At 42.2% G+C, this 144,179-nt stretch overlaps 3 protein-coding genes and 2 long non-coding RNA genes across 24 annotated transcripts in view; 3 read left to right on the top strand and 2 right to left on the bottom strand.

Annotated features, from left to right (window-relative positions):
* Positions 1–561, bottom strand: part of UBL5 (ubiquitin like 5) — a 1,578-nt gene extending 1,017 nt beyond the window's left edge. Inside the window, exons 1-2 of one of the 3 annotated variants that reach the window (XM_040449826.1) lie at positions 446–561; positions 103–169 (exon numbers count right to left, since the gene is read on the bottom strand). In XM_040449826.1, the coding sequence (XP_040305760.1) occupies positions 103–158 (56 nt within the window). In that variant the 5' untranslated portion in view covers positions 159–169; positions 446–561. Of the gene's footprint in view, positions 1–102; positions 170–425 lie in introns of all 3 variants that reach the window. The other 2 variants (XM_040449827.1, XM_040449828.1) reach the window with 2 other exon arrangements.
* A 293-nt stretch (positions 562–854) lies between these two features.
* Positions 855–11,147, top strand: FBXL12 (F-box and leucine rich repeat protein 12). Of its 2 annotated transcripts, XM_040449823.1 has the most exons (4): positions 855–1,130; positions 7,044–7,159; positions 7,277–7,349; positions 9,731–11,147. In XM_040449823.1, exons 1-4 carry the CDS (start codon positions 1,095–1,097, stop codon positions 10,550–10,552), a joined length of 1,047 nt encoding a protein of 348 aa, XP_040305757.1. In that variant the 5' UTR covers positions 855–1,094; the 3' UTR covers positions 10,553–11,147. The 2 variants fall into 2 exon arrangements, with proteins under 2 accessions (XP_040305757.1, XP_040305758.1); XM_040449824.1 differs by lacking the exons at positions 855–1,130; positions 7,277–7,349 and having other exon boundaries at positions 6,887–7,159.
* A 9,677-nt stretch (positions 11,148–20,824) lies between these two features.
* Positions 20,825–42,716, top strand: LOC121013946 (uncharacterized). The gene is made up of 3 exons (XR_005782991.1): positions 20,825–21,019; positions 41,104–41,254; positions 42,283–42,716. It is a non-coding gene; the product is annotated as an uncharacterized LOC121013946 (long non-coding RNA).
* Positions 42,717–67,377: 24,661 nt separating this feature from the next.
* LOC121013940 (zinc finger protein 846-like) lies at positions 67,378–123,197 on the top strand. Of its 8 annotated transcripts, XM_040449814.1 has the most exons (8): positions 67,378–68,263; positions 70,546–70,760; positions 71,492–71,550; positions 72,195–72,321; positions 74,773–74,859; positions 86,223–86,316; positions 122,488–122,597; positions 122,865–123,197. In XM_040449814.1, exons 3-7 carry the CDS (start codon positions 71,518–71,520, stop codon positions 122,555–122,557), a joined length of 411 nt encoding a protein of 136 aa, XP_040305748.1. In that variant the 5' UTR covers positions 67,378–68,263; positions 70,546–70,760; positions 71,492–71,517; the 3' UTR covers positions 122,558–122,597; positions 122,865–123,197. The 8 variants fall into 8 exon arrangements, with proteins under 8 accessions (XP_040305748.1, XP_040305751.1, XP_040305750.1 ...); XM_040449817.1 differs by lacking the exon at positions 122,865–123,197 and having other exon boundaries at positions 72,237–72,321; positions 74,776–74,859; positions 122,488–122,618; XM_040449816.1 differs by lacking the exon at positions 122,865–123,197 and having other exon boundaries at positions 72,237–72,321; positions 122,488–122,618.
* LOC121013943 (uncharacterized) lies at positions 105,032–137,719 on the bottom strand. Of its 10 annotated transcripts, none has more exons than XR_005782984.1 (7): positions 137,314–137,719; positions 127,531–127,687; positions 126,484–126,675; positions 126,220–126,346; positions 124,936–125,016; positions 121,528–121,580; positions 105,032–106,842 (listed from the first exon to the last, which is right to left on the bottom strand). It is a non-coding gene; the product is annotated as an uncharacterized LOC121013943 (long non-coding RNA). The 10 variants fall into 10 exon arrangements; XR_005782980.1 differs by having other exon boundaries at positions 126,220–126,398; positions 126,494–126,675; XR_005782985.1 differs by having other exon boundaries at positions 126,494–126,675.
* Positions 137,720–144,179: the final 6,460 nt, after the last annotated feature.

Below are 144,179 nucleotides of genomic sequence, written 5' to 3'. Positions count from 1 at the left end.
CACCCTACCAGGACCCCATCCGCCCCCTCCCCCAGGAAAGTCCCCCTACAACACAGACTGAGGTGCCCCAGGAACCACTGCCTCTTGGCCGCCGGTGGATACTTGCACTTAACGCGGACCTTCTTCCCTAGACGGTCGTTGCAAACAACCTCGATCATCCTGTCTGGAGCTACACAGGGCGCGGGGTGGAAGGCAGCAGAGTCAGGGCTTCAGGGGTCTCCCAGGACCCAAGACCCCGGGTTTGGGCTCTATGTTCACCCCTCAACCTCCCAGATCCGTGTCCTCCCGGGCCTCCCAGTCTCAGGACCGCGGACCCCAGGGAGCCGCGCCTCCCTTCTTCAGGTCGCCCGAAGGCCCGGCCTCGCCTCTCGCAGGGGCACAGACCCTTGATGGCCGGGTCCCACCAGCTTTCCCCAACTGCGGACCTCTCTACCTGGCCCCTGACCTCGAAACGCTTGGAATCCGCCGACGCCACAATCTCCTCTCTCGAAGGCGGAACCCCGGTCAGAGGCGGAAGCGGAAGTGAGCAACCGGAAGCGTAGGTCCGTGCTCCCTGCTCAACATCCCTACGACTTCTTTCCGGTCCCAGGCCCAGGGTGGGTTTGCGGTTCCCAGAAGCGGTGCAGGGTCCCAAGGCTGGGTAGGGGGCGCCTGCCGTGGGTGCGTGGGGCCCCGTCGGCGTCCCGGCCCGTGCCTGGTCGGGGAAGGGGCGTGGAAAGAAAGCCAGAGGTCAGGGGCCGGCGCCCAGCTCGCTGGAAGCCGTCGGTTGGGGCCCCTTAGATGTGGGGAGACGCCGTCTTGTGTGGCTTCTGGTAGGAACATGGGGCGGGCGAGGGGGCTCGGGGGACATCCCGTGGGGGTAGTGACCTCCCGTTTCTGAGCCCGAGGAAGCCTCTTAATTGCAGCTTCGGGGCTATGGGGAGCCTGGGTCGAGTCATGCAGTCACCTCGTCTGGCCTCTTCGCTCACCCCTCCGTTTGGCTATCGCGCCTGACCGCCCCCCTCCCACCCCACCCCCCCCAAGACACCTGGGCGCAGACCGCAGTCAGTAAGCAGAAACGCCGCCTGATCTCGTCCTGGACGCCAGCACTTAGAATGGAGTCCAGGTTGCACGCCAGCCTGTCAACACCGGCAAGTAAACTGAAAACGGCACAAGGGCAAAACCACCCACGTTTGTGTCTTCAAGAAAGGACGCTCCCGCCCTGCAGAGCACTTTGTACCAGATCTCAGCCTTGCCTTTCAGTCTCGAAGAAGCCCCTGGACTGGTCTGATTCCCCAGAGCTGGTGGGACAGGGGGTACCCTTCTCTGAGTTCGAGCAAACAGCTGCCAATGGAACTGGTCAACCGTTCTTTCTTGGCAGACAGGGTTTTCCCAGTTTGGTGACCCTGGAGGCATTCGCCCTGAAAATGAGCCACCACTTCTGATTTGCCCAATCCACCTTCTCAGACTGGGCTATGAGATTAGGTGGGAGACATGAGAGGTCATCCTGTGGAAAGGGCAGATGCTCTATGACCCTGTGTGGGGCTGACCTGGTGTAGGGAGCTGGCCCAGGAGGTCCTACCACAAACACTAGGTTCAGGGGCCTTTCTGCTCAGAACTTTGACCTGTCATTCCTCTGAGAGCCCTTCTGAGTGCGCTTGAGAGGGGAGGGACTCTGAATGGAAAACTTACTCAGATTGGAGACAGCAGGCTTTGGATTTAGATGAGTCAAAACCTCAACATTACCACTTTATATTACACTGTATGATCTCAAGAAATACAGTTACCCACACTTATTCTTATTTTCCTCATCTATGGAAAGGTGATAGCAATTCCCAGCCTGGGATTGTAGTAAGAATGGGTCTTGGAGCAGCCTCTGACAGTCCTTTACGAATTTACACAAGGGGCACCTGGGTGGCTCAGTCGGTTAAGCTTTTGACTTAGGCTCAGGTCATGATCGTGAGGTTCCCGCATGGGGACAAACTTCAAAAATAAACTTCAAAACTTCAAAAGTGAACATTTTATTTTTTTTTAATTTTTTTAACATTTATTTATTTATGAGACAGAGAGAGAGACCGCATGAACAGGGGAGGGTCAGAGAAAGAGGGAGACACAGAATCTGAAACAGGCTCCAGGCTCTGAGCTGTCAGCACAGAGCCTGACGCGGGGCTCAAACCCACAGACCGTGAGATCATGACCTGAGCCGAAGTCGGATGCTTAACCGACTGAGCCACCCAGGCGCCCCAAAAATAAACATTTAAAAAAAAAAGAGTGAGACACATAATAAATCATGTGTGCATTTTTTTAATTTTAATTTTTTGCTACTATGAACAATGCTGTCTAAGCATTTGTGTCCTTTTTTTAAAAAAATGTTCATTTTTGAGAGATAGAGCATGAGCAGGGGAGGGGTAGAGAGAGAAGGAGACAGAATCTGAAGCAGGCTCCAGCTCTGAGCTGTCAGCACAGAGCCCGACATGGGGCTTGAACTCATAGACTGCAAGATCATGACCTGAGCTGAAGTCGGGCACTTAACCGACTGAGCCACCCAGGCGCCCCCCCCCCCTTTTTTTTAATTAAATAAACGTTTATTTACTTAGAGAGAGAGAAAGGGCAAGCAGAAGAGGGGCAGAGAGAGAATACCCCAAGTAGGTTCTGCACTGTCAGCATAGAGCCCGGTGCAGTACTCGATCTCATGAACACGAGATCATGACCTGAGCCGAAGTCAAGAGTCAGATGCTCAACTAACCGAGCTGCCCAGGTACCCCAACACCCTTTGCTTTTTAAAGCAAACAATATCGGGGCGTCTGTGTGGCTCAGTCGGTTGAGCATCTGACTTCGGCTCAGGTCATGATCTCACAGTTTGTGAGTTCGAGCCCCGCGTCAGGCTCTGCTGACAGCTCAGAGCCTGGAGCCTGCTTCAGATTCTGTGTCTCCCTCTCCCTCTGCCCCTCCCCTGCTCATGCTCTGTCTCTCTCTGTCTCAAAAATAAATAAAACATTAAAAAAAAGATTTAAAAAAAATAAAGCAAACAATATCCTGGAGATTGTTCTAAATAGCATTGAAAGACCTGCCTCTTTTTTTTTTTTTTTTTTTTTTTAGCAATTTGAGATTCTAGACATGGGATCGTTGGGTCCAATAGAGGCTGCAATCTGATATTGCTAAATTGTCTTTGAGAGTTTGAATCAATTCTGCCCTTTCTGCAGGGTTGAAAGAGTCTGTTTCCTCACACTAAGGCCATGTGGGTATTTTCTGTCTTCTTCATCTTTTTTAAGCTGATAGATGGAAACCATAGTGTTTTACCTTTATTATTATTATATATATTTTTTTAGTGTTTGTTTATTTTTGAGAGAGAGAGAGACAGAGCATGAGTAGGGGAGGGTCAGAGAGAGAGGGAGACACAGAATCTGAAGCAGGCTCTGGGCTCCGAGCTGTCAGCACAGACCCGACATGGGGCTTGAACTCACAGACCACGAGATCATGACCTGAGCCGAAGTCAGATGCTCAATCGACTGAGCCACCCAGGTGCCCCATACTTTGTATTTATTTATGGATAAGTGTGAGCATACAGATGTATTATTTTTTAGCTTTACTGAAGTACAGTTGATAGGCAAAATTGCACACATTTAATATTTACATCTTAATAAGTTTTGCATGTTTTAAAAAATTTTAATGTTTATTTATTTTTTAAAGTTATTTATATTTAGGGGCACCTGGGTGGCTCAGTCAGTTAAGCGTCCAACTTTGGTTCGAGTCTTGATCTCATGGTTCATGAGTTCGAGCCCCACATAGGGCTCTCTGCTGTCAGTACAGACCCACTTAAGATTCTCTGTGTCCCTCTTTCTCTGAGCCTCCCCCGCTTGTGGATGCACACGCTGCTTGTGCCCTCTCTCCCCCTTCCCCAAAATAAACATTAAAAAAGTTTATTTTTAGTAATCTCTACACCCATTTTAGGGCTCAAACTCAAGACCCTGAGATTGAGAGTCACATGCTCTTCCAACTGAACCAGCCAGGAGCCCCTATTTTGCATTAAAAAAAAATTTTTTTTAAGTTTATTTTGAAAGCGAGAAAGCGTGAGTAGGGGAAGGGAGAAAGAGAGGAAAGATCGAGAATCCAAGCAGGCTTGGTGCCATCAGAGTGGAGCCTGACAAGGGGCTCGAACTCATGAACCGAAATATGACCTGAGCCAAAGTCAGTGCTTAACGGACTCACCACCTAAGTGCCCCATGCATTCCTTTTTAAAACAGTTTTCAATGGGGCGCCTGGGTGGCTCAGTCGGTTGAGTGACCGAGTGACCAACTGCGGCTCATATCATGATCTCATAGCTCAGGTCATCATCTCTCAGCTCAGGGGTTCAAGCCCTGCGTTGGGCTCTGTGCTGATAGCTCAGAGCCTGCAGCCTGCTTAGGATTCTGTGTCTCCCTCTCTCTCTGCCCCTAACCCACTCCCATTCTGTCTCTCTTTCTCTCAAAAATAAACAAACATTAAAAAAATTTTTTTAAACAGTTTTCAGCATCTCCAATTTCTGCACCTGTGTGTATGTATTGAAAACATCTATTGCCATTATAGGCTCTTGGGGATGTGATTTAGCAAAACCTCAAAATTAAATTTCACATGCCCCTTTGGCCCATCAAACCAGCTCCTGGTTATTTATCCAATAAAAATAAAAAACATGGGAGGGGCGCCTGGGTGGTGCAGTCGGTTAAGCGTCCGGCTTCAGCCAGGTCACGATGTCGTGGTCCGTGAGTTCGAGCCCCGCGTCAGGCTCTGGGCTGATGGCTCAGAGCCTGGAGCCTGTTTCCGATTCTGTGTCTCCCTCTCTCTCTGCCCCTCTCCCGTTCATGCTCTGTCTCTCTCTGTCCCCCAAAAAATAAATAAAAACGTTGAAAAAAAATAAAAAAAAACATGGGATATATGTGTACACGTACATACGTATATAAAATAACACCTAGCTCCAATATTATTTGTGGTAACAAATCTGGAACAACTTGAATACTCCTCAATACAGGAATGTTTGAATAAAATTCACTGCCCTTATGAATTGCTAATTTAAAAATGAGTGAGGGGCGCCTGGGTCGCTCAGTCAGTTAAACATCTGACTTCGGCTCAGGTCATAATCTCGTGGTCTGGTCCGTGAGTTCGAGCCCCACGGTGGACTCTGCCGACAGCTCGGAGCCTGGAACCTGCTTCAGATTCTGTGTCCCCCTCTTTCTCTGCTCCTCCTCCACTCGCACTGTGTCTCTCTCTGTCTCTCAAAAATGAATAAACGTTACAAAAAAAAAGTTTAAAAATGAGTGATGGGGTACCTGACTGGCTCAATCAGTGGAGCATGTGACCCTTGATCTCAGGGTTATGGTTTCAAGTCCCACGTTTGGTGTAGCGATTACCTGAAAATAAAATCTTAAAAAAACAAACAAACAAACAAAAAAACGAGTGATATGGGTCACCTGGCTGGCTCAGTCGGTAGAGCATGTGACTCTTGATCTCAGAGTCGTGAGTTCAAGCCCCATGTTAGGCATGGAACCTACTTAAAATTACAAAATTTAAAATGTATCTCCAGGTTGTAAATTTAGGACCCACGTTGGGTGTAGCGATTGCTTAAAGTATTAAAGGGGGCACTTGGGTGGTTCAGTTGGTTAAACATCAGACTCTTGATTTCGGCTCAGCTCATGATCTCAAGGTTTGTGAGATTGAGCCCCGTGTTGGACTCTCTTCTGACAGCACAGAGCCTGCTTGGGATTCTCTCTCTCCCTTGCTCTCTGCTTCTCCCCTGCTCTTTCTTACGTGCATGCACTCTCTCTCTCAAAATAAATAAATTTAAAAAAATAATAAAACATAATCCTAGGGGCGCCTGGGGGGCTCAGTTGGTTAAACATCTGACTCTTGATTTCCACTCAGGTCATGAACTCACGTTGTGGGATTGAAGCCAGGCATCCGGGCAACATGCTGGGCTTGGAGCCTGCTTGAGATCCTCTCTCTCTGCCCCGCCCCCACACAAGCACGCTCTCAAAAACAAATTAAAAAAAAAATTATGTTTTTATTTTTGAGAGAGAGACAGAGTGAGAGTGGGGGAAGGGCAGAGAGAGAGGGAGAGGAGACAATCTGAAGCAGGTTCCAGGCTCTGAGGTGTCAGCGCAGAGCCCCACCCGGAGCTTGAACTCACGCACTGCGAGATCATGACCTGAGCCGAAGTCAGACGCCCATTTACTGAGTCGCCCAGGTGCTCCCAAAATGAATGTTTTAGAAGTGAATGATATACAGTTGGTGGGAGTGTCAACTCCCCCTCTGTGCAGAACAACTTAGCACTATCAATCAGAACGAAAAATTGAACACACCCTTTAACAAGCTGTTTCAGTTCTACAAATTTATTCATGTTCATAGGCATCAAAAAGCATTACTAGGTTTAAAAACAAGTTAGGGCCTCGCTCTCCTTTAGGCCAGCCGCTGGTCGTCCCGCCCCAACCCCGCGGTCAAGGCGCCCCAATGCTTGAGCGCGCCTTCCGGGCTTGGTCTTGGGGTCTGTAAGCCCGGCGCTCGCAAGACTCGCCGCGCTCCGGGCCCGTCACCGCACTTAACGCCCACCCGGGGCCGCCAGTCAACAACCGAGCCACTTTTTCCAGGCTGGATCCCAGTCCCCAGCCCCGCCTCCAGCCTTGTTCCCGCCCTTAATCCCGCTCCGTGGTTTAGTTCCAGCCCCTAGCTCATCCCTGGGTCTCCCGTCACCGCCCCAGGCTTGCCCTCGGGTCCCTAGTCACTGCCCCGTCAAGCCTCCGGGCTCTGCCCTAACCTCAGCCCCGCCCACAGCCTTGTCCCCGCCCCTGACCCCGCCTCCGGGTGCGTCACCGCCTCAGCCACGCCTTCCGGGCTCAGGCCTAGTTCCCAGCGTGTCCCCTGCGCTCCATCCAGATAGGGGGCGGGTCTGTCGCCGGGGCCCAACCCTGTCCCCGCGAGAGAAAAGCTGAAACTCTCCGCCCGCTGCTGGAGGCGGCGGCCTCCGCCTTGCGGGCACCCCCCGCCACCCGCCGCCTTCTGGCCCCCGGAGGGTGAGATCGTGAATCCCCTTACAGCCACAAGCGGAAGTGCGTGTCGGCGGGATCATGGCGACTTTGGCGGACCTGCCGGACTCAGTCCTGTTAGAGATCTTCTCTTACCTCCCGGTCCGGGATCGAATTCGCATCTCCAGGTGCAGCCCCGCCCCGCGGGTGGGGGGAAGAGCCGGGCTGGGGGAGCACCCGGAGATGCGAATCCGGTCCCCGGGGGGCCGCGGTTAGTTTTTTAACGGCGGGTCCCCTCCCCCCAGGGTTTGTCACCGCTGGAAGAGGCTGGTGGACGACCGGTGGCTCTGGCGACACGTCGACCTGACTCTGTACACGGTACACGGGGTCGACCGGGCGGGCATGGGTCGCGGTGGGGTCTCTGGGCCGCAAGGACCACTCCTTGCACCCTAGAGTTCGAGCTTGGCAGTCCAGGGTGCATCCCGGCAGCGTCCCTTAGCTGCCCTTCGGTGACCTCCTGGCCTGTTTCCCCATTTCCAAAATGAGGATAGCCAAGATCGTTCAGGGAGCTTAGAGCAGTGTCTGGCGTACGGTGAGCCTATGACAAATGCCTCTTGATTACATTAGCTATTAATGAGGTTTTCTGGAGAAATCATTCTCCAGATTCAATTTAATTTCCAGAATTTATTTACTGAGTATTGCATCTGAACCTTTTCCACGTTTTCCCATTTGCATTGTATTTTTCTTGTTTTCTTATGAACTATTTCAAATATACAGAGAAATGTATAGAGGATAATCTGAAACAACTATGTACTTACCACCTAGATTTAACCCATTTTAACCTTTAGTCTTTTTTTTTTTTTTTTTAAGTTTATTTAGTTTGAGAGACAGAACAGAGCGAGCAGGGGAGGAGCAGAGGGAGAGAGAGGGAGAGAGAATTCCAAGCAGGCTCTGCACTCTGAGCGTGGAGCCCAACCTGGGGCTCAAACCCAGCAATGTGGGATCATGAACTAAGCTGAAATCAAGAGTCCAATGCTTAAAGGACTGCGCCACACAGGCGCCCCAAACTTTTGGTCATTTTTGCTGCAGATCGTGTGAGACATACATGCAAAGACTTATGTATATGCATATGCATACATCATTTATAGATGTATTCATTGCATTTTTTGAAACCCTTCTCAGAGGTAACCACTATTATAAAATGGATTTGTAGTATTCCTTTCATGTTTTTATTTATTTCCTGTGTGACTACCCATAAGCAATATACAATTTTGTTGATGTGTTTCTAAAGTTGAAATAATGCTGTTCTGTCTAGGTAATTAAATGCTATTTATTATATATCCACCGATGGCTTTATTTACACAACATTGCTTTTGACACATGTAAATCTAGCTCATTCCTTTCAACTTGTTAAGTGAATATACCACAATTTGTTTACCTGTTTTCCTGTTGACAGACCTTTAGGTTATTTCCAAAGTTTTACTCTCACAAACAGTGTTATAAAATAGTGTCAAACTTCACTGTGTATATGAATCACCTAAAGATCTTGTTAAAATGCTGATTCTGGGGCACCTGGCTGGCTGATTCAGTAGAGTATGTGACTCTTGATCTCGGGATTGTGAGTTCAAGCCCCATGTTGGGTGTAGAGATTACTTAAAAATAAAAATCTTAAAAAATAATTTAAGAAAATAATGAAATGCTGATTCTGATTCAGTGAGCTGGGTGGGGCCCCAGATTCTGATTTTCTAACAGCCCCTCAGGTTTTATGCTATGCACAAATTTTATACTATGCAGTTTCTTTTTTCTCTCTTCTTTCTTGTTTTGTTTTATGTTTATTTTTTGAGAGAGAGCGCGCAAGCAGGGGAGGGGCAGAGAGAGAATCCAAAGCAGGCTTCATCCTTGCTATCAGCACAGAGGCTAATGTGGGGCTCAAACCGATGAACTGTGAGACCATGACCTGAGCTGAAGTGGACACTCAATGGAGCCACCCAGGCACCCCTACCGTCTTTTTTAAAAAAAGGTTAAATGTACATACAATGAAATGCAAGGTGTTTCCACTTACATTTTGTTTGTTTTGCAGTAATTAACTTCCTGGGGTTAAGTTTTGCAGTTTTCACCGTTACTAGGTTGTGATTTTTGTTATTATTTTTTTATGCTTATTTATTTTTGAGAGAGAGAGAGAGAGCAGGGGAGGGGCAGAGAGAGGGAGACACAGAATCTGAATCAGGCTCTAGGCTTCAAGCTGTCAGCACAGAGCCCAATGTGGGGCTTGAACTCACGAACTGTGAGATCATGACCTGAGCTGAAGTGGGACGCTTAACCGACTGAGCCACCTAGATGCCCCTATTATTATTATTTTTAAGATGACTTTAATTTACTCTGGACAGTTGTAGCCTTTTTCAGTTGGGCTTTGTGTTGCTTATTCCTAGTGGCAGTGGCCACGAAGAAAGGGATAAATGCTGGTGACTTGTTCTGCTTTCTTACTTACAAGGACCCCACTCTGTTGCTGAAGACAGATCTGTTATGATCTTCCCTTTTCTCTCAGTGCTTTTGTTCAAACCTAGAAGTCAAAACGATGGGGTTCACTTGGCCTGTTACTCCTGGGGAGGTGCATGGTGAGGTAAGGCTGGCAGGGGTTGGGCAGAAGCCCAGGGGAGCACTAGTGCCCCAGCTGGGGCTGGTCCATCTCCAGGCAGGCAGGGGCCTTGGGGTATTCTCCGTATCTCTCACCCTGTCACCCCCGCCTCTGGCTTTTACAGATGCGGCCTAAAGTCATGTGGCACCTCCTTCGCCGCTATATGGCATCCCGGCTCCGTTCCCTGCGGGTGGGCGGCTACCTGTTCTCAGGCTCCCAGGCCCCCCGGCTGTCCCCTGCCTTGATGAGGGCCCTGGGCCAGAAGTGCCCTAACCTGAAGCGTCTCTGCCTGCACGTGGCCGACCTGAGCATGGTGCCCATCACCAGCCTGCCCTGCACCCTGAGGACCCTGGAGCTGCACAGCTGCGAGATCTCCATGGCCTGGCTCCTCAAGGAGCAGGACCCCACCGTGCTGCCCTTGCTCGAGTGCATCGTGCTGGACCGGGTCCCTGCCTTCCGTGATGAGCACCTGCAGGGCCTGACGCGCTTCCGCGCCCTGCGGTCGCTGGTGCTGGGCGGTACCTACCGAGTGACCGAGACAGGGCTGGATGCGGGCCTCCAGGAGCTGGGCTACCTGCAGAGGCTGGAGGTGCTGGGCTGCACCCTCTCAGCTGACAGCACCCTCCTGGCCGTCAGTCGCCACCTCCGAGATGTGCGGAAGATCCGGCTGACCGTGAGGGGCCTCTCTGCCCCCGGCCTGTCCGTCTTGGAGGGCATGCCAGCCCTGGAGAGTCTGTGCTTGCTGGGCCCTCTCATCACCCCAGAAATGCCTTCCCCGGCTGAAATCCTCTCTTCCTGCCTCGCCATGCCCAAGCTCAGGGTCCTTGAGCTGCAGGGGCTGGGGTGGGAGGATCAGGAGGCCGAGAGGATCCTGTGTAAGGGGCTGCCCCACTGTATGGTCATCGTCAGGGCCTGCCCCAAAGAGTCCATGGACTGGTGGATGTGACTGCACCACCCATCCATGTTGGCTTTCATGGGTGAGCCCCAGACCCTCTGGACAGCACCTTGCAGAGGGCCCATAACCAGGTTGAGAGAGCCCAAAGCCACAAGGTAGAACGAAGGCCTTGGGGCCTCCGGACAGTTGGAATCCCTGTTTGCCAGTTGTTTGGCCTCTGTGACATCAGCCAGCTTCTCGGAGGGCCTATCCCCACATCTGCAAGTGGGGAAGATCATAGCTACCTCATGGTTATGTCGCAAAGCCTTACTCTTTACCAGCCCCTGGGCCAAAAAGGTCCTCGACGATGGGTCATTCTCAGGAACAGAATGGATACAGCAGGGTGGGGTTAAGAGTTAGGGGGAGCTGAGGGCCAGGGCCCCTTTAGGAGGCCTGGCAAGACTATCTATGCATGTGCACCCCCACGCTGACACACCATTGATACACGAGGGATGCGATGAGAAAGCCCAGGAAGACTTCTGCTTTGACGATTGAAAGTGTCAGTGAAGGTTCTCAGTTGTACTTTCGGTATTTTGGTATTCTATATTTTCAAATTTTTCCACAATATATATTATTTTGCTATTAAAGAAAAATAATTTTTTTTCCCAAAAGCATTTGGTTTATTCATTCAACAAACATTTCTTGCCTGCCCACTATTTTGCAAGCACTGGTCGAAGCCCTGGGGCCGCAGCAGTGAACAAAACAAGACCTGAGCAGACGGCAGGGTCGACCTCCAGGTGAACACATTGATGGGATGGTTTTAGAGACTGGGACAATTAAAAACATTTTTTTAATGTTTATTTATTTTTGAGAGAGAGAGAGAGAGAGAGACAGTGTGTGAGCAGATGAGGGGCAGAGAAAGAGAGAGGGAGACAGAATTTGAAGCAGGCTCCTGGAGCCTGGAGCTGAGCTGTCAGCACAATGCCTGAACCGGGCCCCGAAATCCCAGACCGCAAGATCACAACCTGAGCCAACGTCGGACGCTTCGCTGACTGAGCCACCCGGGTGCCCTGAGACTGAGACGATTTTGAAGCAGGCTCACATGATGGAGGTGCCTGTGCCTGGTGGAGTGGGTGGGGCAAGCCTCTCAAGTTTGGAGACCTGAGGGGTGAGGAGGAACCCCCTCTGGGAAGTGCGGGGGGAAAAAGAAGGCCAAGACACTGGCTGAGATAGGGATGAGTTTGACCTCTTTCAAGATCAGGAAGAAGATCTGCGGGGCTGAGGGAGGAAGAGGTGAGCAATAGGAAGCGAAGTCAGCGGATGGGGTGAGGTTGGAGGGTCCCCACAGGTGGCACAGGCTTTAGGGGGTCAGAAAGCAGCAACTCCTTTTCCTGCCCGTTGAGTCTGAGCCACTTGAAAGATGCAGGTGGCAGGCCGATAGTGATCAGGAGATGAGTGTCGCTTCTGACCCGAGCTGGGGAGGAGGGCGTGTATGAACGCGACAGGATCACCACCTGCCCACTGGCCCAGCTTACCTGCTCTGTGGTGGGCCAGAGCCAGAAGAGAAGATGGGGTTGAACTGATACCCTTGGTTCCTTGTTCCAAGCTCACTTCTCAGAGGACCTGGCTGTCCCTCTCATGCTTTCCCGCTAGGGGGTGGAGGAGAAATTCTCCATCTGGCCACCTGAGGACTATGGTTTGAGTGCTCCTCCAGTGTGGCCACAGTGAGTGTCTACCTATCCCATGCTGATCAAATCTGGCAGCTCCAGGCCAGGGCACCTGGGGGACTAGATTGTTCCAGGCTGGGGCACTGGTACTGAAGAGATGTCTTTCTCCCGGTCTCACCCGATTTCAGTGACCCCTTTCTGGGCTTAGCTCGGAGGGCTGGTAGGGTTATGGCAGAGCCTGACCACCGCCTTCGGGACCAGGGGCCAGGGGCTTGAGGATGCCCTCTGTTATGAAATGTACCTGAGGTCTGTTTTAATCACACATGGGGGCGCCCGGGTGGCTCAGTGAGTTGAGTGGCCAACTTCAACTCAGGTCATGATCTCACGGTTCGCGGGTTCAAACCCGGCGTCGGGCTCCGTGCTCACAGCTCAGAGCCAGGATCCTGCTTCAGATTCTGTGCCTCCCTCTCTCTCTGCACCTCCCCCACTCATGCTCTGCCTCCTCTCAAAAATAAATAAACATAAAAAAATCTTTTTTCAAAAATCACGTACGGCGATGGACACGGAGACAAGTGTCTTTGGAAGAAAACTTTATTACAGTAAAGCCTTGGTTTGCGAGCACAGTTTGTTCTGGAAACATGCTTGTAATCCGAAGCACTTGTATATCAAAGCGAATTTCCCCAGAAGAATGGAAACTCAGATGATTCATTCCACAACCCCAAAATATTTATATAAAAATGATTACAATACTGTAATATAATACAAAATAGTAAAGAAAATGCAAAATAAAAATAAAAAAATAAATTAACCTGCACTTACCTTTGAAAACCTTCATGGCTGGTGTGAGGGAGACAAGAGAGGGGAGGGTGATTGTGTAGGAGACCGACTTTCACTATCACTAACGGAATCACTGCTCTTGGCTCCATGGAATCTTTTTCTTGTGCAACTTTAACAAGGAACTTAGCCAATGACACTTGCTTTTGCCTCCTTCTGAGGATTTCGCCGAGATGTGGCATCGCATTGTCATTAAGCAGATTCCTCGCTCGCACTGCTACAGCCGTATTCGGGTGGTGCTTTTCTGCAAAATCTTGCACTGTTTCCCACATTTTACACGTCTTCCCAATCTCATTTGGGGTAAGGGATTCCTCCGCCTTTTCCTCCTCCTCCTCCTCTGCAGACGAGATCTCATCCATAACCTCTTCCTATTGCTTGCGATGCGGAGCCATCAGCCATCAGTGGTCAGCTCCTGGCCATGTTCCTCCACCAGCTCTTGAATGACATCCTCATTCACCTCCAGTCCCCCCCTTGGTCTTCCCCAAGGATACAATTTCATCGACCACCGGTGGCTCCTGTTCATGAGCAAGCCCCTCTAAGTCATATCTAAGAACACAAACAGGCCACAGTTTTCTCCAAGCAGAATTGAGGGTTCTCTTGGTGATCCCATCCCAGGCTCTGTCGATGATCTTGAGGCAGTTCACGATGTGGAAATGATTTTTCCAAAACTCTTGGAGGGTAAGGCTTGTTCCTTGGGCCACCTCGAAGCATCGCTGAAATAGTGCTTTAGTGTAAAGCTTTTTTAAAGTTCGCAACGACCTGCTGATCCATGGGCTGGAGGACTGGAGTGGTGTTGGAAGGAACTTGACCTTAATGAACTCGAATTCCTCTAGTAAGTCATCCTCGAAGCCTGGAGGATGAGGAGGGGCGTTATCCATAACCAGCAAGGCTTTGAGTGGCAGATTCTTTCCTAAAAGGTACAGTACTTGTGATTCCCAAGAGGAGGGGAATGTCTCACAGAGCCATTATGGGGAAAAACCATAATGGGGTCTGTAGGAGGCAGGAGAAGTAGGAGGAAAGCACAGGCATGAGCCTTTATTATGGTTTTTGCAGGAAGAAATAGGCGAGGCAGGGTAGGCAAGCTGAACAAGCTTAGAATTGGCTACTTTGGATAATTTTGGTGGGCTCTAGGCTCTAGAGGCCATTCCTAGTTGTCTGTTACTTGGCCCTGGTGTGATTTAGGGCAGAGGAAATACTGGCTTGCTGTGTTAGGGGTGAGATAACAGAGGTAGTTGGATTGGCTGGTTTGCATATGAAAGTGTGCTCAAAAGCAAGTTGTTTCCTATCTCTAGGAATTACCCAACCCTCAGAGGGGTGGTCCTGAGCCAGGTTTCCAAGGTCCTAAGGTGTCAAAGCATCACAAAATATAGAAAATTAAAAACAGGATTAAAATATAGAAAATTAAAAACAGGATTAAAAACCCTCCATTGGAAGTAAAGGGCAATCGCAAGAACTAACATTTCTCGAATGTCTATTTTGTGTCAGGTACTATGCATGTCAGGTCCTTCAGGCATGGAATTTTACCAGCAGCCCAGTGAGGAAGGTACAGAGAAGGAAACTGAGGCACAGAGAAGTTAAGTTGCCCAAAGTCACACAACTAGAGAAGTAGCAGAACTGAGTAATCTTATCCTACCGTCCTAACCATTAGGCAAAACTGCCTAGCTGATAGGTAGCAGTTCTAAAAGCCTGGCCCAACAGTTGTGCCCCATCAGGGGACAAAGACTAGACATATAAATTTTTGCATAGCTCTACTGAGGTATAATTCATAGCAATAAACAGCACATATTTAGGTGCATAATTTGATGAATTTTGACACATGTGTATCTTGTCTTTTACTCATTATGATGATTTTAGGATTTATCCAAGCTCTTGTAGGAATCAAAACTTTGTTCCTGAGTAGTATTCCATCATGTGACTATAATAGCATAATTTGTTACCCATTCACCTTTGATGGATATTTGTGTTAAAGCACATATATCTTGTTAAAATAATTTTTCTGATATAACAAATAATATATGCCTGTGAAGAATTTTAACAGTACAGAAAGGGTACCTCTTTCTAATGCCAGGCCCCAGAGGAAATCACTGTGAGAAGTTTGAGGTAGCCTTCTAGAATTTTGTCTACTATTGGGAGTTTGGAGAAAAATCAAAGACATTAAAAAAAATTTTTTTAATGTTTATTTTGAGAGAGAGACAGAACGCAAGGGAGGAGTACGAACTCATGAACTGTGAGATCATGACCTGAGCCGAAGTTGGATGCTTAACCAACTGAGCCACCCAGGCACCCCGACCTGCCTTTTCTCCCTCTTTCAATAACCCTTTTGAATGAAGTCTCTTTACCAATGTCCAGAATTATTTTTCACAATGATAAAGAAACAAAAATCCCTTGGGTCATTTTTGACTCTTTGCCCTAAAACTACACAAATCCATCAGCAGATAGCCATTGGCTCTGCCTTAATTTTAGCACCAGAGTGGAGCCCACTCCCTCCATTCTCCCCAGCCACCTTTGTCCAGACGTCTCCATCTGTCACTGGGATTATTGCCTTAACTTTCTAATGGTCCTCGCTGATTCTATCTTTTCTTCCCTAAAGTCACACAAAAGACGAAGAGAATTTTATTTTATTTATTTAAAGTTTTTAAATGTTTATTTATTTTTGAAGGAGAGAGAGACAGAGCATGAATGGGGGAGGGGCAGAGAGAGAGGAAGACACAGAATCTGAAGCAGGTCCAGGCTCTGAGCTGTCAGCACAGAGCCCGACGCGGGGCTCGAACTCAGGAACCGCGAGATCATGACCTGAGCCAAAGTCGGACACTCAACCAGCTGAGCCACCCAGGCGCCCCAAAGAGAATTTTAAAAATAGACATCAGGTCATGTTGCTCCTGGAACTCAAAACTCTTCAGGGGCTCCTCCATTGCTCTCAAGGTAACACCCACAATTCTTAGAGTTGCTCAGATGGCCTTGTATGATCTGACTTCATTGCTTCTCTGACTTCACTTCCAATTAGTCTCCAACCTGCCCGACTCACTTCAAACATTTTAGACACTGGACTTCTGATGTTGCCTACTTTTTAAAAGTTTATTTATTTATTTTGAGGGAGAGAGAGAGAGAGAGAGAGAGAGAGAGAGAGAGACTCTCAAGCAGGGTCTGCACTGTCAGTACAGAGCCTGATGCAGGACTCGAGCTCAGAAACTGTGAGATCATGACCTAAGCCATAATCAAGAGTCAGATGCTTAACTGACTGAAATACCCAGGTGCCCCTCTGCTGTCGTTTTAAAGGCCAAACCTCTCCTACCTCAGGACCTTTGCCCTTGTTCATTCTCCAGAAACTCACACTCATTCCCTGAATTCCTCCAACCAGATGGCTTGGGGGTGTACATGGTTCTGGACCTTAGTTTTCTCATCTGTCAAACTATTCTTTCTCTTTACCTCAAACACCAGGCAGCTATTATAACCAAAGGTATAGTGGGAAGGGAAAATGCTTTTCAAAGTGAGAACTGTTGGGGTGTCTGGGTGCTCCCTTGGTTAAGCGACCGACTCTTGATTTCGGCTCAGGTCACCATCTCTCTGTTGGTGGGATGGAGTCCCACGAGGGGCTCTGCACCGACAGCACGGATCCTGCTTGGGATTCTCTCTTACTCTCTCTCTGCCCTTCCCCTGCTCTGTCTCTCTCTCAGAAATAAATCAATCAACATTTAATGTGAGAACTGTGACCTTAAAAAAAAACTGGCGGTTATTTTATCAGCAAAAGACGGGCTTATTGAGGAACAGCAAAAATTTGCAGCCCCAGGCCCAGGTAAACCATGGCAAAACCATAGGTAAGTCCCCACAATAAAGGAAGGTAGCTTTTTTTTTTATAGAGGAAAAAGGGGGAGTGGGGAGGGGCTTTTATAAATTAAAAGTGCATTGGAATAAATTGGGAGTTTGAAGTAGTGGCTTCTCATTGGCTGAGCTGTTGCTGGGGGAGGAAAAAGCTTCCTTCCTCTTGCTGGGATACTAAAGGAGTACTTACTTACAAGGTCCCTCTCTTCCTGTTGGACCTACAATTGACTAGTGCTGGGCATGAAAGCTCTCCCTGCTGGTCTCCCAACTCCATTCTAAATGAGGTTTCCTTTCATTCGTTTTCACAAACCTTTCCAATAGGGAAGTAAAGTTTTATAGTTGGTTTCAAGAGCTACTTGAGATAGAGTGTAATACCCTCAATCACCAGAAGATGGCAGCACGTCACCGGATTTGCCACGTAGATACTTGTACCCTCACAATATAGGAATTAGGAGACGTTGCTAGTATTTATACACCTCGTCACCCTTCATAAATAGGGAAAATGGAAGGAATGTATACTTGTCGAGCATCTACTGTATGGGCTGGATACTCTTATTTACATTTGTGACTTAAGTCAGAGCACGTCCCCCATCTCTCAGAACTCCCCCAAAACAATCAAATGGGAAATGAAACAAAAAATTAAATGTGTGTATATATATATATATATATATATATCTATATATATATATATATAGTGTCTAGGAGTGAACCTAACTGAAAGATACAACCCACTGAAGAAGAAAATTTAAAAACTTTAAGGCCTTAAGGAAGGAACGGGATGAATGGAGGTGTGATCCACTTTGTGGACTGACTTTGTAAACCTGGTTCTGTCACAGAGTCTTGGAAGGAATGACAAAACAAGCAAGAAAAGCTTTTATTGGGTATCCTGAGGACGGGCCCACTGAGAGTGAGGCCCGCCCAAGCCCTGCCCTCACACCTGGTTCTCATCCGGTTTCCGCCCCCTGAGTCCGGAAGCCCCCTTAGCCCTGCCCACAACGCACTACGCTTACCCTCAAGCCCCGCCTTCTAGGATTGGTCTTCACCGCCCCCTGGCACGCCCCCAAGGCCTTGTCTCAGGCCAAGCCACGCCCCCAGGCACTGTCCCCGCCCCTTCCCCGCCCACTAATCCTCGTACTTCCTGGCTGGGCGGATTCAAGACCCTTGCCTGCCCGCTGGCTTCTTCAAGCTCTGCCTCCTCCGACTCCGCTGGGCGGGAGCCTCGGGGACCCGCGCCATCTCGGCTCACAAAACCGGAAGCAGAAGTGTCTGTCAGCCGGGGCGCCGCCGCAGTCTGCATCGCCTCTGGGGCATATGGGGGCGCCCAGCTCTGGTGTCGCCTGGTGGGTCTGGCTCGAAAGATCCGGGGCCAAAGGGCAGGTCCGGTCAGTCCCTTGCGGCGCGTTTCCCGAGAGACTTCCGGATCCAGCGCTCTTCCCGGCAGGCGGGGGCCGGGTTGCTCTGGTGTGGTGGAAGTAATGGGTCCAGATGACTCTGGACCTCAGTTTTCTCATCTGCTGCTCCTTCCGTCTCCCCGCTGCTCCTTCTCCCCCTTCGCCCCAAGCACTAGGCTGATGTTATAACCCAAAAGTATAGTGGGACAGGAAAAGGGCTTTGCTTTTCTTTTTAAAAGAGAACTTTTAATTTTTTAATTGAAAAAAACTGAATTAATTTTTTAAAATTTACATCCAAGTTGGTTAACATGTAGTATAATAATGATTTCCGAAGTAGAATTGAGTGATTCATCACTTACATATAACACCCAGAGCTCATGCCAACAAATGTCCTCCTTAGTGCCCCTTGCCCTTTAATGAGAACTTTTAAAAGGACATGAGCATGGATGATCTTAAAAACATGTTGTATGAAAAGAAGCCTTGCTCCAGTGTATATATGATTCTATTTAATGTTTATTTAACTTTTTGAGAGAGAGAGAGAGAGACAGAGCGCGGGGGGGGGGGGGGGCGGAGAGACCGGAAGACACAGAATTGGAAGCAGGCTCCAGGGTCTGAGCTATCAGCACAGAGCCCAGTGTGGGGGTTTTAACCCATGAGCAGTGAGATTATGACCTAAGCTGAAGTTGGACGCTTAACCAACAGAGCCACCCTGGCACCCCAAAAGTTCTTAAAAATTTAAACTATAGGGGGCACTTGGCTGGCTCAGTTTGTGTAACATGCAACTCTTGATCTTGGGGTTGTGAGTTTGAGCCCCATGTTGGGTATAGAGATTACTTAAAAATAAAATCTTAATGATAAATAAAATCTTAAAAAATAAAAAAAATAAAATTTAAACTATAAATTTGTTTCCTGTTGTGAAAATAAAGGGCAACCTCACTAAAATGGAGTCAGGAGGCCAGAAGGGATAGGTCTAACTCTACTACTCCATGTTAACTACAGGAAGAACTGTCATAAGCCCCATCAGGGAATGATGTACATTGTGTCTCATGCAAGAAATTGACTACCCAGGCAACTCAGCAGATGGGAAACTCATCACTCTCAACTCTTGCTTTTGTCTGTCAGACTGATTCAAAACAACCCCTCCCAACTTACTCTTTTCCATGAAATAACATTACTTTGTTGGGCTATACTATGGTTTTTGCCATTGTTTGCTTGTCCCAAATTGTAATTGTTGGCCATTCTTGAATAAACCTATATTTTGCTAGTGAAATAATTTTTAAGGTCAACTTTTTTTTTTTTTTTGGTATTTCTTATTTTAAAAAATTTAATGTTTATTATTTTGGGGAGAGAGGGCAGGGCAGAGAGAGAGGGAGAGACAAAATCTGAAGGAGGATCCAGGCTCTGAGCTCTCAGCACAGAGCCCTACATGGGGCTTGAGCTCATGGATGGTAAGATCATGACCTGAGCCAAAGTCAGACTCTTAACAGAGCCACCCAGGAGCCCCTTTTTAAGAGGTTTAAAAAGAAATGATTGAATGAATCTCCACAGGATTCAGTTTGTAAACATACTATAAATAGTACATTCCAATGTGGCACCCACATAGGAAATGTTTTCTTGTATGTTTGTTTTACCATCTGTCTTCCTCCCCAGTTGAAAAAAGAGTTCTGTGAAGGCAGGACTTGAATAAATGAAAGGAAAAGCATTATTAAGGGAAGTGATGGTTGGTTGGGGCATTTGGCTGGCTCAGTCACAAGAGCATGCGACTCCTGATCTTGGGCTCCTGAGTTCAATACCCCACGTTGTGTGTAGAGATTACTTAAACACATAAAAACTTAACTAAAAACAAAAAGTGATGGTGACCACACAAAAACCAGCAAGTGAAATATATAAAAGATCTAAACATGTTCATACTTAATGAAAGTCTAAAAATGCTTCACTATTTGCCATATAAAAACGGAAAGATTTAAAACATAAGGCCAACGGTCCCAAGACTACTACAGAAATGTATGAAAAGTTCAAAGGTAATACCAAAAACTTCTGAGAAGGGGCAAAGAAGTTTTTAAAGAATAGTGAAAAGGATGTATCAGGTATCAACTGCTTCATAACAAAGCACCTCCAAGCTTAGTACATCCTTGAACCCCGCTGCAGGAACTCAAGAGAACAGCATTTTTTGATTGGGAGCTGCCTGACTGGTCCGAGGTGGGCGCGAGGCTCGGTCCAACCGACTCTGTACCGTTCTGGTCCCGCGCCGAAGTCCGTGCCCTCGGCCTCGGCGCCGCTAAGTCCTGCCGGAGCCTTCCTTCCACCTTTAAGCCCCGAGACCGGAAGTGGAGTGCTTGGGACCTGAGCAGCGGCCAACTTCCCTTTACGGGTTTTCTCTTTATTTGCCTGCGGCACAGAAGAGCGGCTGCAGGTGCGAGGTCGGAGCTAGAGCTGGGAGAAGGGCCTCTGGGGAGTGGGTCTTGACTACGGCGAGAATGCGAGGTTCGCGGAAGGGGGGGTCTTGGTCAGGGTGGGCAAACGGGGCCTCTCGGAGGCGGGCCTCTGTGGGGTGCGTGGCCGGCGAGGGCGTGGTCTCTGTGGGGGCGGGGCCCTGGCGGGGAGGCGGGGACTGAGTGGGCGGACGCGCGCCCCGGCAGGGGCTGGGTCTCGCGAGCGTGGAGATCAACGGACGTTGGTCGCTTCTCGGGGTCCTTCCGACCTTCTGAACTGGGGGTATCGGTTGGGGCGGGAGTGAGAGGTGTTGATGAAATCTACTTCGAGGGTGTCCCCTTCTGCCTTCGTTATACAGGAGAATTTCACTTGTGGCTTTTGTGAGAATTGCTGAGGTGAGAATATCTTAAACTTAATTTTGGTGAATTACGTTTGATAAATTCATTTGGGAAAATGCTTTCTCAGGATTCTAGCGTGAGGGTCAATAAAAAGTGTAATGAAGAAAATGAAATGAAGTAAGTGAAAATGTAAGTAACAAGCCTTACAATTAAAGTTATTCACCTCTGTACTTCGCAAATCAGCTACACCTCTCCTCCAAGGGCCTGCCCTCGCGGTAGAGTTTTATTTTTTATTTTTTTAAAGGTTTTGTATTTTTTTTTAAGTTTGTTTAGTTGAGATAGAGAGAGAGCGAGAGCGCGCGCGTCTGTGCGGACGTGGGGGGAAGCGGGCAGAGAGCCTGATGCGGGGCTTGAACTCAGGAGCCGTGAGATCGTGACCTGAGCCTAAGGCCAGAGTCCAGCGCTTAAGGGACTGAGCCATCCAGGCTCCCCTGGGAAGAGGGTAGACTCTTGATTTAAAAAGCTCTTCCCTTGGTTGGAAAGAAGGCAAAAGTGACTCTGATCCGTGAAATTAGCTGTGTGCAGAGGTGACCCCTCAGCTACGTGCATTATGTTTGTTTGCGCTTGACTGTTTTTCTTGATTACACAAGTGATGCATGGGTATGTTGTTTAACATTCAAATAATTCAGAAACTATAGTAAGAATGTTAACGGTTCCCTTCACAGTCTCCCTGCCAAGTGCACATAAAATACAATGTCCTGCTTTGTAGGCCTCCAGTGTTTACTGATGGCAGTGTGGCCTTGCCCTAATTTTTTTTTTTTTTTATTGTGGTCAAATGTACATATCATAAAAATTTCCCTTTAACCTTTTTTGAGGGTACTGTTCATTGGCGTGAAGTACAATCACATTATTGTGCGACCGTTACCACCACGCATCTTCAAAATTTTTCATTTTCCCCAAATGAAACTGTTCTCATTAAAAAGAAATCACGCCCCATGGGGCGCCTGGGTGGCTCAGTCGGTTAAGCGTCCGACTTCAGCTCAGGTCATGATCTCACAGTCTGTGAGTTCAAGCCCCGCGTCGGGCTCTGTGCTGACAGCTCAGAGCCTGGAGCCTGCTTCAGATTCTGTGTCTCCCTCTCTCTCTGCCCCTTCCCCACTCACGCTCTGTCTCTCTCTGTCTCAGAAATAATAAAAACATTTTTAAAAAATTAAAAAAAGAAACAAAAAACTTCCCGTAACCCTAACTCCCAGCCCCTGGTAATCTCTATTCTATTTTCTTTCTCTCTAAACTGGACTATTGTTGGTACCTCATATAAGTGGAATTGTGCAATATCGTTCTTTTGTGTCTAGATTATTTCACTTAGGATAATGTTCTAAAATACACGCGTGTTGTAGCATGTATCAGGATTTTATTCCTTTGTAAGGTTGAATAATATTATATTTATATATTTATTATAGACATAGTTTATATATGTTTATATTTTGCATATTTTATATCTTGTTATATTTTTATATATTTCATATTATATAGTTACATATTTTGCATATTTTACATTTTTGTATATTTACATTTTGTATATATTTTATAATTTATATTGTAAAATGAACTTATATTTAATATAGATGTAATATATTAATATATATTCTATGCCCTTACATTTATTTACACTAGAATTTTATATAATATAATATATAAATATAACTATAACATTATTCAACCTTAAGTGTATACATTTTGTTTTTCTGTTCATTTGGGTTGTCCACCTTTTGGCTTTTGTGAATCATGCCACTACGAACATTGGTTTACAAATATCTCTTCAAGTTTCTGCTTTCAGTCCTTTTGGATATATACTCAGAAGTGGAATTACTGGATCATATGGTAATTCGATGTTAAGCTTTTTGAGGAACCACAACACTATTCTCTACAGTGGCTGTACCATTTCACATTACCATCAGCAGTGAGTAAGGGTTATAATTTCTCCATATCCTCACCAACACATTTTTATTTATTTATTTTTTATTGAAAATTTTTTTAGTGTGTGTTTATTTTTGAGAGAGACAGAGAGAGAGCAAGCAGGGGAGGGGCAGAGAGAGAGGGAGACATAGAATCTGAAGCAGGCTCCAGGCTTCAAGCTGTCAACACAGAGCCTGACACAAGGCTCAAACCCACAGACCGTGAGATCATGACTTGAGCTGAAGTTGGACGCTTAACTGACTGAGCCACCCAGGTGCCCCTATTTTTATTTTTTTGGTAATAGCTATCCTAATAGATATGAAGTAGCATTTCCTTATGGGTTTGATTTGCATTTCCCTGATGATTAATGATGTTGAACATCTTGTTATGTGCTTATTGACCATATGTATGTCTTTATTTTAATGTTTATTTATTTATTTTGAGAGAGAGAGCCCAAGTCGGGTAGGGGCAGAGAGAGAGGGGAGAGAGAGAATCCCCTCTGCACTCTCAGTGCAGAGCCTGACATGGGGCTCAAATTCACAAACCATGAGATCATGACCTGAGCTGAAACCAAGAGTCTGACACTTAACTGACTGAGCCACCCAGGCGCCCCTATATGCCTTCTTTGGAGAAATATCTGTTCAAGTCCTTTGCCTGACAGTCATTTTCTTTTTTTTTTATTAAAAAATTTTTTTTCAATGTTTATTTTTGAGAGACAGAGTGTGAGTAGGGAAGGGGCAGAGAGTGAGGGAGATACAGAATTCAAAGCAGGCTCCAGACTTTGAGCTCTGAGCTGTCAGCACAGAGCCTGACGCGGAGCTCGAACCCACGAACCGTCAGATCATGACCTGGGCTGAAGTTGGATGCCCAACCGACTGAGCCACCCAGGCGCCCCTGCCTAACAGTCATTTTTAATGCATGTATATACCTTTCTGCATATACACATTTTATAAATTATGTAAATATATTTATACTTTCCCTTCAGATCTAGATCAGTTTTTGTTTTAAACACCATAATCATTTCCCACAGTATGAATATATGATAATTATTTGGGCCCTTGCTATAATGTAACGTATATTTCAATTGGTTCCAGTTTTTACCTATTAGAAACAGTTTTTATTTTTTATTTATTTATTTATTTATTTATTTATTTTTAATTTTTTTTTTTCAACGTTTATTTATTTTTGGGACAGAGAGAGACAGAGCATGAACAGGGAAGGGGCAGAGAGAGAGGGAGACACAGAATCGGAAACAGGCTCCAGGCTCTGAGCCATCAGCCCAGAGCCCGACGCGGGGCTCGAACTCCCGGACCGCGAGATCGTGACCTGGCTGAAGTCGGACGCTTAACCGACTGCGCCACCCAGGCGCCCCTAGAAACAGTTTTTAATGAACAAGCTTGAACACACACGCATGTATCTATCTATCTATCTGCACAGATGCCAGAGTTTCTCTTGGCTATGGTCCCACAAGTTGCTAGTTGAAGGCATAGGACTGTTTAAAATTTTAGTAGACATAAATTCCAATATCCCAGCACACTCCCAACTATCAGTGGCCTCTAGTCATCCTTTGTCATCTGTGGCTAAGACAGTTTTTCTACCCAGTGCCAAGGGATTGGTGGTCTGAACTTGGAATCCTGATAAGTTATCCCCTAGAAGCCCTCCCTTGGCCTGCTGGTCTACCTAGTTTTGAAATTATTCCTGCCAACCCACATTATTACCACAAACTAAACAATAGATCTTGATATACTTCTTACAAAAAGATTGCCCCAAAGTCTCAATTCCCCCAAAAGCCTCTCTAAGGGGGAGCATACCGTGTGGGAGTTGCCCTGCCCTAGGAGGAAATTTCCCTTCCTTTCCTGAGCCCTCCAGCTGTCCATCCCTTCCTCTATTGCCATGATGTGGGAGACAGTGGTCAGATGGATAGACGTACTCCCTCTCTGTGCTCCCTAGTTCCTTAGTGCCTGGGCTCTCTGTTGCTATATTACCCCTCCCCCTTCTTTTTAATAGTTTATTTATTTATTTTGAGAGAGAGAAAGAACACACAAGCAGGGGAGGAGCAGAGAGAGAGGGAAAGAGAGAATCTCAAGCAGGCTGTGCACTGCCAGTGCAGAGCCCAGTGTTGGGCTTGAACCCACGAACTGTGGGATCATGACTTGAGCTGAAGTCAAGAGTCAGCTGCTTAACCATCTGAGCCACCCCTTCTGATTTGATGGGAAAATATGCCATACGTAAAATATGTTAAATGTTCTGTGTATCTGTAAGGTATATTGTATATGATATATACATATTAATTTTCACATATTATACAAAATATATATGTTTTCCTGTAAAACTTCACCTTGAACAATTTGCCACATTTTTTTTTGTTTCAACTTTTTACTTAAATTCTAGTTAGTTAACATATAGTGTAATATTGGTTTCAGGAGTAGAATTTAGTAATTTATCACTTACAGGGGTGCCTGGGTGGCTCAGTTGGTTAAGCATCTGACTTTGGCTCAGGCCGATGATCTCGCGGTTTGTGAGTTCGAGCCCCGCATTGGGCTCTGTGCTGACAGCTCAGAGCCTGGAGCCTGCTTCGGATTCCGTGTCTCCCCCTCTCTCTGCTCCTCCCATCATGCTCTGTCTCTGTCTCTTAATAATTAATGTTAAAAAAAGTAATTTATCACTTACAGCTAACACCCAGTGCTCATCACTAGTGCCCTCCTTAATATCCATCACCCATTTAGCCCATCCCTTGCCCAACTCCCTCACCAACCCTCAGTTTGTTCTCTATAGTTGTCTCTTATGGTTTGCTTCCCTCTTTTTCCCCTTCCCTTATGTTCATCTCTTGTGTTTCTTAAATTCCACATATGAGTGAAATCACATGGTATTTGTCATTCTCTGATTGACTTCTTCCACTTAGCATAATACATTGTAGCTCCATCCATGTCACTGCAAATAGCAAGATTTCATTCAATTTGATGACTGAGTAATATTCCATTGTACATGTGTACCACATCTTCTTTATCCATTCATCAGTTGATAGACAATTGGGCTCTTTCCATAATTTGACTATTGTTGATAATGCTGGTATAAACATTGGGGTGCATGTGTCCCTTTGAATCAGTATTTTTGTATCCTTTGGGTAAATACCAAGTAATGCAATTGCTGGGTCATAGGGTAGTTCTATTTTTATTAAAAAAAATTTTTTTGAAGCTTATTTATTTATTTTGAGAGAGAAAGCATGTGAGTGGGGGGGGGGGAGGGGCAAAGGGAAACTGAGAGAATCTTAAGCAGGCTCCACACTCATTGCCAAGCCCCATGGGGGGGCTTGATCCTGCAACCCTAGGATCATGAACTGAGCCAAAATCAAGAGTCTGATGCTCAACTGCTCAACTCAGCCAACTGAGCTACCCAGACGGCCTGAGTTTGATGTTTTTTTTTAATAGATTTTGGATACTAATCCTTTTTCAGATATGTCATTTGTGGGGCACCTGGGTGGCTCAGTTGGTTAAGCGACTGACTCTTGATTTCAGCTCAGGTCATGATCTCACAATTTGTGAGATTGAGGCGCCCTGCCCAACCCCCGTTGGGCTCTGTGCTAACAGCAAGGAGTCTGTTTGGGATGTTTTCCCTGCCTCTCTCTCTCTCTTTCTCTCTCTCTCTCTCTCTCTGCCTTTCTCTCTCTCTCTTTTTGAGAGAGAGAGGCTACAAGTGAGCGAGGGGCAGAGAGAGGGAGGGAGAGAGGGCGGGAGGGAGGGAGGGAGGGAGAGAGAGAGAGAGAGAGAGAGAGAGAGAGAGAGAGAGAGAAAGAAAAGTGTGGCTCACCCAAAGCAGGGCTCGTGCTCATTTGATGCAGGGCTCGGAATCATTAACTGTGGAATCATGACCTGAGCTGAAGTTCGATGCTTAACTGGCTGAGCCACCCAGGTGCCCCTCTCTCTCTCTCAAAATTAATAAACTGAAAAAAAGATATGTCATTTGCAGATATCTTCTCCCATTTTGTAGGTTGGCTTTTAGTTTTGTTGGCCATTTCCTTCACTGTGCAGAGGCTTTTTCTCTTGTTGAAGTCCCAATAGTTCATGTTTGCTTTTGTTCCCCTTGCCTCCAGTGACCTATCTAGTAAGAAGTTGCTCCAGCCCAGGTCAAAGAGGTTGCTGCCGGTTTTCTCCTCTAGGAGTTTGATGGCTTCCAGTCTCACATTTAGGTCTTTCACCCATTTTGAATTTATTTTTGTGTATGGTGGAAGAAAGTGGTCCAGTTTCATTCTTCCTGCATGTCACTGTCCAGCTTTCCCCAAATCATCTGTTGAAGAGACTGTCGAATTTGCCTTTTCGTAATCTTTCCCTCTTAGGGTGATAGCACCACCACCTATCCAGTTTAGTGGTTTTGTAAGGAGAGACCATTGCTGTAGGCAGAATACTCCCATCCTAAACACTGGCACTAAAGAGCTTTTCTTTTATAGGAAAGAATTTACAAGACTGGGAAGTGGGGTGAGTGGGTGGGGTGATAGGATAGTTGATCAGGGAGATCAGCTGATTGTCGGGGAGGGGCTGTAGAGGGTTGATCTGAGTCCCTGTGCTCAGGGGTGAGTTCAGGAGGAGAGAAGCTTGGCTGAAGTTTAGTGAACTCAAATTAAATTCAGAGGCATTTTATCTAAGTAGTTTAGTGGGGAACAAACAGTGGAGCTACTCATTCATGAGACAAAGGTGGGAATTTGGACGGTCTGTGCCTGGCATTGTCAAAGGTAAACAAGGGGTCATCATCCTGCCCTATCTAAGTCATGCAGGGAAGGGTGGTTCGTTGTATTCGGGCATTTCCCAGAACACAAAAAGGGCTGGGGAATTTCTTGCCCATCACAGTTTTCCAGGAGCACAGGGTTTGGGTGTGAAGCTTGACATTGTGAGTATAAAAACCTTCTGTGGTTTCTCTAAGTTCTCAAAACTGGCTACACATCTCCCCCTCTTCTCACTTTTCATCCCAATCTAACTCTAGCAGATCCTTTGACATTTCCTTCAATATGTGTACAATCATCTCTTCTGCTCCCAAGGAGTCCCCATTCTCACCTGGATCCTGCTGTTGCCCCTTACCATCCACCCCCACTTTTACTGTTGCTTTCCCTGTTCTGTCCTATGAACAGCTGCCAGTATGATCTTTTTTTATTTTTCACTTTAAAAAATTTAAATCCAACTTAGTTAACATATAATGTAATAATAATTTCAGGAATCGAATTTAGTAATTCATCACTTACATATAATACCCAGTGCTCATCCCAACAAGTGTCCTCCTTAATGCCCCTCACCGCTGTAGCCCAGCCCCCCTCCCAGCATCCCCCCCAGAAACCCTTAGTTTGTTCTCTGTATTTAAGAGTCTCTTGGGGCGCGTGGGTGGCTCAGTTGGTTGAGCGTCCCACTTCGGCTCAGGTCATGATCTCAGTCTGTGAGTTCGAGCCCCTCGTCAGGCTCTGTGCTGACCGCTCAGAGCCTGGAGCCTGCTTCGGATTCTGTGTCTCCCTCTCTCTCTGTCCCTCCCACACTCGCACTCAAAAGTAAAATAAAAACATAAAAAAACAATGCTAATATCATCCTCAATGGGGAAAGACTGAGAGCTTTCCCCCTAAGGTCAGGAACCAGACAGGGATGTCCACTCTTGCCACTGTTATCAACATAGTATTGCAAGTCTTAGCCTTAGCAATCAGACAACACAAAGAAATAAAAGGCATCCAGATCGGCCAGGGGGAGGTCAAACTTTCACTCTTTGAAGGTGACATGATACTCCATATGGAAAGCCCAAAAGATTCCACCAAAAACCTGCTGAAACTGATCCATGAATTCAGCAAAGTCGCAGGATATAAAATCAATGCACAGAAATCGGTTGTGTTCCTATACACCCAATAATGAAGCAACAGAAAGAGAAATCAAGGAATCGATCCCATTTACAATTGCAGCAAAAGCCATAAAATACCTAGGAATAAATCTAACCAAAGAGGTGAAAAATGTATACACTGAAAACTATAGAAAGCTTATGACAGAAATTGAAGAAGATACACACAAAATGGAAAAATATTCCATGCTCCTGGATGGGAAGACCAAATATTGTTAAAATGCCGGTGTGACCCAAAGCAATCTACATATTCAATGCAATACCTATTAAAATAACACCAGCATTCTTCACAGAGCTAGAACAAACAATCCTAAACTTTGTAGGGAACCCATACCCATACCCTTTGTGTGGAACTTTGTAAAGACCCCCAAATAGCCAAAGCAATCCTGAAAAGGAAAACCGAAGCTGGAGGCATCACAATCCTGGACTTCAAGCTGTATTACAAAACTGTAATCATGAAGACAGTATGGTACTGGCACAAAAACAGACACTCAGATCAATGGGACACAATAAAGAACCCAGAAATGGACCCACAAACGTATGGCCAACTAATCTTTGACAGAGCAGGAAAGAATATCCAATGGAATAAAGACAGTCTCTTCAGCAAATGGTGCTGGGAAAACTGGACAGCGACATGCAGAAGAATGAACCTGGACCACTTTCTTACACCATACACAAAAATAAACTCAAAATGGATGAAAGACCTAAATGGAAGACAGGAAGGCATCAAATCCGAGAGGAGAAAGCAGGTAAAAGCCTCTTCAACCTCGGCCGCAGCAACTTCTTACACGACACGTCTCCGGAGGCAAGGGAAACAAAAGCAAAAATGAACTATTGGGACTGCATCAACATAAAAAGCTTCTGCACAGCAAAGGAAACAATCAGCAAAACTAAAAGGCAACCAACAGAATGGGAGAAGATATTTGCTAATGACATATCAGACAAAGGGTTAGCATCCAAAATCCATAAAGAACTTCTCAAACTCAACACCCAAAAAACAAAGAATCCAGTGAAGATATGGGCAAAAGACATGAAGAGACACTTCTCCAAAGAAGACATCTAGATGGCCAACCGACACATGAAAAGATGTTCAGCGTCACTCATCATCAGGGAAGTACACACCAAAACCACAATGAGATACCACCTCATACCTGTCAGAATGGCTAACATTAACAACTCGGGCAACAACAGATGTTGGCGAGGATGTGGAGAAAGAGGATCTCCTTTGCATTGCTGGTGGGAATGCAGGCTGGTGCAGCCACTCTGGAAAACAGTCTGGAGGTTCCTCAAAAAATGAAAAATAGAACTACCTTACGACCCAGTAATTGCACTACCAGGCATTTATCCATGGGATACAGGTGTGCTGTTTTGAAGGGGCACATGCACCCCAGTGTTTATAGCAGCACTATCAACAATAGCCAAAGTATGGAAAGAGCTCAAATGTCCATCGATGGATGAATGGATGAAGATGTGGTATACACACACACACACACACACGCACATGAACACAATGGAGTATTACTTGGCAATCAAAAAGAATGAAATCTTGCCATTTGCAACTATGTGGATGGAACTAGAGGGTATTATGCTAAGCAAAATTAGTCAGAGAAAGACAAATATCATAGGACTTCACTCATGAGGACTTAAAGATACAAAACGGATGAACATAAGGGAAGGGAAGCGAGAATAACATAAAAACAGGGAGGGGGCCAAAACATAAGAGACTCTTAAATATAGAGAACAAACACAGGGTTGCTGGAGGGGTTGTGGGAAGAGGGTTGGGCTAAATGGGTAAGGGGCATTAAGGAATCTACTCCTGAAATCATTGTTGCACTATATGCTAACTAATTTGGATGTAAATTTAAAAATAAATAAATTATTTTTTAAAAAGTGGGGGTGGGGGGGTTCCTGGCTGGCTCAGTTGGTAGAACATGCAACTCTTGACCTCTAGGTTGTGAGTTCAAGCCCCATGCTAGGTGTAGAGATTACTTAAATAAACTCTTAAGGGGCGTCTGGGTGGATCAGTTGGTCAATAATCCGACTTCGGCTCAGGTCATGATCTCACTGCTTGTTGAGTTCAAGACCCTCATCAGGCCTTGTGCTGACAGCTCGAAGTCTGGAGCCTGCTTCACATCCTATCTCTGTCTCTCTTTCCTCCCCTGCTCACTCTCTGCCCCTGTCTCTCTCTCAAATAAAAAATAATAAAACATAAAAAAAAACTCTTAAAAACAGACAAAAACAAAGAGCCAGGCCCATGTAGCTTTTTTTCATAGACTGTAGACTGACTCCAAACATAAGAAGTCAATGTGATAGGAAAGAATGCCCCAACAGTTAAAGACATACTTTTAAGGATTTCAGCAATATGAACAATTTGATAATGACAGAAACAAGGGATGGAAATGCTAAGAAATAATTTGGCAGGAAAGAGAAGGCTGCTAACAGTCTGGTAGAGGGCACTATGGGGAAGCCAAGCTTGGGGAAAGCAGACAAATGGACAAATTGGTGGGCCTGTGTTCCAGTAAAACTTTATTTACAAAAGTGGAAATGTTCTGAAGAAAGGAAGCAGGGCAGAGTTTTCTCTAGAAGCCACAGAAAGTGGAGGAGAAAAGGGAGGAGAGGAAGGGAAGCCAAAGAAAGCCTCAAGACGAAACTTATCCCAAGTGGCCTGAGATGATTTATGACAAGATAACATTAAAAATTTTTTTTTTAATGTTTAATTATTTTGGGGAGAGAGACAGAGAAAGAGCAGGGGAAGGGCAGGAGAGGGAGACACAGAATCTGAAGCAGACTCCAGCTCTGAGCTGTCAGCACAGAGCCCAACCCGGGGCTCAAACTCACGGACCGCGAGATCATGACCTGAGCCAAAGTCGGACGCTTAACCGTCTGAGCCACCCAGGAGTCCCCAAACAAGAGAACATTTTAGATGACATTGTAATAGTGGTGCATGGTGACAGATGGTAGCTACACTTGTGGTGAACACAGTATAACATATAAACTTGCTGTCCAATAACTGTGTTGTACGCCTGAAACTAATGTAACGCTGTGTGTCAACTATACTTCAACAAAAAAAAATCATGACATTTTAGAAATTTCCTAAATGGAGTTCCTTTTGCCTGAGGCTCACCTGAACGGGTTTCTTGGACAATTAGAACTCTCCTCTTCTTGGTCCTCAGCTCCTTATGGGTGAGCAGGTTGGGTTTATGGAAATGATACCCTGTACACAGAGAAAGACACATCAGGCGGAACGTGCAGGGTGAAAAGGCAACCTCCCCTCAGAGTGGGACCACCACTTTCAGAGGACAGGCATGTGTGGCCCCATGGGCAGTGATGATGGTACCCAGGACCCAAACAAACTACCTCACGTCGTGCCCTGGAGGGACTGGGGATCCTCAGACCCGAGCTCAGAGCCACACCAAAGCTTCTAAACATGAAAAAAATAAGGTTGGCGTAAGAGATGAATCTCCATTCTCAAGGGGAAGATGCTAGAGTACGGACTAGTGACTAGACCCCAGGGGTTAGCCACCTGCTTTTGTAAAGATAGTTTCACTGGAACATGGCTCTGCCTATTTGTTTACATTCCACGCTACACTGGCCACTACATTGGTAGCATTGCATCATTGTGTGTAGCTGCAACAGAAACACTATGGCCCACTAGGCTGAAAATATTTCCTCTCTGGCCTTTTAAGAAAAGGTGTGGCAACTCCTGCTGTACCCTGTCACTCCTCAAGAGTGGGCCACATCTCCCTCTTCACTACTCTTTTACCAAGACCAAGAACAATTCCTGGAATGTAACAGGTGTTGAAGAAATATTTGCAGCAGAAACCTATGAGTGAAGAGATTAAGCTGACTGAGGCCAGGCTCTTATAGTTGTCCAACATCATGTCTCTACGCAAGATTTTCTGAGCAGGGTCCAGTGGTGCCCACTCCTCCTCGGGGAAGTCCACTGCCACTTCCTCAAAGGTCGCTGAATCCTGAAACATCACACACATTTGGGCTCAGCCAAGGCCCATCTCCATCAGTGTCCCAGGAAGGTGGGGTGTGAGGAGGATGGCCCCAGAAGACCAAGGAATGGGACATTCAGATGGGGCAGGGGCGATTCCTCACCTCTCGTCTCTCTCCACTTGCACATCCTCAGCAATCTCATCTGGCCTCATTGATTTATTAGCTCTTCAACAAGGGGTTGAACTTTTCTCTGTGCAACTAGTCTGTGATCACACCCAGCCTGGGTCCCCTAGGCGAGACACCACATAGCCCTGAGCCTATGGAGGCCTGGGACAAATACTCAGTAAATGAATGAATTATGTCTCCATGAATTCCTGAGACAAAGTCAGCACATAGCCTTTTCTTGGTTTTCTGCCACAGCTCTGAAGCTCTGAAGTGACTATTGAGCTAATATGAACAGGCGCTGAAAAACATTCACAAATACTGAGCATTCTCTGGGAAGTCCCTTAGCCACCACCATTCATTAGAGGCTAATGGTCCTGAGGAGTATGGAGACAAGTCCTGGTCAGGTTGGAAGTCTCCAGGCCACAAAAGGAGACACAGCCAACCTCAGGGAGGGAGATGTCACATTCGAATGAGGGGAATTTTTTATGTTTATTTACTTATTTTGAGAGAGAGAGAGAGAATGTGTGTGTGCGTGAGCAGGGGAAGGGCAGGGAGAGGAAGAGGGAGAATCCCAACAGGCTCTGTGCTGTCAGCGCAGAGCCTGAAGTGGGGATCAAACTCACAGACCATGAATCATGAGCCAAAATCAAGACTTGGCCGCTTAACTGACTGAGCCACCCAAGCACCCCAAGGGAGATTTTGATTTAATATGATTACCTATGACCAGGTTGTCAGCCACCCTGGAGCCATCACTTCAGCCTCCACATTTCCTTCCTGGAGACAGGTGGACTTGCATTGCTAGAGGACAAGAGGTGGATGTGAGAAGCTGGCCATGCCCTAGACTCCAGCTAGCACCTGCCTGGAGGCTGTATCACATGACCCAAGACCTCACACACAAACAAAGCAAATGCCAGCAGGCACACGGGTTTCCTAAAAGGCCATGGCAATCCTGTCTCTCACAACCAGGAAAGAGGCCTGGGGGCCTTGCTGTCCATGAGGAAGGCTTGCAACCTCCTGTGATGTTGAGGGTACTCAAGTTCAGAGAAGTTTCCCAAGTCAATTGCCCAAGTTAATAAAAAGAATACAAGGGGGCGCCTGGGTGGCGCAGTCGGTTAAGCGTCCGACTTCAGCCAGGTCACGATCTCACGGTTCGTGAGTTCGAGCCCCGCGTCGGGCTCTGGGCTGATGGCTCAGAGCCTGGAGCCTGTTTCCGATTCTGTGTCTCCCTCCCTCTCTGCCCCTCCCCCATTCATGCTCTGTCTCTCTCTGTCCCAAAAATAAATAAACGTTGAAAACAAAAATTAAAAAAAAAAAAAAGAATACAAGGTATAATGTAGTTCTATACCTCAAACATCTCAAACCCTAAAGGCCCCAACCCTAATGCAGGCAGACTGGGGGCTCCTGGGGCTCCACTCCCACCTTGTCCTGGCCTTTGGAAGCCCTGGAGGAACAGGGTCTCTGGAAAATGAAAGTGGCGGGGGGGGAGGGGGGGGGCGGTGGTGATCTAGCTCCACGCAGATGCTCAACAGGGAGGAAAGCCCGTGCAGGTGTGGCTGGAGCTTGTGACCTGGGTGTCTGGAGAGGAGAGTGATGGGAGAGGGTGGCAGAGGGGCCAGGAGCCTGGTCAAGATCAGGGCAAACAAGCCTAGATCCAATCTGGATTTACACCTTGTGACTGGCAGGCTAGCAGGAGTTTTGTAAGAATTTTCTATTCTTATTTATATTTTTTAAGAACATACTAGCAAGGGGGACAAACTATCTAAGAGACTTTTTTTAAATTTAATTTATTGTTATTATTATTATTTTTTTTTTTTTTGTAATTTACATTCAAGTTAGTTAGCATATAGCACAACAATTTCAGGAGTAGATTCCTTAATGCCCCTTACCCATTTAGCCCATCCCCCTCTCACAACCCCTCCAGCAACCCTCTGTTTGTTCTCCATATTTAAGAGTCTCTTATGTTTTGGCCCCCTCCCTGTTTTTATGTTATTCTCGCTTCCCTTCCCTTATGTTCATCCGTTTTGTATCTTTAAGTCCTCATGAGTGAAGTCCTATGATATTTGTCTTTCTCTGACTAATTTTGCTTAGCATAATACCCTCTAGTTCCATCCACATAGTTGCAAATGGCAAGATTTCATTCTTTTTGATTGCCAAGTAATACTCCATTGTGTTCATGTGCGTGTGTGTGTGTGTGTGTGTATACCACATCTTCATCCATTCATCCATCGATGGACATTTGAGCTCTTTCCATACTTTGGCTATTGTTGATAGTGCTGCTATAAACACTGGGGTGCATGTGCCCCTTCAAAACAGCACACCTGTATCCCATGGATAAATGCCTGGTAGTGCAATTACTGGGTCGTAAGGTAGTTCTATTTTTCATTTTTTGAGGAACCTCCAGACTGTTTTCCAGAGTGGCTGCACCAGCCTGCATTCCCACCAGCAATGCAAAGGAGATCCTCTTTCTCCACATCCTCGCCAACATCTGTTGTTGCCCGAGTTGTTAATGTTAGCCATTCTGACAGGTATGAGGTGGTATCTCATTGTGGTTTTGGTGTGTACTTCCCTGATGATGAGTGACGCTGAACATCTTTTCATGTGTCGGTTGGCCATCTAGATGTCTTCTTTGGAGAAGTGTCTCTTCATGTCTTTTGCCCATATCTTCACTGGATTCTTTGTTTTTTGGGTGTTGAGTTTGAGAAGTTCTTTATGGATTTTGGATGCTAACCCTTTGTCTGATATGTCATTAGCAAATATCTTCTCCCATTCTGTTGGTTGCCTTTTAGTTTTGCTGATTGTTTCCTTTGCTGTGCAGAAGCTTTTTATGTTGATGCAGTCCCAATAGTTCATTTTTGCTTTTGTTTCCCTTGCCTCCGGAGACGTGTCGTGTAAGAAGTTGCTGCGGCCGAGGTTGAAGAGGCTTTTACCTGCTTTCTCCTCTCGGATTTGATGCCTTCCTGTCTTCCATTTAGGTCTTTCATCCATTTTGAGTTTATTTTTGTGTATGGTGTAAGAAAGTGGTCCAGGTTCATTCTTCTGCATGTCGCTGTCCAGTTTTCCCAGCACCATTTGCTGAAGAGACTGTCTTTATTCCATTGGATATTCTTTCCTGCTCTGTCAAAGATTAGTTGGCCATACGTTTGTGGGTCCATTTCTGGGTTCTTTATTGTGTCCCATTGATCTGAGTGTCTGTTTTTGTGCCAGTACCATACTGTCTTCATGATTACAGTTTTGTAATACAGCTTGAAGTCCAGGATTGTGATGCCTCCAGCTTCGGTTTTCCTTTTCAGGATTGCTTTGGCTATTTGGGGGTCTTTACAAAGTTCCACACAAAGGGTATGGGTATGGGTTCCCTACAAAGTTTAGGATTGTTTGTTCTAGCTCTGTGAAGAATGCTGGTGTTATTTTAATAGGTATTGCATTGAATATGTAGATTGCTTTGGGTCACACCGGCATTTTAACAATATTTGGTCTTCCCATCCAGGAGCATGGAATATTTTTCCATTTTGTGTGTATCTTCTTCAATTTCTGTCATAAGCTTTCTATAGTTTTCAGTGTATACATTTTTCACCTCTTTGGTTAGATTTATTCCTAGGTATTTTATGGCTTTTGCTGCAATTGTAAATGGGATCGATTCCTTGATTTCTCTTTCTGTTGCTTCATTATTGGGTGTATAGGAACACAACCGATTTCTGTGCATTGATTTTATATCCTGCGACTTTGCTGAATTCATGGATCAGTTTCAGCAGGTTTTTGGTGGAATCTTTTGGGCTTTCCATATGGAGTATCATGTCACCTTCAAAGAGTGAAAGTTTGACCTCCCCCTGGCCGATCTGGATGCCTTTTATTTCTTTGTGTTGTCTGATTGCTAAGGCTAAGACTTGCAATACTATGTTGAATAAAAGTGGCAAGAGTGGACATCCCTGTCTGGTTCCTGACCTTAGAGGTAAAGCTCTTAGATTTTCCCCATTGAGGATATTAGCTTTGGGTCTTTCATATATGGTTTATGATCTCAAGGTATGATCCTTCTATCCCTACTTTGAGGGATTTTATCAAGAAAGAATGCTGTATTTGGTCAAATGCTTTGTCTGCATCTATTGAGAGGGTCATGTGGTTCTTGTCCTTACTTTTATTGATGTGATGAATCGCATTGATTGTTTTGTGGATATTGAACCTGAATCCCAGGTATAAATCCCATTTGGTTGTGGTGAATAATTTTTTTAATGTATTGTTAGATCCAGTTGGCTAATACCTTGTTGAGAATTTTGCATCCTGTTTATCAGGGAAATTGGTCTATAGTTCTCCTTTTTAGTGGGGTCTTTGTCTGGTTTTGGAATCAAGGTAATGCTGGCTTCATAGAAAGAGTTTGGAAGTTTTCCTTCCATTTCTATTTTTTGGAACAGCTTCAAGAGAATAGGTGTTAACTCTTCCTTAAATATTTGGTAGAAATCCCCTGAAAGCCATCTGGCCCTGGACTCTTGTTTTTTGGGAGATTTTTGATTACTAATTCGATTTCTTTACTGGTTATGGGTCTGTTCAAATTTTCTATTTCTTCCTCTTTCAGTTTTGGTAGTTTATATGTTTCTAGGATTTCTCTATTTCTTCCAGGTTGCCCGTTTTATTGGTGTATAATTGCGCATAATATTCTCTCATTATTGTTTTTATTTCTGCTGTGTTGGTTGTGATCTCTCCTCTTTCATTCTTGATTTTATTTATTTGGGCCCTTTACTTTTTCTTTTGGATCAAATTGGCTAAGGGTTTATCAATTTTGTTAATTCTTTCAAAGAACCAGCTCTGGTTTCATTGATCTATTCTGATTTTTGGTTTTGATAGCATTGATTTCAGCTCTAATCTTTATTATTAACTGTCTTCTTCTGGTTTTGGGTTTTATTTGCTGTTGTTTTTCCAGTTCTTTGAGGTGTAAGGTTAGGTTGTATATCTGAGGCCTTTCTTCCTTCTTTAGGAAGGCCTGGATTGCTATTTTATCCTTCCCTCTTATGACTGCCTTTGTTGCGTCCCAGAGGTTTGGGGCTGTGGTGTTATCATTTTCATTGGCCTCCATGTATTTTTAATTTCCTCTTTAATTTCCTGGTTAGCCCATTCATTCTTTAGTAGGATGTTCTTTAGTCTCCAAGTATTTATCTTTCCACATTTTTTCTTGTGGTTGATTTCAAGTTTCACAGCCTTGTGGTCTGAAAATATGCATGATATGTCTTGATCTTTTTGTACTTGTTGAGGGCTGATTTGTGTCCCAGTGTGTGATCTATTCTGGAGAAAGTTCCATGTGCCCTGGAGAAGAATGTGAATTCCGCTGCTTTAGGATGAAATGTTCTGAATATATCTGTAAGTCCATCCAGTCCAGTGTGTCATTCAAAGCCATTGTTTCCTTGTTGATTTTCTGTTTAGATATCTGTTACTGTAATTGGGGTGTTGAATTTCCCTACTATTATGGTATTATCAATGAGTTTCTTTATGTTTGGGATTAATTGATCTATGTATTTGGGTGCTTCCAAAATGTTTACATTGTTAGATCCTCTTGTTGGATAGACCCCTTAATTATGGTATAATGCCCTTCTTCATCTCTTGTTACATCTCTTTATTTTAAAGTCTGCATCGTCTGATATAAGTATGGCTACTCCAGCTTTCTTTTGGCGACCGTTAGCATGATATATGGCTCTCCATCCCTTACTTTTAATCTGAAGGTGTCTTTAGGTCTAAAGTGGGTCTCTTGTAAATAGCATATAGATGGATCTTGTTTTCTTATCCATTCTGTTACCCTGTGTCTTTTGATTGGAGCATTTAGTCCATTGACGTTTAGAGTGAGTACTGAAAAATGTGAATCTATTGCTATTATGTTGTCTGTAGAGTTGGAGTTTCTGATGGTGTTCTCTGGTCCTTTCTAGTCTTTGTTGCTTTGGTCTCTCTCTCTCTCTCTCTCTCTGTCTCTCTCTCTCTCTCTTTTTTTTTTTTTTTTTTTTTGGTCTTTTCTCCCCTCAGAGAGTCCCCCTTAAAATTTCTTGCAGGGCTGGTTTAGTGGTCACGAACTCCTTTAATTTTTGTTTGTCTGGGAAACATTGTCTCCTGCTATTTTGAATGACAGCCTTGCTGGATAAAGAATTCTTGCCTGCATATTTTTTTGATTCAACACATTGAATATATCCTGCCACTCTTTTCTGGCCTGCCAAGTTTCTGTGTGTAGGTCTGCTGCAAACCTGATCTGTCTTCCCTTGTAGGTTAAGGACTTTTTTTCCCTTGCTGCTTTCATGAGTCTTTCTTTGCCTGAGTATTTTGTGAGTTTGACTAGATACGCCTTTTTGATGGTCGGTTTTTGTTGAATCTAATGGGAGTCCTCTGTGCTTCCTGGATTTTGATTTCTGTGTCTTTCCCCAGGTTAGGAAAGTTTTCTGCTATGATTTGCTCACATAACCCTTCAACCCCTTTTTCTCTCTCTTCATCTCTGGGACCCCTATGATTCTGATGTTGTTCCTTTTTAATGAGTCACTGATTTCTCTAATTTTTAAATTGTGCTCTTTTGCCTTAGTCTCGCCTTTTTTTCCTGCTTCATTTTTCTCCATAAGGTTGTCCTCTATATCTCTGATTCACTGTTCTACCTCATCCATCCTCACCACCGTGGCATCCCTTTGAGATTGCAGCTCAGTTATAGCATTTTTATTTCATCCTGACTAGCTTTTTACTTCTTTTATCTCCTCAGAAAAGGATTCTCATCTATTTTCAACCCCAGCTAGTATTCTTATTATCACTATTCTAAATTCTGGTTCAGACATCTTGCTTGTATCTGTGTTGGTTATTTCCCTGACTGTCATTTCTTCCTGTTCTTTCTTTTGGGGTGAATTCCTTCATTTTATCATTTTGAAGGAAGAAAAAGAATTAATAAGGTAAAACAAATTAAAATTAAAAAATTAAAAGCAACACAAAAAAATCAAAGGATGCTAGATCCTAGGTGTGTTTTGGTCTGGTTGTTGAAAGGAGCTTGATAGATTAGAGAAAAAAGGGAAGAATAAGAAAAGAAAAGAAAAAAAAGAGGAAAATGTTTGAAAATTTGAAAAAATGAATACAATGAAATAGAATAAAATGAAATGAAATAAAATAGAATTTGAAAAATTTACAAAAAACTAAAAAATATATTAGAAAAAAATTAAAAGCATTTTTTTTTATAATTTTTTTTTTCAGCGTTTATTTATTTTTGGGACAGAGAGAGACAGAGCATGAACGGGGGAGGGGCAGAGAGAGAGGGAGACACAGAATCGGAAACAGGCTCCAGGCTCTGAGCCATCAGCCCAGAGCCTGACGCGGGGCTCGAACTCAGGGACTGCGAGATCGTGACCTGGCTGAAGTCGGACGCTTAACCGACTGCGCCACCCAGGCGCCCCAAAAGCATTTTTAATAAAAATGGAAAATAAAAATACATTTTTTTCTCTTTCTGTATTCAAGAATAAGAAAAGAAAAATTACAAAAAATGAATAGATGGACCAGCAAACAGACAAATAGGATTGAAATTACATTGGTTTCCCCTAGAAGTCAAACTATGAAGCCCTTTATAGTCCATAAACTAAGCAGGAGAGACTTGTGTTCCTGAAGAGCAAGGTTGGCCCAGTTGGGCGGGGCTTAGTGTAATGGCTCCGTTCTCCATTAGATGGCGCTGCTTAGCTTACTGGGGTGGATTGTTGTGGTGCATGCACCACAGGAGGGGTGAAAATGGTGCATGAACAGGAGAGGGTGAAAGTGGCATTGCCCAGCTACCCAGTCTCCACCATCAGAATTCTGTGCTTTCCCGACCGGCAATCGCTCACCCCTTCTTTGTCTCTGGCTTCTGTCCAATTCCTGCTTTTACACTGTCCTTGACCAATCCATCAGGCTGCCAGGTGGCACCTCCGTCCTGAGTTTTATCTCATGTGGGGCTGTGTTTCCCAGCCCCTCACTTCTGAGGGACTGTGGCTTTGACCTGCTCAGACCTTCTGGGGGAGGGTCTCACTGAGGAATGGCCAGTGCACAGCTGCCCCCAGGAACGTTCACAGGACCATGCTTCTGCCAATGCCCAGAGACTGCAGCTGGGTGCCAGTCTGCCCCAGAAAAAGTTCACACAATCATGTAGCAGCAGCATTTCGGGGATTATGGTAAATTACAACACACATCTGGCACCAGGTTTCCCCCTTAATGTCCTTTTTCCAACACCAGCAAATGTGGTTGTTCTCCAGGGCCTGCTAGGACCATTGCCTGTGGGGTGGCCACACAGCCTCTACTAAATGTCCTCCCACCAGGGGAACTGCCCCTCCTCATGTGGCCCAAGAATCTCCTGGACTCTACTCCACTCCTGGAGATTTGCCCTTCCTACCAGAGCACTGCCAGGTAATGAGCTGCAGAGTTTCAGACTCTTTGCTCCCCCTATTTATAGAGTGTTAATGGAATTTAAACCCTCTGCTTTTTCCTATCTCCCTTTTTTGTTCAGTCCCTTGCGTACTCTTTCTTTTCTCATCTGCTCTTTTCAGGCATGGGGTGGGTTCCCATACTCTCCGCCCATGTCTGTCCTCTCTCTGCAAGCAAAAACAGCTCCTTGCCCTCCGTGGCTTCTCTCTCCCCCCAGTTCACCTCTCTGCTCTGTGTACCTGTCGAGTTCTGTGGTTCAGGTTGCGTTAATCCTCAAATCAGTTTTCTAGGTGTGCGGGATGGTTTTAGTGTTGACCTGGCTGCATTTCAGGGAGGAGAGATGCAAAAAAACCTTGCATGCTGTTCTGCCATCTTGGCCCCTCTTTTTTTTTTTTTAATGTATTGGTTTATTTTGTTCTTTTTTTAAAATCTATTTTGTTTTTTTGTGTGTTTTTTTTGTGTTTTTTTTTTTTTTAGTTTAGTTATTTTGAGAGAAAGAGCTCAGGATAGGGACAGAGAGAGAGAGAGGGAGAGAGCGAGAATCCCAAGCAGATTCTGTACTGCCAGAGCAGAGCCTGGTGTGGGGCTTGAATTCATGAAGTGTGAGATCATGACCTGAGACAATGTCAGGAGTTGGATGCTTAACCGACTGAACCAACCAGGCACCCCTCTTTGTTTTTGTTTCTAAATTTTTTAATGTTTATTTAGTGTGTGTGTGTGTGTGTGTGTGTGTGTGTGAAAGAGAGACGGGGGAGGGGGGCATGAACAGGGGAGGAACAGAGAGAAAGGGAAACACAGAATCTGAAGCAGACTCCAGGCTCTGAGCTGTCAGCACAGAGCCCAATACAGGGCTGGAACTCGTGAACCATAATATCATGACCTGAGCTGAATTCAGATGCTTAATCGACTGAACCACCCAGGTGCCCCATGTTTTTGTTTTTAATCACCTTTACCTCACAATTTATTTCTCTAAAAAAAATATTTGTCCTCCTCTCCCCCATTAATTTCAGATCAAAAGTTTCAACTTAAAGCCAAAGAGACCACTGCAAAGCAGAATAAACTTTGGGAAAAACTTCTGTCAGGAAAAGGGTAAGGCTCCCGAACGCCTCTCTCCTGAGGGTGCATTGCTGGTTCTCTGCTGGGGTTGCTGTGACACAGAATAGCATAACCACAAGGGGAGACACTTGGGACCAATGACCTTCACCCAGAAGACTATGTTTCTGAGTCAGAGAGTCTCTGAGTATCATGAATTTGCAGAACATTCTAAACCAATTTCAGTATTTATTTGTGGAGAGTTCCCACAGGTAAACATATCCATTAATATTACTTAGTGAATGTTGACACATAATTCAGTTTTTGTTTAAAATTAAAAAAAAAATGTTTATTTATGTTTGAGAGACAGAGTGTGAGAGGGGGAGAGGCAGAAAGAGAGGGAGACACAGAATCCGAAGCAGGCTCCAGGCTCCAAGCTGTCAGCCCAGAGCCCGATGTGGGGCTCTAACTCACGAACTATGAGATCATGACCTGAGTGAAGTCAGATGCCCAACCAACTGAGCCACCCAGGTGCCCCAGTTTTTGTTTAAATAATTATCAGGAAAAATATACATGAGAAGCTTCCATTCTGGACCTTGTGGCAGAGCACTCACCTTACTTAAAATTCAAAAGAACTTGAACAGAGCAGAAGCCGTACATAAGCCCTGGAAATGGCAGCACTTTCTAATGTAGGAATTTGCTTTTTTTACAGTGCAGACTTTCATGGGGTGGGGGGAGTCTCCATGAGTGCATTGAGAGTGAGAAAGCCTTTAGTTACAACTTATCCCTTAACCAATAGGCACCAACTCAACCTGGAGAGATTCCCCATGAATGTAGTCTATGTGGAAAAACCATCAGAAGGAATTCTAACCTTGTTTCACCCAAGAGAAATTACATAGGAGAGAAATGAAACGAACGTAAAGAATGTGGGAGAGTGTTTAGTTATCCTTCATCCCTTAGGACACATGTGTGATCTCAGCCTGGCAAGAAACCCTATGAATGTTTTCAGTGTGGGAAAGCTTTGGGTCCTCATTCGTCCTTTATAACACATTTGTGAACTCCCACTGGAGAGAAACTGTATGACTGCAACCAACGTGGGAATTTCTTCAGATCCAGCTTGAGTCCTTGCTGCTCTTAAGAGGATACGCAATTGGAAGAAACTGTATACATGCAATGACTGTAGAAAGGCCTTCATCAGGAGCAATGACCTGACCGTGCATAAGTGAGTGCACGCCAAGAGGGACTGTGTGATGACTATGGCAAAGCCTTTGGCAGGAAATTCCATCTGGGGGCGCACAGGAGAGTCCATAGTGGGGAGAAGCTTTACTGTTGCAGCAACTGTGGGAAAGCCTTCAATGGGAGCTCTAGCCTGACTACCCACAAGAGGGCAATACTTGGCAATACAAAGAAATGAAGTTTTGGTACATCCTACAACATGGATGGACTTTGAAAACATTATGCTCAGTGAAAGAAACCAGTCACAAAGGACTGCATATTGTATGATTCCATTTATTTGGAATATCCAGAATAGGCAAAGCCATTGAGGCAGATAGCAGGATTGTGTTTGCTTGGGCTGGGGGTGGGAACCTGACTTCATAGACATGAAGGATCTTGTTGGTTTTGACAGCAATGTTCTAAAACTGGTCTGTGCTGATAGTTGCACAACTCAGTGAGTTCACTAAAAATCATTTGAATTTTAAAAGGATGAGTCTTCTGATATGAAACTATATCTCACTGAACTGTATCTGATATAAAAGGAGATGCCATTGGACGTGCATTTTGATAACTCTAGTACAGTCTCCATTGTGGTAGAATATATCCATAATACGTAGCTTTTGAGTTATCCTTGCAATTTTGACATTGTTTGTAGGGGACAGTAATAATATCTTTTCTCAAATGATGTGGGAGTTCAATTGATGAATCCTTTTTGGAATGGATGAATGATTGAAGAGTGTGACCCTTTTTAACTCATTTACTGGGATTCAGATGGGCTTTTTATTTAGTTTGACATTGTCATCTTTTTCAGAGTCTGCCTCCTTTTACTCAGTAGTTTCAATGCTGCACTGTCTAATTTGGTTCTTTCCCTTGTGTTCTTTAGAAGTCTTTTTGGACTTTTTATGAGAACTTGAATTGTTTTCTTTCATAGGCATTGGATACTTCAAACTAAATCAGGCTGTAAGGTTTCTGGAGAAGGGCTGGCGGTGTATCTTGCTGGTCCTCATAGATAATTGTCTTTGTTATGTTGAGTTCGGCTTGTAGCAAACTTGCTCTACTCTTATTCTGATAACTGATGCGTAGATCTTTTGAGGTTTTCTGTAGATAATCTTATCTACAAATAGAGGCAGAATTCTTTTGCTCCTTTTCAATCCTTATTCTTTTCTTATGATTTTGTTGCCTGACTCTCTCTGCCTGTGGCTTGAACCCTATTGACTAGAAGAAGTCCTAGGAACTCTTTTCTTCTTCTTGATCTTAAAGGGCATTTTTTTTTTCATATTTCATCTTTTAAGTGTGGTGTTCTCTATAACATTTTTGTAGATAACTTTACTAGGATGAGAGAGTTTCTTTTGTTATCTAAGGTGTTGGCCTTCTTTCTCATGAACAGATGTTGGATTTTATGTTTGTTCGGCTTCCCCTGAGATGGTAATATTTGTACACTGATGTATTTCAAAACCTCTAGAACAATGGTAGGCAATGGACACATAATAGGCACTCAATAAGTATTTGTTGAATGAATGAATGAATACATGTAACATTTCTAACATGTTTGTGGAGTAAATTACTTCAGTTTATTTTTCACTGTGAAATTAACTGCATTCCTGGATAACATATCTGTCACACATCATTGTGTGACATTGTTCCTAGTTTCCTTTTTTTTTTTTTTTTTTTGTTCCTAGTTTTCTAATATGATAGGATTTCTGCATCTTTGAGTGAGATTGCCTGCAGGTTTTCTTTCTCCTGTCATCCTTTTGTTATTGTTGTTACAAGGTTACAGTGATGTGGTAGCCTCATAATATTAGTTGGGAAAATTCCCCAAGTCCATTCCTTCACTTAGATTCACCAGTTGTCAACATTTTTTGACAGTTATAGCTTTGTGTGTATGTGTGTGTGTGTGTGTGTGTGTGTGTGTGTGTGTGTTTGCGTGTGTATAATTTTATTTTATGGTTGAGCTTTTACAGACATAAGACTCCTTTAACATTTATCCTAAGAACAAAGACATTGTCAGGAACTCAAATTCCTACTTATAGGCTAACAAATTAGCCTGCCACAGTTTCATGGATGTTGGCCAAAGACACCAGACTTCTGGATCAGAGATCAAGGACTTTGTTACAGCACAGCAGCCAGTATAAGCTTCATGTTGCCATCAATTCCTCTTGACTCTCAAGACCCACAGGGGAGACATGAAGTGGATTTGTTTTATACCTGAGGAACCCCAAGCTTTTCTAAGGAGCTGCAAACAAACCTTCTTGTTCTTTGCCCCAGAAGGAGACATTATCTTTATTACACTGAACAACAAAAAATCTGCCCCCGTCTATGGATGTTATATAAACATCCTTGAAGACATAGTACAGAACAGAGTAAGATGTGCAAACATGAGCTGCCCGTGGAGAATTGCCTTCCCACAGACATTTTTCTCTATAATCAAAATATGAATATAGTCATGAAATTTAACATTAACAAAATAATGTTACTAGCACACAAACTATAATTGAATTTCTCCCATCCCACAAATACCCTTTACTGAGGATTTGGAACATAATTTTGTTATAAAAATGGTTTTAAGAAATCTTAATTGTGAAGTTCTGGGATAAAAGACACTTAATGGAGCCATCTGGCAAAAGTCACTTTGCTCAACTCAAAAGAATCAGGGCAGGAACTGTATACCTGCACAGAAAGTCATATTTTTTTTCACAGAAGAAGGTGTGAAAGCCTTCATAAGCACTCATTCTTGTATGAAACATGTGAGGGCCCAATGGAGGGAGGTCCTGTTAGGATAATGAATATGGAGGGTCTTCAAGTGTGGATCTTCACTTACTGTTCACAAGAGAACTCGTTCTGAGAGAGACCGAGGCCATATCCATTTGTGAACAGGAGATTGCCATTGTGCTGCATTCTTTTTTTTTTTTTTTTTCAACGTTTATTTATTTTTGGGACAGAGAGAGACAGAGCATGAACGGGGGAGGGACAGAGAGAGAGGGAGACACAGAATCCGAAACAGGCTCCAGGCTCTGAGCCATCAGCCCAGAGCCCGACACGGGGCTCGAACTCACCGACCGCGAGATCGTGACCTGGCTGAAGTCGGACGCTTAACCGACTGCGCCACCCAAGCGCCCCTGTGCTGCATTCTTAAGGTGGACCCCTAGCTCATTAGTTTGTTTTTTCTTTCATAATATATATACCCAAGAATACTCATATCCCTCTAAATGCCCTCTAGATTATTGAACAAGTTGTGATAGTTAATATTTTTATTTATTATGGCTCAGTTGTAAATACCGTCTCATTTCCATTTTGACGACTTCTTGGACTCATGGGCTGCTCAGGAATATGTTTCGAAGATGCAGTGCCAGTTCTTAGTTGCCTTTTCATTTCCCATCTGATGGCTTTGTGGTCAGAGTCCGTGATCTGTAGGATATGGATTCTTTGGCATTTGTTGGGACTTTCTCTCTGGTCTGGGGCGGCAGACACTGCTGGCTGCCTCTACATCCATTCTCCCCATTCTTCTTACTCTCACAACTTGGATTTTGCTCAACTTGTTATTGTTCACTGTAAAAACAAAATCAACCAAACGAAAACAAAACCCAACAAGCACTCTCTCTTAGTCTTTCTTTTTTTAGTTTATTTTTATTTTTTTTAATGTTTGTTTATTTATTTATTCATTTTTAAATGTTTATTTTTGAGACAGACAGAGCGTGAGCAGGGGAGGGGTAGAGAGAGAGGGAGACACAGAATCTCAAGCAGGCTCCAGGCTCTGAGCTGTCAGCATAGAGCCTGATGCGGGGCTCGAACCCAGGAACCATTGAGATCATGACGTAGCCAAAGTTGGATGCTTAACCGACTGAGCCACCCAGGCGCCTCTCTCTCTTAGTCTTTTTTGAAGGAATAGTCATGTCCCAGAGCCCTGGCCCATGGCAGGTAGGCAGTCACTGGCGCAGCTTCTAGGAGAGCTCTTAAAAAGGCGACAGTCCCATCTTGTTATTTTCACTTTTTGTTCATGGTCCTTCCTCCTCCATTCTGCCTAGAAACGAGATACAGTGCTTGGAGTTGGAAGGAGGTTACTCTGTAACCGGTAGGCAGAAACTACAGGTAGAGATGGTGCATCTAGAACGCAAGACTCCTTGCTTCCCAGGGGTTTCTTTGAGTGGCTGTAGCAGCCGTGAACTGCTTATTTCTAGACTTATGTTATGTGAGAAGAAGAAAGATTCTTTAAAAAGAAAAAGTGAGATTGTAGTTTTGTGGCAGAGGAGCTATCAGGAATATTTTATTTTATTTTATTTTATTTTATTTTATTTGTTTTGGTTAATGTTTGTTTATTTTTTAGAGAAAGAGCATGAATGGGGGAGGGGCAGAGAGAGAAGGAGACACAGAATTGGAAGCAGGCTCCAGGCTCTGAGCTGTCAGCACAGAGCCCAACGCGGGGCTCGAACCCACGGACCGTGAGATCATGACCTGAGCCGAAGTCGGACACTCAACCAACTGAGCCACCCAGGCGCCCCAGGAACTTTTTATTACTCTTAGTTAGTTTTCATTACTCCCAGCTGAGTATGGTTATTCCTGGTGTGGCGGCCGTGAGAACCTGCCCCTTAGATAGCCTCCTAGGGGCTTAGTTGGCTGATGGCCCTGGTTGCTACCCATCCCAGGACCTACCTCTGGTGTTGTGCTAAGACTTCTCCTAGCAGTGAGTAAGCTTGGCAGGAGGAATCATGTAAGCCCTTCCTGTGGGTGGTAAGTCTCTAGTCTTCTAGTGATGTCTGTGGCTCAAGAACCCCTCACTGGCTTGGCCCAAACTTGGCCAGACTGTGCTGAGGTCTGAGACCCCCTACTCAGTCCTCCTTGGCTCTTCTCCCTTTTTTTCTGACTGAATTTGACAATAAATATCAAAATATCAATGTAAGTCCTTGAGGACCTTGTCAAAGTTGATTCTTTGGTCTGCCCACAGAAGCCTGATTGAAATGGATTTGGGACAAAGTAGGAGAAAAATTGGAGACAGTAAGGAGAAAGATTTTTTAATCTTAAAAAATTATTTATTTAATTGAATTTAATATTGATTTAATATTAATAATTTAATCTCATTAATAGTTTGTTAATTAAGTATTATTAATAAAGCCATGCCAGTTTCCTTTTGTTGGTATTTGTTATGTATGTCTCCATTTTTCTCATTTAAACTTCAGTGTACTTAAGTTTTAGATGTGGCTCTTGTAAATAGGATGTAGCTGGATTAAAAAAAAATCCAATCTGAAAATACCTTTTGGTTTGTCAACCAATCTCATTTTTTATTGTCATATCTAGTATGTTGGATTAATTTCTGCTACCTTAATAGTTGTAATTTCTATTCTGTATTTTTCTTTGAAAAAATTGGAAATAGAAAAGATTTGATGAAAATATATACACACCGTTAAAAAAGAGTAAATTTGTAGCCATCAACCAAGCCAAGAGAGAGAAGATTGCTGTGCCTCAGAAGTCTCATGTATGGGATCTTCATGAATTTTCTCAAGATGAAATAACTATTGTGATTCTGAATTTATTAATTTCTTATGTGACAACACATTGCCATGGGTTGGGAGAAGGATAACATGGGTTAGAAGGAAACAAAGGTCAGTGAAACCAGAAGCTGGTTCTTTGAAAGAATTAACAAAACTGGTACACCACTATCCAGTTTGATCCAAAAGAAAACGGAAAGGACCCAAATAAATAAAATCAAGAATGAAAGAGGAGAGATCACAACAAACACAGCAGAAATATAAACAATAATAAGAGATTATTATGGGCAACTATATGCCAATAAAATGGGCAATCTGGAAGAAATGGACAAATTCCTAGAAACATATTAATTACCAAAACTGAAAGAGGAAAAATAAGAAAAAATTTAAAAAAAATCAGCTGAAATAGGAAGAAATAGAAAATTTGAACAGACCCATAACCAGTAAAGAAATCGAATTAGTAATCAAAAATCTCCCAAAAAACAAGAGTCCAGGGCCAGATGGCTTTCCAGGGGAATTCTACCAAACATTTAAGGAAGAGTTAACACCTATTCTCTTGAAGCTGTTCCAAAAAATAGAAATGGAAGGAAAATTTCCAAACTCTTTCTATGAAGCCAGCATTACCTTGATTCCAAAACCAGACAAAGACCCCATTAAAAAGGAGAACTATAGACCAGTTTCCCTGATGAACATGGACGCAAAATTCCTCAACAAGGTATTAGCCAACTGGATCCAACAATACATTAAAAAAATTATTCACCACAACCAAGTGGGATTTATACCTGGGATTCAGGGATGGTTCAATATTCACAAAACAATCAATTGATTCATCACATCAATAAAAGTAAGGACAAGAACCACATGGCCCTCTCAATATGCAGACAAAGCATTTGACCAAATACAGCGTTCTTTCTTGATAAAATCCCTCAAAGTAGGGATAGAAGGATCATACCTTGAGATCATAAACCATATATGAAAGACCCAACGCTAATATCATCATCAATGGGGAAAAACTGAGAGCTTTACCCTAAGGTCAGGAACCAGACAAGGATGTCCACTCTTGCCACTGTTAATCAATATAGTATTGGAAGTCTTAGCCTCAGTAATCAGACAACACAAAGAAATAAAAGGCATCCAGATCAGCCAGGAGGAGGTCAAACTTTAACTCTTTGCAGGTGATGGATTCCACCAAAAATCTGCTAGAACTGATCCATGAATTCAGCAAAGTTGCAGGTTATAAAATCAATGGACAGAAATCGGTTGCATTCCTATACACCAATGATGAAGCAACAGAAAGAGAAATCAAGGAATCAATCCCATTTACAATTGCAGCAAAAGCCATAAAATACCTAGGAATGAATCTAACCAAAGAGGTGAAAAATGTATACACTGAAAACTATAGAAAGCTTATGACAAATTGAAGAAGACACAAAAACATGGAAAAATATTCCATGCTTCTGGATAGGAAGACCAAATATTGTTAAAATGTTGATACTACCCAAAACAATCTACATATTCAATGCCATACCTATCAAAATAACACCAGCATTCTTCACAGAGCTAGAACAAACAAACCTAAAATTTGTGCAGAACCAGAAAATACCCCAAGTAGCCAAAGCAATCTTGAAAAAGAAAACCAAAGCAGGAGCCATCACAATCCCGGACTGCAAGCTGTATTACAAAGCTGTAATCATGAAGACAGTATGGTACTGGCACAAAAACAGACACTCAGATCAATGGGACAGAATAAAGAACCCAGAAATGGACCCACAAACGTATGGCCAACTAATCTTTGACAAAGCAGGAAAGAATACCCAATGGAATAAAGACAGCCTTTTCAGCAAGTGGTGCTGGGAAAACTGGACAGCAACATGCAGAAGAATGAACCTGGACCACTTTCTTACACCATACACAAAAATAAATGGATTTTAGTTTAATGTTTAATTTATCAGTAAATTAATTAAAGATATTGGCAAGGATGCAGAGAAAGAAGATCTCTTTTGCACTGCTGATGGGAATGCAAACTGGTGCAGCTACTCTGGAAAAACAGTCTGGAGATTCCTCAAAAAATTAAAAATAGAACTACGCTACAATCCAGCAATTTCACTACTAGATATTTATCCAAGGGATACTGGTACGCTCTTTTGAAGGGGCAGATGCACCCCAGTGTTTATAACAGCACTATCAACAATAGCCAAAGTATGGGAAGAGCCCAAATGTCCATCGATGGATGAATGGATAAAGAAGATGTGGTGTATACATACAGTGGAATATTACTTGGCAATCAAAAGGAATGAAATCTTGCCATTTGCAGCTACGTGGATGAACTAGAGGGTATTATGCTAAGCAAAATTAGTCAGAGAAAGACAAATGTATGACTTCAGTCATATGAGGGCTTTAAGACACAGAACAGATGAACACAAGGGAAGGGAAACAAAAATAATGTAAAAAAAAGGAGAGGGACAAAACATAAGAGACTTAAATATGGAGAACAAACAGAGGGTTGCTGGAGGGGTTGTGAGAGGGGAATGGGCTAAGTGGGTAAGGGGCATTAAGGAATCTACTCCTGAAATCGTTGTACTATATGCTAACTAACTTGGATGTAAATTTTAAAAAGAAAAATTTAAAAAAAAAGAAAGGGTTTCTTGGTGGAGATGGAATTTTTCTGTATCCTGATTGTGAGCATGGTTACTTGAAGCTATCTGTATATGTGATAAAATGTCACAGGGGCGCCTGGGTGGCTCAGTCGGTTAAGCGTCCAACTTCGGCTCAGGTCATGATCTCACGGTCCGTGAGTTCGAGCCCCGCGTCGGGCTCTGTGCTGACAGCTCAGAGCCTGGATCCTGCTTCAGATTCTGTGTCTCCCTCTCTCTCTGACCCTCCCTCGTTCATGCTCTCTCTCTGTCCCAAAAATAAATAAACATTAAAAATAAAATAAAATGTCACAGTACTTGATCACTCATATATTACCTACAGAACTGTATTGTCTCCCTGCCCCCATAAAAGAAAAGAGTACAAATAACAATAGGTAAGATGCAGATGAGGTCTGTACCTGAATTAATAGTATTGTAGCAATGCCAGTGTCCTGGTTTAAAGAATGTACTGTGGTTATGTTAAGATATTACCATTGGGGGAAGCTGGGTGAAGAGTACATGGGAACTCTGTACTATATTTCAACTTCTTGTGGTTCTGATACTATTTCAAAATAAAGTTACTAAAAACAAGATCAAGGAAAGAAAAACACTATGTAAGTGAATAACATCTTTATATATTTTCATGTGACCTACTTTTGCTCACACATTTTTGGCATTTATTTATGTGTCACATATAGTTGTAATTACTTTATTTAGTTGCTACGTAAGGGACTTTTTGTATGAATATACCACAGCTTATTTATCCAGTGTAGAGTGGATGGACTTCTTTGGGTTGCTTGCAGCTTTTATCCATTATGAATAATGCTGCTGTAAACATTCTTGCACATCTCCCATTGCACATACATATAAATGAGTCTAAAAGTGAACTCAGGCGCCTGGATGGCTCAGTTGGTTAAGCATCTGTCTTCGGCTCAGCTCATGATCTCAAGGTTTGTGAGTCTGGGATCCACATAAGGTGATCTTGAGCCCTGCTTTGGGTGACCCCCCTTCTCTCTTCTCTCTACCTCTCTTTCTCTGCCCCTCGCTAACTTGTTACCTCTTTCTCTCTCTCTCTCTCTCTCGCTCTGTCTAAAATAAATAAATAAATAAACAAGTTCACTGGCTATAGAATCTGTATGCTAAAAATTGTTTTTATGTTTTATGTGTTTTGTTTTTTTGCATTTTATATTTTAGAGTAGTTAAGAAATGGTATCTTGGGGCGCCTAGGTGGCTCAGTCAGTTAAGCATCTGACTTCGGCTCAGGTCATGATCTCGCGGTCTGTGAGTTCGAGCCCTGTGTCAGGGTCTGTGCTGACAGCTCAGAGCCTGGAGCCTGCTTCAGATTCTGTGTCTCCCTCTCTCTCTGACCCTCCCCCGTTCATGCTCTGTCTCTCTCTGTCTCAAAAATAAATAAACGTTAAAAAAATAAAAAAAAATGGTATCTCATTGTTCTGATTTGTATTTGGCTGATTATTATTCATAATGGGTATTTTTTATAATACTGGCTGTTTGGAATTTCCCCTTGGGAATTACCTGTACATGTTTTTGATGATTTTTCTTTGTATCTTTGTTATTTCCCCATGATGTTTAGAACTATGATATCTTTGTTACCAATTTTTACTCTTGTTTGTAAATGTCTCTTTATCATGTCTTGATGGCAGAGATTCTGAATTTTAGTCAGATTTATTAGTCTTCCTTAATGGTGAAGGTTTTTTTTTTTTTTTTTTAACGTTTATTTATTTCTGAGAGACAGAGCATGAGCAGGAGAGGGACAAGAGAGAGAGGGAGACACAGAATCCGAAGCAAGCTCCAGGCTCTGAGCTGTCAGCACAGAGCCTGACACGGGGCTTGAACCCATGAACTTTGAGATCATGACCTGAGCCAAACTCAGACGCCTGACTGACTGAACCAGCCAGGCGCCCCAATGATAAAGGTTTTTGTGCTCTGTTTAAGAAGTCCTTCCCAAACAACTGATTATAAATGTATTTGGTTTCAGTGTCTTCATTTTTTGAAGTTCAGTTTCACATTTAAATTCTCAATCTATTTGTTTTTGTTTGTGACAGAGCATGACAAGTTTATTGATAGGGTTTTAGATTCCTATTACAACTAATCTTTAAGAAGTGACCACTTTGGGGCGCCTGGTGGCTCAGTCAGTTAAGTGTCTGACTTCAGCTCAGGTCATGATCTCACGGCTTGTGGGTTTGAGCCCCACGTTGGCTTCTGTGCTGACAGCTCAGAGCCTGGAGCCTGCTTCGGATTCTGTGTCTCCCTCTGTCTCTTGCCCCTCCCCTGCTTGCACTCTCTCTCTCTCTCTCAAAAATAAAGAAACATTACAAAAATTAAAAATTTAAAAATGACCACTTGTTAGTTTTGGTGCAGTATCAAAGAAGACTGTCCACAGTTATCTCAAGAGGCTGTAAAAATACACTTCTCTTTTCATCTGTGTGTCTTTGTGAAGCTAAATTCCTTCATATACTCAAATTAAAACAAATCACAACAGATTGATTGTAGAAGCAAATATGAGAATACAGCTGTTTATATCTGTTAAGCAGACACTAAAGACATGCAAAAATATCAAATAGTGCAATTATTCTGTCTAAATTTTCTGGTTTGGAAAATATTATTTTTTCAAAATAAAAATGTTATTTATGTTTACATGTAATGGTTTATTATTTTTTATCAGATGAGTAGTTTTACTCATTTACTCATTTTTTAAAACTCCACTTTAACATTATTATTGATGTTTAACACTTTTTTTTAAATTTTTTTTTCAACGTTTTTATTTATTTTTGGGACAGACAGAGACAGAGCATGAACGGGGGAGGGGCAGAGAGAGAGAGGGAGACACAGAATCGGAAACAGGCTCCAGGCTCCGAGCCATCAGCCCAGAGCCTGACGCGGGGCTCGAACTCACGGACCGCGAGATCGTGACCTGGCTGAAGTCGGACACTTAACCGACTGCGCCACCCAGGCGCCCCTTAACACTGTTTAAAAAGATCTGAGCAGAACCTTAAGAAATGAGAGAAACTTATTTTCTCATTTTACAGAAATGAGAGAAACTTATTTTGGAAGAATGGGTAAAGAGATCAAGACAAGATCGCAGGTCTAAACATCAACTGAAACAATGTCAAACTTCATAAGTAAGTACAGTTCAGGGGTGCCTGGGTGGTTCAGTCCGTTAAGTGTCAGACTCTTAGTTTCGGCTCAGGTCATGATCTCATGGTTCGTGGGTTTGGCCCCTGAATCGGGCCATGTGCTGGCAGCAGGGAGCCTGCTTGGGATTCTCTCTCCTATCTCTCTACCCCTCCCCTTCTTGCACATGCCCACTGTCCTAAAATAGATAAACATTTAAAAATAAATACGTAAATATAATTCATTAGTAAAGTAGAATATATAAAAATACAAAATGGCTTTTGCTCAGTCGGTTGAGTGTTTGACTCTTGATTTCAGTTCAGGTCAAGATCCCAGGATGGTGGGATGGAGCCGGGGCCTCTTGCTGAGTGTGGAGCCTGCTTGAAATTCTCCCTCTCTTGGGGCACCTGGGTGGCTCACTTGGTTAAGCATCTGACCTTGGCTCAGGTCATGACGATCTCTCAGCTCATGAGTTCGAGCCCCTTGTTGGGCTCTGTGCTGACAGCTCAGAGCCTGGAGCCTGCTTCACATTGTGTCTCCCTCTCTCTCTTCCCCTCACCCACTCACACTCTGTCTCTCAAAAATAAAGATTAAAAAAAAATTTTTTTTAAAGATTCTCCCTGTCTTTGCATCTTTCCCACTCGCACTCTCTCACTCAAATTTAAAAATATATTTTAAGATATTAAAAAATACCAAAATGGTTTTTCTATCACCTTGTTGGATATGTTAAAAATAACAGAAAAGAGGGGCGCCTGGGTGGCGCAGTCGGTTAAGCGTCCGACTTCAGCCAGGTCACCATCTCGCGGTCCGTGAGTTCGAGCCCCGCGTCGGGCTCTGGGCTGATGGCTCAGAGCCTGGAGCCTGTTTCCGATTCTGTGTCTCCCTCTCTCTCTGCCCCTCCCCCGTTCATGCTCTGTCTCTCTCTGTCCCAAAAATAAATAAACGTTGAAAAAAAATAAATAAAATAAAATAAAATAAAAATAACAGAAAAGAGAAGGTATCGCATGTTGAGATATAAAATTAGACCTGAAATTAGATGAAAGAACATAATTTCTTAGGAATAATCAGGGAAAAGTATATTAATGCTGAGACACTATTTTCCTCCCATCAGGATGGCAAATATTCTTATTTTTTAAAAATATTTTATTTCAGGGGGCGCCTGGGTGGCGCAGTCGGTTAAGCGTCCGACTTCAGCCAGGTCACGATCTCGCGGTCCGTGAGTTCGAGCCCCACGTCAGGCTCTGGGCTGATGGCTCAGAGCCTGGAGCCTGTTTCCGATTCTGTGTCTCCCTCTCTCTCTGCCCCTCCCCCGTTCATGCTCTGTCTCTGTCCCAAAAATAAATAAACGTTGAAAAAAAAATTAAAAAAAAAAATTTTATTTAAGTAAGCTCTAGGCCCATCATAGGGATTGAACTTACAGCCCTGAGATCGAGTCACATGCTCCACCAACTGAGCCAGCCAGGCATCCCAGAATGGCATATATTTTTAAAATTCAATGATAGGCAAGTATGTAAGAAAACTGATACCTTATTACACAAATAGGAGCGAGTATAAATGGTAACAACCACTTTGGAGGATAATTATATGTATTTTATTTTATATATTAATTTTTTTAGAGAGAGTGCCAGCAGGGGAGAGGGGCAGGAGGGAGAAAAAAATAATCTTTAGCAGGCTTCATGCCCAGCATTGGAGCCCAACGCAGAGCTCAATCTCATGGCTGTGAGATCATGACTTGAGCTGAAATCAAGAGTCAAATGCTTAGCTGACTGAGCCACCCAGGTGCCCCTAGATGTATTTTAAAAATAAAAAACAGCATACCCAGTGACTTAGCACTTCCCCTCTTTGTTTCTATGTCTAGAAACACATACACAAGTACCACAGGGATATCTATTTATGTATCTATCTCTGTATCTGTCATCTATCATTGTATCTATCTATCTATTATCTATCTCATCTATCATATTAGTTAAGGTAACTCCAGCTGCTGAAGCAGATAAGCCCTAACGTCCAGTGACGTGTAGATATATGGTGATATGTGGATTAATTATGACTATAGTTTTTGTATTCTTTATAATATTCTGAACATGGAATTGATAGGATTTTGTGGTAGATTACGTGTGGGATATGAGAAAAAGAAAAGGTTGAAAGGTGGCCCCAAGGATTTCAGCTTGAACAACTACAATAATGGAATTGTCACTTATTGAAATGAAGTAAAGCAAAAAAAAAAAAAAAAAAAAAAAAAAAAAAAAAAAGAAATGAAAAGAAATGAAGGAAAGCAGGAACAAGTATTGGGGGAAATCATGAATTCCGTGTTGGGCGTCTCAAAATTAGGATGGCCATTACACAAGGTAGTGGAGATGTTAAGTGGGCATTTTGGGCACCTGCCGAAGTTTGAACACTATCCCAACTCAATCATAATATAATTAAAAAAAAAACACTTTTTATTTTTGAACAATTTTAGACTCAATAGTGTTGCTTCAAAACCTCCTTGGGAGCTTCCTGGGTGAAATCTGAAACCAGCCCCTTTACCCTAAGGTGGAGAAAGACAAAAATAGAGGCAAACCATTCCAGACTGGTAGGTGGCAAGTTTTTTTAAGTTTATTTATTTAAGCAATCTCTACATCCAACGTGGGGCTCAAACTCATGACCCCAAGACCAAGAGTTAGGTGGCAAAGGAATTTACTTAAGAGGCTTGTTTTAGGCAGCCTCAAGACAAGTAGTTTGCAGCACCTGCCTGTCAAATCTTAAAAGTTTATATAGAGGCCTTAACGGGTTCAGACGTGTATACCTTCTTGGTAGTTTCAACACCACATTTCTGTCTCAAGGCTATATCCTTGGGGCAGCTTCTGGGAATGGGGAAAACAAGTGGAACATGCATTGCAAGGACAAGGGAAAGGGTGAGGAGCCTCCAACTGCCCAAGCCCAGCTCTTGGGTCAACCAGTGGTCACATCTTGATGACCTCACCTAACAAAGAGAAATTACAAAATTAGTACACCTAGCTTCCCTTAACAACATCTTACATAACCATGGTACAATAATCAAAACAAAGGCGTTGACATTGGCATAATACTATTAGACTATAGACCATATTCACATTTCACCAGAATGATTTTTATTTAATAATTCTATTAAATGATTAATTTAATTGAAGACCTGTTACTGAAACCCATGTTAGGCTGCCTGTCGCTTGAAAAGCCAATACTCAAGAGATGAGTTTTGATTGGAAAGGAATATGAGCTTTATTCAGGAGGCTAAGCTACCTGGGGAGAAGGTGGACTCTTGTCCAAAGGCCAACTCTGAGGTTCTTGCCTGGCCCAAGGGTTTTTAAAAGAATTTAGGGCAGTTAATCAGTAAAGGGAGTACAGTGGTCCGTAATATTTTGTCATTATGTGCAGACTCAATGGTACCAGCTACAGATGTTTTCTCAGTGCTTGGAGATTGTGCCAGGGGGTCTGGTTCCTTAGTGCCCAACGATTATGCAGGGGGGGTCTGGTTCCTTGGTGCCCATGCGTGGTGCAGGAGGGTCTGGTGACATTTAGAAGTACTCTGTTCTTTCTAGGAAAGAATGCATGTATTGTGTATCTATAGATACACAAAGAAAGGTTAACCAATCATGTGAGCTAAGGCTGCTTGCTAAAGCTTAAAGACTACTAAGTTGGCCAGAGGGCCCCAGGCAGCTTCAGGTACAGGGCCAAAATATTTTCAGTTCAATCCAGAACAAGGCAGGATTGCCCATATATTCCATGCTTATTCAACACTGCTTTCCAGATTCTGGTTCCTGCAAATAACCTCTATAAATAGTGGGAAAAAAGAGACCAAGATTATCTCTATCTTTAGTTATGGTTTATGTATAGAAGCACAAAATATTCTGTTTTAAAACTTAGCATCAATTTTCTCAGGAGCACTCATCACAAGACAACACCTCACATACACATCCAACCTCCTCCACACACAAGCTTCATGTAGAAATAAATATGGGGAAAACTTCCATTCTCAATAGGGAGAAGAGATTTCAAAATATTAGAAATACAACAAGAAATGGACAAGATACACATATACAGATTATCAAGTACAATGAAAAAAGATCTGAACAAGTGAAAATAATTACTGGATGAGAAGATTTATATAAAGAAAGAAAGACCAGTTCTCCTAAGACTAACATATAAAACAATAACTAAATGATTTCAAATTTTACATGAGAAATAAATGCCAGAGATCAGCCAAGAATCTATTAAATAAAGACTTGTCTTAATGGTGTTCAATAACCCAATGGTGAAGCAAGATGACTGTGAGACCAGACTGCCTAAGACTGAATCAAGTGTAAGCTCTCTGTGCATAAGTTTGTTTTTTAATTGTAACTTGAGGATGAGAGTAGCAGCATTTTGTAGAGTAGCTCTGAGGGTAAATAATTTAATATGTGAAGCAACATTCGTCATCCCTATAACTGTTGTAAACAGATATTAAAAATTACAAAACCACTGCAACCAAAGCAACATATAAACCACCCATCTGGAGGAGCACAGAGTTCCATTTCCATGTCACACTACATACCTAAATATCTACTGTTATAAAGGTTTCAAACTATAAGAAAATTAGGAAAATATTTTCATAACCTAGAGTTTGGACACCCTTTTGATAGCACAATAATTTATTCAGAAACTATAAAGGACAGACAAATTTCACTACACAAATATTGAGTATTTTGTATGACTTAAGATTCTATAAAGTTAAATCAACAGAAGCCTAAGAAATCATTGGACAGAATTCAGCGCATTTTCACAATAAAGTCTCCTCCCAGTTCAAGGATAAAAATTACTTTCTTTCACCTGTTAAAGGTCATTGACATTCCCACCCCACTACAAATATAATTAATGAAGAAACTTTAGAACCATTGCTTTATACATCAAAAACAAGACAAGGATGCCACCTAATCACTGCTATTACTCAACCTATGATTAGAAATTCTGACCAACCCGTAAGCCAGGAAAATGAAATGAGGTACAATTATTGGCAGAAAAGAAAAATACATTAAAATAGATTATTGTTTACAGTTATTTAGGCCATTTAAAAATCCAAGAAAATCAACAAATTATTAGAACTAATGTTTGTCAAGGTGGCTAGACTCATGATAAACACATAAAAATACCATTATTCTATTAATCATATAATTAATCAATGTGAAATGCATACATACACATACATGCAAGAAGCATCCAGGAATGACTAGCCAAAACTGCAAAAAGCAAACACTTGAAGCACATTTTAAGAAAAACGAATGAAGGGAAAGGTGTAACATTTTGCCGATTGCCAAGCTTGCCACTACGAACATGGCCGGTCATGGTATAGGGCTGTAGATACAAGTGGGAAGAAAAATAACTTTGCGGGGACAAAGCCCCGCCTCCAAGTGGTTGTGAACCCCGAGTCAGGCCACGCCTCTGGCCTGGTCGCCCCACTGTGTTCAGCTAGGTTCTCAAAGGAGGAGCGTAGAATTTCCGCGCCCTAAGTTGTAGGCAGGGGGCCGCACCCCTTCTTTCCTCGGGATCGGAAGCGGAAGTGTGCTCTCCTGGGACGCAGCGGCTCTACGGAAGTTCCCCCCCGCGTGCGGGGGCGGGGCCGACTAAATTGGCTTCCGGTCTCTCCCCGGCTCTTCCGGAACGGAAGTGGGGTAGGGCGTCGGGCCCGACGTGGTAAGCGCGGGGTCAAAGTGCGAGTCTGGTCTCGTTGCCACGCGAGGCTTCCAGCGAATAACTGGCCTGCCTTTGGTGGGAAGGAAAACGTGCTACTTCCGCTCAGGCGCGGGAGGCGCGGTGGGTGCATCCTGGCTTCTCTGCGGATGTGGGCGGGTTTTGGTGAGAGCTGAGCGGACTGCACCCGGGCGCCCCTAATCCCTCTTTGGGTGAGGAGGTAAATCCGTGACATTTCTTTCATCCAGCGGTAGCTTCCCAGGATCACTATGAAGAGAGAGGCTGGTTTCTTGGAAACACTCATGTTTTTTTCCAGAGTCCGGATTCGTTTTATCGTAAGACGATTTTGTTTGGGACCAAATGGATTCTCCCCTGCCTGCCCCCCGCCAACTTTTTATTTTGAAAACTTTCAAAAGTTGAAAGAATATATATACCCTTCACCTGGACCTATCAACTGTTAACCCTTTGCCACCTCCTAGTTTACATTTTTCCCCCCTGCTGAATCATTTGAAACTTAAGTTGAAGACATTATGACAGACACGTAAATGCTTTCATGTGCATCTCCTAGGAATATGGGTGTTCTACTTAACCACAATATGTCTATTCCACCTAGAAAAATTTTTAAAAATGGCTCAGTTGTTTAAGGGTCTGACTCCTGATTTCAACTCAGGTCATGATCTCACGGTTTGCGAGTTCAAGCCCCACATTGGGCTCCATGCTGACAGCGTGGAGCCTGCTTGGGATTCTCTCCCTCTCTCTCTCTGCCCCTCCTCTGCTTGTGCACTCTCTCTCTTTCTCTCTGTCAAAGTAAATAAACTTTATTTTAAAAAGTCTTGAATCGAAAATGAAAACACCTACCAAAACTTATGAGTTGAAGCAAATGCAGGTATAAGAAGGAATTTTCTAGCAATAAAAGCCTACATTAAGAAAAAAGGGGGCATCTGGTGGCTCAGTCAGTTAAGTGACTGGCTCAGGTCATGATCTCACGGTTTGTGAGTTCCAGCCGCGTCAGGCTCTGTGCCAACAGTGTAGAGCTTGGAGCCTGCTTCAGATTCTGGGTCTTTGCCTCTCTCTGTCCCTTCCCCGCCACATACACACTCTTTCTCGAAACTAAATGAACATTAAAAAAATAGGTAAGTTGAACTTAAATCAAAACCACAAGCTTTTTAATACACGTTTTATTTATTTAAGCAACCTCTACACCCAACATGGGGCTCAAACTCACAAACGCAAGATCAAGAGTCGCACAGTCTACTGACTGAGCCAGCCAGGCGCCCCTGAAAATCACAAACTTCTGTGCATCAAAGGACAATAACGAGAGTGAAAAGACCACCCAAAGAATGGGAGAAATATTTGCAAATCATGTATCTGATAAGGTGCTAACATCCAGAATCGATAAAGAACTACCACTCAACAACAAAAAACAGCAACCCAACTGAAATGGGGGAAAGGACTTTGTTTTTAATTTTTTTTAATGTTTATTTTTGAGAAAGAGACGCAGCGTGGGCAGGAGAGGGGCAGAGAGAGAGAGGGAGACACAGAATTACAAGCAGGCTCCAGGCTCTGAGCTGTTGGCACAGAGCCTGATGCAGGGCTCGAATGCACGAACCGGTGAGATCACAACCTGAGCTGAAGTCGGACACTTACTGAGCCTCTCAGGTGCCCCTGGGAAAGGACTCAAATAGACATTTCTCCAGAAAAGATCTACACGTGACCAAGTACCTGAAAGTACATGAGAAGATGTCCAATATCAGTAATCATTAGGGAAATGCAAATGAAAACCACAATGAAATACCGCTTCATTCCCCCCACCCCCTTAGGATGGCTATTATCCAAGAACCAGAAAGTAACACATGCTGGTGAGGATGTGGGGAAACTGGAACTCTTGCACATTGCTGGTGGGAATGCGGAGTGGTGCAACTGCTGTGGAAAACAGCAAGGAGTTTCCTCAAGTCATTAAACAGAGAACTAACTGTATGACCCATCAATTCCACTTCTGGGTATCTATCTAAAGGAGCTGAAGTCAGGGACTTGAATAGATATTTGCGCGCCAGGGTTCACAGCAACATTGTTCACAGTGCCAAATGCGAAATTCTTACACTTTCAGTTGTTTTAAACTTAGTTCGAACAAGGAGATATTTTAGCCATTCAAAGCCTTCCTGCTTTGCACACACACAGCAGTTATGCCCCAAGTCTAACAGCTGCAGATAAGATAAATTCTGGGGCTATAACTACCCCCAAGCTGCTGCTACCCTTCCAAACTTTCTGACCCAGAGACTTCCCACTAGCTGCTAAGCAACATAGCCTAGACACATAAACCCCCTCTGTGATCACCTCCTACAGTAGGAGTTGGCCCCCTCCCTTTCTAAGTAGTGGCTTTCATGCTATAGCTTCCGTATTTTCTCATACCTGAGGGACTTTCTCCACGAGAAAACCTGCCGAAGTTCTGCCCAGAGAAAGCTTTTGTGTGGTATTGCCACCTCATGATCATTTCTTTTCCCCGAATCACCCCGGAAATAACGGGAATACCCTACATATGTGTATGGCTCCTCCCTCTCGCCCCCCCCCCCAACACCGCCACATGCGCGCACACACATATTTAGATTCCTAATCCTTTGGAGTTTATTTTTGTGAGTGGTGTGAAGGATAGACGTAATTTTATCTTAGCACCATTCATTAAACCACTCATTTCTGTCCCAGTGATCTGAAATACCCCCGTTATGAATTACATTTCCACGTTTTGGGGTTGATTTCCAGATACTCCATTTGATTGAAACTGTTTCCTATTCATGTGCCAGTTCCACAGTTTTAATTGTAGTGGCTTTATAGTTTGTTTTAGTGTCAGTAGGGCTTCATCACTTGTTTTCAATGTCTTCTTAGACATCATCATGTATGTATGTTCTTCCATATAAATGTTAGTATCAACATTTGCCTAACTCCACTAAAAAAAAAAAAGCTTATTGGCATTTTTATTAGGATTATGTTACATTTCTGAATTAACCTGGGGAGAATTGATATCTTTATGATGTCAAGCCACTTTATCAAAGAATGAGGGATGTTTTTCCTTTTGTTCAAGTCCATTTATGCCTTTCTACATTATGTTAAAAGTTCCTTATATGGGTTTTATACATTGCTTGTTTAGTTTAATCCAAAGCTTTCTGGTGTTTGGTGTTTTTTTGTTTCCTATTATAAATGAGGTTTTCTGTACCATTATATCACCTTACTGGTTATTGATTAACTGGAGACTTTTCATGTCCTGCTAACTTACTAAATTCTTTCATTGTTTACATTAGTCTTATCATTAGTTCTCTAGAGATTTCCATGAACAGTATCATATCATCTGCAAAAAGAGATAGTTTTATTTCATTTGCAGTTCTTATGTTTATTAGTTTCTCCCCAATGTCACCAGTGCACACTCAGACACACATATACACACACATATGCGCGCACACACACAGTTATAAATATAGCCAATCATCTTAAGAAAGTATTCATTAGTTTCTGTTTTTTGAGTGCTTATATCAAAAATGGGTGTTGAATTTTGTTAAAAGGCTTCATCAGCATCTATGGAGATAATCATATGATTTGTTTTCTTAGATGTATTGATATGGTATATTATTTAATGACTTTCTCTTAAAAATTTTTTGAGAGAGAGCAAGCTGAGTGGGTAAGTGGGGGAGAAAGAGAGACAGAGAGAGAGAATATCTCAGGAAGGCTCCACACTCAGCATGGAGCCTGATGCAGGGCTCGATCGCACAACCCCACGATCATGACCTGAGCCAAAATCAAGAGTTGAACAGTCAGCTGATGGAGCTACCAGGTGCTAATGGATTTCTTAATAATTAAACTTTTAATTTCTAGAGCAAATTCCACTTGCTCAAGGTTTATTATTTTCTTAGTGGTTTTGTATTCTTTTTGCTAATATTTAACATAGCTCACTTGAATCAATATTTATAAGTGATATGGCTTTGTAATTTTCTACTTTTGTATCCTATCAGGTTTTATATGAATGTTATTAAAGGAATGAGGAAGTTTTTCTTCATTCTTATTGCTTTTAAACAACTTATGGACTACCTTGAGTATCTGAACTTTGAAGGTTTGGTATAATTCTGTATCTGAAACATCTGGGCTTGGGTGCCTGGGTGGCTCAGTAGGTTAAATGTCTAACCAACTCAGGTCATGATCTCGCAGTCCGTGAGTTTGAGCCCCGCGTCGGCTCTGTGCTGACAGCTCAGGGCCTGGAGCCTGCTTCTGATTCTGTGTCTCCCTCTCTCACTGCCCCTTCCCCACTCATGCTCTGTTTCTCTGTCTCTCTCTCAAAAGTGAATAAATGTTAAAAGAAAAAATTTAGGGGCGCCTGGGTGGCGCAGTCGGTTAAGCGTCCGACTTCAGCCAGGTCACGATCTTGCGGTCCGTGAGTTCGAGCCCCGCGTCGGGCTCTGGGCTGATGGCTCAGAGCCTGGAGCCTGTTTCCGATTCTGTGTCTCCCTCTCTCTCTGCCCCTCCCCCGTTCATGCTCTGTCTCTCTCTGTCCCAAATATAAATAAACGTTGAAAAAAAAAAGAAAAAAAAAAAAAAAGAAAAAATTTAAAGTATCCAGGCTCGCATTTCCAGTCCACTGATGCTTGATGAGAGTACCAAAACAATTCAGTAGAGGAACAAATAGTCTTTTCGACAAATGGTGCTGGGACAGCTGGATAGCTACACACAAAATAATGAAGCTCGTTGTCTACCTCACCCATATTTGAAAATTACTCAAAATGGATCAAAGAAATAACTAAGAGCTCAAATAATAAAACTCTTAAAAGGAAATATAGTAGTATATCTTTAGTGATCTTGGATTTGACAGTGGTTTGTTAAAATTTACACCCAAAGCATAAGCAACCAAAGAAAAATAGACAAGCTGGCACTTAATCAAAATTAAACTGTTTTGTACTTCAGAGGACCCCATAAATAAGTGAAAAGACAACCTATTGAATGGGAGAAAAAATTTGAAAATTCTATATCTGCAAAGGGACCAACATCTGGAAAACATAAAGAACTCTTAGAGTTCAATAATAAAATGATAAATAACACAATTAAAAATAGTTGAGGATTTGAATGGACATTTCTTCAAGTAAGACATACAAATGGCTAATAACAACATGCAAAGATACTCAATATCCACTAGTCATCAGGGAAATTAAAATGAAAACCACAATGAAACAGTACTTCACACCAACTAGGATGGCTACATGTTTTAAAAACCAAAACAAAACAATACTAAGTGTTGGCAAGGATGAGGAGAACTTGGAACCCTCACACAACTGCAGGTGAGATTGTAAATGGTGCAACCACTTTGGAAAATAGCCAGGCAGTTACCCCAAAGGTTAAACTTAGTGTTTAATATGACCCAGCAGTTCCAGTCCTAGGCATATACCCAAAAGAAATGAAAACATGTCCATAAAAACTTGCACAACAATATTTCATAGCATTATTCAAAAAGGCCAAAGAGTGAAAACAACCCCCATGTCCACTAACTGATAGGAATGTTATTCATCAGTCAAAAAGAATGAAATACTGGGGCACCTGGGTGGCTCAGTTGGAAGAGCATGCAACTCTTGATCTGGGCGTCATGAGTTCAAGCCTCATGTTGGTGTAAAGGTTTACTTAAGTAAATAAATAAATAAACTTAATACTGATAAATGCTACAGTATAGATTAACCTTGAAAAGTTTATGCTATCTGTAAGAAATCAGTCACAAAAGACCACATAGTTTTTAAAACTTATGTGAAATCATCAAATAGGCAAATCTATAGAGACAATAAATAAATAGCTGCTTAGGGATGGGATGGGATGGGGAGCTGGGGATGGTGAAATTGTTCTCAAACTGATTGTGGCAATGGTTTCACAACTCTGTGAATAAAATAACCACTGAATATACACTTTGGGTGAATTGTGGGCGTCTGGGTGGCTCAGTTGGTTAAGCGTCTGACTTTGGTTCAGGTCTCCTGGTTCCTGAGTTCAAGCCCCACTTTGGGCTCTCTGCTGTCAGCTCAGAATCTGCTTTGGATCCTGTCTCCCTCTCTCTCTGCCCCTCCCCCTCTGTGCTCTCTCTCAAAAATAAATAAATATTAAAAAAAGTAAACGGATGAATTATATGTGAATTCTGTCTCAATAAAGCTGTTGCCACCCCCACTCAACCAAAAACCAATCCATCTGGGCTTGATGCTCTTTGGTAGTGTAAATTCCTATATAATTTTCTAGGTTGGGTTACACTGATATTCTATTTCTAGGTTTTGTTTGTCTTTTAGCTTGGAATTTATTTTTTATTATCTCACTTTTAAGGATACATTTAGGAATATGAATTTTCCTCTGATCACTGTTCAAAAAATATCCCATGTTATTTTTAAATGTTATTTTTTAATGTGTTTTGATTATATTTGAGAGAGACAGGGTGCGAATGGGGGAGGGGCAGAGAGAGAGAGGAAGACACAGAATCTGAAGGAGGCTCCAAGCTGTCAGCACAGAGCCTGATGTGGGCTTGAACCCACGTACTGTGAGATCATGACCTGATTCAAAGTCTGACACTTAACCCTTAACCGAATGAGCCACCCAGGCGCGCCCCCCCCGCCATGTTATTTTTAATAGCCAAAAAAAGTGGAAATAACCCAATGTCCATTAACTGTTGAGTGGATAAATTGTGACACACCCACACAGTGGAATACTACTCAGTAAGAAAAAGAAATAAAGACTGGTACACACTACAACATGGATGAACCTTGATAACATTATGGAAGTCAAAGAAGGCCAGACACAAAGACCACATGTTGTAATATCCTGTTTACATGAAATGTCAGAATAGGCAAATCCCCAAAGACAAAAAACAAAACAAAAAAAAAAAAAACCCCAAACTACATTGTTGCTTTGGGCTGGGGGAGTGGGGGTGATGAGGTGGGAAGATTATGGCTAAGAGGGTACGGGGTTTCCTTTTGTGATTATGAAAATGTACTAAAATTGATTGTGGTGATGGATACACAACTCTGACTATACTATGGTACATTTTAAATGGGTTAATTATGTGCTATGAGGATTCTACCTTAAAGCTGAAGGTCAGAGAGAGGACTGATGAGCTGGGAGCTCATTTTACGGGCTAGCAGGCTCATCTTTATAAATATGCAGAGCGCCGCCTGGGACTGAACCAACAAGGAGAAAGTCTTGAAGAAGAGAGAGCATTTCAAGAGCTTCCGTGGCCCGGAACTGGGGGCAAACCCCGCCCACCGTGTCCGTGCCGCTTCTAACTCGGTCCCCTGCCCTCGGACATCCCAGCGTTGCGCCTCGGACGTGGTGGGTGCAACAGCCAGCTCGGGACCCAGCTCCAGCCCGCTCCCCAGACATCCGCAAGCAGCGGCTGCCACCCGGGACCCAACCCCTCTGCTCTTGAGGCCCCGTCCCGTACGCTGACCTCCTGGCGGAAACCGGAAGCGGAAGTGCTAATCGGAAACCGACTCACTTCGAGCTCCGCCCCGCTTCTAATGCGTTGGCTCCCCGGAGGTTTCGAGCTTCCGCGACTGGTGGGGAATCGCGGGTGCGCCGCGCCCGAGGGACCGAGGCCGCCCGGGTCCGTCCCAGAGCCTCGGTCGGCTTCGCCCGCGCGGGTGGGGGTCGGGGCCGCGGCTCGGGGTCCCGAGTGGAGGCAGGGCCTTCTCTCTGCCCGCTGTGAGCCTCTCTGCGAAAGCTGCCAGAACAAACCGTGTCCTTTCTCCAGAGGAGAAACGTGTACGCGGTTGTGGAAAACGGCCGCAGCGCCCCTTCTCTCCGACGTGGCGATTGCGGTGCGTTCCGGTGGGGACTGGACGGAAATGCTCTGGCTGTGGCCACCCGTTACTGAAATGTGATGAATTGTTCAGGTGTTGCCTTACTGTACGTTTGACCAGTTGTTAGTATTTAGCATGCATACATAGTGTACCTTCTCTACATCTCTCTCCATGTGTAGAGTTAAATGTTTGTGGTAACCTCTTTGAAAGTAAGGAGGTGGAAATAAGTTGCAGGCATATTTCATCTTTAGCATCGGGTTAATTGCCTCCCATGTAACAACAGAGGAGTTATGTAAAAACTGTAGATTAATACCCAAAGTGAGAAATGAACAAGAGGTTTGCATAGGCCCTTCCATTAAAAACAAAAACAAAAACAGATGGGCAACGAATGTATAAAGAGGTGCTCCATGTCATTAGCAACCAGGGATTTGCAAATAAAAACCACAGTGTGATACTACTGCACACACTGAATGGCTAAAAGTAAAACTGAAAAGGGAAAAACAGTGCCCGGTATTGGTTGAGATGTTCGTAGACTGCTAGTGGAAACACATTTTTAAAGTATATCAACTAAATATGATCTGGTGGTGACACACCAGTGATGCACACACGTGGCCACCAATTGAACATAAACACTATATGTAACATCATTATTTGAACTATCCCTCGCTTGGAAGTAACTGAAAGTGGATCAAGGGATGAGCCGATGACTTGTGGCGTGTATTTTTTGTGGCATACTCAAAATGAGCAAAGAGAAGGAACGCAGAGGTAACCTCTTGGATGAAGCTCACAAGCAATGTCCGATTAAAGAAGCCAGACGCAAAAGATTGCAGGCTGTTAGATACCTTTTCTTTAAAATTCTCTCTCTCAAAAGTAAATAAACATTAAAAAGGTTAGAAAAAAATGGGGTGCCTGAGTGGCTCAGTCAGTCAAGCGTCTGACTCTTGATTTTGGCTCAGGTCATGGTCTCATGGTTTGTGAGATTGAGCGCCACGTTGGGCTCTGTGCTGACAGCTCAGAGCCTGCCTGGCATTCTCTGTCTCTTCTCTGCCCCTCCCTCCGTCTCTCTCTCTCTCAAAAGTAAATACGCATTAAAAAAATTAAATAAAAATTCAAAAATAGGCAGTACGCTGCCGAGTGTTAAATGTCAGGATAGTGGTTGCAGTTGGGAAGCGTGGAGTTAGCGATTTGGAAAAGAGACAAGGAATATGTCTGAGATGCTGGATATGGAAATATTCTATTTCTCAACCTGGAATGATGTTACATGGGGCTGTTCATTTCTGAATACTTCATTGAGATTTTTATTCATGATTGCCTCCCTTAGTCATATGTATGCTGTAATTCCATAAAAGAAGTTTAAGAAATGGAACTAAGGGCGCTGCTTGATAAAGTTGAGCAAGGAATATAGAAGTAGAAGAAAATATACTGGGAGCCTGGGTGACTCCGTTGGTTAAGCATCAGACTTCAGCTCAGGTCAGGATCTCACGGTTCGTGAGTTTGCACATCCGTTGAGCTTGAGCCCCATTTCAGGTGAGCATGAGCCCCAGCAGGGTAAGCCCTGCTTCTCTCTCCTCTCTCTCTCAAAAAGGAGGAGGAAGAGGAGGAGGAGGAGAGGGAGAAGAAGAAAATGTACTGAAAGGGTGAATAAAAATAAAACCAATACTTAATGGAGAAAAGTAGAACTGAACAGCAATATGAAAAGGCAAAAAGATGCACAATATATTTGTGTACTAGTCTTTGGTTAATTGTGAGAAAATATGGAAAGCCTTCAGTTTCGACATAAAAACAACGATGTGTTTCCGACACTGTTGGAGTGGCTAACATTAGAAATGTATTTCGAGTTTTTCTAAAATCACAATATTCAGTTTCGGATGTCCATCTGTTTATTACCTCCATTGCCCCATTTAATTGTGAAATCCCCAAGAACTGTTCCCTCCTCATTGCCTCATACCTGGCCTGGCTTAAAGAAGGTCCTTACTGAATATTAGCTGACTGCATGAAGCAGTAAGAGACAGAAGGAGGTGAAGGTTCCAAATCCAGCCAAGCTCCAGCAGTGGGTACTCAGAGGGACTTCTGATTGCATAAAACCTTTTGTATTTCTCATCTCCATTATGCCCAGCAGAGGGTGTGGACGGAGTATTATTAAATGATAGTTATTTACACCCAATTTGGAGTGTTGTTCTAACAACGAAAGGAGATTATATATGTACAACTACTAATAATAGTAAATAGCAGTTGATAATATTTGTATGATAGGGTATTAAATGGTTTTTAACGGCTGTCATGTGTTTTCATCTGCACAGATATGGCGAAAGAGTGATGGTTGATGATTGAGGAAAAATGTCTGATGTTTAATGATGGATGTTGTGAACCAATTAGCCAGATACTCCAGTGTATGAAGAGAAATTGAGATCAACGTCTTAAACTCAAAAGCTCCTCTGAAGTGGTCTGAGCAAGAGATGGAATATTCTGGAAACTCTATCAGATTCACAGGATGGCAGCCCTTGATGTGAATCAGGTGGGTGGTGAGTCCTTGCTGATGCTTCTTTCCAAATTTGTTTGCTTCATGTAGTTCCTTCACAAATGGCAGAGCCAGCACTCGGGGCTGAGTGATCATGTGGTGGACCATATAAGCGTGACTGAAATGAGCAGAGTGTGTATAAGTCAGGTTTCTGGGATTTGAGATGCAGGAAGGTGTGTGTGTGTGTGTGTGTGTGTGTGTGTGTGTGTGTGTGTGTGCACTTTTTCAGGGGGTAATATATTCACGAATTCTATTGTGTCAAACAGCTCTGCCTCACTGTAATTTGTATAACTCAAGATGGAATTAAAAAAAATGTTTATTTATTTTGAGAGAGAGAGCACCCATGTGCACGTGTGGGGCAAGGGCAGGGAAAGAGAGAGAGAATGAGAATATCCCAAGCAGACTGTGTGGAGCCTGACCCAAGGCTCGATCTCATAACTGTGAGATCATGACCTGAGGTGAAATCAAGAGTTGGATGCTCAACTGACTGAGCCACCCAGGTGCCCGTAAGATGGAATTTTTAACCTGTATCTCGTGGGTAGCAAGATCCAGAAAACCATCGTCTTGCTCCAGGTAACTCAGTCATATGGAATTATCGTGTTTGGTGTGTGTTCTGTGCCTGGTGTGGACCGTTCGTAGGCATGTGGTTATTGGAATTGGATTGGCTTCAGAGTTCATGGCCTTCTTCTCTCTGAGGTCATCTTTCTTGGGACCTTTTCTGTCTTTAGAGGAAAGGAAACTCGAAGAGGCTAGGATGGTGGCTGGGTTACTGATGGATTCTTCTCAGGTACGTAGAAAGTTGACCTTTCTTCAGAATGTCCTGTTTCTCTCTGTCAGATACAAGCCTTATCTTCTTGTAATGTCCCCAGGCTTTTTATAGCAATTAATGGCCCTGCTTAAGGAATGAGTCCCAGGTAAATGTCTCCAGGACTCATGCCATCTCAGAATACATAGGGATTATACTGGATGTGATTCTTTTATCTCCGTATTCATTAATTCTTTCTGATGCTTGATCATGCTTGTTGGCTTATCATTTCACTGAGTGTTATGATAGATACTGAGGAATGATATGAAGGTATCTAATCTCATGGAATGCATGTGTTACTGTGGAAATAATTAATCTCTTAGTAGATTTTACAGAGTGTTACAGTGTGCTCAGTGCTAACCGCAGCCTATAAATAGAGGAGGAAAATAAAGCAAGAAGAGCCCACAATAAAGTTGTGGTAACATAAGTTTCATCACATGTCAGACATGCCGGTAAATCCACATGACTGGCTGTGATCACCAGGCACATCTATAGCTGGAGAGCAGACAAGGTCTGGGCCCGAGAGTACTGTAGGCTTCTGGTCTACCTTCCTCAGTCCTTCATCTTTCTGAGAACCTCAAAGAAGATGCTAGTTCGCTGAAGGCAGCATGTGTCTGATGGTTTAGCACTTAGTGACCTTTGAGTATGTAGCTGTGGACTTTACCCAGGAGGAGTGGACTTTGTTGGATCAAACACAGATTGTTCTCTACAGAGATGTGATGTTGGAGAACTACCAGAATCTCATCACACTAGGTAAGCATCGTTCTTCACTGAACCCCTTATGAAATAAATGTTTCTTAAGTACCTTTGCTGTCAAATGGGAAGACTGTGGTAAACAAGACAGACATAATCCCTGGCCTCAGGGGCCTCACTCTCTGGAGGATTCCCTGTGCAAATGAAGATCTGTCTAGATAAATGATACTCTTTTAGGGACTGAAAACCTTAAGACTTAAAAAAAATTTTTTTTTTATTAACATTCATTTTTGAGAGACAGAGACAGAGCGTGAACGGGGGAGGAGCAGAGAGAGGGAGACCCAGACTCCAAAGAAGACTCCAGGCTCTGAGCTGTGGGCACAGAGCCTGACACGGGGCTTGAACTCACAAACCGTGAGATCATGACCTGAGCCAAAGTTGGATGCTTAATCGACTGAGCCACCCAGGCACCCCATGAAAACCTTAAGACTTTACTTTATTTTATTACTTTTTTTTCAGTTTTTATTTTAATTTCATTATAGTTAACATACAGTGTTAGTTTCAGGTATACAATATAGTGACTCAGCATTTCCGCATAGTACCCCATGCTCATTACAACTAGTGTACTCCTTAATCCCCATCACCTATTTAACCCAACCCTCCTACTCCCCTCCCCTCAGGTAATCATCAGTTTGTTCCCTATAATTAAGAGTCTGCTTCTTGATTTGCCTCTGTTTTTTTCCCCCTTGTTTGTTTTGTTTTGTTTTGTTTTGTTTTAATTTAAAAATTTTTTTTTTTAATTTACATCCAAATTAGTTAGCATATAGTGAAACAGTGATTTCAGGAGTAGATTCCTTAGTGCCCCTTACCCATTTAGCTCATCCCCCCTCCCACACCCCCTCCAGTAACCCTCTGTTTGTTCTCCATATTTATGAGTCTCTTCTGTTTTGTCCCCCTCCCTGTTTTTATTTTTTTTTTTTAATTTTTTTTTCAACGTTTTTTATTTATTTTGAGGACAGAGAGAGACACAGCATGAACGGGGGAGGGGCAGAGAGAGAGGGAGACACAGAATTGGAAACAGGCTCCAGGCTCTGAGCCATCAGCCCAGAGCCTGACGCGGGGCTCGAACTCACGGACTGCAAGATCGTGACCTGGCTGAAGTCGGACGCTTAACCGACTGCACCACCCAGGCGCCCCGCCCTCCCTGTTTTTATATTATTTTTGTTTCCCTTCCCTTATGTTCATCTGTTTCGTCTCTTAAAGTCCTCATATGAGTGAAGTCCTATGATATTTATCTTTTTCTGACTAATTTCACTTAGCGTAATACCCTCCAGTTCCATCTAAGTAGTTGCAAATAGCAAGCTTTCATTCTTTTTGATTGCTGAGTAATACTCCATTGTATATATATATATCTCACATCTTCTTTATCCATTCATCCGTTGATGGACATTTGGGCTCTTTCCATACTTTGGCTATTGTTGATAGTGCTGCTATAAACACTGGGGTGCATGTGCCCCTTCGAAACAGCACACCTGTATCCGGTGGATAAATGCCTAGTAGTGCAATTGCTGGGTCATAGGGTAGTTCTATTTTTAGTTTTTTGAGGAACCTCCAGACTGTTTTCCAGAGTGGCTGCACCAGCTTGCATTCCCACCAGCAGTGCAAAAGAGATCCTTTCTCTTTGCATCCTCACCAACATCTGTTGTTGCCTGAGTTGTTAATGTTAGCCATTCTGATGGGTGTGAGGTGGTGTCTCATTGTGGTTTTGATTTGTATTTCCCTGGTGATGAGTGATGTTGAGCATTTTTTCATGTGTCGGTTGGCCATCTGTATGTCTTCTTTGGAGAAGTGTCTATTCATGTCTTTTGCCCATTTCTTCACTGGAGTAGTTGTTTTTTGGGTGTTGAGTTTGAGAAGTTCTTTATAGATTTTGGATACTAACCCTTTATCTGATATGTCGTTTGCAAATATCTTCTCCCATTCTGTCGGTTGCCTTTTAGTTTTGCAAAACTTTAAGACTTAAGATGTGTATGAGGCCAGATGTGATTTTCAGGTCTTAGAGTTCTCTAGTCTTTTGAGGGCACAAAGAATGTACTTCGATTTTTTAAATGTTTTTTAATGTTTTTATTTATTTTTGAGACAGAGAGAGACAGAGCATGAGCAGGGAAGGGGCAGAGAGAGAGGGAGACACAGAATCTGAAGCAGGCTCCAGGCTCTGAGCTGTCACCACAGAGCCTGACGCGGGGCTCGAACTCATGGACTGTGAGATCATGACCTGAGCTGAAGTCGGATGCTTAACCGACTGAGCCACCCAGACATCCCTGTACTTCGATTTTTGTTCCTTTTAGAATAGTTTTATTGCATTGATTTAAAATTTCATGTGATGATTTTGCAGTTTATAAAGTGAGACTTCACTGTCTTCAGAAACCGTGAAGGCTAAAATGTTGGTTCCTATCCAAAGACCTGCATTTCGTGTCTTTCAGGGTTCTCTTTATGTATTTTTCCCTTAAGCAGGATACAAATCATGCAAACCTGATCTCAGCTCTGCATTAGAAGCAGCAGAATTGCTGAGGACAGGAGGGAGAGGAGTTCTGCAGGGTAAGTTCATGATACGGTTTTGTGCAGAGCGATGCCAGTCTAGGAAAGGTGCAGTCCATTTGGAAATGCCACTTGGTAAGCTTTCGGAGGTCTACCCTTTTTCAGAGAAGGCTGAACGAAGCCACTTCGTTTCTGAATTTGCTCAGGAACCTTTAACTCCCTTTACCTTTAAATTTCCATTGATGTCAACCTTCTTCTGTTCTCTCAGAAAGACCTGTCTGGCTCATTTGAAAATTTCATTACTTGCAGATAGGTCTTTTTACAATACTTTCTATTTTGTTTCCTGACTGTCTCAGTGTTTTTTGTGTACCGTCAGCCTTAGTTTTCCTGAGTATTAAGCTTTGTAAATTGCCTGCAGTTTCGACCCCATACTCTTATGATTGCCAGACTTCTCTAACACACTGCCCTCTGTGTAGTCCCAAGTTCCCTTTTTTCAACCTTTTTGTCTTGTTCCACTCATATTTAGATACAAGTATGTGCCATATGTTTTTTTTCTTTTTGGATAAAATACACAAATGAACCATTTTGGTGAGTGTGATTTATTGGTACTGAGTACATTCACAGTGGTGTGCAACCATCAGCTCTTTTTAGTTCCAAAATACTTTCGCTTAAAAAGGAAACCCTGTAACCAATCAGCAGTCAGCCTCCGTTCAGCCCTACCCCCAGCCCCTGCAACCACTAATCTACTTTCTATTTACAGGTGTACCTATTCCGTACATATCTAGTAAAATCATACAGAATTCAATTTCATGACAATGTGCGGGGGCATATGGTCCTTTTATGTTTAACTTGTTAAGAATTACCAAACTATTTTATATAGAGGCTGTATCGTACTATATTCCCTCGGACAGTGTGGAAGTTACTCCACATTCTTGCTATCATCACTTATGTCCTTTTTTTCTTTTCTGTTTTTTAAATCTTTTTAAAAATTTTACTTATTTTGGGGCACCTGGGTGGCTCAGCCAGTTAAGCATGCGACTTCAGCTCAGGTCATGATCTCACAGCTCGTGAGTTCTAGCCCCACATCGGGCTCTGTGCTGACAGCTAGGAGATTGGAGCCTGCTTCGGATTCTGTCTCCCTCACTCTCTGCCCCTTGCCCACTCATATTCTATATCTCTGTCTCTCCCTCTCTCTCTCTCTCTCTCTCAAAAATAAACATTAAAAAAAATTTACTTATTTTGAGAGAGAGAGAGAGAGTGCACGTGCACGAGCTGGGGAGGCGCAGAAAGTGAGGGAGAGAGAGAATCCCAGGCAGGCTCTGCGCTGTCAGCACAGAGCCCCACCTGGGGCTCAAACTCATGAGCCGTAAGATCATGACCTGAGCTGAAATCAAGAATCGGATGCTTAGCTGACTGAGCCACCCAGGTGCCCCATCTTCTTTTTTTGTTTTAATAGTAACCATCCTAGAGTATGCAGTGGTGTCTTACCGTGGTTTTGATGTGCATTTCCCTAAAACAAATGATGTTGAACATCTTATCCTGTGCTTGTTGACCATTTCTGTGTCTTTGGAGAAATGCTGATTCAAGTTCTTTGCCCCTTTTTTACCCTGTGTTGTTTTTTGTTGTTGACGTGCAGGAGTTCTTTCTGGCCTCTCACAGCGGGCCCAAAGCACATGTATGATTTACATGTTTTTTCTCCCATTTTGGGGATATCGTTATGCTCTTTTTGATGGTGTTTTTTGATGCACAAACAGTTTTAATTTTGGTGGGGTCCCATTTATCTTTGTTTTCTTTGGTGCTTTTTCATATCTTACAAAGATTAGACACTGTCAGATCCAAGGTTCTAAAGATTTACCCCCTTGCTTTCTTCTAAGATTTTTTAATAGGTTTAGCCTTTACATTAGGTTTTTGGTCCATTTTTACTTTATTTTTTTTTTATTAAAAAATTTTTTTTACATTTATTTATTTTTGAGAGACAGAGTGAGACAGAGCACTAGTGGGGGAGGGGCAGGGGGTGGTGAGACACAATCCAAAGCAGACGCCAGGCTCTGAGCTGTCAGCACGTTGCCCAACGTGGGGCTGGAGTTCACAGACCGAGAGATCATGACCTGAGCTGAAGTCAGACGCTAAACCAACTGAGCCACCCAGGCGCCCCAGATTTTTGATCCATTTTGAGTGAATTTGTGTATATGGTCTGAATCAGGGGTCTGCTTTGATTCGTCTGCATAGAGCTATCCAGGTATCCTAGCACTAGGTGTTGAAGAGACTATTCTTTCCCCTGGCACACTGTTGAGAGTATGTTTTTTGTTTTTTTTTTTTCTTTTCTTTTTCTGGATTCATGTTTATGTCTATCCTTTTGCCTATACCACCCATTTTTTTTTTTTTTTTAGTTATTTATTTTGGAGAGAGAGTTTGCAAGCAAGAGCACACACAAAAGGGGGAGGGGCAGAGAGAGAGAAAGAGAGACAGAACCCAAAGCAGGCTCCAGGCTCTGAGCTGTCAGCACAGAGCCTGATGTGGGGCTAGAACTCAGAAACCATGAGATCATGACCTGGGTTGAAGCTGGGTGCTTAACCAGCTGGGCCACCCAGGTGTCCCTGTACCACCCATTTTTGATACTGTGCTTTTTAGTTCTTTTGGTTCTTTAAAAAAAAAGAATTTGTTTTTAATGTTTATTCATTTTTGACAGAGAGAGAGAAGGAGAGAGAGAGAGAGAGAGAGACAAAGTATGAGGCGGGGGGGGGGGGCAGAGAGAGAGGAAGACAGAATCCAAAGCAGGCTCCAGGCTCCAAGCTGTCAGCACAGAGCCCATCGTGGGGCTCGAACCCACGAACTTTGAGATCATGACCCAAGCCGAGGTCTGACACTTTATCAACTGAGTCACCCAGGTGCCTGTCTTTTGGTTCTTTTTTGTTTGTCTCGTATTGATAATTTCTTTAGCGAAACATAATTCTTCTAGTTTCCTATAGTTCTTTGTCCATGGTTTCTGTTAGCTGGGTGTGTTGAAACAAATGGATTTAAGGTTGTTACTAAGTCCCGTGCTTTTGCTTTTAGGAGCAATTTTTTTTTTTTTTTAATTTTAGAGAGAGTAAATGAGCAAGGGAGAGAGGCAGAGGGGGAAAGAGAAAGAGAGAGAGAAAGAGAAAGAAAGAGAGAATCCCACGCAGGCTCCACACTCAGCACAGAGCCCAACACGGGGCTCAATCCCACAACCCTGGGATCATGACATGAGCCGAAATCAAGAGTCAGATGCTCAGCTGACTGCGCCACCCAGAAGCCCTAGAAACATAAATTCTAGATATCATAATGCTGCTGTTTGAAAATCTGATTCACCCCTCTCCCAGGGTTTGCTGTTGCTGCTTGTTGTGTACTGTTGATGTTTGCTTAGTGGCTTTTATAAATTATTTTTGTATATTCTGCATTTCTTTTTAGTGCTGTCCCTGAAATCTGTGTTCTGTTAATTTAGTGGTCACTAAACTAGAGTGACAGAAATTCCTTAAATGCCTGGAGCCAAGAGAAGAAAACTAAAAATGTTCTTTTGGTTTTTGTTGATGGGCTGTGTGTTGGGCCACTCCTTTGGTGTTTAGCTAGGCCGTCTACAACTCTTCCTTAGTCTTCTGTCCCTGCTGGAGTGGATCCTGACGATCAGCCAGAGGTTGATCTTTGGATCCTCTTTGGATCCTCTCACCCTTTCCCAGCATGCATCCAGCCCCAGGGGTGCTTATGGACTTCTTGATTCTCTGGTAAACACTCGAGCTTTTAAAGTCCTATTCAGGGGCAGTGGGTGGCTCAGTTGGTTAAGCATCTGACTTAACTCAGGTCATGATCTCACAGTTTGTGAGTTCAAGACCCGAATCAGGCTCTGTGCTGACAGCTTGGAGCCTGGAGCCTGCTTCAGATTCTGTGTCCCTCTCTCTCTGCCCCTCCCCTGCTGTGCTCTCTCTCCTTCAAAATAAACATTAAAAAAATAATAAAATAAAGCCCCTATTCACACACATATCAACATTTTCGGTCTGTGCCTTCTAAGGCCTTTCAGGCTATGTTTTGTTTGTCCCAAATGCTCTCCCTTTCCTCGGGCTGCTCTAGGCAATATTTTGGCTCTAGACATCTTCATCAGAAGTTGTCTGAGCAGCACCTGAGTGGCACAGTTGGTTGAGTATCTGACCTCAGCTCAGGTCATGATCTCATGGTTCGTGGGTTCGAGCCCCGCATTGGGCTCTGTGCTGACAGCTCAGAGCCTGGAGCTTGCTTCTAATTCTGTGTCCCCCTCTCTCTCCTCCCCATCCCTGCTTGTGCTCTTTCTCTCTTTTTCAAAAATGAATAAAAATTTAAAAAAATTTAAAAAAAAAGTTGTCTGAGATGCTGCCTTGTTCCTGGAACTCTCTGAGTTGGGTGATATAATGCCACACCCTTGCGGCGGTGATACTAAAGGAAGCTGCCAGAAAGATCGAAGCACCCAGTGGTGCTTCTTTGAGAACAAGGTCCATAGCGCTCCTTTGAGCCCTCGCAACTTGCTCAAGGATGCATCCTGTTGTCTACATGGCTGGAGCTGATCCGAAGAGTGGGGATGGTAGGTGGGTAATTAAAATGCCTCAGCACTCACTTGATGAATTTATTTTTTATTTTTTTAACATTTATTTATTTTTGAGAGAGAGAGAGAGAGAGAGAGAGAGCGAGCACAGGGGAAGGGCAGAGGGAGAAGGAGACACAGAATCTGAAACAGACTCCAAGCTCTGGGCTGTCAGCACAGAGCCCGATGCTGGGCTTGAACCAACAAACCATGATATGATTAGCTGAAATATAGCTGCTTCTTCCATCAGTGCTCCCTTTGTGAATGTACATTTTTTACTAGATTTCAAACTGCTATGATAGTTTATTTTGATAGTTTTTGTAAGCTTGTTGGTTTTCTGGTGGGAAGGAGCCCTGGAATTCCCTCCTCCGCCATATTTTGTGGCATCAGTCTATGTGCTTTTAAACAATTTTATCCCAGAAATTTTCGCCAAGACTACATTGTCCCACTTTTTAACAGAAGTGGATTTGCAACTCCAAACCAAAGGTTCCACACCCCTTCATGAGATTCCTTGGAAAAAACACCAAATGGAATACAGTTGGTAAGATCTCCAAAAGTATTTCCTTTCCCTACATCAAGGCAAGAAGTACAAAATCCGGGAGAATGATATGAAATAAATGTCGTTTACCCAAAGAAAGCAGAATCTGTGAAGATTCTTTGAATATCAGGAACTTGAGGAGCACGCCAAACCTATTTCCACCTGTTTCTCCTCAGAGATCCACATATACACAGCTCAGGTGTTCAGTTTTTGATACACAGGGATTTAGTTGGAATAATTTAGGTTTTAAATGATGTAGTATGGGTAATTACCGGAGTAACTGTGTAAGATACTGTGAAAGTAGAGGATATAATGCAGGATATAATCCTAGCCTCAGAGTCTGTCTGTTCAGCTTAAAATAACTCAAAAACAGGGCAGGATCTCCGTACACTTAAATGGGAAAACAAAAAACCAAAGCCTTCAATTATGATGTTTCCAATATATAAAAGTTGTGATGAGGGGAGAAGTTCTTTCATAATGAGCGTGAAAAAGTCTTTAGTTGTCATTTAAACCCTAATCAGCAGGAGAGAAGCAGTGTTGGGCAAGACGAAGACGGTTCTAACCTGTGTCGAAGAGCGTTTAGTGGACACTCACGACTCACATTAGACAGGAGACTTCTAGGGGTAATGAGAATGGAGAAGCCTTTGAAACGAACTTTATTTGTACTTTGCTCAAAGAAATCCCTGTCGGAGAGAAGACTGAGAGGGTTCAACACGATAAAGCTTTTGGCTAGCTCTCAGACCTTACTGGGCACACGAAAACTCAGACGCAAGGGAAAGACGTTGTCGGAGAACTTTTGTTAATCAGTCATCCCGTAAGGTGCATGTGAGACACCACACTGGAGAGAAGCCATATGAATGTAAAGACTGCGGGAAAGCCTTCACTCACTCCTCATACCATACGGGTCACAGAAGAACTCACAGCAGAAAAAAGCCCTCTGTATGTGTGGAATGTGGGAAAGCCTTTACTCGATCCACAGGACTTCTTTTACACATGCGAAGTTGCACTGGAGAAAAACTACACGAATGTAAGGAATGTGGAAAAGCCTTTAATAATTCTTCACTGCTCAGTCAGCACGTAAGGTCGCACATCAGAGAGAAGCCATATGAAGGCAGGCAGTGTGGGAAAGCTTTCACTCAGTCATCGGGCCTTACCACACAGTTAAGAACTCACACTGGAGAGAAGACCTACGCTCGTAAAGAATGTGGGAAAGCTTTTGCTCGTTCCACAAATCTCAATATGCACATGTGAACACGCACTGCAGGAAAGCCATACAAATGTAAAGAATGTGGGAAAGCCTTCAGATGCTCCACGTGCTTTAACATGCACATGCGAACTCACTCTGGAGAGAAACCGTATGAATGTAGGGAATGTGGGAAAACCTCCACTCAGTCTTCAGCACTTGAGAAACACCTGCAAATGTTCCTCAGACCTTAGTATTCACATCTTGTTAAAGTTTTTTAACGTTTACTTATTTTTGAGAGACGGAGTGTGAGCGGGGGAGGGGCAGAAAGAGACAGGGAGACACAGAATGTGAAACAGGCTCCAGGCTCCGAGCCATCAGCCCAGAGCCCGACGCGGGAACTCGAACTCACGAACCACAAGATCATGACCTGAGCCGAAGTGGGACGCCTAACTGACTGAGTCACCCAGCAGCTCCTTTCGTATTCACATCTACACTCATTTGGATAAAGAGCCTTGTGAAATTGAAGGATGTGAGGTCGCTTTACTCATTTTTCATCCTTACGTGATAGGAGCTTCCCTGGGGCAGAATTCTCATTCGTATAATGTATGTGGGAGAAGCAGTAATTGTTCATACCTTACAGAACGTGTAAGAACTCACACCTGAGAGAACCCTACAGTTACAAGGAGTGTGCGAGAGTCTTTGTTGCTGTTGTGCTAACGTTAATCTTACGTACCTAAAATTTCTGTAAAACTCAGGAGCGCCTGGCCGGCTCAGTTGGTAGAGCATGTGACTCTTGATCTCGGAATATGTAAAAATAACTAAGAGGGGCGCCTGGGTGGCTCAGTTGGTTAAGCATCTGACTCTTCATTTTGGCTTAGGTCATGATCTCACAGTTGTGAGATGAGCCCCACATCATCGGGCTCTGTGCTGTGCATGGAGCCCGCTTGCACAGAGCCCGCTTGAGATTCTCCCTCTCCCTCGCTGCCCCTCCCATTAGCATGTGCAGTAAATAAATGAATGAATGAATGAATGAATAAATAAATAAGAGATTACTGTAAAAGTCACGTGAAGCTAAGAATGAGATACAGCTTAAAATATGTTCACATGCTTTGATAGCACATAGCTCACTTTAGGGATTAGCCATCTGTATGTAAGAAATGTGGGGAAAACCTTAGTGCTGAGGCCTTAATATCCACCTGAGACTTCATACTGGCATCAAACCCTAAAAATGTAAAAGACAACAGGAAGACTTACAGTAATTTTAAGAACTCAACATGTGGGGCGCCTGGGTGGCGCAGTCGGTTAAGCATCCGACTTCAGCCAGGTCACGATCTCGCGGTCCGTGAGTTCGAGCCCCGCGTCAGGCTCTGGGCTGGTGGCTCAGAGCCTGGAGCCTGTTTCCGATTCTGTGTCTCCCTCTCTCTCTGCCCCTCCCCCGTTCATGCTCTGTCTCTCTCTGTCCCAAAAATAAATAAACGTTGGGAAAAAAAAAAATTAAAAAAAAAAAAAAGAACTCAACATGTAAAAACTCAACAGTGGAGAGATTTCTATACATACGAGGAATATGGGAAAACCTTCAGAAATTCTTGATTGCTTCATATGCAAGAAGAGTCATGACTGTGAGAAGTGCTGAAAATTGTTCAGGTGTCAATGAGTAAGTCATAACATGCAGTGGAGAGAAACCCTCTGATGGTAAGATGAATGCGGGAAAACTTTACCTCTGCCCCATAAGCGAATCTTTGATAATCTTTGATAATCTCACAGAGGTAGCAAATGTTATGAATCTCACAGAGGCAGCAAAGGGAAATGCCTGTGTGTGTGTGTGTGTGTGTGTGTGTGTGTGTGTGGTTTTTGGCTTTTGACCTTTAGTAAAAAATGATAATCCACACTGGAGAGAAACTGTGGTTATCAGGTTCATGGGAAATGGTGTATCCATCTTATAAATCTTAATCTGTGTGTGAAAACCCACCCTGGAAAGAAGCTGAATGAATGTAAAGTTGTGGGGATGATTTTTGGTAAATACACATCCCTTAAGAGACTCATGAATGCTCGGGGCGCCCGGGTGGCTCTGTCAGTTAAGTGTCGGACTTCAGCTCAGGTCAGGATCTCACGGCTCATGGGTTCGAGCCCCGTGTCAGGCACTGTGCTGATAGTGTGGAATTGGCTTCTGATCCTCTCTTTGTCTCTCTCTCTGTCCCTCCCTGCAGTCGCGTGTGCTCTCTCTCTCAAAAAATAAACATTTAAAAAATAGAGACACTCTAGAGAATTTCTGCAATATCATACTCATTTCATATAATGGTGTTTTCATTATGGTTCACCTCTAAAGACTTCCCTATATAAGTCTTCAGTGAATTACGAGATATTTGGAAGTTTAATTGGCAATGTAAGAGCATTTTGTAAATGTTTTTAGGTAGTGCTTTCTAGTATATTTGCAAGTGGGTTATAAAATGGGCTCTTTATATATATCCTTATTTGGTTATTTATAGGAAAATTCTCTCTGGCTTTGTACGGCAAGTAGTATCTAGTCATCTCAATATTCTTTGTCCCTTGGTCCCTTATAAATAGAATCCGGATTATCTCCAGGCATATAGTTAAAAAAATATTCCTACTTCTCAGGTTTCCCTGGGTTTATGGGAAGACTTATTTCATAGTCCTGGCTAGTGAGAAGTAGGCAGAAGTCATCAGTGTGGATTCTGGGAAAGCTGTTAAAAAGGGGATAGTTTCCAATGGCTTTTTCTCTTCAATGATTGGCCTCCATTCTTTCTCTTTCCTTCCTGGAAATCAGGTACATTCCTGGAGTTTAGGTGATATGTTGTGGACTATGAGGACAAAAGCCACAGATAATGTGGAATGGCTGAAAAACACAAGAGATGCCTTCCCCTCCTGGTATCATTGCTCAGCCATTGGACCTGCTTGTGTGTAGACTTCTTGGTACATGGGAAGACAAAGCTCATCAGGCTGAGCACCTATGTTTCAGTCATCAGTGTATAGGCGGCACTTAAAACCATTAGGTTAGATCATTTCACCTGAGGATTGGCAAGCCCTGGGACACTTTGGCAGTTGGGGTCATGGGAGGAAGTAGCAAGTGAATTGAGAAGTAGGATCCCATGGAACAGGAGTAGATTAAGATTGGTGTCTTAATCCATTAATCCAAAGCAAGGAGCAGTGACTTGCTCAACTATACCAAATGCTGATTGGGGGAGTTAAATGAGGATGGGATTTAACCATAAAAGTCATTGGGGACCTTTTCAAAAGCTGACTTTGTGGGACAGGGTGTGCCAAAGTCTTCTTGGAATAGATTTCTGAGAAATTTGTATATGCGTTGTCCATCCTGTTCTGCTCTGTCCATTCTATCCTGAATAAAGGTAAGTGCTTCTCTTTGACCTCACAATCTATACCTTAATATTCCAGCTTTACAATGTGTTATGAATTTACTATTGCTGCTGTAACAAATCACCAAATGATGTCATAAGTCAACAAAAATTTTACTAGCTTACAGTTTTGGAGATCAGAACTCTGAAAAGGGTCTCACTGAGCTAAAATCAATATGTTAACAGGACTGGAGGCTCTTGGGGTGAATCTGTTTCCTTGCTTTTTCCAGCTTCTAGATGCCTCACACTTTCCTTTCTTGGTGGATCTGTTTTTACTCCTTAAAGGCCAGCAACTTCAGTCCAAGTCTGTCTCATGCTGCCATCTCTTTGACTCTTCTGCTTTATCTCCTCCTGTTTTTTTTTTTTTTTAAAGTAAACTCTACTCTCCCCCCAACCCAGCGTTAGCTGGTGTGCCCCCTTCTCTTGGGACTATGCATGATAAACTTTCAGTGGCATTAACCTGTGTTACCATCCAGTCACCTTTATAATTTAAGACCCCAGCACAAATCATTTGGCACAAGGTGGCTCAGTGTTTTGGTGGGGTGCATGCCTCTAGGCTGCTCTTGGCTCACTGACTGCACCAAACAGCAAGTTCTGCCTGAGAGTAGTACTGGCTGCTGGTGAACTTGCACTTTGGCCGTTACTGCCTTGTGCTGTGTCTGCACGTCCTTTCATGGTTTTCCAACCTAAATGGTGGTAAGAGATTGATCCCAGATTCTTGCTTTGTATAGTTACTATGATTGGGTGTATGAGAGGCCCCCAGTCAATATTTTATTAATGACAAAGATGTCCTACGGATGAGAAATCACAGAAGCATCTAGGGACAATTGGCATATATTAAAAGAGGCACAGTGAAGGCCTCCTGGAGAGTGGGAAGCACAGAGTGATTATCCTCAGGCTACTGTGACGGTGCTGAGACCGGTCCGCTAGCCTGAAATCAATGCCATTAGAGCACCACCAGGGAGGCCTTAGGAGCCAGGCATTGAACCCCAGGTGGTGGCCCTTTGTGAGAAATCTACTTTGACGGACAAGTAGGTCTGAAGTGAATATGTGTTCCACTGACAGGCCTTTAAAAGCTGTTGACTGTCCTTGGGAATTGTGACCCTTGGGAAACACTCATCCACTTGACTTGCTGGGGTGCCCGGGTGGCTCAGTTGGTTAAGTGTCTGACTTCGGCTCAGGTCATGATCTCACTGTTCCTGAGTTTAAGACCTGCGTCGGGCTCTGTGCAGACAGCTTGGAGCCTGGAGCCTGTTTCAGATTGTGTGTCTTCCTCTCTGTCTCTTCCCCTCCTCTGCTCGTGCTCTGTCTCTCTCTCAAAAATAAATAAACATTAAAAAAATTTTTTTGACTTGAAATTTGGCCAGACCCATCTCATTCATCAGTAGTTAGGTGGAGGGGGCCCACCCTATGGATAACCCTGGCTTTCAAAAATGTATATGCTGCTTTAAAGGCAAATCCCTTTGATGATGTTTTCTTTGCTTCTATCACAACTTTTTCTTAGTGGGAAAAAGAAAAGATCCCATCCATGGAGACTGGTGGCACAATGTGTAATGAAAAAGGGGGGGGGGCATTTTGTTTTTGCTTCCCTAAGACCTTTGAGGAGGTTTCTCAGCTCATATGAGGATGTCAATCTCCTGGTCAGTGTATGTGGGCACTCCCGAGTGCTGCTGCTGACCAGCATGCTAAAAAGCATTCTCCCGCAAACCAAATTATCACAAAATCTGGATTCTGCCATTATTTTTCTCTTGGGTTTAGATCTCAGGCCCTCTGAAGTTGATAGGGATAGCCTAGAAAGAGAGGCTGATGGTCACAACGGGGGCCACTCAGGACCACCCCAGGAGCTTATCAGGTAAATACCTTTTTGTGGTTTTTAAGTTCTTTTTTTTTAATGTTTATTTATTTATTTATTTTGAGGGAGAGAGAGAGAGGGAGGGGCCAAGGGAGAGGGAGAAAGATAATCCAAAGCAGGGCTCGATCCTATGAACTGTGAGATCATTACTTGAGCTGAAATCAAGAGTCAGACGGACGCTTAACTGACTGAGCCACACAGGTGCCCCATTTTTTTTTTTTAAGGGAAACAATCATTGTCAGGAGACTAAATGGAAAAAAAAAAAGTAAAGATTGCAGCTTTTTGGGGAAGCACTCTCAGCCCCCCAAAAAGAGATCTTTAAATTTTATGTACAGAGCAAGTTCCAGGTATAGAAACCATAGTGCTCTTAGATTACTCATTGATTTTAAAAACAACAAATCCGGGGCGCCTGGGTGGCGCAGTCGGTTAAGCGTCCGACTTAACCAGGTCACGATCTCACGGTCTGTGAGTTCGAGCCCTGCATCGGGCTCTGGGCTGATGGCTCAGAGCCTGGAGCCTGTTTCCGATTCTGTGTCTCCCTCTCTCTCTGCCCCTCGCCCGTTCATGCTCTGTCTCTCTCTGTCCCAAAAATAAATAAACGTTGAAAAAAAAAATTAAAAAAAAAAACAAAAAAAACAACAAATCCCTAGGTTTGGGGGAGAAAATAAAAGGTAAATAAATAAAAAATGTTTATACATAATATTGTAATATAGAATTGAAGTAAATTCTATAATCATTAAAACAAAGTCCCATTATTAGGTCCAATTAGAATTCCAAAATGTGTATATTAAAATTTCATATACTGGGGCGCCTGGGTGGCTCAGTTGGTTGGGTGACTGACTTTGGCTCAGGTCATGATCTTACAGTTTGTGGGTTCGAGCCCCGCGTCGGACTCTGTGCTGACAGCTCAGAGCCTGGAGCCTATTTCGGATTCTGTGTCTCCTCCTCTCTCTGCTCCTCCCCTGCTTACGCTCTGTGTCTCTCTGTCTCTCAATAATAAACGTTAAAAAAAAAATTAAAAAAAAATTTCATATACTAAGAATTTATATAAGTTGGTTATATATGTAATAATCAAATGTATGATCACTATGTGATAGAATTTATATACTCAAAAAATATGTAAGAAAAAGATAAAAGGGACATTGATTGGCTTTTGTGCCTCTTCAACGTAATTTCTAAATTAACATTTGCTAAAATGCACTAGTTGAAAAAGCTTCATAGACTTAATCAGTACTGTGGCTCAAACATAGTTATACCTGGGGATCACACTGAATGTAAACATTGTATCCATTATAATCTTTAAAAAGTAATTAAAAATAGAGGATTAATAGGTATGCCTCACTTGAACTGTAGTCTTGCCTGAATTTCCCTAATACCTACCTATTGCCTTAAAATGTATCATCTTGGATATATCTATGACAACAGTAAATAATAAATGTAAATTAAGGTAACTCTTTGGCACTTACAAGTTTTGTTGATGAGATAGGACCCTGTGAATTCTTTGTTGAAATAATATGGCCCAACGTAAGTTACAACAAGGCCACCAAGGATTAAAATTCATATAAACCCCATTACTAAAGAGGTGTTTATCTCCACTGCTTCAAAATTAAATAACCCAGTTTTGCCTTTCCTTAATACTAAAAATAAGTGCATAAGTAGGTAAATCCATCCATCCATCCATCCATCCATCCATCCATCCGTCCATCCATCTATCCCTTGGCTACCTGGGTAGTAAACAGTAATGAGAGTTCATGGACTATATGAATTCCACTGCTAACCATCATATGTGATGGGGCACAGTAGAATGTTACTGATTTCCATCTCTTAACCAGGATGTTGCTAATAAAAAATAGGACTCCATGGGGCTCCTGGAATGTTCAGTCTGTTAAGCATCCAACTCTTGGTTTCAGCTCAGGTCATGATCTCACAGTTTGTGAGTTCAAGCCCCACCTCGGGCTCTGTGCGGACAGTGCAGAGCCTGGTCGGGATTCTCTCTCCCTCTCTCTCTGCCCCTCCCCTGCTCTCTTCTCTTTCTCTCAAAATAAATAAATAAACTTAAGGATCCTGAGAAACATTGCACCTGGCCAAATTTCAGGCAGTCATCTTGGCTCTGGATATCCTGGTGAATAAATGGCCCTAGCTTCATGTTTATTATGAACTGTTGAGCCATTGCCTAAAAATTGACCTCTTCAGGGCCAAGAACTCTGGGAATCTCTTGCCTCACAGATACCTAAATTACATATCTCTGCATGTATTGGAGGCCACAACACACAGTCTTGTCGGGTCACTCCGCATTTCCTTTGACGTTATTGACATTACTGATAGTAACCAAGGCACACATTTCATTTCTCAAAATACACAGTTTGATGGGGCACCTGGGCGGCTCAGTCAGCTAAGAGTCTGACTCTAGCTCAAGGCATGATCTCACAGTTCATGGGTTTGAGCCCCGCATCAGGCTCTCACACAGAGCCTGCTTCAGATCCTCTGTCTCCCTCTCTCTCTGCCCCTCCCAGCTTGCGCTCTCTCTCACTCCCAAAAATAAATAAGTAAACATTAAAGAAAATACACAATTCAAGGCTCTTCGAAAGGACATTGGTTGAAACTTTTATGTCCCTGATGGCTTACAGATAGCCAGTTTAATTGGAAGATAGAATGATCTAGTCCTTGCATTGTGCAGTTCTTTTTTATTATCAGGAAGTTGTGGGGGATCATTTATATTTGCATATCAGGTTTTGGGGTTTTGTTTGTTTTTTGGTTCTCCAAGAATACTTGGTCACTTTTTTAAAATGTTTTTTAACATTTATATATTTTTGAGAGATAGACCGTGAGTAGGGGAGGGGCAGAGGGAGGGGGAGACACAGCATCCAAAGCAGGCTCCAGGCTGTGAGCAGTCAGCACAGAGCCAGACGTGGGGCTTGAACCCAGGAACCGTAAGATCATGACCTGAGCCGAAGTTGGGCACTTAACCGGCTGACCCCCCAGGCACCCCTACTTGGTCACTTTTGATTAGACATTTGCTGAATCTAAATCATTTTTAGAATTGTAGTATTTTTTAATTAATTAAAAAAATTTATTTTAGAGAGGGAGAAAGAATGCAAGGAGGGGAGAGGGGCAGAGGGAGAGTGAGAGAATCTTAAGCAGGCTCCATGCACAATGCAGAGCCTGACTTGGGGCTTGATCCCACAACCCTGGGATCATGACCTGAGCCAAACTCAAGAGTTAGGTGCTCAACTGAGCTACTCAGGTGCCCAAGAATTGCAGTATTTTTTGTATCGGGCTTTCCAATCCAAGACCAAGATGATTCTCCCCATTTAAGTTTTCTTCAAAGGGGTTCAATATTTTGTAATTTTCTCCCCACAAAAGCTGTGCATGGTTTTAGATCTAGTGTTAAGCATTTAAAATTTTTTCTTTGTATGATTTTATCACACAGGTATTTCATACATTTTAATTTAGATTTTCTGATTGTCAGTATACAAAATGCAGGTGGTCTTTATATATTGAAATATATCTAGCAGCCTTGCTAAATTTTCTTTAAAATTCTTATTTTTGGGACGCCTGGGTGGCTCAGTCGGTTAAGTGTCCAACTTCGGCTCAGGTCATGATCTCTCGGTCCGTGAGTTCGGGCCCCGTGTCAGGCTCTGTGCTGACAGCTCAGCCTGGAGCCTGTTTCGGATTCTGTGTCTCCCTCTCTCTGACCCTCCCCTGTTCATACTCTGTCTCTCCCTGTCTCAAAAATAAATAAAACATTAAAAGAACCAATTTTTTAATAAAAAAATTCTTATTTTTATGTATTCTTTTGGGTTTCCCACTTAGGCAATTGCATCATTTTAAATAACGACAGTTTTAATTTTCCACTTCAATCCTTAGATCATTTGTATTTTTTCTTGTTTTACTGACTAAATAAAATCTCCAGAAAAATAATGACTGGAAGTCATTAAATCGGCATACCTCTTGTTAATATCAATGGGATATACATTCCATCTTTACCGTTTGCTTTAATGTTGTTATAAATTTTATCTTTCATAGTTTAGGGAGGCTTTCTCATGAATGATCACTGAGTTAATTATGTGCATTCCTCTGATTCCTCTGAAATGATGAAATTTGTTCCCTGATCTAATTCAAGTCCTTAGAACTGTGCCTCCCTATGATAGATACCCAGTATTTGAATGAATAAATGCGTAAAAGGACTCTTTAAAAAACAAATATGGTGAATTGATTGAATTTCCAATGTTAGAGTAACCTTGTAATTCTAGGGAAACACAACTTGGACATAAAGAATTACAATTTTTTAAGTTTATTTATTTTGAGAGAGAGAGAGTGCGCACACACACACACACACACACACACACACACACACACACATGCATGAGTGGGGGAAGGGCAGAGAGAGGGAGGGAGAGAGAGAATCCCAACCAGGTTCTGCGCCACGAGCTCAGACCCCAGTTTAGGGCTTGAACTCATGAACTGTGAGGTCATGACCTGAGGTGAAACCAAGAACTGGTCGCTCAACCAACTGAGCCACCCAGGCACCCCCGAAGAATTATATTTTTAAATTTTCTTTAGAACAATTTTTTAATGTTTATTTTTGAGAGCGAGAGAGTATGAGAGAGTGGGGGAGGGGCAGAGAGAGAAGAAGACATAGAATCTGAGGCAGGGTCCAGGCTCCAAGCTTGGAGGGGAGGTGTCAGCACAGAGGCTGACACGGGGCTTGAACCCACGAACTGTGAGATCATGACCTGAGCCAAAGTTGAACGTTTAATGACTGAGCCACCCAGGTGTCCCATATTTTTACATTTTTGGAAGTACTCTATGTACTGGTATTTTAGAGATTTTTGTATGTTTGATTAACATTAGCATGTAATATTCTTTTCTTACTCCATCTGTTTTTTACGTGAACATAGGAGTATTCCCCTACCCTTAAAAAAATTTTTTTTAACGTTTATTTATTTTTGAGACAGAGAGAGAGCATGAATGGGGGAGGGTAAGATAGAAGGAGACACAGAATCTGAAACAGGCTCCAGGCTCCGAGCTGTCAGCACAGAGCCTGATGAGCGGCTCGAACTCACGGACTGCGAGCTCATGACCTGAGCCAAAGTCGGCCGCTTAACCGACTGAGCCACCCAGGCGCCCCACCCCTTTTTAAAATTTGTATTAATTTAAGTAATCTCTATGCCCAACATGGAGCTCAAACTCACCACCAGAGATCAAGTGTCACACTTCCCCCTTTTTATAAAGTATTTCCATATGATCAGAATGGTTTCTTTCATATATAAGAGAAAATTCACTGGCTACATTATCTGCATCTGGAGTAGCTGTCACCAGTTATTGTGGTTTGTTTTCTTGGAATGATTTTGAAGCAAGCATCAGATGCTGTTATGTTTTTGAGGACTGCTGTGGTTTCCAGTTTCATCTTAAGTCAGTGTGCGCAAGTTGTGTTTTTACAGGAAGTTTCCTATTTCAAAGTTAGACTCAAGATTCAGAATATTTTCTTATAATGTAGTATTTGTGGATTTTGTAAATATTGACTATCTGTTTCCACATTCTGTCTAGTTTATCCATTAGAGACCATAGCATGTTAGTAACAGTCGTTTTAAATTCCCGGGTTGACCATTCCAACATGCCTGCCATTTCTGAGTCTAGTTCTGATGTTTGTACCATCTCTTCAAAATGTATTTTTTTCCCTTTTAGTGTGTTTTACATTTTTTCATAGTTGATTATAAACAACTAGGTAAACAAAACTGCCGTAAGTAAGACTTTAGCTATCTGATAGTAGTAAGGTTTGGTGGAAAGGGAAGCACTGTATAGACCTATGAGTAGCTCATTCTCTGGTGACGTTTTGCCTCTGAATTGTGAATTTCACACGTGGTCCTGTTTGTCTCCCTCTTTGGTGGGATGGGATTGCTGGAGTTGGCTGGAGGTGTTTTCCCTCTCCCACGTGGAGGTTATCTGGGGGTGGAGTTGTGTCTATCCCTTCCTGCAGGTGAGTTAGGCTCCCATAAATCCCCAGCAGGTCAGACTCCGGTTAAATAGTTTCCCGTGAGGGCCGACCTCGTTAAGAAGGTTAGGATGCTCTGGCGTTTAACAACATGATTCCTTTTTACCTTCACCCTTCCAGAAGTTTGAGGGAATTTTTCTCCAATATTTGTGGTGAGAAGCTGCTTGAGCTCCTACAGGTAAAATCCACAAATTGGGGGGGGGGGGAGGGGTGGGATGTGCTGTCAATAACTGGGATTTTTACCTGTCAGATTTGCTCTTGCTGGCCTCCACCAATTTGTCTGTTACATTTCAGTGTTCTCTATTTTGGTACTTGTTGCCACAGAGGTTTGTGGTCATTGGTTTCTATCTAGAATGCTGTGATTCAGTTGCTTGTAATTCTCCAATTTGGGAGGCACTGTTTGCCCTGAAACCCCCATTTCTCTTCTGGGTGTAGAAGAATTTTTGAGGGGCACCTGGGTGGTCCTGTTGGTTAAGCGTCCAAAATTGGAGAGACCTTGTTAAAGTCTCACGAACCATGAGGTTGTGACCTGAGCTGAAGTCAGATGCTTAACCCACTGAGCCACTCGGGTGCCCCTTTTATCCCCCTTTTCTTGCAGGGCAAAGCACAGACCAAGGAGCAAGCCCAGAGTGATTCACAAATTCAAGCACTTACATTACAATGAAAAAAACCCTTACTGTCATGTACTTACACTACACTCTTGTCATACACAAGCCCAAGCTCTGTTGCTCATATAATTGATTGGTTTGGGATTATATTCTGGACATTTTTAATACTTTGACACTCTGGGCCTTTAAATCCTATAGAGAATGCGGTCTCTTTCTTTTACCGGGCAACTGACCAGGTAGAATCAGCTCAAGCGTTTCAGTCTGCATTCTGCGGGTTGTGGTTTCAATGCGAAGTTTCACAACCTATGCAGCTTTCTTTATGTCTCTACCTAGAAGCCGTTCTACCTAGAGGGTCATCTAGCTTATGGTCCAGTTCTCAAGGTCTTTGGTGTGTCTCACGGCTGCCACAAGATCTCTTGAAGGCTGCGGTATAAAAAAATGCAGAAAACAAAAAACTGGTATTTCTCTCTCTCACTTAAGACTGAGAGCCTGACTACCTACTGCTCGTGCCAAGATCTGAGGGCATCTTTGGGAACAAGGTCTGTTGTTGCTGATACCTACTTGGGGATTTTCAACTGCAATGAGTCCAGGCCAGGTTATACCAGAGGGGGAAAAACTGGTAAATTTGCTGCCTGTTTGGTGGTACTTTGAAATCTGAGGTTTTTCATCAGTCTACCTGCAATTATTTATTTATTTTTGGATTCCTCAAATAGCTGTTCCAGGCATTGTGTCCAAGCTTTTTATACCTTCCTTCACTCGGTGGGACAGATGAGCCAAATTGTGTTTATTTCATCTTTTCCAAAACTAGAACTAATTTTTCCTGGTTTTGATTTTTCTCTCTCCCTTAATATTTTTTTTTTTTGAACGTTTATTTATTTTTGGGACAGAGAGAGACAGAGCATGAACGGGGGAGGGGCAGAGAGAGAGGGAGACACAGAATCGGAAACAGGCTCCAGGCTCTGAGCCATCAGCCCAGAGCCCGACGCGGGGCTCGAACTCACGGACCGTGAGATCGTGACCTGGCTGAAGTCGGACGCTTAACCGACTGCGCCACCCAGGCGCCCTGTTTTTTTAAATTTTTAAATGTTTATTCATTTTTTGAGAGAGAGGACAAGCAGGGGAGGGACAGAGAGAGAGGGAGACACAGAATCCGAAGCAGGCTCCAAGCTCCAAGCTGTCAGCACAGGGCCCGAGGCGGGACTTGAACCTATGAACTGTGAGATCATGACCTGAGCCAAAGTCAGATGCTTAACCGACTGAGCCACCCAGGTGCCCCTTAACCTTTTTTTTGTTTGTTTGTTTTTTGTTTTTTGTTTTTTTTAGTGATTATTTATTTTTGAGAGAGACAGAGACAGCATGAGTAGGGGAAGGGCAGAGAGAGAGAGGGAGATACAGCATTAGAAGCAGGCTCCAGGCTCCAAGCTGTCAGCATAGAGCCCGACATGGGGTTTGAACCCATGAACTGCAAGATCATGACCTGAGCTGGAGTTGGATGCTTAACCGACTGAGCTGCCCAGGTGCCCCTAAACTCAAGTCTTTAATCCATTAAAAAAAATTTTTTTTAACATTTTTTAAAACATTTTTAACATGAATTTTTTTATTCATTCTTGAGAGACAGAGCATGAGTGGGGGAGGGGCAGAGAGAGAGAGAGAGAGAGAGAGAGAGAGAGAGAGAGAGAGAGAAGGAGACCCAGAATCAGAAGCAGGCTCCAGGCTGTCAGCACACAGCTTGACACAAGGCTTGAACCATGAACCGTGAGATCATGACCTGAGCCAAAGTCGGACGCTTAACCGACTGAGCCATCCAGGCGCCCCAAGACTTTAATCCATTTTGAGTTAATTTTTGTATATGGTGTAAGATAGTGGTCCGTTTTCACTTTTTTTTCCCTCCATTTTCACTTCTTCACCCATGCCTGTCCAGTTTTCCCAACACCATCTATAGAAGAGACTGTTCTTTCCCTGTTGTATGTTCTTAATTCCGTTGTCATAAATTAATTCACCAAAAATACATGAGTTTATTTCTGGGCTCTCTATTATGTGCCACTGATGCATGTGTCTATACCATACGTTTTTGTTTTTGTTTTTGTTTTTAAGGTTTATTTATTTCTGAGACAGAGACAGAGCATGAGTGGGGGAGGGGCAGAAAGAGAGGAAGACACAGAATCTGAAACAGGCTCCAGGCTCTGAGCTGTCAGCACAGAGCCCGATGTGAGGCTCGAGCTCACAGACTGTGAGATCATGACCTGAGCCGAAGTCGGCCGCCCAACCGACTGAGCCACCCAGGCGCCCCTACCATACGTATTTTTTTTTTTTTGATTACTCTAGCTCTGTATAATTTTGATAACAGTTTGAAATCAGAAAGTGTGATACCTCCAGCTTTGTTCTTTTGCCTCATGACTGCTTTGGTTATTCAAGGTCTTCTGTGGTTCCATTCAAATTTTAGGAATGTTTATTCTATTTCTGTGAGAAATGCCATTGGAATTTTGGTAGGGATTGCATTGAATCTGTAGATTGCTTTGGATAGTATGGATATTTTCCAATCCGTGAGCATGTAATATCTTTCCATTTCTTTGTCTTCAGTGCCTTTCATCACTGTCTTATAGTTTTCACCATACAGGTCTTTCACCTCCCTCATTAAATTTATTCCAAGGTATTTTATTCTTTTTTAAAAAATATTTTATTTTTGGGGCACCTAGGTGGCTCAGTCGGTTGAGCATCTGACTTTGGCCAGGTCATGATCTCACAGTCTGTGAGTTCAAGCCCCACATCAGGCTCTGTGCTGACAGCTCGGAGCCTGGAGCCCGTTTCAGATTCTGTGTCTCCCTCCCTCTCTGCTCCTCCCCTGTTCATGCTCTGTCTCTCTCTGTCTCAAAGATAAATTTAAAAACATTAAAAAAATTTTTAAAAAGTATTTTATTTTTAAGTAATCTCTACACCCAGTGTGGGGCTCAAACTCACAACACCAAGATCAAGAGTTGCATGCTCTACTGACTGAGCCAGCCAGGCGCCCCTAGGTAATTTATTCTTTTTGATGCAATTGTGCATGTGACTGTTTTCTTAATTTCTCTAACAATTCATTATTAGTGTACAGAACACAATAGATTTTTGTATATGGATTTTGCATCCTGCAACTTTACTTAATTCATTAGTTCTAATAGTTTTTTGGTGGAGTCTGTAGGGTTTTCTATACATCCTATCATGTCATCTGTAAATAGTGACATTTTTACCTCTTCTGTTCCAATTTTGATGCATTATTTTTTCTTGCTCTAGCTAGGACTTCCAATACTATGTTGAATAAAAGTGAGGAGAGTGGGAGTTGCTGCTTTTTTCCTGATCTTACAGGAAAAACTTTCAGCTTTTCCCCAGCGTATGATGGTATTTATGGGCTTGTCATAAATTGCCTTTATTATGTTGAGGTACATTCCCTGTATACCCACTTTGTTGACAGTTTTTATCATGAATCAGTGTTGGGTTTTATTAAGTGCTCTTTTTTTGCATCTATTAAAATGATCATATGGGTTTTTTGTGATTTTTAAATTGATTTTCTTATTTTTTTAATGTTTATTTTTTTATTATTTTTTTAACGTTTATTTATTTTTGAGACAGAGAGAGACAGAGCATGAACAGGGGAGGGGCAGAGAGAGAGGGAGACACAGAATCTGAAACGGGCTCCAGGCTCTTAGCTGTCAGCACAGAGCCCAACGTGGGGCTCGAACCCACGGACCGTGAGATCATGACCTGAGCCGAAGTCGGCCGCTTAACCGACTGAGCCACCCAGGCGCCCCTTTAATGTTTATTTTTGAGAGAGAGCATGAGTGGGCGAGGGGCAGAGAGAGAGAGGGAGAGGATCTGAAGCGGGCTCTGTGCTGACAGCAGAGAGCCTGATGTGGGGCTTGAACTCATGAACGGTGAGGTCATGACCTCAGCCAAAGTCACACTTTAGGTGACTGAGCCACCCAGGTGCCCTTTTTTGTGATTTTTTTAAAAGTTTTTAATTTCAGTTACTGTAGTGCTATATTATTTTCAGGTGCACAAGATAGTAATTCATATGTTTTTTACCCTTCATTTTGCTAATGTGGTGTATTATATTGATTTGCAATGTTGAACCATCCTTGCATCCCTAAGAATAAATTCCACTTCATTGTGTAGTAAGATCCTTTGACTATATTGTCAATTTGCTGAAATTTTATTGAAGGATTTTTCATCTTTATTCATCAGGAATATAGGCTTGGAATTTTCTTTTCTTGTGGCACCCTTGTTTGGTTTTGGTATCAAGATAATGTCGGTCTTATAAAGTGAACTTAGAAGTGTTCCCTCTTCTGTCTTGTGTAGGCTTAAGAAGAATTGGAATTCATTCTCCTTTAAGTGTTAGAATTCACTAGTGAAGCCAGCTGATCCTGGACTCTTGTTTGTCGGGATGTTTTTGATTCTTGATTCAATCTTGATCTGTTAGATTTTTTTTTTTTAATTTTTTTTCAATGTTTATTTATTTTTTTGGGACAGAGAGAGACAGAGCATGAACGGGGGAGGGGCAGAGAGAGAGGGAGACACAGAATCGGAAACAGGCTCCAGGCTCTGAGTCATCAGCCCAGAGCCCGACGCGGGGCTCGAACCCACGGACCGCGAGATTGTGACCTGGCTGAAGTCGGACGCTTAACCGACTGCGCCACCCAGGCGCCCCATGATCTGTTAGATTTTTAAATTCTTTATGACTCAGTCTTGGTAGGTTGTATATTTCTAGGAATTCAACCTTTTTTTTTTTTCCAGGTTGTCTAATTTGTCAGCATATAATTGTTTATGGTAGTCTCTTAAGAATCTTTGTATTTCTGTGGTATATGTGGTATATTTTGTGGTATATTTTTGTTTCCTCGTCATTTCTTTTTTTTTTTTTTTAAGTTTATTTATTTTGAGAGAGGAGAAAGAGAGAGAGAGAGAGAATCCCAGGCGCTGCCCTATCGGCATGAGCAGGATGCAGGGTTTGATCTCATGAACCTGTAAGATCATGACCTGAGCCAAAACCTAGAGACACTTAACCAACTGAGCCACCCAGGTGCCCCTCCTCTTCATTTCTCATTTGAGTCTTTTCTTTTTCTTGATGGGTCTAGCTGAAGGTTTGTCACTTTTGTTTATCTTTCAAAAGAGAGAGCTCTGGGTCTCACTGATCATTTGTATTGTCTTTTTAGTCATTATTTCATGTCTTTCTGCTCTGTTATTTCCTTCCTTATATCACTCAGCCTTCATTTTTTTCTTGAGTATAACTGTCATACAACATTATACCAGTTGCAAGCATACAACATTGATTTCACAATTCTGCATATTACTTGATGTGCACCACAATAATTGCAGCTACCATGTGTCATCATACAGTGTTATTACAAATTCTTGACTGTATTTCTCATACTATATATCTCTGTGATTTATTTATTTTATAAGTAGAAGGTTGTATCTCTTAATCTCTTTTATCTGCTTCACCCATCTCCCTTCAAACTCCCCTTCGGCAAACACCTGTTCTCTGTATTTCAGTTTGTTTCTTATTTTGTTTTTGTTTTTGTATTCCACGTGTAAGTTAGGTCATATGGTATTTCTCTTTCTCTATCTGACTTATTTCACTTAGCATAATGCCTTTAGGTCCATCCATGTTATCACAAATGGCATGATCTCATTTTTTTTTTTTTACTGACTTACATTCCATTGTGTGTGTATACAGTTTGTTTTCTGTATTTATGATTCCGATTTTGCTTTTTGTTCATTTTTTAAAAGATTCTATTTATGAGAGAATCATATGATAATTGTCTTTATCAGTATGAGTTATTTTACTTAGCATAATACGATCTGCGTCCATCTATGTTGTCTGAAATGGCACAATCCCATCCTTTTTTATGGCTGCATAATATTCCATTGTGTATGTATACCTCATTTTTTTATCCATTGGTCTATAGATGGGACACTTAGGTTGCTTCCATGTCTTCGCCATTGTAAATAATGCTGCAGTAAACATAAGGGTGCACACATCTTTTCAAATTAGTGTTTTAGTTTTCCCTTGTGGGGAATTCTACCCACTAGTAGAATTATTGGATCATACGGTATTTCTGTTTTTAATTTTTTGAGGAACCTCCATACTGTCTTCCACAATGGCTGTACCAATTTACATTCCTTCCAACTATGCACAAGGGTTCCTTTTTCTCCACATTCTCACCAACACTTGTTGTTTCTTGCATTAAAACAATTTTTTTGATGTTTATTTTTTTGAGAGAGAGAGAGTGTGTGAGCAAGGGAGGGGCAGAGAGAGAGGGAGACACAGAATCTGAAGCAGGATTCAGGCTCTGAGCTGTCAGCACAGAGCCACATGTGGTGCTCGAACTCATGTACCATGAGATCATGACCTGAGCCGAAGTTGGCCGCTTAACTGACTAAGCCACCCAAGTGCCCGTTTCTTGCATTTTTTATTTTAGCCATTCTAACAGGTGTGAGGTGATATTTCATTGTGACTTTGATTTGCATTTCTTTTTTTTTTAATGTTTATCTATTTTTGAGAGAGAGAGAGCAAGTGCAAAAGCAGGGGAGGGGCAGAGAGAGAGAGGGAGAGAGAGAGGGAGACACAGAATCTGAAGCAAGCTCCAGGCTCTGAGCTGTCAGCACAAAGCCTGAAGTGGGGCTCAAACTCACGAACTCTGAGATCATGACCAAAATCAGATGTTTAACCAAGTGAGACACCCAGGCATTCTTGATTCACATTTCTTTGATGATTAGTGATATTGAACATCTTTTCATGTCTCTGTTGGCCATCTATATATCTTCTTTGGAAACATGTCTATGTCCACTTTTTAAACTTTTTTTTTTTTTTTTTTTGAGTGAGAGAGAGAGCATGAGTTGGGTTCCATGCTCAGTGCAGAGCCTGACATGGGTGCAATCCCACGACCCTAGGATCATGACATGAACCAAAATCAAGAGTCTGATGCTCAACCAGCTGAGCCATCCAGGCACCTCTACTCATTTTTAAATCAGATTGTTTGGAGTTTTTTGGTGTTGAGTTGTATAAGCTCTTTTTATATTTTTATATTTTTCAATGTTACCTCCTTATCAGATATATCATTTGCAAATATCTTCTCCCATTCCCTAGGTTGCCTTTTATTTTGTTTATCATTCCTTTTGCTGTGCAAAACCTTTTTATTTCATTGTAGTCCCACTAGTTTATTTTTGCTTTTGCTTTCTTTATCCTAAGAGACCTATCCACATGACTCTTGATTTTGGCTCAGGTCACGATCTCATGGTTCATGAGATTGAGCCCCACTAACAGCTTGGACTTGGGGTTCTCTCTCTCCCTCTCTGCCCTAACCCCGTTTGCACACACACTCTCCCAAATAAACATTTAAAAAAAGCCTCCAGTCTTTAAGCTCCACTAGTTGCAGAAACACAAAAATCAGCCCCTCTCATTTTTCTTTCTTTTAAAAAAAAAATTTTTTTTTGTAACGTTTATTTATTTTTGAGACAGAGAGAGAGACAGAGCATGAATGGGGGAGGGTCAGAGAGAGAGGGAGACACAGAATCTGAAACAGGCTCCAGGCTCTCTGAGCTGTCAGCACAGAGACCGACATGGGGCTCGAACTCACAGACCGTGAGATCATGACCTGAGCCGAAGTCAGACGCTTAACCGACTGAGCCACCCAGGCGCCCCTCATTTTTCTAGCCAATGGCTCTGGGGAAATGTTCTCCCTTGTGTTCCCTTATGTGCTTCTCGTCTCTTGCCCTCTCCGCCTTCTGTGTGATCACAGCATCTGTGATCCATTTCCCCAAACCATGTCTCCCCCCTTCCTACCCTCTTCCATGTGGCTTCTTCTCTCCCTTCAGTTGTGGAGTTTATTCTGTCAGTCTTCAGGTTGATATGTGGGGTATTCAGAATGATTTGGTAGCTACCTAGTTGTGTTTGAAGGACAAAATGAGCTGAGCATCCTCCTACTATGCTGCCATCTTCTACTAAGGTATACCTTGTTGATTTTTTAAAATGCTTTCTTGGGGTGCCTGGGTGGTTCAGTTGGTTGGGCATCTGCTTCAGCTCAGGTTGAGATCTCACTGTTCATGGGTTCAATCCCCACATTGGGCTCTGTGCTGACAGCCCAGAGCCTGGAGCCTGCTTCAGATTCTGTGTCTCACTCTCTCTCTCTGACTCCTGCCCCTGCTGGCACTCTCTCTCTCTCAAAAATAAATAAACATAAAATAATTTTTTTAAATGCTTCCATTAATTCATTTATTCATTCAAATAATAGGCACCTAACGCAGGTACAGTTCTACATACTTGAATAATTTCAGTGAACAAATATCTTAGAGGAATAAAGGGAATGCATTTAAGAAGTTCAGAAGGCATTCAGGAGAAAGCCTACCCAAACTATGAGAAGTAGGGTAATAGGATTACTAAAAGCCTTTACAACAACCTACAAAATAAATGGTAAAGATGGAAAGCACATCCCATTAGGATGAATAAAAACACAAATATGCTGTTTTTACTACTTTCTAGTCATCAATGTACTGGAAGTATTGTTCTATTGGTATCAGGAAAAATATATGAAGTAAGAATTAGTATGAAAAAAAACCCCCTGTAATTAGTTATAGATAATATGATTGCCTATGTGTCAAACCAAAACAACACCTAAAAATTAGAATTTTAAAGTTTACTAAGGTAGCTGGATAAAATACAATACACAATCAGAAAAATTAAAAGGTATAACATTTAAAAGTAAGATAACTACACTACTCACAATATACAAGATATGGAAAAAACTCATGTCCATCTATAGATGAATACATAAGATGTGATATGTATGTATTGTAGAATATTATTCAGCCATAAAAAGAAGGAAATCCTGTTATTTGCAACCACATGGATACACCTGAAGGACATTCTGCTAAGTGAAATAATCCTTACAAAAGGCTAGGTGGGGTGGGGGTGGGGTGGAAGTAACAGGAAATGTAGATCAAGGGCACAAAATCTCAGTTATGTAGGATGAATAGATTCTGGAGATCTAATGTATAGCAAGGTGAATATAAAAGTTTATTAAGTGTTAAGAACAAATTGTAAGAAATTGGGCTAGCTTTATCTTTTTTTTCCTTTTGTTTCTTTAAAAAAAAAAGAATTGTAAAATATTGAACTCCACTGAAGAAGACATAAATATATAGGAAGAAACACCATGGTTTTTGTAAAGTCCAATACCAGAAACTCAAATTCTCCTTACAATGATTTAGAGATTCAGAGATTCAGCTAACATCTCATCAAAAGTAGACTAAGCATTAGATGAAATTAACAAACTGACATAAAACTATATATGGATCTCCTGCAACTAATTATAAATGGGAAAATAAGACTTGTACAAGTAAAAACCAGACATCTACCGTATTTTACCAAAGTAATCAAAACTAACATTAACAATGTTGGAATAAATGACTTCATTGGCTTCTGTCTAGGTGCTATCTTTGATATATATGTCTCTTTTTTGATATTCAGCCAAAAATATAAAACATGAATTTTTTTTTTTAATTTTTTTTTCAACATTTTATTTATTTTTGGGACAGAGAGAGACAGAGCATGAACGGGGGAGGGGCAGAGAGAGAGGGAGACACAGAATCGGAAACAGGCTCCAGGCTCTGAGCCATCAGCCCAGAGCCTGACGCAGGGCTCGAACTCACGGACCGCGAGATCGTGACCTGGCTGAAGTCGGACGCTTAACCGACTGCGCCACCCAGGCGCCCCAAAACATGAATTTTTTTTTTATATAAAACACGAAGGTTAAAAAAGAAACCGCAGTTGAAAGATATTCAACAAAGGAAACTGCTGTGTTCTTAAAAATTGTCTATATCATAAAAGACAAAGTTAAGGAAAATATTTGAAGTTGGTTAAAGTACCATGGCCATTGAAATCAATACACGGCTTTGAACTGAAGGATAAATTTTACCATAAGAACATGAAACAGCTGATAAAAGCAATATGGACTATAAATCAGATAACACTCTTGTGCTTCAGAAACACCTACTGAAAATAATACGGGGTTAAAGAGGCATGGTGAATGCAACTTACCCTTGAACATTTCAGGAGGAAAATACACATGTATGAGAAGAAATAGGAGAGCAAGAATGAATGAGAAAGAAGTAGCAAAACTTTAAGAATTAGTGAATCTGAGTAGTTATATTGGAGTCCTTTGTACTAGTCTACCAACTTTTTCTCTAACTCTGCTGTAATTTCCAAATTCTAGCAAAGAACCAAGGAAAGACAGCATTCCTTAAGAATAATGGCACTCTGGAAACCAATTTGACAATAAATTATATTTAATATTAAAAAAAGTAAAAACCAAAACTGCAAAAAAAAAAAAAAAAAAAAAAAAAAAGGAATAATGCCACAAAAAAAAAGCACTCTCCAGCATTAAGAGACACAGTAAAGTTAGTATAATGAAGGCAAGAGGTAGTCATGCAGAGATGAGTCCCAACTGACCAAAGGAATAAAATACAGTGTTCAGAACAGATCCAAATTGATATGGATTTTTCTCCCGATGGCTGATGTTACACTCCAAATCAGTAGAGAAAAGCAAACTTTTAAAAAAATGTTTTTTTTTAAACTCACTATATTTATTATTTTTTAATAATTTAAGGGGAGCCTGGGTGGCTCAGTCAGTTGAACCTCCAATTTCAACTCAGGTCATGATCTCACAGTTCATGACTTTGAGCCCCACACTAGGCTCGCTGCTGTCAGTGCAGAGCCTGGTTCGATCCTCTACCCGGCTCTCTCTGCCCCTCCCTGCTCATGCTCTCCCCCTCCAAATAAATAAACATTAAAAAATAAAGTTTTCATTTAAATTCCAATTAATACACAGTGTAATTGTAGTTTCAGGTGTACAAATAGTGATTCAACAATTCCATACACCACCTGGTGCTCATCACAAGTGCATTACTTAATCCCCATCACCTGTTTCATCCATGCGCCCCCCCCCCCCCCATTTCCCCTCTAGTAACCATCAGTTTGTTCTCTATAGTTAAGAGTCTGTTTATGGGGTGCCTGGGTGGCTCAGTCAGTTCAGCATCCGACTTCAGCTCAAGTCATGATCTCTCAATTTGTGGGTTCCAGCCCCACATTGGGCACTGTGCTGACAGATCAGGGCCTGGAGCCTGCTTCAGATTCTCTGTCTCCCTCTCTCTCTGCCCTTCCTCCACTTGCACTGTCCCTCTCAAAAATAAACACTAAAAAAAAAGTCTTGCTTTGCCACTCCTTTTTCCCCCCCTTGCTCGTTTGTTTTCTTAAATTATACAGATAAGTGAAATCTGATATTTGGCTGACTTATTTCGCTTAGCATAACACTCTCCAGCTCCATCCATATTGTTGCAAATGGCAAGATTTCATTCCTTTTTATGAATAGTATTCCTTTGTTACAGATACCACATCTTCTTTATCCATTCATCAATGTACACTTGGGCTGTTTCCATAATTTGACTATTACAGATAGTGCTGCTATAAAGAGGTGCATTTGAAATAATACTTTTGTATTCTTTGGGTAAATACCAAGTAGTGCGATCACTGGATCACAGGGTGGTTCTACTTTTAACATTCTGAGGACCCTCCATACTGCATTCCCACCAAAGTATACAAGAATTCTCCTTTCTCTGTGTTCTCAGAGAAAGGCAAAATTTTCAATACACAGTCTTGTGACAATTTTATGTTCATGGTGGATGAGACAAAATTAGACATATTGGTAACAAAAAGAAAAGCCAATTCTAAATGGATTAAGCACATGAATGAGAAACAAAAAGTATAAAAATTTGGGAATTCAAGACAGGTGAACATATTTATGACCACAGAGTAAAAGAAAATTTTGGAAACAAAATTAGCTATGCCCAAATTAAGAAATCTTTCTTTGGGGTGTCTGGGTGGCTCAGTCCATTAAACATCCAACTCTTGATTTCGGCTCAGGGTCGTGAGATCAAGGCACACACAGGGCTCCTCATTGGGTGTGGAGCCTGCTTAAGATTCTCTCTCTTCTCCTTCTCCCCAACTCCCCAGTTCGTGCTCTCTCTTAAAAAAAAAAAAAAAGATATTTTTCTTAAGATACTATATCAAAACTGAAAACACATTAAGTGGAAACTAATGCAATCTTGTTATTCATGAATGAGGAGTACCACATTGTTTAACAAAAGACTTCAAAATTATTTTAAAAGAACTATTATAAAAATTAGCCAAAGCCATGACTGGTATTCCAACAAGGAGGAAAACAAATAGCCATAGTACTTGACAAGATGTTCATACCATCAGTAATAGGGAAAGGCAAATTAAACCACAGAGATATTGCACAAACACTTTGGAAAAACATTGTAATTACCTAATCAGTTTGAACATTAATACACAGTGAGTTAATAAAATAACAAAGGAATGACTCAGTAACAAAAGCTTTTATATATAGTTCAAAAATCAACTAAGGAGGGAAATACTTTGCTTTGGGATCTATACATAGGTAGTAAAACTTATGAAAAAAGCAAAGAAATGGTAGATTGGTGCCTTGATCTTAATTTCTGAAAGTGACTGAATAAAGACACAGGGAGATTAAAAACACTGAAAGAAAAGTTTACCACAGCCCAAAGGGTAGACAGCATGACTCCCCTTGAGGGTTCAGAATTGGTCTGAAGAAAGGAGAAAACACAGGACACAGTCTTCATTGGGTTTCCACTGAAAGAGCAAGGTAGGGCTGAACAGAATTGGCGTTTGACTAATGCCACCAGATTTTGGGTCATAGGCAATGTATCTAGTTTTCTGGTATCTGGCCCTGGGTTGACTTAGGTAGGAGAAATACTGGCTTTGCATGTAAGAGTTAAAGGAGGTTGGGGATATTGGATACTGGATGATTTGGTTTCCACAAGAAAGAAGTGTTCCTGATTAAGTTGTTTACTATCTTTAGGGATTAGCCAGACCTGAAGGAGCAGTATCTTCCTGGACAGATTGACCCCTAAAGTGTCAAAGCATCATAAACACAGAGCAAAAGAGAACATGATTAAGGCAATTGATCTTTTGATGGTTTGATAGTAAGGAAACTTTGGGGTGATGGTAGTGGTGATTATCCGAGAGTATGGCTTAAGTTGCCATGGAATACATGGAAAACATTACGGGAGTATAAGAAGTCCTTGTAGGCTAGCCCATAACCAAGGTCTCTACTAAATCTGGTAGGTACTATGTAAAGATATGAAATTATTTTGTGGACTCTAACAATATCTTTGTGGACTTATAAAGTGTGCATTTGACAATATTCAAGGCGGCAAGCTTGGCAGTTACACTGTTGGAGGCCATGAGCTAATAATAAAATAGATGTAAAGATTAGTATTTTGTGGTTGGTGATGCAGGGCAGGAGGTCATGGTGGAAAGGTGGAGGGCTGCCGTAGAAGGTGCTGGAGAGTGGTCTTCTTCCCACAGGGTTAAGAGGCAGACAAATAGGAGTGAGGTTATCTCCTGAAAAAAGTTATTTTTAGAATGACACAAATAGTTTTCTGTCAGATTCCCCTACAAGCATGGCAGTGTGGGGGTATGTTTTGGCAGAATGCAGGTATGACTGGACAATGGGCTAAGCAGACTGCAAGCAGCTCAGAAACAAAACAGAATATCAAGAAGATCAGCAAAATTGTCCTTTGTCTACTTTCTGCATTAGGAGGGTCAGCAACGGATATTGTTGGTGCAGAAGCTCATGAACTGGGTGAAGTCATTTATATTCAGGAGATCTTTGGAGGGACTGATGTCATCTTAGGCCAGTATCCCTGCCAGCAATGAGATTCTGTGCACGGGTGATGCCATTTGGGATGTGGGCCTGGGGTATCCTTTCCCAGCAGATAACTACTTGGATATGGGTCTCAGCATTTGCTCTTTGGTTGAAACAATAAACTACCTCCAGGGTTTGGGCCTCCAGCCTGTAAAATGAAAGCACCCAGAACAGAAGTAATGAGAACAGTGAACAGAAGTATGGCTATCTTGAAAGATTGTTTTTTATGGAAGTTTAGGCTTAAATATTATATTATCAGTGCTGCCTTGCTTATGAGAGAAGTTATGGTTAATGGGTCCTAAGAGGGTATACACCTTGGATGTGACCTCCAGGCCTTATGTGGTGGGAACAAGATAGAACATTTACAAAGACAGTTTAAAGATCAGGGCAAGACAGAGATCAATTTAGGGGTCCACTTGTCAGACTGCAGTGTTACATCTGTTAAACTCAGTGTGATCTATCCGGGACATGAACGTTTTCTTGGATAGCTTTTCCAGGAGGTTAGTGTTGTGGATTTTGAGAAGTAAGATGTGATCAAACCTATTCCAGTTCTGAATAGGTTCTGAATAGGTTCTACAGCATGGTGACTGCAATTAATACTATTTATTGTACTACACACTTGAAAGTTGTTGATAGAGACTCTTCAATAATCTCACAACGAAAAAAGAAATAATTATGTGAAGTCATGTGGGTGTTAACTAACACTGTAAGTAATCATTTTGCAACATAGAAGTCTATCAAATCAACATGTGCTCATTAAGCTTACACATTATTACATATATTAATAAAGCTGGAAGAAAAGTGAAATTACCATATTTGTTAGAAAGTAAACTCCTGTATTAATTCGTTCAAATATTTATTATGTACCTATCATGAGCAAGGTGCAGTTTTAAGTATCTGAATTTTATCAGTGAACAAATATGGCCATTTCAGATGATACAGGAAGAATATTTAAATTCATAGGCATACAGTCTCAAACTATGAAATACAGGAATATACTGGCTATTAAAAACAGTGAGAAACCTACAGCAAACAACCGTGAATGACGAAGTGGTAAGAGTGTCCTAGTAGAATTGTTAAGACTGTGTCTGTGTGTGTCTGTGTGTGTGTATTTAATTGAAGCACAGTTGACATACCATGTTATATTAGTTTTAGGGGTAGAATATAGCAATTCAGCAATTCTGTACTGCATACGATGCCAAAGATAACTATAGTTACCATCTGTCCCCCAAATTATGACCATATTATTGACTATATTCTCTGTATTTTTCATTCCCATTGACTTATTTGTAACTATAAATTTAAAGTAGGCTCCAAACCCAGTGTGGGGTTTGAATTCATGACCCTGATATCAAGAGTCAGATGCTCTACTGAGCCAGCCAGGTGCCCTGTAACTAAAAATTTTAATCTTAATCCCCCACCCCCCCCCATGTATCATGCCCATCTGCCAACATCCTCTGTTCTAGCAACCAATCTGTATTGCGTGTTTATGAAACTTTGTTTTGTGTTCACTGATTCCACATGTAAGTGAAATCACTTAATATTTGCCATTCTCTGACATATCCCACTTAGCAATATCCTTTAGGTCCATCTGTGCTGTCATGAATGACAAGATTTCATTTTTTATGGCCAAGTAATATTTCATTGTGTGTATGTGTGTAACACATATACCAAATCTTTTTACATTCATCTACTGATGGACAGTAAGGTTACATCCATACTTTAGTTACTATAAATAATGCTGCAGTGAACATAGTGGTGCAGATACATTTTAAAATTTTGATCACTTTCCCTGAGTAAATACCCAGCAGTGGAATTACTGGATCATATTAGTTCTATTTTTATTGAGTTTTTTGAGAAACCACTATACAATTTTCCACACCAATTTATATTCTTACCAACAGTGCACAAGGGCGCTCTTCTTGCCACATCCTTGTCACCACTTAGTATTTCCAGTCTTTTTGATGACAGCTATCAATGATGTCTGGTGTGAGGTGATATCTCATTGTGGTTTTGGTCTGCATTTCCCTGATGATTATTGATGTTAAACATTTTTTTGTGTCTCTTGGCCATCTGTAAGTCTTTAGAAAAATGTCTGTTCAGGGACTCTGCCCATGTTTAAATTAGATTTTTTGTTGTTGTTGAGTTTTAGGAGTTCCTTATACATTTTAAATATTAACCCTGTATGAAATGTCACTTGCAAGTATCTTCTCCCATGCACTAGATTGTCCTTGCATTTTATTGATGGTTTCCTTTACTGTGCGATAGATTTTTAGTTAGATGTAGTCCCAATAATTCATTTTCACTTCATGTTTTTCTTGCCTGGGAGATACATCCAGAAAATAGTTGCTAAGGCCTGTGTTCAAGAGATTACTGCCTCTGTTTTCTTTCAGGAGTTTTATGGTTTCAAGTCTCACATTTAGGTCATTAATCCATGTTGAGTTTATGTTTGTGTGTGGTGTAAGAACATGTGGTCATTTCATTTGTTTGCATGTAGCTGTACAGTTTTCCAAACACCATTTTGAAGAGACTGTATTTTCCTCTCTGTATATTCTTGTTATCTTTATTGTACATTAATTGACCACTGAAGTGTGTGTGGGTTTGTTTCTGGCCTCTACATTTTGTTCCTTTGATCTATGTTTCTCGTTTTGTGCCAGTATTATACTGTTTTGATGAATACAGCTTTGTAGAATAGCTTATAGCCTGGGATTGTGATACTCCAGCTCTATTCTTTCTCAAGGTTGCTTTGACAATCTTCATGGGATCTTTGTGGTTCCATACAAATTTTAGTATTATTTGTTCCAATTCTGTGAAAAAACACTGTTGGTATTTTCCTAGGGATTACAATGAATCTGTAGATTGCTCTGGGTAGTATGGACATTTTAACAATATGAATTCTTCCATGCCATGAGCATGGTCGATCATTCCATTTCTTTGCTTTACCTTCAATTTCTTTCATCAATGTCTTATAGTTTTCAGAGTATAGGTCTTTATCCTTCTTGGTTTAACTTATTCCTAGGTATTTTACACTTTTCAAACAAGTTTTTATTAAAATTTCAGTTAACATAGTGATTTATTAGTTCCAATTGCTCAATATAGTGATTCCACAATTCCATATATCACCTGGTGCTCATCACAAGTATACTAATCTCCACTACCTATTTAAACCCATCCCTCCAACCCCATCCCCTCCTCTGGTAACCATCAGTTTGTTCTCTATAGTTAAGAGTCTATTTCTTCATTTGCCTCTCTTTTTCCCTTTGCTTGTTTTATTTCTCAAATCTCACGAGTTAAATCATATGGTACTAAATGATCTCTTTCTCTTATTTTGCAGATTTCATTTTTAATGGCTAGAAATATTCCACTGTATATACATCTATCACATCTTTTTTTTTTTTTAAGTTTAAAAAACTGGGGTGCCTGGGTGGCTTAGTCAGTTAAGCATCTGACTCTTGGTTTCAGCTCAGGTCATGATCTCACAGTTTGGGAGTTCGAGCCCTGCATTGGGCTCTGTGCTGACAGTGTAGAACCTGCTTGGGATTCTCTCTCCCCCCCTCACTGCCCCTCTGCTCACACTGACTGACTGTTTTTCTCTCCCTCCTTCCCTCCCTCCCTCTCACTGCCCCTCTGCTTGCACGGTCTGTCTCAAAAAAAAAAAAAAGTTTAAAAAATTTTAACATAATCTCTACACCCAACATCGGGCTCAAACTCACAACCCTGAGACCAAGAATCACATGCTGTACTACTAAGCCAGCCAGCTACCCCTACACCATGTCTTCTTTATTCATTCATCAGTCGGTGTACATTTGGGCTGTTGCTCTAATTTAGCTACTGTAGATAATGCTGCTATAAACACTGAGGTGCATGAATACCTTTGAATGAGTATTTTTCTATTCTTTGAGTAAATACCTAGTAATGCCAATTGCTGGATTGTAGGGTAATTCTATTTTTAAGTTTTTTGAGTACTCTCCACGCTGTTTTCCAGAGTGGCTGCACTAGTTTGCATTCCCACCAACAATGCAAGAGGGTTCCCCTCTCTCTGCATCCTTGCCAACATCTGTTGTTTCTTGTATTGTTTTTAGCCATTCTGACAGGTGTGAAGTAATATCTCATTGTAGTTTTGATTTGTATTTCCCTTATGATTAGTGATGCTGAGCATCTTTTCATGTGTGTCTTGGCCATCTGTATGTCTCCTTTGGTATTTTATACTTTTGACTCAATTGTAAATGGAATTGGTTTACTTCATTTCTTTTTCTACTTCATTATGAGCATATATAAATGCAAACATATTTCTGTATACTAATTTTGTACCCTGAAACTTGAATGAACTCATTTATTGTAATAGGTTTGGGTGGAACCTTTACAGTTTCCTATATATAGTATATCATCTGTAAATAGTTAATTTTACTCTTCTCTAACAATTTGAATGCCTTTTATTTATGTTTCCTGTCAGATTGCTGTGGATAGGACTTCCAGGTAGTACTATGTTGATGAAACAGTGAGGACAATATACCTGTCTTATTCCTGATCTCAGAACTTTGTTTTTCACCATTTAATATGTGACCTGTGGTTTTTTCATATATATAGCCTTTATTACATTCTGTTTTCTCTAAACCCACTTTGAGTCTTTAACATGAGCAAATGTTCAGTTTTGTCAGATACTTCTTTTTGCATCTATTGAGATGACCATATTGCTTTTATCTTTTAAATTTTATTTATAATTTATATCAAACTTAGCATATAGTGCAATAATGATTTCAGGAGCAGAATCCAGCGATTCATCCTCTACATGTAACACCTAGTGTGCTCATCCCAACAAGTGTCCTCCTTAAAGCCCCCTGCCCATTTATCCCTTCCCCACACCCCCAAACCCTCCAGCAACCCTTTGTTTTCTGCATTTAAGAATCTCTTATGTTTTGTCCCCCTCCCCGTTTTTATATTTTTGTTTCCCTTCTCTTATGTTCATCTGTTTTGTATCTTAAATTCCACATATGAGTGAAGCCATATATTTGTATTTCTTTAATTTTGCTTAGCATAATACACGCTGGTTCCATGTTGTTGCAAATGGCAAGATTTCATTATTTTTGATTGCTGGGTAATATTTCATTGTCTATATGTGTGTGTGGGGAGATTATATATATATATATATATATATATATATATATATAATCACATCTTTATCCATTCATCAGTTGGACATTTGGGCTCTTGCCATACTTTGGCTATGGTCGATAGTGCTTCCTTCTATAAACCTTGGGGTACATGTGCCCCTATGAATCAGCACTCCTGTATCCTATGGATAAATACCTAGTAGTGCAATTGCTGGGTCATAGGGTAGTTCTATTTTTAATTTTTTGAGGAACCTCCACACTGTTCTCCAGAGTGGCTGCACCAGTTTGCATTCCCACCAGCAGTGCAAAAGAGATCCTCTTTCTCTGCATCCTTGCCAACACCTGTTGTTGCCTGAGTTGTTCATTTTAGCCATTCTGACAGGTGTGAGGTGGTATCTCATTGTGGTTTTGCTTTGTATTTCCCTGATGATGAGTGATGTTGAGCATCTTTACATGTGTTAGCCATGTGGATGTCTTCTTTGGAAAAGTGTCGATTCATGCCTTTTGCACATTTCTTCGCGAGATTATTTGTTTTTTGGGTGCTGAGATTGATAAATTCTTTATAGATTTTGGATACTAATCCTTTATCGATATGTCATTTACAAACATCTTCTCCCATTCTGTCGATTGCCTTTTAGTTTTGCTGATTGTTTCCTTTGCCATGCAGAAGCTTTTCATCTTGATGAGGTCCCAAAAGTTCATTTTTGCTTTTGTCTCCCTTGCCTCCTGAGACATTTGAGTAGGAAGTTGGTGCGGCCACGGTCAAAGAGGTTTTTGCCTCCTTTCTACTCCAAGATTTTGATAGCTTCCTATTTGCATTTAGGTCTTTCATCCATTTTGAGTTTATTTTTGTGTATGTGTAAGAAAGCGGTCCAGGTTCATTCTGCATGTCGCTATTCAGTTTTCCCAACACCATTTGCTGAAGAGACAGTCTATTCCATTGGATATTCTTTATTCCATTGGATATTTATTCCATAGGATATTCCAAAGATTAGTTGGCCATATGTTTGTGGGCCCACTTCTGGGTTCTCTATTCTGTTCCATTGATCTATGTGTGTTTTTGTGCCATGATCATATTGCTTTTAGCCTTAATTTTGTTTATTCTTGCATACCTGGAATTTTTAATCACACTTGACCTTGGCAAATTATACTTTTAATGTATTACTTAATTCTGTTTGTTAATAATGAGGATTTTGCATCTATATTCATCAAGGATAATGGCCTTATGGTTCACGGGTTTGTTTTGTTAGTGTCTTTGGTTTTCATATCCAGGTAATGCTGGCTGCCGCCATCATCACCATCAATCCTGACCTTTTATTTATTTTTTTAATGTTTATTTATTCTTGAGAGACAGACAGAGACAGCATGTGAGTGGGGGAGGTTCAGGGAGAAAGAGAGACGCAGAATCTGAAGCAGGCTCCAGGCTCTGAGCTGTCAGCACAGAGCCTGACGTGGGGCTTGAACTCACAATCTGTGAGATCATGACCTGAACTGAAGTCAGACGCTTAAATGAGCCACCCAGGTGCCCCATTAATGCTGGCCTTTTAGAATGAATTTGGAACTTTTCTTTTTTCCTTACTTTTTGGAAGAGTTTTGGAAGGATAGGTATTAACTCTTCTTTATTTTTAAAAAATGGTTATTTATTGTGGTGCCTGGGTGACTCAGTCGGTTAAGCATCCGACATTAGCTCAGGTCATGATTTCGCAGTTCATGAGTTCAAAACCCCATGTCGGGCTCTGTGCTGACAGCTCAGAGCATGGAACCTGCTTCAGTTTCTGTGTCTCCTTCTCTCTCTGCCCCTCCCCTGCTTGCACTCTGTTTATTCATTCTTGAGAGAAACATTTAAAAAAATTTTTTTAATGGTTATTTATTTAGAGAATATGTATGTGAATGCGAGAATCCCATGCAGGCTCCCACTCAGCGCAGAGGCTGGCATAGGGCTTGATGTCACAACTGTGAGATCATGACCTGAGCTGATACCAAGTCAGTTGCCCAACTGACTGAGTCACCCAAGTGCCCTGAACTCCTCTTCAAATGTTTCGTAGAATTCCCTTGTAAAGCATTCTGGTCCTGGATTTTTGTTTGTTGGGAGTTTTCTGATTACCAATACAATTCTGTTAGTGTTAATCTCTTCAGATTTCCTATTTCTTCCTAAGTCTTGGAAGACATATGTTTCCAGAATTCTGTACATGTTTTCTAGGTTATAAAATTTGTTGGCATATAGTATTTCCGGTCTCTTAATGATCTTTTCTATTTCTGTGGGGCCAGTTGTTACTTCTCCCATTCAATTTCTGATTTTAAGTCCTTTTTCTTGATGAGTCTGGCTAAAGGTTCTTCATTTTTAATTTTTCAAAGAAACAGCTCTTGGTTGTATTGATATTTTCTATTTTTTTAGTCCCTGTTCATTTGTTTCTGCTCTGGTCCTTATTATTCCCTTCCTTCTACCAGCTCTGGGCTTTGTGTTCTTCTTTTCCTAATTGCTTTAGATGTGTGATTAGATTTATTTGAAATTTTCATTTCTTGAGGTAGGCCTGTATCATTATAAACTTCCCTCTTAGCACTACTCTTACTATGTCCCAAAGATTTTGAAGCATTGTTTCCATTTTTATTTTCTTTGGGTACTTTTAAATTTTCTTCTTTCATTTCTTCTTTTTTTTTTTTTAATTTTTTAAATTTTTTTTTAACGTTTATTTTTTTCAACGGTTTTTATTTATTTTTGGGACAGAGAGAGACAGAGCATGAACGGGGGAGGGGCAGAGAGAGAGGGAGACACAGAATCGGAAACAGGCTCCAGGCTCCGAGCCATCAGCCCAGAGCCTGATGCGGGGCTCGAACCCACGGACCGCGAGATCGTGACCTGGCTGAAGTCGAACGCTCAACCGACTGCGCCACCCAGGCGCCCCAACATTTATTTATTTTTTGAGACAGAGAGAGACAGAGCATGAATGGGGGAGGGTCAGAGAGAGAGGGAGACACAGAATCTGAAACAGGCTCCAGGCTCTGAGCTGTCAGCACAGGGCCCGACGCGGGGCTCGAACTCACGGACCGCGAGATCGTGACCTGAGCCGATGTCGGACGCTTAACCGACTGAGCCACCCAGGCGCCCCTTCTTTCATTTCTTAATTGACCCAATGCTTGCTTAGTAGCATTGTCAGCCACCACATTTGTGTTTTTGTACAGTTGCTTTCTTGTAACTAATTACTAATTTTATACCATTGTGGTCAGAAAAGATGTTTGATAGGATTCCAATCTTCTGAAACTTACTGAGACTTGTTTTGTGGCCTAACAGGTGATGTATCTTGGAGAATGTTCCATGTGCATTTGAAAAGAATGTATAGTCTGTTTTTGGATGGACTATTCTGTATACATCTGGCCGAAAGTATTATTCAAAGCCACCATTTCCTTAATAATTTTGTCTGGATGTCTATCCATTGATATGTGAGGTGGCAAAGTCCCCTACTGCTATCATATTACTGTCAATTTCTTTGTTTACGTCTGTTAATATTTATATATTTAGGTGCTCCTATGCCAGGTGCATAGACATTTACAACTGCTATATCCTCTTGCTGAATTGGTATCTTTGCCATTATGTAATGTCCTCCTTTGTCTCATTATAGTGCTTGTTTTAAAGTCAATTTTGTAATGCTACCCCAGCATGTTTCTTTACTTAACATTTGCATGGAACATATTTTTTTTTCAAAGTAAGCTCTATGTGCAACATGTGGCTCAAAGGCATGACCCCAAGATCCAGAATCACACACTCCACTAACTGAGCCAGCCAGGAGCCTCTGGAACATATTTTTCCACTTCGTTTTCAGTCTGAATGTATGTCTAGGTCTGAAGCCTCTTATATGCAATATACAGATGGGTCTTATTCATTCATTCATTCCATTCCATTCAGTTTAGTCACACTATGTCTTCTGATTGGAGCACTTAGATCATTTGCATTTAAAGTAATTATTGGTAGCTATGTGCTTACTCCCATTTTGTTGTTTTCTGATTGTTTTCGTAGTTCTTTTACTCTCTTCCCTTGTGATTTTTATCTTTCTACTTAGTGTTATGTTTGGATTCCTTCTTGTTTTTTTGTGTATCTATAAGTTTTTCCTTTTGATTACCATGAGATTAATATATAGCGTCCTACATATATAGTGGTCTATACTGATGATTAGTTAAGTCCAAACACATTCTAAAAGCAGTAAATTTTTACTCCCCCTTCCCTCATTTTATGTATATGATGTATATATGTACATATACATATGTAAACATATGTATATATTTATGTATGTATATGACATCTTTTGAGTCCTTTGGCTAATGTTTATAGATATAATTGGTATTTTCTGTTTTAACCTCTATACTGGCTTTACAAGTGATAATCATGTTTATTGTATGTTTACTTTTACTTGTTAAAAGTTTTCCCTTTTACTTCTCATTAGGTCCTTTTCTTTGCACTCAGAGTTCCCTTTAACATTTCTTCTAAGTACATTTAACTTTTATTTTTGTTGGAAACTCTCTCCTATTCTGAATGATAACCTTGCTGGGTATAGTATTCTTGGTTGTAGGGGTTTTCCTTTCAGCACCTTGAATGTATTATGCCATTCCTTTCTGGCCTGTAGTTTCTGCTGAAAATCAGCTGATAGCCTCATGGGGTTTCCCTCATTATATAATGTTTTTCTCATCTCTTTCTTTAAAAATTCTCTTTAGGATCACCTGGGTGGCTCAGTTGGTTAAGCGGCCGACTTCGGCTCAGGTCATGATCTCTCGGTCTGTGAGTTCGAGCCCCGCGTTGGGCTCTGTGCTGACAGCTCAGAACCTGGAGCCTGTTTCGGATTCTGTGTCTCCCTCTCTCTGACCCTCCCCCGTTCATGCTCTCTCTCTGTCTCAAAAATAAATAAACGTTAAAAAAAAATTTTAAAAATAATAAAAATTCTCTTTATCCTTACTTTTTGCCATGGTAAGTACTACATGTCTTGGTGTGGGCGTTGCTGGGTTCATCTTTTTTGGGGCTCCCTGTCCTTCCTAGACCTTGATGTCTGTTTCATTCCCCAGGTTAGGGAACTTTTCATTCATAATTTCTCCAAATAAGCTTTCTACCTCTGTGTTTCCTTTGGGACCTCTATAATGCAAATGTCTGTACAACTGATGCTGTCTCAGAGCTGTCCTCGTATCTTCTTTTTTTTTTTTTTAGTTTTTTAAAAAAAGTTTATTTAAGGGGCGCCTGGATGGCTCAATTGGTTGAGCAGCCGACTTCAACTCAGGTCATGATCTCACAGTTCATGAATTCAAGCCCCATATCGGGCTCTGTGCTTAGAGCTCGTAGCCTAGAGCTTGCTTTGGATTCTGTGTGTGTCTCTCTCTCTGCCCCTCTCCTGCTTGTGCCGTCTCTCTCTCTCAAAAATAAACATTAAAAATAAATAAAATTAAAAGGTTTGATGGCCAAGGCATCCATTTCAAAGAGGCATCCACTGCAAAGATGGCTACCAGAGTAAACATATTACCAGCTATATGACTGAAGAGCCAGGCCACCTCTTCTGACTGAAGCCCCTTTATTTTAGAAACACGGTTGATTTCTCCATACTTCAAAATTCCTACTCTTCTGTCTGAAATCCACCAATAAAGAATAAGCCTGTGAAACACAGGCCCCCACCCTCAAGTCTGATAAAAGGAGAATGCCAGGCCATTGCATTTTCTCTCTTCTACCTGAGACCTTGCTGTGTGGCCTCAGGTGAGCTGTATAATTTCTAGGTCTTCTTTCTTGATGGTTATTGCTGAAGGGTGCCTTGCAACCCCAAGGGCCAGTCCAACTAGAATATTGGTTATTGAAAGGCTGAGACCAGCACAAAACAACTGGCATAGCCAGCAGGACTGCAGTATTGCCCTTGCAATTAACCGAGGAATATCCTTTACCTTCAGCTTGCTTACTAACCACCTCACTCAGGAGGGTAACAGCATCTGGGAGTAGAGTACCACTTGCCAGAGGTCTGCTGCCCTGCTATGTGATTTTGCATCCTGCTTCGCCACTGTCCTGCCAGCGGGTTCTGGCCCAAAGGTTGCAGTCATCCAACAATCTCCCCAGGGCAGGTGTTCAAGGCCATATGATTTAAAGGAACTACCAGACCGTAAGGGCCTTCATGGACTAATACTGTGCATAAGGGTCCTCCCTCCACACCTTAAGGCCAAAGAGAGTTAAGAAGGGTGAACTGGACTACAAGGCTACTGTCCCTGCCCAAGGAGAAGCTCTGAGCTAAAGGCACAAGGAAAGGATTCCTGTAGGTGAGGAGAATGGTACACCTCCATCTGTGACCACAGAACCAGTGGGTCATGCCAGGAGTGTGTATCCTAACACAGAAGAGTGAAATAGCCTTGTAACAGGAAACCAATGGCACCACCAGAAAGAAAATACAACAGGCATATGGTTTCTGTGTCACCACTTCACTCTTTGTCTTCTGACCTGTTCCAACTCTGAAAAGGCCTCATTCAAAACTGAGTCTGGACAAGGACAGACTGGTTTTCTAAAAATGTTTACTTATTTATTTGAGAGACGGAAGGAGACAGAGAATCCCAAGCAGGCTCCGCACTGTCAGCCCAGAGCCTGATGCGGGGCTCAAGACTCATGAACTGTGAGATCATGACCTGAGCTGAAATCAAGAGTCAAACACTCAACTGACTGAGCTACCCAGGTGCCCCTGGAGAATTACTTTTTATGGGCCTAATTACAGGTGTTGCACTACTATACTTTATTTGGAGCACTAAACCAACAATCAAGAGGGACTAAAACTCCTAGAAGAAAACTTATATTTTCTATCCTTGCCCCTTAACGATGTAAATCTTACCATGCCTTTGAAATGTAAACACCACAGGAGGTAACAGGGTCTCTGTGTCTGTGTGTTTATGTATGTCTATGGATATATAGGTTTGTTTTTTTTTTTCCTTTCTCTACCACTTGATAGAATAGCCAAAATTAATTTGTAAAAGAGCTCTATTTAATTAGTTTAAAATTAAGTGCTTATAGGGCGCCTGGGTGGCTCAGTTGGTTAAGTGTCTGACTTCGGCTCAGGTCATGATCTCACAGTCCGTGAGTTTGAGCCCTGTGTCGGGCTCTGTGCTGACAGCCCAGAGCCTGGAGCCTGCTTCAGATTCTGTGGCTCCCTCTCTCTCTGCCCCTCCCCTGCTCATGCTCTGTCTCTCTCAAAAATAAACAAAAACATTAAAAAAAAAAAAAAACTATTAAAATTAAGTGCTTATGAAGTATTCCTAAAACTCAAGAAATTTAGTTTCTATAGGTCATTTCAGTTCACATGACATGGGGTTATTTTGGTAAATAAAACCTAGTTTACATTTGGCTTAATTAAAGCAGGCATGTCTTCAGAGTTATTAGCATTAAATATAATGTAGATAAATAACTTGTATTCTATCTGGGTTTAATAGTCAAATAAATTCATGCTATCTCTAAAGTGGGGAATCTAAACATAATTGTTGGGAACAAATGATTTAGATAGATGTAAATGGGATAAAAGTTAAGGCGAATTTTTCAGCAATAATTACGTGTTATGGTATGTCTATTTAAAAATAGTTTCCCAGGCCTGGCACCTGGGTGGCTCAGTTGGTTAAGTGTCTCACTTCGGCTCAGGTCATGATCTCATGGTTTGTGAGTTCGAGCCCCACATCAAGGTCTGCGCTCTCAGCACAGAGTCTGCTTCGGATCCTCTGTCTCCCTCTCTCTTTGTCCCTCCCTTGCTCGTGCTCTCTCTCTCAAAAATAAATATTAAAAAAAAAAAAAAGCTTTCCAAATCTCTTTGGTAGCTTGAACTTTAAGAGTTTTGCTAAGTTATGGGTGCCTGGTTGGCTCAATTGGTAGAGCATGTGACTCCTGATCTTGGGGTTGTGAGCTGAAGCACTAGGGTGGGGGTAGAGTTTACTTAAAACAAAAAACAAACAACTTCTGCTTAAGTTAAAATAAATGATGGGAAATTCATTAAATGTCTAGATCATCAAGATCATTTCCAAATAAGATAAAATACTGAAACATTAATTATTGAACACCAGCTTATCTACTTTTGGTTTTTCTTTCTTTCTTTCTTTTTTTTAATGTTTTGTTTTTGAGAGAGAGAGAGGGCAAACACCAGTGGGAGAGGGGCAGAGAGAGAGAGAGAGGGTGACATAGAATCTGAAGCAGGCTCTAGGCTCTGAGCTGTCAGCACAGACCCTGACCTGGGGTTCAAACTCATGAACTGCGAGATCATGACCCAAGCTGAAGTTGGACGCTCAACTGACTGAGCCACCCAGGTGCCCCTACTTTTGGTTTCTTATTACAGAGAAAGAAGATATTTGGGGCTATTAGTAAACCTGTCTGTGCCACACTGAAAAACTGTGCTATTACACAGTGTTTTGAGGAAGTATAAGGTTAACTCATAAATTTACCAATCTAAAGAATGCTGGTATACCACAATTTACAACTGCTTACTACTTCAAGTTTCTATAGGTGTATTAATTAGAATTTTTAACCCATAGAAACCTAATTAAAATTACTAGAAATAATAAAGCAAGGTATACAAGGAAGGTAGAATATGTCTTTGTGTATGAAAGGTATTAGGTATGACAATGCATGTTTGTTAAGGGAAATGAAAATAATTTTGTTTTAAGAAAAAAGAGGGGAGCACCTGGATGGCTCAGTTGGTTGAGCATCTGACTTTGGCTCAGGTCATGATCTCGTGGTTGGTGGGTTCGAGCCCCACATCAGGCTCTGTGCTGACAGCTCAGAGCCTGGAACCTGCTTTGGATTCTGTGTCTCTCTCTGTCCCTCTCTCTCTCTCAAAATAAGTAAATAAACATTTTTGAAAAAATAGAAAATCTGAATGTAAAAAAGATAGTTGTAGAAGGTTTGTGAAAAAGGAATCTTGGGAAAAGAATTTTACGTGTGGTCAAACTGGCTAAGATTGGAGTGGATGTAATTAAAATTGTAAAAAGAATTTTAATATTAAAAAGTACACTGCTACAAAGTTAGAATTTGGCTTTCATGGATTACTGGTGTGCTCTTGATTAGAGATCACCGAAGTTTTTTGTGCTTTTAGTTTTAAATTTACCTTTTGAGGGGCGCTTGGGTGGCGCAGTCGGTTAAGCGTCCGACTTCAGCCAGGTCACGATCTCGCGGTCCGGGAGTTCGAGCCCCGCGTCGGGCTCTGGGCTGATGGCTCAGAGCCTGGAGCCTGTTTCCGATTCTGTGTGTCTCCCTCTCTCTCTGCCCCTCCCCCGTTCATGCTCTGTCTCTCTGTCCCAAAAATAAACGTTGAAAAAAAAAATTAAAAAAAAAAATTTACCTTTTGAAAAAGCATAATTCTATGTTACAAAATAACTTATTGTGCTTCATGTTATCTTTGTCCTTAGGCCTTTGCTTAAGTAAGCCTAGTCTTCTCAAGAGCTGAGTTTTGCTCATAAGTAACTTTCTATATTTGGCTCTAAAATCTTTTATTGTCATTTTGGTTAAATGGATAATTAAGTATTGCTTCATAGTGAATTACCTTATTTGACCAACTGTTTTAAAACCTTGTTTTTAAGATTTTATTTTTAATCTCTACACCCAATGTAGGGCTAGAACTCACAACCCTGAATCAAGAGTCATATGCTCTAATAATTGAGCCAGCCAGGCATCCCAAAACCTTTTGATATTTTTGACAAACTTTCCAAAATTCAAATTCTAAGTGAAGTCTTAATGTTGAACTCACCTGGCATTTTTCCAGAGGGCTCCTGGAATACCCCAAAAGATTTGTTCTGTTTCCTTATAAGAGAGAGATTAAACTAATTAGGTTAAATGGTATGTTAACCATATCAAATACATAATAAACCTTCTTAGGTTATACTGTGGGTAAATGTAATTAATACAAGTTATAACAAATACATTATTAATATAAGAAATTGTAAGAAATTCTTAAAAACCTGACATAAACTTGTATGCTATCACTTATAATTCTAGTTATTATCTTAAAATGTGTCACAGAAATAACCAAATTTCCTGATAAATTTAATCAACTTTCATCTGACCTTAAAAATGGCAATGGTTAAAGTCTTCTTTCATTTATACATAGTTACTGTTTTACTGCACTGCTTTGCAAGTGTCTATAAAAGTGGTCATTTTCAAGGAGATTCATGAAAAGGAATTTTTGACAAGTACAGATTTCTAATAACTGTAAGATCCTAAAACTGAACTGGGTAAAAATTTATAGAATTAATGGAAAAAGTGGATTCAAGCCAAACAATAAAAACATCTGACTCTTGATTTCAGCTCAGGTCATGATCTCATGGCTTGTGGATTCGAGCCCTACACAGAGCTCTGTGCTGACAGTGTGGAGCCTGCTTGGGATGTTCTCTCTCCCTCTCTCTCTGCCCTCCCCTGCTCTCTCAAAAGTTCCATCAAAGCAGACTTAAAGGAGCCTATATGGTCAATCAGTATTCTTGCTGCACTTAAATAACCAAGCCAAATTTAATGAGACAAAACTTATTTCACAAATAAATTAGTGTTGTTTTAATTATCTGATACAAATGGGGTAACTGTTTATAGAGAAAAAATTGCATTTCAGTAATATACCTCTGTGGGTATCAAATTCTAGTGTTGTTAATTGTCTTTCAGGCTTTGTTTCCTGTCTGTAAACTAGATTGGATACTAAATTCTTTTTTGTTTCCTCCAGAATCTGGCTACAACTCTCCAAACGAACATTTCCAACTTTTCCCCCTACCCTTATAACTTGGAATCATTGAGAAATAAAACTGCCCTTGGCACAAAGCCACATCAGCTAAGGTGAGATAACCTGATAAAAAAGAGAAATCACCACAGCCGCTGGACCATCTTCATACCTGCTGCCAGGTGGGCCACTCCGATCACCAGAGACCCTCAAATTGCAAACAAGTAAAATCCATCAGCTTAAATACTGCCCGCCCTCAGTGCATCTGAACATGCGTCAAGTCTGGCATCTAGAAATCTTGACTGGCTACCTTCAGCACTCAAAAACTGGGATTACAATCTACTCCAACCATTAACCTTTTTTATTTTCTTTTGTTTCCACAGAAATGTTTCTTATTAAATACCCAACTGCTTGTACCATATAGGCCTAACTTGGGTAACCCACCTGTATCACTACCTCCTGAAATAAGACACAAATCTTTAACTGACCTAACCTATTCTCAGGACGAAGAGACTGGTTCAATGAGATATGGAGCATCTATCAACTCAGGACAGGTTTAAACCTACTTATACCATATGGCCTCGAACAATTTAAATAGAACTATCATTCCATTTGTAACTAAGTGGATGGAACTAGAGGGTATTATGCTAAGTGAAATTAGAGAAAGACAAATATCATATGACTTCACACATATGAGGACTTTAAGACACAGAACAGATGAACATAAGGGAAGGGAAGCAAAAAGAATATAAAAACAGGAAGAGGGACAAACCATAAGAGACTCTTAGATATCGAGAACAAACTGAGGGTTACTGGAGGGGTTGTGGGAGGGGAATGGGCTAAATGGGTAAGGGGCATTAAGGAATCTACTCCTGAAATCATTATTGTACCATATGCTAACTAACTTGGATGTAAAGTAAATAATAAAGGAAACTACAAAAACTCTTAAATGTATACCATGATTAATTTTCATAAAGTGAACAGACTTGTGTGATGATTCTACATGTTGATAGATAGATAGATAGAAAGAAAGAACGAACGATCGAACGATCATTGGGGCAACTGGGTGGCTCAGTGGGTTGAGCAGCTGACTTCAACTCAGGTCATGATCTCGTGGTTTGTGATTTCGAGCCCCATGTTGGGTTCACCGCTGCCAGTGTAGAGCCCGCTCCAGATTCTCTGTCCCCTTCTCTCTCTCTCTCTCTCTCTCTCTCTCTCAGCCCCTCCCGTGCTTGTATTCTCTCTCTCAAAAATAAACATTAAAAAAAAAAAAAAAGAATTCTCATATGACCCAACAATTCAACTTCTGGGAATTTATCCAAATAAATCAAAAACACTAACTGATAAAGATACATGCACCCTCAAGTTCATTGCAGCATTATTGACAACAGCCAAGATATGGGGACAACTTAAGTATTCACTAACAGATGAAGAAATAAGGACAATGTGGTATATATACACAATGGAATACTATTCACTCATAAAAAGAAAGAAATCTTGCCATTTACAATATGAATGGTCTTTGAGGTTTTCTGCTAAGTGAAATAAGTAAAAAAAACACAAATATCATCTCACTGGTATGTGGAATCAAAAAAACCGAAACAAAAAACCACAACAAAGTTCAAACATCCAGAGAACAGATCGGTGGTTGCCAGAGGAGGGGGTGGGGGTTGAGTGAAATGGGTGAAAGGGTCAAAAGGTATAAACTTCTAGTTATAAAATGTCATGGGAATGGACTATACAGCATGGTGATGATAGTTAATAATACTGTATTTTATATTTCTTTTTTTTAAGTTTATTTACTTTTGAGAGAGTGAGTGGGAGAGAGGTAGAGAGAGAGAGAATCCCAAGCGGGCTCTGTGCCGTCAGCGCAGAGTCTGATGCGGGGCTTGAACCCACAAACTGTGAGACCATGACCCAAGCCGAAATGAAGAGTCAGATGCTTAACTGAGCCACCCTGGCGCCTCTGTACTTTATATTTCAAAGTTGCTAAGAGTAAATCTTAAAAGTTCTCATCACGGGGCGCCTGGGTGGCTCAGTCGGTTAAGCGGCCAACTTTGGCTCAGGTCATGATCTCGTTCGTGGTCTGTGAGTTCGAGCCCCGCATCGGGCTCTGTGCTGACAGCTCAGAGCCTGGAGCCTGTTTCAGATTCTGTGTCTCCCTCTCTCTGACCCTCCCCCGTTCATGCTCTCTGTCTCAAAAATAAAAATAAACGTTAAAAAAATTTTTTTTAAACTTAATCTTAAAAAAAAAAGTTCTCATCACAAAAAAAAAACCCACAACTTTGTAGCTATATATGGTGATAGATTTTAACTAAACTTAGTGTGTTAGTCATTTCAAAATATATACAAATATTGGATCATTATGTCGTATCTATACCTCGTAAGAAGCCTCTTGTTACATTTCCAAACATACTGAACTTCTCATTGATGAGGGATGTTCTTCACACTCACCCTGAGGAATACCTCTCTCCATTGTCCTCAACTCTTCTTGTTCCAACCATGAGATAAAAGTGTGTTTAAAGAGTTGATAACCTATTCATGGAGAAAGAGATCTTAATAGAAGAGAGACTCATGCAAGAGATAACCAACCTTCCTATGAATTAGGTGTTTTTTTTTTTTTAATTTTTTTTTCAACGTTTTTTATTTATTCTGGGACAGAGAGAGACAGAGCATGAACAGGGGAGGGGCAGAGAGAGAGGGAGACACAGAATCGGAAACAGGCTCCAGGTTCCGAGCCATCAGCCCAGAGCCCGACGCGGGGCTCGAACTCACGGACCGCGAGATCGTGACCTGGCTGAAGTCGGACGCTTAACCGACTGCGCCACCCAGGCGCCCCTGAATTAGGTGTTTTATTACCCATGACAGCAATAAAATTATTTCAAATGAGATACAAATGCAAATACAGGGGCACCTGGCTGGCTCAGTTGGAAGAATGTGTTAACTCTTGAGATCCGGATCATAGGTCCGAGCCCCACGTTGGGTGTAAAGATTACTTTTTTTTTTTTTTTCCAACGTTTATTTATTTTTGGGACAGAGAGAGACAGAGCATGAACGGGGGAGGGGCAGAGAGAGAGGGAGACACAGAATCGGAAACAGGCTCCAGGCTCCGAGCCATCAGCCCAGAGCCCGACGCGGGGCTCGAACTCACGGACCGCGAGATCGCGACCTGGCTGAAGTCGGACGCTTAACCGACTGCGCCACCCAGGCGCCCCTGTAAAGATTACTTAAATAAATAAACTTAAAACAATTTTAATTAAAAAAATGCAAATATACTCTGTACCCTGAAAAGACTGGTTCCCTCTGAGCCTGGAAACCCACATTCAGGCTTATACACACATTTACAATGCACTAACACTTTTATTGAGATAGGAAATAGAGTAAGGGCAACAAAGAGATTTTCACTTTCATAGAGAAACCATTAACCAGTGGTTCCCAAATTTTAGTGTGCATCAGAATCACGTGGACTATTTGTTAAAAACAGATGACTGGGTCCCACTTGCCACCACTGTAACAGATGCCAGTGGAATGTGAGAATGTCTATTTCTAACAGAGACGGTGATGCCGTCTGCCCAAAGACCACATTTTGACAGCACTCACACTGGATTAGAACACATCAGTGAAGCAACTGTGTGTCACTTGTGTTCAGATCTGATATCACCCATCCTGCAACACAATGAGGAAATAATATATATCTGTTCAACAGCAGGCTATAGGAATAATGGCAGCCTTACCCACCATACTCAAGTTCTGGGAGTTCTCCATCCAGTACTGCATCTCTGCGTAAGGTTCTCTAAGAGGGGTCCAGAAGAGTCCATTCCTCCAAGGTGAAGTCCACAGGCACATCACCAAAGGTCACTGAATCCTAAATAACCGCACATGTAATGGCTTGGATCAAGGAACATCATCAATGTTCACTGGAACAAGGATGAAAGAAACAGTAATACAGAGTTTCAAGGTCTCTCATACTCCAAGGTCAATGGTTCTAAATATTTTAAATACCTATACTCACTCCAGTCACGTGGCTTCAATGGAAACTCTTAAACATGACCTTGTCTCACCACCCCTGGACTCGGAGCTCTTTTCTTATTTCCCTCTAATGCAGCACATGCCCGAACACACTGTAGACACCTGATAAATGGTCGTGAATGGATCAATTCTTTGAGAAAAGCACACCTCCATCTTCCATATCATCTGTGAGAGCACATGATAGATAAAAAAGGTCACCATCATGAGAGTCAAGTTTAATTAGTACTTACTGAAACGCTCAAATTATTTTCAGAGTATTCCCGTACCACCAATATGAAAGGTTCTATTCTGTGGGGAAATTCAATAGACACTCAGTCTTTGAGTGACTTTAAGAAGCTCTGGCGATCGGTCCACCTGGGAGGAAATGTGTCCATCTGGTGAATACAGATATGTCCTTTTGTACAAGGACATACTTTTTGCCTAGCCAAGAACAATCTTCAGCCAGTCAGCCACCATCCTTCCTACTTTTATCTTTTCCTCAGGAAGGCAGAAAGAAAACATAGAAGAAAACAAAGAAGCCACGTATACCCAGAGAGGACCATAATTCTCGCATTTACCTGCCTAGAAGTCTTTCTATTCTAGTGTGAAATTCCCAAAACTCTCAAGAAATCTCCCGCAAACACAGACTACTGCTATAGGATGCCAGTGTGGTCTCGTCTCACCTAGAACTGAAAAGGGGATAGTGATCATGCTGCCCGTGAGGAAAAGAGTAAGTCAATTTGACAGGGAAGGAAATTTAAGCCCCGAGAAATGGGACTCATTTTCTGCCCAAAGCAATATAGTAAAAAAGTTATGTAGTACCTCTTCCCAATGTACACATATCAGTAAGACGACTTAGAAAACACAGTCGTTGGCCCATTTTGACTCCTCCTTAAAGGGCCAGCAGCATAACTGCTCAGGCCCAGACCACTGTGCAAGGGTGATCTAAAGCTGAGTCTATTAAAAACAAGGGGTATCAACAGGACTTACCAGAGGACAAATCAATGGCTGCCATCCTGTAAGGGTGACAGAATAACTTACCCAACATTCCTTTCTCTGACACCAAGACCATTTCAGGGTATCTTATGAATACAAGTACAGACAGCCATCCCCATGGACACCGGGTAATCTGGAGTTGTGTTTTGTATTTACCATTAATCAGTAAATGTTATCAGTCATCAATCGTCATACGTTGGCTCTGTGTAGATGATATATGAGAAACACACTAAAAATGGTATGCCCTATAGCAGTATCAGTAACATCAACTGAGAGAGAGAGAAAGAGAGAGCAAGCGTGAGCAGGGGAGGGGCAGAGAGAGAGGGAGTGAGAGAGTACCAAGCAGGCTCTTTGCTGTCAGCTCAGAGCCCGATGCAGGGCTCGATCTCACAAACCGTGAGATCCTGACCTGAGTGGAAATGGAGTCAGACAGTTAACCAACTGAGCCACCCAGGCAACCCTGAGATAACTTGGATTTTTAATTCAGTCTTTCAGTGGTAAATTTTGTAAGATATAAAGAGAAGTATATCTGACCAAATTTAGTGTCCAATGAATTTTGAAGACTGAATTTGAAGGAAAGAATGTCAAATACCTCAAATTCTAAATATTGGTTACATGCTGAAATGATATTTAGGATATATCTGGTAAACGGACACCTGGGTAGCTCAGTTGGTTAAGCATCAGACTACAGCTCAGGTCACGATCTCATGGTTTGTGAGTTTGAGCCCTGTATTAGGCTCTCTGCTGTCAGCACACAGCCTGCTTTGGATCCTCCGTCCCCCTTCCCCTCTGCTCTGTCCCTCCCCTGCTTGCACGGTCTCTCAAAATAAATACAACTTTAGGGGCACCTGGGTGGCGCAGTCGGTTAAGCGTCTGACTTCAGCCAGGTCACAATCTCGCGGTCCGTGAGTTCGAGCCCCGCGTCGGGCTCTGGGCTGATGGCTCGGAGCCTGGAGCCTGTTTCCGATTCTGTGTCTCCCTCTCTCTCTGCCCCTCGCCCGTTCATGCTCTGTCTCTCTCTGTCCCAAAAATAAATAAACGTTGAAAAAAAAATTTTTTTTAAATAAATACAACTTTAAAAAAAAAAGAATATATCTGGTAAAATAACATATATTCTTAGAAATAATGACACTTTTGGGGTGCCTGGGTGGCTCAGTTGGTTAAGCAACCGACTTTGGCTCAGGTCACAATCTCACAGTTTGTGGGTTCGAGCCCCACATCGGGCTCTGCGCTGACAGCTCAGAGCCTGGGGCCTGCTTCTGATTCTGTGTCTCCCTCTCTCTCTCTCTCTGCTCCTCCCCAATTTGTGCTCTGTCGCTCTCTCTCTCAAAAATAAACAAACATTAAAAAAAAAAAAAGACACTTCTTTCACTTTGTTTATCGTGGGCACTGAAAACATTTTAATTATATATGATCTACACATTACACTTGCATTAGCCCTGGTCTAGACTGTTGTTAGGCATATGAAGAAAAGAAAAAAATGAAATATTTTATTTGGTTGACACACTTAAACTTTTTTCTTAATGGATGCTGCAGAACCTTGAAGCTCTGGGCTTCCTTTTAAGCTCTCATCTCTCAGAACTTATTCCTTTATTCTTTCTATGAATAAGAAATCACATCCCAGTACCCGGCAATGAGCACAAATGAGCACCGTACACAGAAAGTATACTAGACCTTAAAGATCCAACACTCCCTTGGGAAAAGACTAATAATTGATATATCACCTCATAAGTGATATGGGAAATCAATCAAGCATGCAAGAAAAAAGGGTTATAACACACACACATACACTACATTGTTGGTTTCTGGGTAAGGTAAAGACAGAAAAGAGAACCATTGGTTGGTCTACCTTTGATACAAAAAGGTAAGAAGAAGAATGCCAAGGTTCTGACCAAAAACCCCTCAGAATACATTTCAAATACTGTGTACTCTCAACAGTGTCTTGGTGGGAAACACTCAAGTCCATCAGGTCTGTTCCCTCCTTCTTGCCTTGGCAGAGGAGCAATTCCAAATCACACTGTGCCTAACGTGTCTGTTTTATGAATCTTTTCAGAGAACCCATGTTTTGTATTATTTATCAAATGTATTTGTACAACAGCAGCTAAGGTCAGTCTCATCTAGTTTTTGATGTGAAAATGAAGGTATTAGTCAGGAAAAAAAAATGACAGGTGAACTTTGAAATGGGGACACCTACTTGGACCCAGATCAAACGCATGACTAGGAAGCCACAAGACACTGAACCTCTCTTGTCAAGAAGGTAGCTTGTCCCTTAGTTTCTGAGGAGACTAGCCTTCTTCTACTTGACAAAGCTCTGATAATCTCACTTGGTGCAGATACTCGGCAAGGAAATGCTTGTTCTTAAGATCCACCACAACCACTTGCTATGTCTCTAGATTCACAATTAATACAAACTCCCGTGGGACAGGTATAAGCTATAAGGTAAAGACAACAGCTGCAAAAATAACTCCAACTCCACTAACATGTATCATAAAAATCTTGAGGAACATGTGTGAAAATGGATTTTAGGGTGTTAGACCAAGGAGGATAGAGTATCATGTAAGACAGAGCTGTTTCAAAGACATGGGTGTACATACTAGAAAATTTGGATTCGACATATTAGCTCATGAATTTGGGGATGGCTCTAACAGCTTATTTTGGTAGGATGGTTGAAATTTGGACTCCATGCTGACCTATGGTTAATGATGACGATAAGGCAAAGTTTCCCTGGCGTAACATGAAGGAGCCAATCCTAGAGAGAGCAATGTTGCCTGTATATATCATGTGTGGCCTGCACAGACCTCCTTCGTCAATCTATGCTGAAGGCCCAGAAGCCACCCTTTCCTCAAAGGTATTGGGAAACAAGATTAGTAATGCTGATTCTAAATATAGTATCATTACTGGAACAAACGAGCACCAACTCTCGATCTGGAATGCAGCTACTGATGTAGGTAACGCCCTTTTCTCCATACAAATTTCATAAAATAACTGGAAGCATCTGGTTTTTACCTGGCAAGACCGAGAGTGTACCTCCACAGCACTGGCCCAGGGCTGTGTCCATTCTCCTGTACCCTGCCAAAACACAGTCCTCAAAGGTCTTGACTTTCCACAACACAACACATGGTCCACCATGTGGACATTATGGGGATTGGACCCAATGAAAGTAGCAGATACTTTACACCTCTTTATAAAACATGCACAAAGGAGTGGTATACCAACTCAACCAAGTTCAGGGGCAGGTATGTCAAGACAGCCCCATGAGGAATTGGTCCAAGTTACTGTACGTAATGCCTTCTGCTCCCCCCACCAAAAGGCATACTATTTGACAGAGAACTTATTTTTATTTATTTTGAGAGACAGAGAAAGCATGAGTTGGGGAGGGGCAGAGAGAGGGAGAGAGAGAGAGAATCTCAAGCAGGCTCCACACTGTCAGTGTGGAGCCCAAGGTGGGGCTCGAATGCACAAACTGAGATCATAATCTGAGCCGAAATCAGACGCTTAACCGACTGAGCCACCCAGGTGCCCCTGACACAACTTCTTGATTAGAGGTAACATATACCACATTTGAATGTACTTTAATACATCTACAGAGTCACCTATAAGGCCTCCAGATTTAAGTGTGACCAGAGTAAGAGCATTCTGCAGCAAGTTCTGGCAGCAGTACAAACTTCTCAAGCACTTAATCCCTGTGAGCCATCATTTCCCAAGGCACTTGAATTGTCCACAGTAAACAGGAAGTTGTTGGTAGTCTCTAGCAACCACGAGAAGGAGATTCGTGGCATAGTCTTGTAGGTTGGAGCAAATCTATGACCTCTTCTACATATACCTACTCTTTTCAGGAACAACTTATGGCTTACCACTAATAAATACATGGTAGAGACTAAATAAGTAACCATGAGACATCAAGTGACCAAGTGGATTTAGTGTCCCATCACGAACTGGGCATTGTCTGGCGTGCCTATCTTATGAGATTGGGCACAGGCAGTAGCATTCTATCATCAAATGGAAATGACACATAATGAGAGATCTTAGTATGCCAAAGCATTCGGATTACTGCTTTGTACCTACTGCCCTTAAAAGTTGATGCACCCAAATTCTCAAGGAGAAAGCAGGCAAAAACCTCTTTGATCTTGGCCACAGCAACTTCTTAGTCAACACGTCTCTGGAGGCAAGGGCAACAAAAGCAAAAATGAACTACTGGGACCTCATCAAAATCAAAAGCTTCTGCACAGTGAAGGAAACAGTCAGCAAAACTAAAAGGCAACCGACAGAATGGGAGAAGATATTTGCAAATGACATATCAGATAAAGGGTCAGTATCCAAAATCCATAAAGAACTTATCAAACTCAACACCCAAAAAGCAAATAATCCAGTGAAGAAATGGGCGAAAGACATGAAGAGACACTTCTCCAAAGATGACATCCAGATGGCCAACCGACATTGGTTGAAAAAATGCTCAACATCAATCATCATCAGGGAAATACAGATCAAAACCACAATGAGATACCACCTCACACCTGTCAGAATGGCTAAAATGAACAACTCAGGCAACAACAGATTTTGGCGAGGATGCGGAGAGAGAGGAGCTCTTTGGCACTGATGGTGGGAATGCAAACTGGTGCAGCCACTCTGGAAAACAGTCTGGAGGTTCCTCAAAAAACTAAAAATAGAACTACCCTATGACCCACCAATTGCACTACTAGGCATTTACCCAAGGGATACAGGTGTGCTGTTTCGAAGGGGCACATGCACCCCCATGTTTATAGCAGCACTATCAACAATAGCCAAAGTATGGAAAGAGCCCAAATGTCCATCGATGGATGAATGGATAAAGAAGATGTGGTATATATACACAATGGAGTATTACTCGGCAATCAAAAAGAATGAAATCTTGCCATTTGCAACTATGTGGACGGAACTGGAGGGGATTATGCTAAGTGAAATTAGTCAGAGAAAGACAAATATCATATGACCTCACTCATATGAGGACTTTAAGACACAGAACAGATGAACCTAAGGGAAGGGAAACAAAAATAATATAAAAACAGGGACGGGAACAAAACATAAGAGACTCTTAAATATGGAGAACAGAAGGTTCCTGGAGGGGTTGTGGGAGGGGGCATGGGCTAAATGGGTAAGGGGCATTAAGGAATCTACTTGTGAAATCATTAATGCACCATATGCTAACTACTTGGATGTAAATTGAAAAAAAAAAAAAAAGAAAACCAAACATTCCAAACACGAAAGATAAGAAAAAAGAAGAAAGTTCCCTGGTTCCTATAAGATTAAAGTCAGATGGCCCTGCGTATACTAGAGTCTTACAGTAAGGTCTGCAGCTTTCTGAAATGTCCTTTGTCTAATAATTTGCAACCTTTTATGTAAAAGATTTATACAACCCTACACTAAATGTTCCTTTACTGGAGCTACCATGCTTTGGTGAAGACTGTGTATCCCAGGCATCGGGAATAAAACTCTCTTCCTTTTTTAAAAAAAAATTTTTATTTAGAAATTCTAGAAGCTTTGTTCATTTTTGCATCAACAAGTAATTAAAAAAACTCCCAAAAATCAGAAGAGCAGGATCAACTGGCTCCCTGGTGAATTCTAACAAACATTTCGAGAAGGATCAATAACAATCTTTAAATTTTTTTTCTAATGTTTATTTATTTTTGAGACAGAGAGAGACAGAGCATGAGCGGGGGAGGGGCAGAGAGAGAGGGAGACACAGAATCTGAAGCGGGCTCCAGGCTCTGAGCTGTCAGCACACAGCGCGACGTGGGGCTCAAACTCGTCAACTGCAAGATCATGACCTGAACCGAAGTCAGATGCTCAACCGACTGAACCACTCAGGTGCCCCGTGAACCCTTTAAACTAGATCTCCCTGCTCCTCCCTCCCTCTCTCTCAAAATAAACATTAAAAAGAGTATTTCTTTAATAATAAATAAATAAAGATAAAACTTATGCATCCTAAAATTCTATCCTGACTCCATACCCTCACTCTTATCCATGCCCAAAGTGGGAGTTAGTGAATTCTATGTTGTAAATGGATTCAAATCATTCCCCTGCTTAGGCACTTCAGAAGTGTCGATGGCCTTAGAATACTGGCTAGACTGCCTTACTCTTTCCCCTGGTCCTGCCCTTGTCCTCTACTCCATCTCTCACCACTCGCTGTCTGTTCACCTTCTCCCAACACTCTTCCATCAGTTCAAGAAATACACTAAGCTCTATTTTGCTCATGAAGTTCCCTTCACCTGACATCCTTCTTACCCACCCTACAAATCCTCACCCCCATTCAAAATCTGCCTAGGTAAATCCTGCTCTGCTTCCCTTCAGAAGTTAAGTATCAGTCCCTCCCAGGACGCCTCGGTGGCTCAGTCGGTTAAGCGTCCAACTTTGGCTCAGGTCATGATACCAAGGTTCATGAGTTTGGGGCTCACTGCTGTCGGTGCAGACACTGCTTCAGATCCTGTCCTCTTCTCTCTCTGCCCCTGCCCCCACTCGTGGTGTCTTTCTCAAAAATAAACATTAAAAAATATATAAATATATCCACACACACATATATAATCTGTATCAATCCCTCCCAATAGGTATTACCACCTCATATTGTGCCATTCTTACGTTCCTGTCACAAACTTGCCAGTATTCACTTGAAGTCTGTACTCTCAGATAGACTAGAAGCCGTATGGTGGCAGTACTATGTTTTGATGGCCATTACTTCCCTGTCCCAAGAACACAGTCTAGTTTATTAAAGGAACTCAATGACCCCTTGTGGGATGTGAGACAATTTCTATAACTACCAAAAATGTTACAGTACAGTACAAAGAAAAGGAAGACAAAAATAGAGTTACACCATAAAAACCACTTAAGTCTCACATAAAATGTTTGCACACACATAAAGCAAAACATTGTACTTCCGCAAAGGCATTTGAGTACTCACATAAAAACGGACACAATATTCTTTTTTTTCTTTTTCTTTAATTTTTTTTTTCAACGTTTATTTATTTTTGGGACAGAGAGAGACAGAGCATGAACGGGGGAGGGGCAGAGAGAGAGGAAGACACAGAATCGGAAGCAGGCTCCAGGCTCTGGGCTCCAGGCTCTGAGCCATCAGCCCAGAGCCTGACGCGGGGCTCGAACTCACGGACCGCGAGATCGTGACCTGGCTGAAGTCGGCGCTTAACCGACTGCGCCACCCAGGCGCCCCCACAATATTCTTTTTGAAACAAGTGCCCAGACAATATAAATTTCTTCCTTATGTTTCTCCTTAATTTTTAGAAGTTTTAAAAAGGTGATTCACAAACTGACACATGCCACAATAATTTTCTAACAGAATTTATAGTATCCATCTAAAAGTATGTACATTTGTCCTTTTTTCTTTTTTTAAGTAGTCTCTGGGCCCAGCATGCAGCCCAACATGGGGCTTAAATTCATGATCCTGAAATCAAGACCTGAGTTGATAACAGGAGGTGGCTGCTGAACCAACTGAACCATCTAGGGGGCCCTGTATACTTGCCCTTTGACCAAGAAAACCAACCTGAACAGCTTACCCTTACCTTGAAACACACCCCCACAAATGTGAAACATTATACACAAAAATTTACTCACACATGTATTAACAGAACTAAAGCAATTGTTAGTATCTAGATGACTCATCCTTTGAGCATCTGACTCTTGATTTTGGCTCAGGTTAGGATCTCTGGGTCATGGGATGGAGCCCTGTGTCAGGCTCTGTGATGAGTATGGAGCCTACTTAAGATTCTTTCTCGGGGCGCCTGGGTGGCTCAGTCGGTTAAGCGGCCGACTTCAGCCAGGTCACGATCTCTCAGTCCGTGAGTTCGAGCCCTGCGTCCGGCTCTGGGCTGATGGCTCAGAGCCTGGAGCCTGTTTCTGATTCTGTGTCTCCCTCTCTCTCTGCCCCTCCCCCGTTCATGCTCTATCTCTCTCTGTCTCAAAAATGAATAAACGTTAAAAAAAAATTAAAAAAAAAAAAAAAAGATTCTCTCCCTCTCTGCCTGGGTGGCTCAGACAGTTGGTCATCCGTCTTCAGCTCAGGTCATGATCTCACAGTCTGCGGTCTAATATTTCAAGCCCCGCGTTGGGCTCTTGTGCTGACAGCTCAGAGCCTGGAGCCTACCTCAGATTCTGTCTCCCTCTCTCTCTGCCCCTCCCCCCTCACACTCTGTCTCTCTCACTCAAAAATAAATAGACATTTAAAAACAATTTTTTTTTTAAAAAGATTCTCTCGCTCTTCCTCTGCCCCCGCTCCCAAGTGGGCATGCTTGCGCATTCTCTCAAAAAAAAAAAAAAGTCACCCCATATGTGACTTTTGTTATTCCAAAGGAAACGTCTATCTTGAAAACAGAGAGCTCTGGTGATCACTAACTTAAGCAGGCAATCAAACTGGGCATCTGAGGAATGGTATAAATTCAAGTCTTCCTGATGGAATGCAATTTGATGTACACAACGTCACCTATAGGATATTTGGAAACGATGTTTGAAGCCTCTACATCAGGAACTGGCACACGTTGGTCACAAGGCTGATTGCTAAATAGTTTTCTTGGAACATCTATCCCCATTTGTTGACTCAGATCTATTACTGCCTGAAAACTACAAAGGCAGAGCTGAGTAATTCTGATACCTTATGGCCTGCAGACCATCAAGTAATTACTTTCTGGACCTTTCCAGACAAAAAGTTTGCCACCCTCTGTTCTGGACCCAATTACCAGTTGACAGAAAATACAAGAAATGGAGGAAACATCTAAAAATATTGTGAAAAATAAAATCAGAATTTTCAAAATGTGTGACTTTCTAAAAGAACACATAAGACTCATAAAAAGCCAATGTAATGCACAAACAAAAAGGAATACAGTAGGTTAAAAAAGATTAAAAGGGGGGCCTGGGTGGCTCAGTCGGTTAAGCCTCTCCAACTTTGGCTCAGGTCATGATCTCACGGTTTGTGAGTTCACGCCCCACACTGGGCTTTCTACAATCGGCACGGAGCCCACTTAGGATCCTCTGTCCCTCACTCTCTCTGCCCCTACCCTACTTGTTCTCTCTCAAAATAAACACACTTAAAAAAAAAAAAAAGACTAAAAGACTGAAATAATCATCATATATAAACTGACTGGCTCTTAGATCCAGGGGAAGTTCAGCTTTTACACGGAGCAGATTTAAGAGGCATTTTCATTTTCAATCTTCCTGGGTCAAAGAAAGAACTGTGGTTTTAGCAGGATAACGTCTTTTACAAGATACATTACCAAGTATTTAAAAGTCAAGTATCATGTATGCATTTCATTTTCAACTTACACTCAAACAGTTCCCATAAAATGTATTGTTATGCAGAGAGCAAACATGCAAAATGGTCAAAATGGGTGAAACTACTATAACCAACATTCACTGTGCTGGATGATCAAATTGTGTTGAAAGCTTCAGATTTTACAGCACAAAAACTGAGGGCAAAGACCACACTTAGTCCACACATCTTGTTAAGGGTAAACTCGGTCATTCTGGAACCAGCGCTTTAAAGCCCATAAGGTCTTCTTCTCCTGGAGGCCCTTCTTCTGATAGTTTGTGGGAGAGGCAGGGCCCCAGGACGATCAGAGGACAAGACAGCTGAGCATTCCTACTTTCACCTGGAAGGATGACTTGTGGCTTACACATGTTCGTATTTATCTACAGAAATATGCACACCCTCGAACCTAACAAGTCCCTTTTCTTTCTACCTGTAGGGGACGCTCAACAAGAACCGGCAAACACATTCCAAATGCTCGCAAGAAACGTCTTTCCGCATTCTAGAGGAAGGGCCCTTTGAACCAACGTTTCCCCAGGGCTCACCGGGACAGCCAGGAGCGACAGGGCGGTGACCACCGCAGGGCCGGGCCAACCTGACTTGCCCAGCGGAAATTCTCACCCTCCTGGAGAAGAGTCACAACGGTTACTTAGGAGGAGTTTGAACAAGGAGGCACCGTGGCCGAAAACACTTCGCAGGTGCGCCCTCACCGCTCCTCTCGGCCGGCCCAACGCGGGCGCCAGCGGCCGCGAAGGGGGCGAGCGGAGGGGACCCGGCCTCTTTAAGGAGGCCCCTCGGAGGCCGGGCCACACCTGTCCTTTAACGCCCTCCTTGCATCCGAACCTTCCTGGCACGCGGCCTCACCGACGACACCAAGCACCGCAAGACGACCAAGACGAGAGGCTCGGAAAGGCGCTAGACCACGGGACAAAGACCGCCGCGGGCCAGTGACGCCACTTCCGCTTCCTGCCTCTCGCCGCCAGGGACGGGGCTCCAGGGCTTGGGCTGCGGCCACGCCCGACACTTTGAAGGCCGGAAGCGGTAGTGTCGTCACCCGGGGGTGCTGAGGGCCCAGGAGTTGGCCCAGCGCGAAGGCAGAGGGCGGGTTCTGGCCCGAGGGAGTCGAATGGGGCTGGAGCCAGGCCCGTTCTGTGTTTAGAAGCCGGAAAGGCAAGGCTGGGGGTGGGGGCGGAGGAGTCGTCCCAGAGGACGCTTTTTTAACAAGTGATTTCTGGGTTTCCCGCCTTGCCTTAAAAATTCTCTTCAAGGGGCGCCTGGGTGGCGCAGTCGGTTAAGCCTTCAGCCAGGTCACGATCTCGCGGTCCGGGAGTTCGAGCCCCGCGTCAGGCTCTGGGCTGATGGCTCGGAGCCTGGAGCCTGTTTCCGATTCTGTGTCTCCCTCTCTCTCTGCCCCTCCCCCGTTCATGCTCTGTCTCTTTCTGTCCCAAAAATAAATAAAAACGTTGAAAAAAAAATTCTCTTCAAACTCTAGATTACTTACAGATTTTATAATTTTCTTCAAAATGTTTTACGTTCGGTGATATTTTATGAATGTATTTTCGTAGGATAGTAGTGTGGGATAGTGGATCCATTTCTCCCTTCTCTTGAGAAATACAGCCAACTGTAGTATGATCTATTGATAAACTATCCTTGACCTACTGATTCGAAATTCCCCTCTTGTTATGTAGTAAATTCCTCTGTATACAGCTGTATTTTTATTTCGATTTTTTTTATTTTTCAAATCATGCCATAATACGAGCCAGGGTTTCCATACTAAGTTGTGGGACAGCACCAATACCAGGCATGTTTAGTTATTCAGCAACAGTTCTAAAGTTTCTACCATTGTCCTGCGTGATGTGGATTTCAGTGGGTAGTCGTTATGAAGTTAATAAAGGTCCTTTTAAATCCTGATTTATTAGTACATTTGCCAAGAATTGCTTATGTGCGTTATCAAGTGTGTTTTACGCATCTCTTCAATGCATAACTGTTTTGCTTTCTTCAATTTTTTTCTATAAAATACTTCCATTTCTGTGTAGCCAAAGGAGTCTTTTTGAAGAAATAATCTCTGGCTTTTTTGCCTTGCCTTAAAAAATTCTCTTCAAACCCTAGACGACATGCAGATTTTCCATTGTCTTCTGAGGTGTATTAGTTTTAATGACATTTTAATGTTTATGCCTCCAAGAATCTATCTTAGTATGTGGTATGGGATAGTGGGTCCCAAAGATAGCTTACTGTAGTATGATCTATTGCTAAACTATCCGTGACATACAATTTGAAATTTCACTTTTATTAAACAGTGAATTGCTCTGTTTACACCTGTTTTGGTTTCTAGACTTCTGTGACAGCAATATATACTTAGAGTCATATCATACTCTTTTTGAACAATGATTTTATACTATGCTTTAGCACTGAATGGTAAAAATATAATGGCAGCTAATGGTTATTACATCTTCCTTCTCAAGGTTCTTCAGGGACATGAAATTTTTGATGCTTTTACTGACGTAGCTATTATCTCGAGTTTATCTTTTGTGTTTTGCAACAGCTGTATTGAGATATGATTCACATGTCAACAATTTACTCTTTTTCATCTTTTTTTAGACAATATTTATTTACTTATTTATTTATTTAAAGGGGGCAAGTGAGTGAGGAGCAGAGAGAGAGAGAGAGAGAATCCCACAAGGGACAGGGAGAGGGAGCCAGAGAAACAGGGCTCACCCAAAATGGGGCTTGTGTTCACCTGAAGCAGGGCTTGTGCTCACCAATTTACTCTTTTAAAACTACTCAATTCCATGTTTTTTAATATGTTCACACTGTGGTGCAATCATTACATTTTAGAACCTTTGCATTGCTCTGCAAGTACCTTGGCTGTCCAAACCTTATTTTCTTCCTGCCTCAACATCTAAGCATCCACAAATCTTTCTCTCTCTATCAATTTGTGTTTCATAGTCATTTTACAGAAATGAAACCATACATCTTTTGTCAATAATTTCTTTGTATGTTTTTCTTTTTTTAACATTTAAAAAAAGTATTTATTTTGAGAGAGAGAGAGAGAGAGAGAGAGAGGAAATGTGAGTGGGGGAGGGGCAGAGAGAGGGAGAGACAGAACCCTCTGGGTCCATGCTGTCGGTAATGCAAAGCCCAATGTGAGGCTCAAATCCACGGCAGTGAGATCACAACCTGACCTGAAATCAATCAAGAGTCAGAGTTTAACCGACTGAGCCACCCAGGTACCCCTCTTAGCATGTTTTTCAAGGTTGATATGTTTTGTAGCATATATCATTTCTTTTTATTGGCAAATGATATTCTATTGTATGGGTATATTACATTTTATTCATCAGTTAGTGAACATTTGGGTTGTTCACCCTTTGTGGGTATCAGGAGGAATGCTGCTATGAAAATTCATGTATGTTTTTCTGTGCAGATGTCTTTTTATTTCTCTTGGGTATTAATGCTTGCTGGGAAACAATACAAATATATATATTTACATATATATTTATTTACATATATATTTACAAATATATATTTACAAATATATATTTACATATATATTTACATATATATATTACACACATTATCAGGATTTAGAACATCAACATCACCTCCCCCTCCAAAAAACCTATTGTGTTATCCTTTGTAATTACACCCTCACTTATCTCTAACAAGTAGTGGTCTGTTCTCCATCACTATACTTTCATCTTATTATGTCATATAAATGGAATCCTACAGTATGTAGCCATTTTGTTACTGACATCTTTCACTCAGCATCATGTCTCTGATTGAGGTCTATCAAATGTTTCATCATGAATAGTTTTTTTAGTTTTCATTGATGACTCCTGTTCCATTGTACGGACATGCCAACTTGTTTAATCCATGTATCCACTTAAGGACATTTGAGTTATTCCTTATGGGCAATTTTGAATACAGCCACTATAAATATTCTTGTAAAAGTGTTTCTGTGCACACAAATTCTTTTATTCCCTCAAGAAAACAGCTAGGGGTGGGAGAAGTACTTCATATGGTAAGTGTATATGTAACTAATGAGGAAACTACCAATCACCACTAGAGTAGTTGTGCAACTTTCCATTCCCACCATCATTGTGTGAGAGTTCCAGTTGCTCTGCATTCTCACCAACACTTAGTATTGTTTTTCACTTTAGCTGTTCTAATAGGTGTTTAGTGTTATCTCATCAGCGTTTTATTAGGTCTTCTGTAATTTTTTCACCACATTTTTCTAGTTTTCTACATGCAAATCTTTTACCTCTATCGTTAAATATATCCTTAGGTGTTTTATTCTTCTTGATGCTGTTGTAACTATAGTTATAAACATTTCATTTTCAGATTGTTTGTTGTGTATAGAAACACAGGTGATTTTTCTGTGTTGATATTGTACACTGCAACTTGGCTCAATTGTTTAATTTACTGTTGTAGCTTATTGTAGATAAACCATACATCGTGCTTTTTTTTTTTTATTGTACACATTGTGTACATGTGCCCTCTTTTATCAAAATAGTTCCCTAGCGACTGGTAGGTTGTTCCCAATGTTTTCAGATAACAAACAATCATGCAATAAACAACCTTGTGCATAGAACATTTTGCATGAATATGAGTGTAATTAAGTGGTGAATTCTCATCACTGGAATGGCTGAATCAACTATAAAATCAGAAACAGCATACACAAGGGCACTGAGGTATAAAACAATGAGGCATGTTATTATAGTTGCTAATAGTTTAGTATTATATCATTAACATTGACAAATTTATTAGTATTTCCTAAGCAAAATGCTATGTGGCTACCCTTCTTTCATCTTGTGATGTGTTTTTTGAAAACTGGTCCTCATCAAAAAGTCTCTGTGCAGGTAGGCTTTTGGGGAGAATTTGATCCTAGGGAGCAGGAATACAGAACAATGGGAGTAAATCAGGGAAGGAAGGAAAGGCAATGAAAGGAATCATTATCATTTTGATCCCTCTATGGATGACTGGTGCCCCATCTCACCAAACCCTTCTGATATAAATTATGAAGTGTGTCTCAGAACTTGCCACTTGGTAGATAAAAAGACAGGAGTTCTATTGGCCAAGGGTGGTCCTGGATAGATTTAATGCCCCCTGTGATTCTGGGTTGCACATCAATGAATACAGAGTAGATTCCCTCAGGTGTCCCATATTGTGGTGTCACAGAAGATTCAGGGCAGGAAGCAGGAGGTATGGGATTTGGGCCTGAGGCAAAGTGCTGACCAGCTGCAGCTGTGCAAAACTTTCCATGGCTTCCATTGACCTAATTACAGCAGACACGGCCGAAGCCTAACATGTGACAAGAAAGTATGGATTGGTGCCTGTATGTGTTTGCTGGAGCTGCCATAATACAATTACTATAGTGAGTGAACATAATCAACAGAATTAATTTCCTTGTCATTGTGGATGCTGAGAGTCCACGATCAGGGTACCAGTAGGGTTGGTACCTCCAGGAACCCTGTCACTTGCTTGCAGATGCCTGTCCTGCTGCTGCCTCTTCAGATAATTTCTCTGTGCATGCATGCCCCTGGTGTGTTTCTGTGTGTCCAAATCTCTTATAAAGACCTACAGTGAGATTGGCTAAAGGCTCACCCTAATGTACCCATTTTAATTTACCTCTTTTAAGGGGTTTCTTCAAATACAGTCACATCGTTAGGTGCTGGGGATCACAATCTCAACATGAATTCTGGGAGAACTCAGTTCAGCCCACAACACTGTCCAAGATGTGTGTTATATGCCCTTCTGTAATTATTCCTTTTTATTAACCATGCGGGAAACTTGCTATCTTGACCAGAGTTCTTGTTTCTTATTATATTCCACTACTTACACTACTTTTTTTTTTTTTAATTTTTTTTTCTCAACGTTTATTTATTTTTGGGACAGAGAGAGACAGAGCATGAATGGGCAAGGGGCAGAGAGAGAGGGAGACACAGAATCGGAAACAGGCTCCAGGCTCTGAGCCATCAGCCCAGAGCCCGACGCGGGGCTCGAACTCACGGACCGCGAGATCGTGACCTGGCTGAAGTCGGACGCTTAACCGACTGCGCCACCCAGGCGCCCCCTTACACTACTTTTAAATATGGAGTTTTGCTTAAAGGAGGCAAATAACCTAAATGTACCATGTCAGTAAAATGTATGAGAGAAACAAGGCATTCTGAAATTAACAGAAGGATTATTGAAAGAAACAAAGGGTGTTAGGGTGGCCAGTGATGGGGGTAGCAAACAATTGCACAAAGAGTAGAGCAACAGCAAGACAGAGCTTATTCCCTCCCCAAGGGAGGAGAGGGGCCAGACATCTAGAGAAATGTTGACCCAAATTTCTGTCAGGCTGGGCCTTTTAAGGGGTTTTGAAAGATGTGGGAAGGTTGCAGCTGTGCCCGTTGCAGGGAGGGATGGGTATGGGGAGGGGGTCAGCTCTTGGCCACATAGAGCAGGAGGGATGGCAGGTTTTCCAGGGGCTCTGTCCACGGCTCATCTGGGATGTGGGTTGTGGTCAGGCTAGAGAAGAATATGTTTTGTAGTTGGGGTCTACTTTCCAAGAATGTAGGGCACCTGACCAAGAAAAGCAGAGTTAGGGCCAAGTGCAGACACCTGTGAGTTTTGTCTATAAGCTTGGCTGGCTGGGGGTGGGGGTGGAGCTCTTGAATAGATTTCTTTCAAAGGGTAACGCACTGTGCACATTTCATCCAGTGACAAATATTCAGTTTGTGTATGTGATGTCTAGTATCAGGCAGAGACTGGGAGAGTGAATGTGACACGGGTCTGCACTCCCCAAATCATTTCTCATTCTACTCTTAGCATTGTTGTGATTGACTGATTTGTGGGTTCAAACATTTATTAACTGCTGGATTCTATGAACTTGTATGACGTTTGAAACAAAACAAAGGCCCACTATTCACAGAATTTACCTTTAATTGGGAGAAAGAAAATAAACTAATATATAAAGAGTAATAACAGAGTTTCTGCTAAGTGCTAATAAAACTATTTAGGAATCCTATTTTAACATCATGTTATTGTTCCTTAACCATCCAGGATGCTCCATGTGGGGATTTGTTGATGTTATTGATGGTGTTGCTCTCTCTGGTATCACATGTTAAAAGGAAAGGAGGGAAGGAAGGAAAGGAGGAGAAAAGGAAGGAAAGAAAGAGGGTGGGAAAAAAAAAGAAAGACCTTGAGTTTTTTGGTGGAAAGTTTCAGTCCGATGTGCCTATGAAACACCCCACAGATAATTTCCATTGGCACTGGCATGGGTTGATCTCATGTTCGGTCTAATGGCAGTAGTGGGAGAGAGAATTAGGTTACAGAGAAGCAGGTCAGAAAGACAAGATTATGCATGGCTCGGATGGCCAACAGGCACATGAAAAGATGCTCAACATCGCTCCTTATCAGGGAAATACAAATC

The sequence above is a fragment of the Herpailurus yagouaroundi genome, unplaced genomic scaffold, assembly GCF_014898765.1.
Source record: "Herpailurus yagouaroundi ecotype Mexico unplaced genomic scaffold, PumYag 200, whole genome shotgun sequence".
Lineage (NCBI taxonomy): Eukaryota > Metazoa > Chordata > Mammalia > Carnivora > Felidae > Herpailurus > Herpailurus yagouaroundi.
This window is presented reverse-complemented; position numbering and strand designations above follow the sequence as displayed.

Bases quoted from the DNA above. Each gene is read 5' to 3' on its own strand.
- LOC121013940 (XM_040449814.1), top strand. From the start codon at position 71,518: ATGGTGGCTGGGTTACTGATGGATTCTTCTCAG. The intron at 74,860-86,222 runs GTAAGTTCATGA...TCTTGGGTTTAG, and splicing joins AGGGAGAGGAGTTCTGCAGG to ATCTCAGGCCCTCTGAAGTT. The intron at 86,317-122,487 runs GTAAATACCTTT...TGTTTCCTCCAG, and splicing joins CCACCCCAGGAGCTTATCAG to AATCTGGCTACAACTCTCCA.
- FBXL12 (XM_040449823.1), top strand. From the start codon at position 1,095: ATGGAGTCCAGGTTGCACGCCAGCCTGTCAACACCG. The intron at 1,131-7,043 runs GCAAGTAAACTG...ATCCCCTTACAG, and splicing joins ACGCCAGCCTGTCAACACCG to CCACAAGCGGAAGTGCGTGT. The intron at 7,160-7,276 runs GTGCAGCCCCGC...CCCTCCCCCCAG, and splicing joins GATCGAATTCGCATCTCCAG to GGTTTGTCACCGCTGGAAGA.